This window comes from Salminus brasiliensis, chromosome 16 (assembly GCF_030463535.1).
Source record: "Salminus brasiliensis chromosome 16, fSalBra1.hap2, whole genome shotgun sequence".
NCBI lineage: Eukaryota > Metazoa > Chordata > Actinopteri > Characiformes > Bryconidae > Salminus > Salminus brasiliensis.
The window spans coordinates 20384987-20529165 of NC_132893.1; the positions used below are offsets into that span (position 1 = coordinate 20384987).

The 144179-nt window shown below is 41.0% G+C and overlaps 1 protein-coding gene across 1 annotated transcript; it reads left to right on the forward strand.

Moving 5' to 3' along the window:
- The first annotated feature begins 18886 nt into the window (after positions 1–18886).
- Positions 18887–67748, forward strand: mtnr1bb (melatonin receptor 1Bb). Its single transcript, XM_072658323.1, has 3 exons — positions 18887–19159; positions 19277–19524; positions 65805–67748. The coding sequence occupies exons 2-3, from the start codon at positions 19326–19328 to the stop codon at positions 66650–66652; spliced, it is 1047 nt and encodes a 348-aa protein (XP_072514424.1). The 5' UTR covers positions 18887–19159; positions 19277–19325; the 3' UTR covers positions 66653–67748.
- The last annotated feature ends 76431 nt before the right edge of the window (positions 67749–144179 follow it).

A 144179-nucleotide genomic window follows, 5' to 3' on the forward strand; every position in this document is an offset into this window, starting at 1 on the left:
AGGATATAAGAAAATAGTCTTCCTTCTAGTTCTGCAAGATACCGGTGTCTACTTTCATGAGGATTACTCTTTTGAGGTCAATCTAAAGATTTTCTCTCTGAGAATGGGGGCTCTGAGTGGCTCAGCGGTCTAATGCGCTACTACTACGGCCCCCAAATGTCGAGTCAGGTTGCTTTGCTATCAGTAGCCGGAGTCTGAGAGAGCATATCCAGCGGGTGGGTAGATGGCGCTCTCTCCTCTCATCACTCTTAAGTGATGAGGCGTCTGTTAACTGGTGAGGTGGATCTGGGGGCCTGGTGCTTTCCTTTGGGCGTGAAGAAAAGATGCTTAGGCTGGCTTCACATGTATAGGCGTTAGTTGATGCTCCTAGTTCATGCATGGGAGCATTGCTAGTGCCAGGGGGAGTTACGAATGGGTGGGTTAATTGGCAGAACCAAACTGAGGTAGGGTTATGAGAGCACCCTGTACAAGGTTTTCATTTCCATTTCTACTGTGATATTAATCTCCACGCAGGAACAGATCATGTGTGTAAATCAACTCTTTAGCACTTTTTGTTTTGTAAAATTACAATATTTATGGAGAAGAAAAGAAAAACATTAAAGCGCAATAACCATTATAGTCTGCTGACATCCTTATTACAGTGTTTTGGCTGACTCTTAATTTTTATGATGACATCTCAGGATGGAAATTGATTGTAGCGCAAAATTGCTTTCATGTCCGGCCTGGTTTTCCTTAGAGGATGATTACATTCGTAGTGAGACATCAATGGGGGCATCACTCTTTCATACACCGACAACAGATCCAAAAACTGAATTTGAGATTTCAGAATGAAATGGTTTGAAGCCACCTGTGTAGAAGCAAACCACCTGTGGAACATCAAACATGTAACACAAAGGAACAAATCACTTCTATACACAATAGCCTGAAGAACTACTGTATATGTGTTGTTTCCAGGGGCTGCAAACTGTGTTTTCTTAACAGCTGTTTATGGAAGGGCATGCATGTGTTCAGGAGTTTGTGCTCAGTATGTGTGAGATGCATTATTATAAGTACAATCATGGAGTCTTGAAACAGATTAAATCTCATTTTTTAAATTGCTTAGGGGAAACCTCTGCAACAAGTTTGATCTTTAAATGAAAGGTAGGTGAGATCACAAATAAATCTCATGAGGCATCAAAAACTTACATTTGAGCTATTAAATTGAATACAATAAACTTCAAGCACTGTAGTGTCCTTTTTTAGCAGTAAAACGAGTCAATTCCAAAATCTCAAAACTGCTACATCAAGCCAGTCCACTAGTAAAATCTCTTCAATGTTAATTGCAACAGCTACTTCAGGAACCTTGGAAGCAAGGCTAATAAGGCTAAAAACATATGCTAGAAACCAGGAGCAGCACCCTAAGCAGGACACACAGTTGCACACAGTTTCTTACAGTGAATAACATGTGGGAATAACATGTGATTTGTGTATATGTGTGCATGTGTAAGGGGTTACAAAATAAAAGCAAAGAAAATAATATGCAAATATATACATTGTAAGACATTTTTACTGAAACTCAACATAAATATGCAGGACAACACAAACCTGAATGAATTCAAACAATCAGTCATTTAAGAAAAGTCACTGGGTCCTTGTTTACCCCTGTTCACTTCATGTGTCTAGTATCTGGATTGTATCCGAATAAGATGTTGGCCACATCCATTTACACTTGATAGTCTAATGCATCTCCAGTTAGTCTAAAGTCCGATTGCTGTGTGGGGCGGAATATGCAAATATGCATGGTTGTACTGGACACATATGCTATGACGTGGCTGAGGTGTGTATCACACCACCTCCTGAGGTGGTTTGAGTGATCAGATTTGTATTGGTGCATTTATATTTGCATGTTTATGTGGCTTGGCCTTATCCAGACAACCCTGCATTTTCCATATGCATTTTAGTCATTTCATCTCTGTACACCACCTAAATGGATTTAAAATAAGGCAGTCAAGACGTAACTGAAGTGTAGACTTTCAGCTTTTATTTGGAGTGTGGCGATGAAAAGAAAGCGTTCGTGATCCAAAGAAAACCACATCATCTGTTAAACATGGGAGGGGGTGTGTGTTACGGTACAGGCTCATATGGCTGCCAGTGGAACAGGGTTACAGGTGTTTATTGATGATATGACTGCTGATAGCAGGGTGAATTCTGATGTTTATACAGCTGTATACCTTCTGATCCTCAAATACTGATTCATTCAAATGCTGCAAATCAGATAGGATAGCGCTTCACAGTACATATGGATAATAGCCCAAAAGAAATGCAATGGTCTTACATGGTCATGTCAGTCACATGACCTTTTTTCTTTTTGTTTTAACATATGAAGTCAAAACTGAAGGCAGAAACAGTTCATAAAATATTGTGCTTAAATCCCTTGAATTAAAGCTGAAAGTCACGTCCATTGAGTTGGTGCTCAGAGGCAGAATTACAAAAACTGCCACGGCTCAAATACTTATGGACCTGACTGTATATATCGTCACTATCCTGCAAAAAAAAGTCTATTTTGCCAATTGTCAATGTTTGACATAACTTGAATCTGGTAGTTCTCAGGATGAATGGTCCAATAGAATTTGGAAAATGACTTAAAATCTTTTAAAATGACATAAAATCTTTTCACATCAATTTCTATTGAAAGTTTTTTCCTTCTCCTGTAAAGTTGCCATTTTGGAGATATAAGGTTTTTACGTGACATAGACGAAATAGGCATGTGAATGTTATTTTCATGTAAATTTATTTAGCATTTTCCTTACATTTCTAAAGTTTCTATATCTTCCTGTTTATATGTTTGTTTCCAGGTTTCTAATAGAAGGACTACATTTTGATTACTGAGTGTCAAAGTTTTCAGTAATCAGAGCAAACAATATAACAGTTCCATGTTTACAGTATGAATTTGTGTTTGATTCAAAATAATTGTAAAGATAAAATATGATCCCTGGTCACTTCATGCATCTTGAGTATCAGGATTATACCTGGATAAAGACAAGCGACATAGAAATGGCAGTGTAAACACACCCAGGAGGCATTTAAACCAGATACAAATCCAATCACTCAGACCACTTCAGGAGGTGGTCTAAGATGTATTTCCGCCACAATATAGCAGTGTAAACACATCCGTCTCTCCAAGACGCGCTCAACGACCATAACTCCTCCCAGTACAATTGGACCACCATTAATAATTGTTGCATGCTGCATGACGAACTAATTTGCATATACTGTCCCACACAGTGGCACGTGGCCAAAATCTTATCAGGATACAATTCAGATACTATTTACATGAGGTAGCCAGGTGTAAATGTTCATTTAGCTGTTGTTTGTTTGACGTGATTGTAATGAATCAATGCTACAAGAGGAGGAATTCCTTGAAAAGTCTGAAAATTGATTCCATCTTTTTTGCAATGAGTTAATAATGAGTTCTGTGGTTATGCTTTACTCAATAGATTTTTGCTTACCAATGACTGATCGTGAGTAAAGAGGTCATTCTGAAATTGTTGGTTTATTGACCAATAACTGTTGATTGTCTGACTTACTGAACCGATTTAACAGCTGCAAGACAAAACACACTGTACAAAAGCCTGTGGTAAAGCAGATCGAGTCAGACAGAGACGGCACATTGCGATCGCTATGAATAAAGACCTCGTTCTCATCTCCAGTCTCTTGACTCTTTCTTCATCTGGACAGCAAATTTAATTTACAGTTCTGATAGTTGTGTTAACTGCTTTGGGAGCCTTCAATAATGCGCAGTAAAGCCTCAATAAAGCAGATGAAAACCTGAAATAGCTCTGGGAGCAAACATGCAACGGCACTAAAAAGGAGTTCAACACAGTCAGCCAAGAGGTTTCAGCTAAAGCTCTAGACTCTGCCAGAACTAATAGTAATGCACTCTAAATGAATGACAGAACGGACAATTAGGCCAGTACTCTACTATTATTTTTGTATGGCTGTAACCCTGAGCTAGAATGGCAGTAATACACTTGTTCAGAAGACAGTATTACATATCGGCAGAATGCACACTTACAACTTGACTTTCTTGAGAAGAATTTTGGAGTACATATATATATATATATATATATATATATATACAGTAATATAGAATATTCTAACCACGCTCCGAAAAATGGGAATAGCCATCTTTGGTTTAGATGACACTAGCGAGACGTCATGGCAGGGACTGTATTAAATGATGGAAGGTGTTCATTACAGAGGTGAACTGGTCCACTGTGGCACGTCGATTGCTCTGTTCCATTTGCCAGAGTCACCATTCGCCATCAGTGGCTCATGGGGCACCACTGTTAGGCCGTGGAGAGGCATTCTCAGCACATCTTCACTTTGCCGGCTCTAGAACATTGGTTATAGACTGAAGCAGGATCATTGCACAGCATGCATCTGTCATGATTTAAAAGAATTAAAAGAATTAGTACAAAAACTGGCTGTATGTCCACAAATTCTAATAGAAGAAGCAGAGACACTGTTTGCTCAAATACATAAATAAATAAACACAAAACATAAATACAGAATTAATTGAATTGAATTATATTGAATAAAAAAAGAATTGCCCCTGAACCTAATAACTGGTTATGTCGTTCTTGGCAGTAACAACTCTATTTTCAATAACTTTTCATGTGTCTTTTAGATCTCTGTGGAGGTGTTTTGGCCCACTTTTCTTTGCAGAATTGCTTTTTTCTGGCTACACTAGTGGTTTTTGAGCACAAACTGCTCATGTAAGGTCTCGCCACAGCATCTCAATGTGATTCAAGTCAGGGCATTGATTTGGCCACTCCAAAACCTTAATTTTATTTCTTTTGAATTACTCAGAGGTGGTCCTGCTTGTGTAATCATATCATTGTCCTGCTGCATAACCCAACTGTGCTTGAGCTTTAGGTGATGGGTGGATATTCTCCCTCAGGATTTTCAGACGATCACACTACAACCACCACCATGTTTCACTGGGTGTGGCTAGTGAAATTGAACCCAATTGTCAATTGAATTTGGTTAACAGGTTGATTTAGTAGCTAAGGGGCAGTTAACTTTTCAAAGTGGTGATATGGTCTTTAAATAAATATTTATCTTTTAAAAATGTGACAAAACATGTTCAGAGCAGTGTATTTGTTTTTTCTGCTATTTATTCATTTCTGTAATTTACCAAACAGTCCTTCTACTTCTTTTTTTTTAGAATCTGTGTCTCACAGTCATGGTTATTAATATTTATGAGCTCATTAACATGTCTATTTCAATTGGTTAGTAAAGTTATGTGTAAATATGTTGCTGCTGTAAAAAAGACAGTAGACCTGAGACAGCACATTTTCTATGTCATTGGACCATTACCGCTGAATATGACCCAGTGTCTTTTGTATGATTGTACAGCAAGTGTGTTTGGCAGAGAATACAGGGGCTAGTCTAGACTGACCATAAAAGTCTCAGTATGAAAACAAGTCTCACCACTGACCAGCCTACCTCTTCAGACTATTTCTGCACTATGTTTAAATTGTAGCTTTTCCTAAATGTTGTAAATGTACATATTTTGACAGAATAGTGTTTGATTTTGAAAAGTGAGCTTTTCAGAACAGTGTTCAATTGAGACTATGTGTAGATGGAAAAAAGAGCTTTCATTTATTTGAATTTCCATCTAAATGAAATTCTGATAAGGCACTCTCCTAGCGTTCACTCAACCCCTTGTCTTTGGCTATCATCTGGAGCCTTAAGCTAAATGAATACAGCACCAGGGGTCGAGCGCCGTGACCTCAATTCAAACATTTTGATAAGGAAGCTACTAGTCACTCCACATATTTGACAGAGCAGCAGGTATCTGTTTGTGTTTTCATTAACCTTATCCCCTCCAATTATGCAGATCCCCATGCCAAAATCTGCAAGAACCAGCCCAGATCGAGCGAGGCTAATCAACGGCCCTCTTTTCTTTTGCTTCAGTGAGAGCCTCCAGAATGACCCATCGGATTTTTCGGAGGCAGAAATGAACTCTTGCTTTGTGTGCACATTACTTACAACACTCATCTCGAGTTTCACTGGTGAACCCGAGTACAGCAACAATGGTGAACAAACTTAGAGGGCGTTTTCCATATTCTCTGTATTGTATAACCCCGCAGAGACTTAAAACACAAAAACACAGAGGAGGCTTCAATAACACGGCCCACATTCAGATTCAAAGCCGGTTTTCCACGTGTTTTCCTTTCCAAGCTGCCGTACTCGTGAATGTTTAAGTCTTTTTTTCCCTTCCGAAGCGGCAAATGAAGAAAAACACCCTGAGGATATTATGTCTTGCGCCGGGAGCTTGTGGGCAAGTGGGTTTAGATCAATGTGAAGTAATTATGCCAGTTTCTGATATCACTTAACTAATACGGGCAGAGGAAATGAGTCTTTTGCTCTGGCGGCATGGAGTTGCCTGTCACTCAGAGTCTCAGTGGCTGAGCAAACTGAAAGCTGTACCGTTGTTCACTAGTGCATTACAATGACATACTCGGGGTAAATCAAAGGTCGCGCTTGCTGCTAAAATGCTAAAACACTAAATGTGTCAGAAATGGAATAGGCATCTACTGTTGTACACTGCAAGTATGGTAAAAAATATTGTACTGCAAAGTTCAAAGCTTTTAAAATGATTTTGACCTTGACCACAGATTTTATTTACTAAATTACTCAACTCCTTAAAATGTGTACAGAAGCACTTCAGTTCTTCACTGTCATAACTGCATTTCTTTCATAATTAACATTAGTGTTATAAACCCTAAAGTAGAACCCTGTGTGACACAAAATGTGCTAAACCGTTACCAAATAATTCACAGTAGGTCCTACATTAATAACAGGATTATCAACAGAATAATAAACCTAGGACTCAAAAGGTTAAGGAGCCCATATGCTTAATTTTTTCCACTGAGAACCACTGGGTGAGTGGGTGAAGCTATCTTTGTCCCTTAGAATAAAGCTTTCTTTTTTGTAGTTACCTACGAGTCTTTCAGTTTTTGTTTGCAGGATTTTTACTCATTCTTCCTTGCAAAAGGCTTCTAGTTCTGTGAGATTCTTGTGCTGTCTTGTATGCACTTGTATGCTTTTTCATGTTTTACCCGCAGATATTTGATAATGTTTAGGTTTCAGGGACTGTAAGGGCCTGTCTTGTGCTACATAAGGAAGTCTATTTTGGATTATGGGGTGTGGTTAGGGTCATTCTGTAGGATCATGCTGTAGAAATCTTAGCCGTAAGACTGGTTAAGGTTGAGGAAAAGCTAAATGTAGTAAAGTACAGAGATATTCTTAATGAAAACCTGATTCAGAACACTCAGGACATCAGACTGTCCCAAAGATTCACCTTTCAACAAGACAGAGACCCTAAACACCCAGCCAAGACAACACTGGAGTGGCTGAGGAACATCCCTGTGAATATTCTTGAGTGGCCCAGCCAGAGCCCTGACTTGAGTGAAAACAACCCAAATTTAGCTTAAAAGATTTTGGAGGAGGCTCTCGACTGAAACTCATGCATTTTTCTATCTCTGCTTGAGACACTGTTCTCGCACCCTGCTGCGACCCCATCTCCTCACAGTTCCTCAGTACTATCTTAGTTCATGGTAGGAGGTTAAGCCTTCTAGCTTAAAGCAGAAGCTGTACAAAACTCCAGCCCAACTCTCTCCAGGGGTTAAATTTGGATGTTAAAGGTGAGGGATCCCTATTTTGTGAGTCTGTGTTAGTAATGTTTGAACAACATTTTCAGTTTAATGTGGTAATATGTGGTGTTCTGAGCACTGATATATTAATAATAGCTAAATGTGTTAAATAAGTCAGTTTATTTACTTGGCTCCTTTGGTATTCATTGTTTGTCAGTTTTGACTTTAAAATCGTACCAACTGTAATTTTTATCTAAGACAGATGAAAGTCACATTAAAGCCTTTAAATAAGACATATTTTACTTCTATTCCTAATTTGTTAGCATCATGGGCCCTATCTTACACCCTGCGCAAGACAAGCCGTGATGTTCATTGCTATCTTACACCTCGCCAACAGTCTATTTTCATGCCTTCCGTCTGTGTCGTTTAAATAGCAGCGGTGCTTGCGAATATTTCTATGGTAATGGGCGTGTTAGTCTCGAAATGAGGTGTGTTCAGGTACATTTCTTGTATATTGCTATCTTGGCAATGGAAAACACAGGTACATCACTGACTGAAAACAACCTAGGCAGACGTCAACACCCTGTCTTGTTATGCACACATTCAACACAAAATGCTATTTCATTAACTACTGCAGTTTAAGAATTATCCACCCCCCTGAATACAATCCCTCATAAGATTCTACACATTTGCAAATCAGGTGGCAAATCAATGGCTTTATTCATTGCACAAGAAAAAACACACCAAATACCTGGACTGGCTAGACATTTTTTAAATGTGTCAACTGATTTCTAATAGATACAAAAAGAGAGCAATGGCACTGAAAGTTTCTAGAGATATGTCTGGAAGCAGAGTACACTAATTAAAAGTTAATGGAACACTGGCTACGCTACCTGGACTTGGCAGAAAAAGGAAGGATCACCGGCTGCAAAAGACCTGATATTTGGCTTTGAGGTTTCAGTTTACACAGTAAGGTGCATTCTAAGCACTGACGATCTCCATGCCGGTATACCCCTACTGACCCAATCGTACAAGAACAGTCAATTCCAATCTGCTCAAAACTTTCTAAATAAGCCACAGAAGGGATTCTGTTCTGCAAGCAATTAAACAAATCTGGAACATTTTCTTCTCTATAGATCAGCGGGATGTATGGAGGAGGAAGAATGAAGCATATGCTGCCTACAGTGGATTGTAGGCAATTGGGAATCATTGGACTATTCAAAAGGATAATTATCTCAAGCATACCTCAGTCCAAGGCTTGGTTTCAGAAGAAATCCTGGAAGTTTCTGGAGTGGTCGTTACAGTCACATGACTTGCTTAGACTTGCAGCATGCAAATCTAAGAATATTAGTGGACTTATTTATTGTGGACCTAAGGAATTGTGGTAAACTGAGATAGTGGTGCTGTCGTCCCCCTGTTTACATGTGGTTAGGGTCACTGTCTTACCTGCTACTGCTAGAAGACTGACTGTCGCTCTCCAGCTACCCACATCAGACCAGCTGCCCTCCTTCCAGCTACTCCTAACTGCCTCAGACTAGTTACCCACCTTCCATTACTGACCACATGAAAGTTTACATGAACTCTAACGATTTGTTACTATTAGTATTATTATTATTATTGTAACCACCATCGACCATTAGCATTACCTTCAATATTTCACCATCACTACTATATTAGTACCCCTGAGCATAACGACTGACTTATGTGGTGGTATGGTGAGATTTTGTTTTTATCAATAATTTATAGGTGGTTTTTACCAGAGGAGGATGGATTCCCTCTTGTGAGTCTTGGTTCCTCCCAAGTTTCTTCCTCCAGCTGGTTTATGTTTTTTGTGCTGTTGAACTTTTGTCTTATTACTGGATTGCGGTAAAGCTGCTTTGCAACATCAAGTGTGAAAGCACCTCTAAACAGATCGATTTGATTTGATTTTGACTGAAAATAATTACAGAAAAAGATTTGTTCTTGTTACAATGCTTATGCTATGCTAGGCTACGCTTGACAACAAGGCTACTATGAGACGTTGCATTATCGTGAACAGCCAATAAAAGCTCGCAACAAAAGGAAAATCAGCATGTTTCAAAATAACATGGTTGTAAATATGCTTGTTAAACAGCATCTGGGCATTTTTGACCCAATCAGAATCACATCCTTCCTATTTATACATCAAAGAATAACATCAAATACTGAACAAATCAATTCTATAGCAAACTACACTGATTTGGGCGAAAAGATAATAGGAGTCAAATTTGCTTCGACTAATATAATACATAAAGATGATGCATTCCTCCCTAAAGGACAGTCATGATACCTGTGCCAGAACCGAGATCCAATTTACTCTACATTACCTTTCCATGTTATTGTTTCTTAAATGACTGCATGGTGATGCCAGAGGTCGTGTATGTGTTTTGCACAGTTCCAGGGGTCTTGGGTTGAGGGTTGATCCTTGCTTTGGTCTGTGTCTCCTGGTCTGGTTTCCTCCCACCCTCCAAACACACATGGTAGGTGAATTTATCTTGACTAAGTTCTTAAAAATAGATTCTTAAAAATAAAAGTTCTTCAAATGGTTATTCGAATGATGCCATAGAAGAAGCACATTTGAGCCCATAACGAAACATGTTTGTAAAAGAAATGTGTGTGAGTGTGAACAATCTTTAAATCTACAAATAAGCTTTTCATAAAGTGAGGGTTCTTTGGACCTTTAAAAGGTTCTTCAGGCTCACATATGTCAAGTGTAGGTGCGAGTGAAGGGATGTGTATAGTATCCTGTGATGGACTGGCAGCCTGATTCTTGGTATGCTCCAGACCTATCATGACCCTGACCAGGAAGAAACGGATAAGAAGATAGATGGATGAATGTTTACACAATTAACATAATTCCCTAATTAAAATGTTTGGAATGGCAGACAGCAGATTTTTTGTCTCTGTAAAATATTTTGGGGAAAAAAAACTTGTAATGAGTTTATGTAAAAGTATCTCAGAAGACTACCTATTTCACATGAGTCATCTTGACATATCCAGACAGTGTTAAAAGAGCTTGAGTTGAAATACAGGGAAAAGAAAATCTTTCTATTTTTTAGTTTCAGAAAAAATGTGTTAAGGCAAAGAAGAAGATGAACTCCGAGCTCTGGGCTGACTCTTTATTACAGCGATTCCCAAACTAAAAAAGGAATTCAGCGAGAGGCCCAGCCACTGCCCTAACCTCAACCCCATTGAGGATCTGTTGCATAATGTGGAAATTGCACTCCGCACGCAATTTTCAGCCAACTTAAGGGGGCTGGAGCAAATCTGCCGTGAAGAATTTGTGCGTATTGTGTCCAGTCAGTGCATAAGGATAGAAGACCCTTGTCAACAAAAGATGCGGAGTTGTCATAGTGTGCCGTAATTGCGGAAAACGAGCCCAGCCACATCAGAAGCCCCTTACAAAGCACTATTGGCATTATATGCATTCTCATGACTAACTTTCTGTTCATGTGCATCTGTTGTGGTTCCGATGCGCAGCCCATGTTCAGAACAAAGTGTATCACGATGCATAAATTGACTTGATTCAAATGTGGACATCATTTTCACATGAATAAAATGTATTAGGCCTGCATTGTGTGTCTTTCAGCTGACTTGGCAATGACTAATTTAGCTCCTCTATGTGGAAATAATGAACACATTTGAATCAAGTCAATTAAGTGCATTATTTGCAGAGCAGTTTTTTGGAGGAAAGCTGTTTATCAGATTTTTTTTTAGGTATTTAGAGAATTATACTGAAATTCTCGCATACAGCCATGCCTCAAATCTGCAGAAGTCCTGGCACACATTCTGCTATCCACTCGTACAGCACATCAATGGAACCCAGTTGGCAAAATTTAGCGTTTTTGTAAATCTGGCACATTACAAATGTCTCTAGTGTGCAAATGGAAAGTAACCCTGGCTGTGCAGCTGCTCTACACACTATTAAAGGCCCCCTGAAAAAGTGAAAAAGTGGATTTCCCTTTGTTGAATTAAAGAAAGTTTGAAGTTTCCCAAACACGCCATATATGGAAACAAAACAATCAGTCTTGTTTGAAATCACCAGAACCAGCTTATTTACATATCTCTGTCTATTCAGCCCACCACTCTTTAGCCCCACCGATTCACATTGCATTTCTCAGGAGTGTTTGAGCTCTAAGAGCTTTTTGAAAAAGGCGCAATACAGGTCAGCCAACAGAGCTCACTGAAGACCCACCTCTTAAGATAAGATAAGATAAGATAGTCCTTTATTAGTCCCGCAGTGGGGAAATTCCCAGTGTAACAGCAGAAAGGGATAGCAAGACACTCAGTTACAAAAATTTGGATAAATAAGAGTACTTGGGTTAAGTGTAGTGCATGTTGAGTATCATGGTCTCCAGACTGACTTGTGTGTTTAGTAGCATCTAGACTTAGAGGGATCTTTTGGATCCTAGTCTATACAAACTAGCTGAGGGTGTTTTCTGAGTAAACAGTAAAGCACTGGATAACAGCATCTGCTATATGTCTTAAATGTAAACGCCAGTGTAAATAAGTTCACAGTATAGTTATATAGAGTCCTATGTAGTATTGAAATAGTATACTTACAAGCATACTACTACTACATTGATATTTGTATACTTGGGAAATATACTTTAACTTTCCTTAAGTTACTGAATATAATGAACTTTAAGTATACTTTTGTTTTGCAAGGGATGTAATCTGAGCTAAAGAGGACCGGAAAGAGAAATGAGCACCCATTAGAGTTCACTTACATTGTCAGCACAAACAGCATGATGTTGGTCGCAGCAGTTCACTGAAAACTGAAAAGGTAAAGCGACTCTCAAAGGTAAAAGAAAAACAACAACTGCATCTGTCTTCATAATGTAAATGAACTCTAAAGAGAGCCCGGTCCTTTTTATGCTCCTCTTCAACACTGATGATATTTTAGACGACCTTCTATTCGCATCACATCCCATTCCATTTTGAACTCAGATATCACCTGGGTAACATTGAATTATGGGTAGTATTGTTCATCAGTGCCTATAAGCTATGAAAAGTTTAGTACAGTAATTTATTAAATTCCTTGTAATCAAAGGAATTAGCATTAGCCTTTGATCAAATACATTGTATTTTATTCTCATCATTTTTTTAACTGTATATTATTAAGCTTGTTACAGTGTGGCAAGACAGTGTGGCATATCGCCCTTTAATCAAGGCTTTTGTGGTGCATTGTACTGTACTGTAATGTGGACAACACCAACATGAAGCCGTTCTCCTGTGGAGTTTGTTTTTACCAGCTAAGCTCTGAAAGCTCGTAGCAGTGTTTGAGCGCTACGCCTTTTTAGCCATGAAGTGAAACTCGAGAGTGGACTATTTGCATTCTGTCCCACTTTTTAATTGGTGGGAAACAACTTGCCACTGTTTTGAAGGCACTCCACACCAGACATGGCCTCCAGATTCCCTGTAAACTACACTTGCTTGTTAAAGTCTGCTTATTCATATGGCTGCGTGCGAGTAGTCTGAATGAATTTTCCATTTCTATCTGTCTTCCTTGATTGTTTCTGATCTGTTGCCCACTGCCTTGTGACTTGCTGAGTGACTTGGTTACCAGATCAGGCTGAATCTGGAAAAGGAAGTCTAGCAAAGCGTCGGATGCAGCCGGTCGTCAGCAGCCGGTCCTCAGCAGCCGGTCCTCAGCAGTTCACTCCAGTAGCCTGGCCTAAACTCTGCTTCACTAAGCTCTAAGATTAAACCATATTTTCTATGTAAACAGACTCAAATGTTGGACAAAAGTATTGGGACACCTGCTAATTCATTGTTCCTTCTGAAATCAAGCATATTAAAAAAAAAGAGTTTAGAGTAACCGTCTCTACTGTCCAGGGAAGAGTTTCTGCTAGATTTTGTAGGAGCACTGCTGTGAGGATTTGGTTGCATTCAGCGACAAACGCGTTAGTGAGGTCAAAATGAGGTCACCTCACCCCAGCTCCCCAACTCATCCCAAAAGTACTGGATGGAGCACCATCCATCATTCCAGAAAACTCATTTCCACTGCTCCACAGCTCAATCCTGGTGGCCTTTATACCCCTCCTTGATGATGCACGCCTGATATTAGACATGGGGCCAATAGGTTCATCAGGTTTGTGAGCTCCAAAGAGTCCTATTCTATGTGTGCGTGATTCTTTCATGGTGTTGCTTTGTGCCAAAGAGTGTGTTTCCAACCAAACGTGTCTTCTGCTTAAATAAATAAATGATTAGCATATGATTAATGCACACTTACAAATCAATTTGCAGCCTGAAATTTGCTAGAGTAGCCTAAACATTAATACAGTGCCCACAAGTGAATGTAGCTACCACAAACAGCATCAGTGGTAAAGAAATAGAAGGACCGAAAACCGAGTTCCCTAAAGAATCGCAGTGGAGCTTCTGAGTACATGGAGGATCTTTCAACATAGACTCTACTTGGCTATTTCTGGGATCTTTTAAGTCTCAAATAAAATGCTGAAGCTTGAAATGGAGAGGTGTGAGCAACAGCAAGGCCTACCATGTGCTGAAGCTGAACCAGCAGAACAGAAGATAAGGAAATGTGAAGGGATGGACTAAAATGAAGCAAAGAAGAAGAAGAGTTCTTTCATTTGAGCTTCATCAAAGCTGTATGATTACTGTGTAAATGGAACCGGTTACTAATTGCCATCTGTTTAGGGCTTCACATGTAGAATGTGAAGAACACCGGGAATAAATGTGAAAAACTCTGCCTATGCACTTAACTATGCGCTAACTTCAATCTAACTGGAAAGTTAGATATTTATGAATATATGAGCTATAGGTCATGTAGCTCATATCTGCCAGAGACATAATTTAATGCCGCACTCTGTGTGCATTATTTCTTCCGTCAACAAGAGTATTATCCTTCTGAGACCCGGACTTTTGCTTGGTGCGTTTTCTTTTAATTTCTCCTATTTGGGATTAGTAGGACCTAACAAGTAGAAATACTAAACTTAGTCTTAGTAAAACAAAAAAAAGAATGTCCTCATATGAGGCCAAAGGGTCAAAGTTTTACAAAATGAAGCATCATGGAGCAGAGAAGCAGAACTGTAATGTCCCAATATGAGGACACAGGGTCTCAAGAGGTTAGGGTTGTTTACATTCATCATTAAAATGCATCCTCAGTGTGACCAGATGAGATCCGAGCTTACTTTCCCTTATAAAAAGCACACCAGCACTTCCTTTCTGCTTCCTGTAAACAATGCTTTCTCATCACAATTAGCAGTTTAGAGGAATGGTGGGGGTTCTACGACGGGGAGGAGCAGGTCTAACAAATTCAATGGACTATTTAAACTGCAAGGGAACAAACTCTAATAAGCACGAGCATGCACATGTGCAGACACACACACATACACACACACACACACACACACACACACACACAAAAGAGCAGAGATCCACAGTGCTTTTTTTAGTAATTATTACTAAAGTCTGATCAAAGAGAACACATTCCATTTCCACTCGTATAAGATCCATCTCTGACCACTACTGAACGTGGTTTGATTGGAATCCGATCACAATGTGTCTTGGGGGTCTTGTTTACACCTGGTTTCTCATACAGACAAGTGGAATCCGGAGCTTCAAATCAGAATAATCCAACCTAGTTTTTAACATTTCTAAGGTTATTGTGAAGATGAGAGGCCAAAACACAGAGGCCCAGTTTACACCTGGTCTCTTCATGTGAGTAGTACCTGGCCTGTATCCTGATAAGATTTTAGCCACATGCTTTTACTGATCAAATGCTCCTCCGGTTAGTCAGACTGAAATCTGATTGCTGTGTGGGATGGAATATGCACATTTGGCTATTAATGGTGTACCGATTGTACTGATTACACTTGTGGTTTGAGTGATGGGATTTTAATCTGGTTTAAATGCGTCCTTATGTGGCTTGGCTTCATCCAGATATAATATACGGACACTCTTGTTTAGAGTTTTGTCAAGACACTGTGAGATTTAACTTTATGAAATGTCCCTTTTTTGCTACCGTAGTGCAGTACCATTTGATGTCCTCCAGAGATGGAAGCAAACTTTGCTTAAAGTGCAGTAGCTCAAAGCTGAAGGGAAAATGAAACGCATAAATTGTAAATGGCATCCTTAATGCTGAACGCAGAGAGGCCGTGGAATCCCACTGCTGTGTGTAGGAGCTTAAGAGAATCAATTAGGAACACCTGCTGAGCTTTCTACAGCCAACAGATTAACAGAAATTGTGTGTGTGTGTGTGGTTGCCACTGCGTATGAATATGTTTTATGTGTGTACGAGGGGATGTGTGTGTGCGGATGTCGGAGCGTGTACACTCAATGTATGTGTAGGCTAAAAATGTGTGTGGTGTTGCATGTGTGTATGTATGCATGCATGCACATCTTTCTGATTCTTTGTGTATTTTAGTGTGTGTGTGTGTGTGTGTGTGTGTGTGTGTGTGTGTGTGTGTGAGTGTGAGAGAGAGAAAGGGAGAGAGAGAGAGTAAGAAAGAGAAGAGAGGTAGAGAGAGAGATTAAAGCACATGCGAAGAGGGAGCGGGTGAGAGAAGAAAATAGAGGGGGTGAGTGAGAAAGAGACAGACAAAAGGGTGAGAGAAAAAGTGAGAAAGAGAGACTGAGAAAGAGTGAGGGAGAAAATGAGAGAGAGAGAGTGAATGAGAGCAAGAGAGTGAATGAGAGCAAGAGAGTGAGATTGAGTAAAAGAGAATAGAGTGAGCAAGTGAATGAGTAAGATGGACAAAAGTGTGAGTGAGCACCTGATAGAGTGAGAATGAATGAAGGAGAAAAGAGGGGGTGAGTGAAATTGAGTGAGAGTGAGAAAAGAGTGAGTGAAAGTGAGTAAGGTTGAGTGAGAGTGAGAAAAGAGTGAGAGAGTGAGTGAATGAGTAAGAGGGACAAAAGTGTGAGTGAGCACATTAAAGGGTGAGAATGAGTGAAAGAGCAAAGTGAGTGAGTGAGTGATATTGAGTGACAGTGGGAAACGGGTGAGTGAATGAGAGAGTGATATTGAGTATGAGAGTGAGTAAGCAAATAAGAGTGAGTGAGTGAGGTTGAGTGAGAGTGAGAAAAGAGTAAGTGAGGTTAAGTGAGAGTGAGAAAAGAATGAGTGAGCAAATTGCAGAGAGTAAAGGGGAGTGAGATTGAGTGAGTGAGAGTGAATGAGAAAGTGAGATGGAGAAAGGTCTAAGAGTGAGAGTGAAAGTATGAGCGTGACAAAAGAGTGAGCAAATGAGTAAGAAGAGTGAGAGAGTGAATGACAGACAGTGAAAGTGAGTGAGGTTGAGTGAGTGAGAAAATAATGAGAGACTGAAGGAGAGACTGAGGCTGAGTGAGAGTACAAAAGAGTGAATGTGGTGTTGATGAGACGGTGTGAAGTAATGGGTTGTTGAGGAGATGGGTGCTAAGTATTGGGGCACTAAGTAAATGGGGTGGAGTAATGTGGTGTTGTGGAGATGAGGGTGGAGTAGTGTAGTGTTGTGGAGATGAGGGTGGAGTAATGTGGTGTTGTGGAGATGAGGTTAAAATAATGGATTGTTAAGGAGATGAGTGTGGAGTAATGTGGTGTTGTGGAGATGAGGGTGGAAAAATGGAGTATTAAGGAGATGAGGTGGGGTACTGTGGTGTTGTGAAGACGAGGTGGAGTACTGTGGTGTTGTAAAGATGAGGGTGGCGTAATGTGGTGTTGTGGAGATGGTGTGGAATAATGGAGTGTTAAGGAGATGAGGTGGAGTAATGAAGTGTTAAGGAGATGAGGTGGAGTAATAGCGTGTTAAGGAGATATGGGTGGAGTAATAGAGTGTTAAGGAGATGAGGTGGAGTAGTGTAGTGGTGTGGAGATAAGGGTGGAGTAATGGAGTGTCGTGGACATTAAGGTGGAGTATTATGGTGTTGTGAAGATGAAGGTGGAGTAGTGTTGTGTTGTGGAGGTGAGGGTGGAGTAATGTGGTGTTGTGGAGATAAGAGTGGAGTAGTGTAGTGTTGTGGAGATGAGAGTGGAGTAATGTAGTGCTGTGGAGATGAGGGTGGAGTAATGTGGTATGGAGATGGTGTGGAATAATGGAGTGTTAAGGAGATGAGGTGGAGTAATGAAGTGTTGTGGAGATGAGGTGGAGTAATAGCGTGTTAAGGAGATATGGGTGGAGTAATAGAGTGTTAAGGAGATGAGGTGGAGTAGTGTAGTGTTGTGGAGATAAGGGTGGAGTAATGTGGTGTTGTGGAAATGGTGTGGAATAATGGAGTGTTAAGGAGATGAGGTGGAGTAATGTAGTGTTGTGGAGAAAAGAGTGGAGTAATGGAGTGTTAAGGAGATGAGGTGGAGTAGTGTAGTGTTGTGGAGATGAGGGTGGAGTAATGTGGTGTTGTGGAGATGAGGGTGGAGTATTGTGATGTTGTGGAGATGAGAGTGGAGTAATGTAGTGCTGTGGAGATGAGGGTGGAGTAATGTGGTATGGAGATGGTGTGGAATAATGGAGTGTTAAGGAGATGAGGTGGAGTAATGAAGTGTTGTGGAGATGAGGTGGAGTAATAGCGTGTTAAGGAGATATGGGTGGAGTAATAGAGTGTTAAGGAGATGAGGTGGAGTAGTGTAGTGTTGTGGAGATAAGGGTGGAGTAATGTGGTGTTGTGGAAATGGTGTGGAATAATGGAGTGTTAAGGAGATGAGGTGGAGTAATGTAGTGTTGTGGAGAAAAGAGTGGAGTAATGGAGTGTTAAGGAGATGAGGTGGAGCAGTGTAGTGTTATGGAGATAAGGGTGGAGTAATGGAGTGTTAAGGAGATGAGGGTGGAGTATTGTGGTGTTGTGGAGATGAGAGTGGAGTAATGTGGTATGGAGTAATGGAGTGTTAAGGAGATGAGGTGGAGTAGTGTTGTGGAGATGAGGGTGGAGTAATGTGGTGTTGTGAAGATTAAGGTGGAGTAATATGGCTTGAGGGAGATGTGGCTCGAGTCATATTGGATGTGGGGCTTCAGTGCGGTTCAGACTGCAGGACATAGTGGTGGACCCTAGTGTTCGTGCTAGTGTGGCGATGAGCTCCCCTCACTCTACACACCACCGCGCCACTCCAGCGCGTGGACCTGACCGGCACGCGCGAACGCACGCTCGCGCTTCCTGATTGGCCGCCTCCCTCCGCGCCGAGCCAATCAGCTGCCGAGCTCCCCGCCACGATTTGCAACTCTGAATCGTCGGGTGCTACTTAATGAAAAACATCAACAGGATCCAGAGCGGAGCGTCGCCATGGAGGAGCGCGCGCCTCGCTTACAGCGGCCCCGAGCGGGAAACACAACCGCGCCGCCGCCGGAGCTGCTCAGGTAGCCGTTCTCACACGCTCGAGTTACAGGATGTGAAAAAAAGGCTCTGAGTGTGTGTTTCTGAAGAGTGGGGAGCAGTGGACTGCCCGGACACACTGACATGAGGAACGGCAGCACTTTTGTCAGCCCTCACATGGAGGCGACCGACAGTCCAAGTCCAAGCAAGTTGGAGCTGCTCGCCCTCGACATCTACAGGGCTTCTCGTCCACTGTACGTCTGCTGGTTTTAATTCTGAACCTATTTTTACTTCGTTTATTTACCAAATTACGACTTATAGAGTTGCCTCTCTCCCCCCCTCCCTCCCCCTACTCTCCCTCCCTCCTCCAGCTCGATTGAATGAGTCGCCGTCCCTGAAGCCTGAGCTCTTAGTCCCGGCATGTCCGAGGAGGACGTTGCTATCGCCAGGAACCGCACGGACCCGGGACACGTGGGGCGCGCCCTGGGCTCGAGCGCGCGACCCGCCTGGGCCATCGCCGTGCTGGCGAGCGTGCTCATCTTCACCACCGTGGTGGACGTGCTGGGCAACCTGCTGGTCATCATCTCGGTGTTCCGCAACCGAAAACTGAGGAACGCAGGTGAGCGCAGATCTTTGGGTAAATGTTGGTTGTCCGTAAACGAGGCTGGAAGTCGTTTTGGTTTGGTTTGGCACCAAAAATGGCCTAAAATACTTGTTTTGGCAGCTTTACGCAGCTTTGTGGTGGAGGGGTACATGCGGGGCGTTGTTAGACAAAATAGTTCCCACAGAAACACGTTTTTTTTATTATATCAGATCTGATTAACCACTTAATTTAAGTTTTACATTACATAAAAAAATACACAGGACACAAGTAGATTCCCTGATGATTTTTTATATGGTAAATAAAACTTTGCAAAATTTGCATTTCATCCAGCCTATTTATTAAGCTTTGCATCTTTTCACCTTTTTTTCATTTAAAGTATTTTTTGTAGTTGAATTACTCCAGCTGACTCCTTGCTACTACATGAAGAAACTTTTTACAGCCACAGGAACTGACTGCAAAGCCAAGTTAAAGTTTACTGTGAAAGTACTTTAGTACTTTAATACTGCAAAGCTGTCATTTCTAGATTTGCCGGATACTGTAAGCTTCTAAAACTGCTGGATGGAGTTACAGTGTCCTCAGTAGTGTCTCTTGGGGCGGGGTAATCAGGCTCTGTAAGTTGGCAGAGTGGCTGTGTGTTTCCTAAATGCCATGTTGTGAATGTCATTTGCACTTCAGGATGGAAACACTGCTAGCTAAATGTTGTGAGTCGTGTACGTGAGGCACGTTCTGCTCTAAAGAAAGCACTGGAGGACACTTGACTTAATAAACAGACCAAAAAGGGTTCTTTTAGAGAACCGTCTTCATAAATGTGAGCTTGAAGATCCTTTTTTTGGTAAGTTTAAAGGACATCCACACAATGCAAATGATCTGGGAATAACTCTTATGTAGATACGGCACCTTTACAGGATGTGGAAGTTCTGGCACCATTTAAAGAGGGTTTTTAAAGAAGTGCACTGAACTCTTGGTAGTTGCCCCACACACAGTAGGTTAACCAGTAGTTTTTCAAGACTATGTTTAAAGTGAGTAAATTAGGAAAACTAGGATTTTTTGATAAACTGTTCCAGCTGTAAACATCTCCAGGATTTTCTATGCGATAAAACCACTGAACTCTGACAGAAATGCTGCTTAGTTGTTGTTGATATGACAAAAAAAATTGAAAGCTAGGAGAAAAGACGTTATTGATTTAAGGAAGACCCCATGTAGACCGGGGCCAACTACATAATTAATGGTTCTGCAAACTGTTCTGAATTGGTGTATAGCTATAAATATATTGGTGTATTTATATAAAATAAACTTTGCCTGGATTTGAATGCAGATTTTATTTTTAAGAAGGCTTGGAAAACGACTCATTTTAATGCCTGTATTGTGTTTTGTGGCTTGGTATGGTAACATTTGCATGATTACCAGAAACAGACTCAATAGCAGGTAAAATCACTGGAATACATCAGATTCAGCTATTTTATACCTGCCTAGACCATCCATTGTTATCAGAGTTTGAACAATATCCATCAGGTGGGAGGTTTAGAGCCCCGGCGGGAAGAACTAAAAGGTGTTTTTTGTCTCCATAAGCTTGTTGAACTCAAGTATCTATTCTTCTTCTGTACATTGAGTATGAGTGTTTATAACTTTACGTCACCGACTAGGGTGGAGCTGTTCATTGTGTGTACTGTCCAGTTGTATGCGGCAAACCAAATTTCCTCTGAGGGGCACAATAAAGTGTAAAGTAAGGTAAAAAGCAAGTCATCATAATTTCATATATGTATTTATTTATTTTATTTAATATTAATCTGAAAAAAATGTTTTTAAATGGTTATTTATTTAGATGCCATAGAAGAACCACTTTTGCCTCCATAAAGAACCATGTTTGTAACTGAGATGAGTGTGCATGTGAAGGACCTATAAATTGGTAAAGATCCTTTACATCAAGTGAAGGTTTTTCACACTCACACTTAACATGGTTCTTTTTCTTTTTCACCTTCTGCTAGTCAGTAGCCAACATCTCTAAACCGGAACTCTATGGCAACTGACTGGAGTCTCAGTACCCCCAAACTGCCATGTGGTATGGCAGTGGTGAATGGAAGTGTGTCGGTGTGTGTAAGACGGCACGCGTCTGAGTCAACGCTGCTCACGTGCGTCTGAACGGGAGTGTTGTGAATGAATTATGCAGCGCATGAATTAACTCTCACCCTCATTAGCTGGGAGCTTATGCTTTTTTAATGTGGCGGAGCGGGATTTGCTCCTGGCTTAAAAGAGCGCACAATTAAAAATTGCCAGCTAATTCAAACGCCCCGAGATGAGAAAGATGCTTTGTTCACAGTTGTTTATGTGCGTCTTAACGGCACTTTTTTTGCATGCTTGTCTCAAAGACATCAATATAAGGTTATTTTACAGACAAAAGGAATGTGAGGCAGCGCAGACATCAGGAACAGGGTGGGGTAACAAGGAGAGAGAGCCCGCTAGAAGTGGTACAAAGGATGGAGAAATGGAGAAATTAGCATGTGGAAGAACTTCACCTGCTTCTTTATTATCAGTTGTTACTGTGTGATTTAGGACAGGCTGGACAGGATTGGTTAGAAATGAATATCTTGACACCTATGGCATTTATCTGACGCCCTTATCCAGAGTGACTTACAAGGTTCCTTGTATTACAGGGGTGATGTGGCACAACAGATAACACCACTACCTTCCAGTGAGCTGCTATGCCATGTGGGAGACTGGGGTTCAATTCCCAGGCTTGGTAACTATGCAGTACTACATCAATAAGAGTCTTTGGTTAGACTCATAACGTTACATTGGCCGACCTCAGTAATACCAGCAGTTGCTCTGGATAAGAGCATCAGCTAAAGGTGGGCCAGTGTAGCTTATCTTGAGATGCAGTGCTCGCAAAGGCTTGAGCCCCACAGTCAAAGTGAAAAGCAAAGCCAGTGAAAGATGAACTGAATTTCAAAATGTTTAAAGTTAAAGATTTCAAAAACAAAATCACAACAAAGGAAAAGGGCCTGAAGCAAAAGTTTGAGCACCCTGCATGCACCCACACACCCACGGCAATAATCACAGCTTGCAAAATCTTTTGTAGCAAGTAGTCTTTCAGTTATTGTTTGGGGGATTTTCCCTTATTCTTCCTTTGAAAAGGCTTCTAGGTCTATGAGATTCCTAGGTCATCTTGCAGGCACTGCAGTGGTATTTAGGTCAGGGGATTGTGAGGGCCATGGCCAAACCTTTTGCTTGTCCCTGTTTAGTAGGACTGGGCAATTCATCTAAGCTAAATCAAACCGACATTCAGAACCTCAAATCGACATATTCTTGCCCATGACTATTATTTGTTGTTGTTTTTTTCTGTTAATACTTTCCCTACCGTGTGTGTTCATGTACAGAAGCCTTAAATACATACTACAACATGTGCAGGTGTTGTCACAAAGCAGCTTTACAGAATCAGTAATCAGTAAAAAGGCAAGAATTCAACAACGTAAGAAAACATGAAAACCTAAGACCCCCGGTGAGCAAGCCAACAGCGACACCAAGCCACTGAACAGCTCAAGCAGGTTATGTAATCATTCATTAATTCCGATGGAGGTAAAATGTTAAAATGAATCGAGATACTGATTTAAGGTCATATTGCCCAGCACTACTTTTGAGGAAGTCAATTGTGAATTTTGAGGTGTGGTTTGGACCATTATCTTGCTTATCTATTCTTCCTTCTACCAGTAAAAAGTATCCTGTACCACTGGTTGGAACACCAACACAAAACTTAATCAATCCACCCTTGTGCTTAACAGATCTTTACTCACTGCAGTCCACAGAAAATCCATCAGACTTTTAGATGGTCCCTTTAAATAGTCAGTCATTGGATTTTGTCGTGAGAACACAGGAAAAGTTTATTTTATGACTCCTCCATGAAGGTCATATTTGTGAAGGTGTCGCTGTTATCGTCCTGTAAGTCTTTTTCGGTCAGATGGGGGTTTTGCTTAGCTTTTCTAGCAATCCTACAAGCAGCTCTCTTTTAAAAGTCTCCTTGGTGACCTCAGCTCAAGCTCCACCGTTCCTGTTAACTGCCACTTCTTAAATACAGTACGCACTGAGCAAATGGCTATGGGAAATGCCTTGCTATTTTCTAGAGTGCTAGGTAGCTGCGTAGAGGAGCTTAGGGCTGTTGATTGGAGTAAATCAGTGTATTTATAAAGCTTTGAAATTTGCACCACCTGTCCTTTTCTAACAGTGTCCGTGAACAAGCCGTAGCCCTAACTAGCTGATTAAGGCATCTTGGTAAAAAATTGTCTGAGAGCTCAAAGTCCTTGGGCATGGTGCTCCTTTCCCTTTTCAGTGTAAAATAGTGTAAAACAAAAACATGAGCCTATTTCTGTTTAAAATGTTGAACAGAATGTTTCATCTTTAATGTCATACCTTGTGGAGATCACATACCATTCACAGGAACAGGAATTTTGACCAGGGCTGACCATTGCAGGTGCAGCAGCACCATTAAGACAAGTGTATGTGCAAATGCACATCATAAATTGGAAAAAAGATGCTCCACATGTGTGTGAGTGTCATTCAAGTTGAATTACACTCAGCCTATGATTTGAGTTTGCAGTGCATTATTACATTTCTACTGGTGAGGCTGTTTGTGGCTCAGCATAGGAATACAGAGTTGTAAAAATGAATGAATAAATGAATCAGTGTATTGAAGGGGCTTTTTGCTGCTCTCTCAAAACATTTATTTATTATTTTTTTACATGAAATGGAGTTACATCAGCCACTGCCTGTGTGGAGAGCCTACTTGAAAGATGTTATGACAGAAGAGGTGACTGTGCATTCAGTTGACGTCAGCACTGAGGAGGAGTAGCAGAGTCATACTGTCGGGAGGGCCAAAGTGGAAATTAGGTCTGGCATGGTTATAAAACCTTTACTCTTTATTAGATATCCCGGGGTTTTTTACTCATGTATTTTAGTCCTGAGTGTCTCATTAAAAATACCATACCACAACTAAAAATAATAACACAATATGTAATTATGTGTAGTTTCACTGGGGCAAAGGTAACATTTTTGCAGTTTATTTGATATTCAAGAGGGAAAGCCATATAATTACAATATTAATGGTTATGGTTAGAATTCAGGAAGCAACGGGCACCATAAAGGTTAAATAAACTAAACAACTAAACTAAATAATTCCTAAAAGGTTGAATTTGGGGGGACTCAAATGCTCTGGATTTGAGATGTGTATATGGCGCTTTTGTTATTTACACTTCGGTTCAGAACATCTCTGAATGTGCGGAAAAATGCATTCCACTGCGAGAAGCGCGTTTAAGCAGTCGAGCATAAGACTAAATTGAGTGTAGCACTTTTAAAAAGCTCCGGGATTGCTGTGAGGGATACCTTTCATGTGTCAGATAAAACCATTATGCTGACTTCCTCCACCTGGCGTTAATGGATTCTCTAAACAGCATAGGACTAAAAAGCAACGGAGCAGTAACTGTTCTTTTACAGAACAATACTGAACACAGACTTTCCACACTTCCTACTACTGCTTTTCCAGTTCTGAGTACATGTACAGTCAGGGAAACTCCTGGAAACAAGAACAGCTGGAAATATCCTAGAAATCTTAGTGAGGTCCTGAAGGGATTAGCTATTGAGCCCAAGGCTTTTTTTTGAGCCATTTTTCACACTTTTTATACTGTAGTTGGTAATGCGGCACTGTCATGACAGATACAGGGCAGATATAGGGCAGTGGTGGCTCAGCGGTTAGAGTGCCGGGCTATTGGGAATTTCCCCACTGCGGGACTAATAAAGGTCTATCTTATCGATAACAGGGTTGTGGGTTTGATTCCCAGGCTCGGCAAGCTGCCACTGTTGGGCCCTTAAGCAAGGCCCTTTACCCTCTCTGCTCCCTGGGCGCTGGAGTTGGCTGCCCACCGCTCTGGGTGTGTGTACTCACTGCCCCTAACACACGCGTGTGTGTGTGTGTGTTCACTACCACAGATGGGTTAAATGCCGAGGACACATTTCGCTGTACACTGTACAGTGACAAATACTTGTACCTTTACCTTTTTAGATACCTGCATGTCTTACAGAGTCTAACCATGTGGATATGTAGGTAACTACTTATAAGACAAATGTTTGTTAGTGATGAAGGCTTAAGTGTGTTAGCAACATTTTCAAATGTTTACAAAATGTTTTCTTGCTTGCATCAGTCAGCTGTGTTGAGACTGGCTGCATGTTATTTGCTTCCAATTTAGTGACCAATATACAAATTTGTAAATATTTTCAAATGTATTTACATCTTACGGAAAAGATTTGCATGTAGTAATAGGTGTTGAATATTACATCAAGTAACCCTGTGTGTAAAGAGTTATTCTACAAAATGGGTATCGCCTGCATCCGCAACGTTTTATAAGATGCATTAATTAAATTAAATTAAATGCCAAAGTGTGTTTATAAAGCTTAAAGCTATTAATAAACAAATATTCTTGTTAATATAATATTATTTCTGCTTATTGTTTTTTTATATTTTTGAACTAGTACATGGCCGGTTTACGCATCCGTATTGATCAACGTAACATTTGCATCTAAAATATTAACAAATACTTATTATTTTTGATTAAACCTTTATTATTATTGCTGCTTACATGTGTATTCAAAAGAAAAAAAAAAGAATAAAAAAAATTTATTATTTACACATTGTTTTCCAAAAATATGTATGTTTTTGTCCCTCAGTTTGACCTACCACCCCGTCACGTAACTTGTTTGGTCCTGAAAATATAAAAATGTAAAAAATGCTGCCTACTCAGACAGGAATCTAAGTCAGAAAGGCACCAAGTCATGTCAGAATCAAAGTTTAGTTTATGTAGCCCTCTATTTCACTGGGTGAAAATGCTAATGGCTAATGACAACACAGCTAAATATCTAGCAGTGAGCTTTGGATATACAGTGTTAAATCATATACAGTGTTAAATCCTGGGTTAAATAGTTTTTCTGAAAAAACTGGGAACCCTGTGAAAAGCAGAAATATGAACCTGTTATATACTATATATGAGTCCTTAAACAGCCAGTGACTGTATTAATGCTAGAGTATCATTCTAAACTACTTACCCAGCTGAAAGCAGACTCGCATTCATTTGCAAATCTGTGGGTTTATAAAACCCTCTTAGGATCTAATTTACTCAGACAGTTAGCACATCTTTGAAAGCTAGCACAAGCAATTTCAACATCACTGATGTTGATAAAGAAAGACAGAAATTACCAGCAGCACCATGGTTGTAGTGCTCGGTAATGTGGCCAGTTCCACATGTTGTCCTCCTGCCAGTCTTTTTTATTTACATCGACAGCCTTAGCCAACATCCCATGTACGCTGATACACAATCTTCATGATCCATGAACCACTGAGTCGTCACACCCCTCAAACACCAGAGCATGCATGAGGCCTCAATGCATGTTATATCTGCAACGTTCCAGCCTCATTCCCACGCACGGATGATGTGATAACATGCAATATAAGAATTCCAAACACATGCGTGTATTATCACACAGCACAACACAGCTGTCATGGATTTGTGTGATATATATGTGGGTTTATATAGGAGATAAAGAGGAGACACTATCCTGTAATGAATAATTCCATAGAAAATCATATCTGCTATGTACACATTCGCTATATATTTAGTGTATCTTAAGCTATGATGTTCCCCAGTCAGTCAGTGGGTGGCCAAAATAATAAACACAGTACAGACGGTACAGTGCTACAGTTGTGTTGCTGTGCCATAAGATAATGAGAAACATAATAAACATAATAAAAGAAACAAACAGATGAAGCGTATCAAGAGAATGCAGGTGGTACTAAAGTGTCCTAATGTCATTTTATAGCCAATAACACAAAGTGGCATAAGAATTGTCTTTAGTATGGATGTCCTGGTCAAGTCTTCTAATTTGAGTTGAAAAAAAAAAGAAATCCAATTTAATCTGGCCTGTAGATGTGTTGGGAGGGGGGTGTGTACAGAGGTAAACACCAATTTTACACGAGAAGCGAAAAAAAAACCCTTCTTATTTCTATTGGTCCATTCATCATGACATCATGACATGTGACACATGTAAAGGACAACAGATTACTGCGCTGCGGTCAGTTCACCAGAGGCAAACTTCTCGTCTCGCTGACGCCTGCCTGTGTTGGCCAGCTTTTGTTTTGCTCATAGGCACTAAAGTGGCCCACGTTAGGTTTGCCGCCCTGTTTAATAAATGGCTCGGTTTTGGAGCAACTACTTCCACAAAGAACACTGTTCGTAAAAAAGAGATGTGTGAAACTGAGAACATTTGAAACATTTGAAGAACCTTCTCTTGATGGAAAGGTTCTTTACCAATTTACCAAAAAAAGGTTCTTCATACTCACATCTCTTTGATAAAACACGGTTCTATGGAAAGCAAAAGTGGTTCTTCTGTGGCATCACTCAAAGAACCCTTTGTGGCAGCTCCTGCTGTCCTTTTTTCAATGAGGAAATGGATGGAATTACGAAGTTATATTTAAACATACATTAAAATGCAGCAGTAGCTAGCCGGCAGCAGTGCAGACCCTCTTAGAAGGTAAATAAAAGAGTTAAACGTCTGCAGTGTGGAGCTATTTTACAGTGGAACATAAAACCAGACCATAATATCTAAATCTTAATAAAACTATTATTGAAACACTCTGTTTCACCAGCGGGAGAACTGCATGCCTATCTTTGTTTTTAAACCAGCACTGAGGAGTGCTTTCGGAACCGGTAGGAGGCTAACACTAATGCCAACTGTGGTAAAGTAACTGGGTCGAGTATACAGTAACCATACGTTAAGCTGTTAAGCTGGTAACTCTGGGTTTGTGGCACCTATGGAACCCCTTGTAGTCCTGCTAAAGATCCCGACTCTTTAGCTATTGTGATTATTAGTACTGTATCTCTTCAGGAAAACAAACCCACTGTTATTTTTTTGTGGATATTTGTGGAACCTAAGTGTAGAACAGGAAACATTGAAGTATTAAAATGAGGTGCCTCACCAGATTCTACTAGTTTCTTCCACAGCTCCTAGGTGCAGATGTTGCATTCATTATACCAGGTTATGCTACTTCTCCTCGGCTACGACTCATTTGTAGATTCCGGCCTTATCATAAAAATCAGCCCTGTGCAGCTAATGATGTTGACATGATGTTCGTCTTCGCTGAGACAGGGCGCCCTTGTTTGGCAAGATCCGTAATGAGTATTGACACTGTTCCTCTTCACACATCGAATGCTGTTGTTTGGATGACTGACAGGCCTGCGGTTCGGGCACCAAGTGAAATGTTTCACAGTCTTTTAAGCTGGGCGTACACCCCGCGGGATACTTCATCCAGTGTGTAGCCCTCATTTGCCCCCTTTTTTTTTTTTTTTTACAGATTTTTAAGATTGGGTTGGAAATCACCTCACGGAGGCTAATTTTGGGCTAGTGGTCAGAACAGATTATCTTGTAGTTAAAACCTTTCACAAGGTAATCCTAAACCCAGAGACTGACTTACAGACAGATCGAAGACAGCTCCAGCAGTGTGAGAAGGTCACCAGCACAATTTCTGGATCGGCTCTGCAGAAGTCATTTAAGTAGTGTACGACATGCTCTGTTTTTTCAGCTGTTCACTCTACAAAACCTTGTGAGCGAGTGAGTGACTCGGCCTGTATCCTGTGGTGCCCACAGGTCCTGTTGTTTTTGTAATAATAGTGTTGTTTTAAATGTGACATGTCGTAATAATATCAGTGCATTGCGTTGATTTGAACAAAACCATGTGTTCTGTTAATGTAGATCTCGGCCCTTTGAAATACGCAAAGCTAGAATAGCCTTTTACCTTGATGTTTCCATTACCTTGTCTACAACCTGAAGCAAGGAACAGTAATGAGTGTGAGAAAGTGACATTTACAGAGTGTGACATCTTTGTTTGTGTGTGCGAGTCTGGCGTTGATTCCACAGATGTGGGTTGCACCTTAATGTCTAGACAAGTTCCGCCTTGTTTTGGGAGTGAGATTTGCAGTTCATTCATAATATTCATATTTATTAGATGTTATATTAAAAATATCCGATATCCCCCTAAAAAAATCGGACATTTGCAGTTTGTTTTGCAAAAGGGGGGTGACCGAGGCTGGAACGGAAGCCTGGTCCCCAGAAAGTAGTGTTGCACCATATACTGTATACTTGATACTTTGCAACAGAGAGCACCGATAACATGAAGCTTACTGACTTCCCACATTTTTGTTTGCATACTTTGTTATTAAATAAACATTTAAACAACGAGTAAAAGCCTGTCCTAAATAGTTACCATTAAAACATTTGACATTTAATGGAACTTTTACATTAACTCTTTATGTTTCCATGTGTTCTGAAACCAAACATTGGGGTTAAGCAGCTTGTGTAAAGGCCACATATTGACGTTTAGTACCTTTTTACAAAGAGACATGTACTTGAATGTTTTGAATGTGCTGCATAAGCACTTTCTGTTTCTAAACTGGTATTTTTTTCACTGCTCTGAAATGTTAAACATTTTAAACACCAGTTGAAAAGCTGGCAAGATTATGCCTCCCCACTTGCACGTGTTTCTGCATTGGTGCCATTATTATTTTTTCATAGCTATGAAACTTTTAAAATGTGCAGTTTTATGTTCTTTTAAGCTTATTATATCTTATTAGATCTGATAGCTTATGATATCAGGAGTTCTGCCATCTATCGAGTATTTAAGTCTGAGTTGGTATCGGTATCGGTTTCAGTACTCAGTATCAACAGATACTTCTGTTCTGTAAAATCTGGTAACGGAAAAGAAAAAAAATTATAACGGTGCATCCCTACCAAAAAGTCATTCATTTTGGGACAGTTAACATGCTACTGTTAGCTAACTTGCCAACCATTTGCAGTAAAAACATAACGTAAATATACACTATATTGTCAAAAGTATTCACTCACCCATTCAAATTCAGGTGTTCCAATCCATTCCATGGCCAAAGGTGTATAAAACCAAGCACCTAGGCATTCCACAGTCAACTGTCAGTATTAGTATAATAAAGTGAAAGCGATTGGGAACTCAGCAACTCAGTCACGAAGTGGTAGGCCACGTAAAATGACAGGGCGGGGTCAGCAGATGCTGAGGTACATTGTTCGCAAAGGTCGCCAACTTTCTGCAGAGTCAATCGCTACAGACCTCCAAACTTCATGTGACCTTCAGATTAGCTCAAGAACCGAGCATAGAAAGCTTCATGGAATGGCTTTCCATGGCCGAGCAGCTGCATCCAAGCCTTACATCACCAAGCACAATGCAAAGCATCAGATGCAGGGGTATAAAGCACACCGCCACTGGACTCTAGAGCAGTGGAGACGTGTTCTCTGGAGTGACGAAGCACGCTTCTCCGTCTGTCAATCCGGTAGACGAGTCTGGGTTTGGCGGTTGCCAGGAGAACGGTAATGGCATTGTGCCAAGTGTACAGTTTGGTGGAGGGCGGATTATGGTGTGGGGTTGTTTTTCAGGAGTTGGCTTTGGCCCCTTAGTTCCAGTGAAGGGGCCAAGAGATTTTGGTCAATTTCATGCTCCCAACTTTGCGGGAACAGTTTGGGAATGGCCCCTTCCTGCTCCAACATGACTGCGCCCCAATGCACAAAGCAAGGTTCATAAAGACATGGATGAGCGAGTTTGGCTCGACTGGCCTGCACAGAGTCCTGACCTCACCCCGATAGAACACCTTTGGGATGAATTAGAGCAGAGGCTGCGAGCCAGACCTTCTCAGCCAACATCAGTGTCTGACCTCACAAATTCGCTTTTGGAAGAATGGTCAAAAAAATCCCATAAACACTAAACTCCTAAACCCTGTGGAAAGCCTTCCCAGAAGAGCTGAAGCTGTTATAGCTGCAAAGGGTGGCCCTAAATCTTATTAGAATAGGATGTCACTCAAGTCCATATGCGTGTGAAGGCAGGTGGGCAAATACTTTTGGCAAATATAGTGTATTTGCTGGATACTGGCGAGAACACAGTGCTGCACAGCTAAAATATATATATATATATATATATAATATATTTTATATATATATATATAAAACTGCTGCCATGGTTAAATGCTGTAGGGTGATCTCTGTGTGAAGCTGCACTTTAGCAATTAGCAGGCTGGCTTGCCTAGAGTGGCTATAAGCAATAAAAACAACACAAAAGTGAACATAATTATGCCATGCCACACTGAGGTTCAGTATCAAACTATGTGTAACAATCTGACATGGTTGAGGAGCTAACATTTCTTTAGCGATGAGCACGCTTGCTAACTCTGTTAAAACAATAAAATACAAAAGTGAGAAGAGTTATTTGGCAGGTCAGTTCATACCCACTGCAGGTCATTGCAGCACACTACATATAACTGCTATGATCGGGGTAGTGGGTGATTTGCGTACCAGCTCCTCTCAGCAAAGGAGCTAACTTGCCGATTAGCATGCTGGCTAACTTAGTTAATATAAACAGTAAAATCACAGAAAAATGATCAAACAGTCTCCTTTACTGACTGTATGTGCAGTTGCTCTTTTATTAGTTCGTTTAGAGCCAGTGGGGGAAACACTGGCTAACACCGTTTTGGTTCTATGGAGCTAGGCAGACCCTTTAGAGGTCATTGCAGCCAGAGCAGTGCTATTGGTCCTGGAGGGAAAATAACATGGTTGTAAATAGACGTTTTAAATAGTATATAAGCATTTTTCACCTTAAACAAATAACTATTTATTGTTGTTATTGTTTATTGTTATTGTTGTTGTTTATTGTTGTTAAAAACATTCTGATATCCTTGTGTATGCCAAGTTTCCACACTGCCCTCCGGTGGAGAATACAGGCCAAACATCTCATTGTTCAATATTGCAATGAAGGTCATTTGCATTTAAAAAGAAAAAATGTTTACTATTATATTATTAACTTTCAAGACTATTGTGATTGTTCAAAATTACAGACTTTTGGCCCTAGCTTAGAAAAGAGCACATACACGCACTGCAGACGTATACGCGCACATGTTTGTCGGAGTTGCAGATTCCCCTGGCAGGTTTTACGTCTGTGGGGCGTAGGTGTTCGGCACTTCAAAGCCAGCTCTGCGTACACGCTAAGCAAGACCCTTGCCTGTCTGTTCTGCTTCAAAGGCAGCCTCGCTGTCTTACATCACCTTTCCTCTGATAGACAAAACTCGCACTCACACTCGCCTCCTGTCTCCCCGTTTCGCTCACACAGAGGCGCCGAAGGCAGCTCATTAGGCTGAAGGAGGATCCCTGCCAGATTCTGTTCCTGCCTCGCACCCACTTTCCAAGCCTCGGCTGCCACTTTCTGCTCCCCTCCAGTGCGGACGGCTTGTCTTTTTCCATGAGGGAGGGACATTCATTCCTTCAGCTTTCATCACCCCTATCATTACTGAGATGCGTCCAGCGTCACTCCAAAGCAATAACACTCCTCCACATATGCAGCGAGTGTGCTTCAAAGCTAAGAAATCCAGCTCCAGAAAAGAGAAACGACTTCCCATGTTATGGTTGAGGGCAGGATGTTCCGAGATGAAGAACTAGAAAATGCATACAGCAGCTTAACAAAGAACATCAGTATGTAACTCGGAGACTTTGAGAATCTAATGACTACTGGCTTTAGCACTTGAGTCATGTGATAATGAATAAACTATTTGCCACTATTAACTATCATTACTATCATTACTCTGACCATCACTGCCATGACAATGTTTTTTAAGTTCTACTACACCATGATTATTATATTATGATTATGATCAGAGCAGTTCAACACTATAGGTGGTTTGGTAACTTTTATCAATAATTTATAAATAGTTCTGACCAGAGGAGCATGAGTCGGGTCCCCCTTGTAAATCTTGCCTCCAGCTCTGAGCGAGTAAGAAAATATAAATGACTGATTATGTAAAGCTGCCTTGTGACAACAACAGTTGTAAAACGCGCTACACAAATCAATTTGACTTGACTAGACTAGCTGGATTGAGGTTCAGGTGGCTTCAGCTTTTTGGTAGAAAGCCAGACCCAAAAAACTACACGTGACCAAGGAAGTGTTTCAAGGTCTCGGGAATACTGCAGTAATATTTTGCGATGTTATGACGTTATGAAGAAAAAAAAAGATACCACCCAACACATTCAACTGCTTCACAGCTCAAAGCTGGGGGGCTGTATATCCCTCCAGCACTCGCCTGGCACTAGGCATGGTGCCAATAGGTTCATGTTCATCTGCTGGCAGTGCTTCTTTAAAGGGACTAGACAAGCTGTGTGTATCTGTTTCAACATAAAGTGGCTGAATGCATTCATTAGAAGAGGTGTCCACAAACATTTGGACAGACAGTGTGTATGATGAGTAAACAACAACTTAGAAAGCGTAAAGAATCATTTGTGTGGGTGGAGAATTTGTGTGGGTGATCACTACCAGTTCTCCTCCCAGCAAACTGGAAACACTTCATCCTTCGCTGCACTGCCATGGGAGCCACTGCCCTCATCACCCCCCTTTGCCTGTTAGTGTGTTGAGGAACTCCACAATCTCCTATTAAGAGCTTGGAGAGATCCTCCCAGAAACAAAGGCGCTACAATCGTCCTCATGCTGGGACTGCATTCCTCAGACTAATACCTGAGCCTCAGGCAGGACAAACTCCTTCATCCCTTTCTCCAACAACCTTCATTAAAGGAAACTCCATCACCCATGGTATCACATCTAAACAGGCAGTGATTTTGTGTTACCCAGTTACAGCTGTCTCAGATCAGCTGTTTGATCTTCCCGGTCTACTTACCCAGCATTCCATCAAAAGCTGTTACGCATGTTGGTGCATATGATACCAAGGGATTAAAATGTAAATTCCCCAATCAATCTTCTAAATCTCTAAGAAGAGTGATTTTTTTTACATAGAATTATCACTGTGGCACAGAATTAGCTGTTTCAGCAGACTTCTTAGTCTTCATGAGTGGCTTCCATCTCAGCGCACACTCCTAAGCTTTAGATACATTATATATCAGTGCGATTGAATGACAGAAGTCTTCTTCTGCCTGACTATACTGTGAAACTCCGTTCCCTGCTCTGACTGGTGTAATGTACATGGAAATGGGGAAATCATTGCAAAAAAAAAAGTACTACAATATACATTGGCCTGGTAGACAGGTGGCCACTGCAAATTTTCAAATCTGTCTACCCTGTCACACCATCACTCCACTACCCCCTCCAGTGTAATGTTAAATTCAGGCAGGGGTTGATGCTTAGATGCATCTCGTTGTGGACGTGGGCGATTCTGATTAGATTCATGATTGTTAAAAATAAATTTTCTAAACGTTAATTAATAATCTAATGTTGGTAGAACACAAAAGGTGGAGCTCTGAAGTGTGGAAGTACAGCGCCAGACACAAGATGGGTAGGTGAGAAATCCAACCTACAGTAACTACATCCAGAGCACCGTCGAGTTAGCAGTGTCAAAGCTACCACCCAAGGCAGAGTGAACCTTTATTGCCAGAGATTTGCATCCAGGAACCAGGGCTTTCTTGCTGTGTTGGGCACTTTGGAGCCGAGATACAACAGCGTCGCTTCTTGAAGATGTTTTGCTGACACAGCATAGATGCCCACACTCAAAAAAAGCGAAGTCATGGAATCAGCGAAGAAAACGTGTAGGACAGCTGTAACGTGATGTGTGGACATCCATCTTATGTGCCACCGTAAAACCGCCTGTTTTATCACTGATGAGTGGCGGCTAGCGTCTCATGTGCTACAATGCAGTAGCAGTAAATGAGAGCCACACAGGTGAAGATATGGCTGAGCTGTTCAAGACTGTAGCACAGGATCAGCAGATTACTAAGAATTAGTGTTAGTCACTGATAAAACTCAACATGGCTGTTGCTGCTGAACTGGGTAAGTTTGTACATGTGCATATGCATGAAATGCTGTGCTCACATGCTAAAACCACTCCTTCCAGTTTACCTGCCACATCAGTTCTGTTTTATTAATAAAATATATTGGAAGTAAATTATTAGGAATTATTACAAATACATTGCTTCACAAGGACCAAGTAGGGTCAAACAGTGAGGGAAATTTTTCATGTTTTCCCCTGTTTTCATCTCCTCTCCCCCGCTCTTAAAGATTCATAAGTGGCTCATTGCTTGGATGTACTGTTTACTGTTTATGCATGTCTACGTTGGTCATATTAGTAAACTGTATCAGCGTGTAGAATTTGCACTTTCTGAATGGTAAAGTTTTTATCACTAGATAAAAGATACATGAGGCTTCCTTTATTGTTGGATGCACTGTATTTTTTCTGAGCACAAGTGCACAAGTTCAGTCAGAGCATGATTTGGATTGGTAGATGGTTATGATACTGTAAAATGCTGTGTGACTTATTTTGGCATTTACTGGCTCAGAACTCTTTCAATTAAGAAATTGCATTATTAAGAGGGCAGAGTGGATTAAACAACAGAAAAACCCACCAGATGCACCAGATGTCGTATGGACGTTCCATTTGATTAGCCCAAAGTGAATGTTTTTTTGGACCACATATAGCCCTGATATATGCATGAAAATAATTTGATGAAAGCATCATGTACAAACCCTAACTAGTCGTTTTTTGACATCTGCTCCTGCAGCAGTGAAGGACTGCTGCATGATTAATTTAGATGAAGAGGGACGTCCATTTCTAGACGAATGTCCATTCTGAAAAAGATGGCTTTTTGCCTTTCACTTCTCAACCATAAATCAACATAAAAAACGTTCTGAATCGCTAAAAAGAAAAACTGGAAAGTGAGATGGCTTCACGCGGTTTGCATCGGAGCAGCACCACCACTTTTTAAGAAAGGATAGCAACATCTCATAAAAGATGGCAAAACGCCAATAATAGCGCTGCATCTCCCCATCTCTTTGAAGTGTACTTTAAGGTTTTTGGCATTAAGAAAAATAGTAAGTGCTCTCCTTCCACTGTCCATTACTGACGTCTTACTGCGCATGTCCAAGGTGAAACTCGTACACTGAACTTGGTCAGGTTCAGTGGGTTAGTGTGGGAAGTAAAAAAACAAAACCATGAAGGCTGTTGAGCTTTTTTTTTTATGTATTTATTTTTGATGCACATTTCAATGTTCTGTGATTTTAGAAGTTTAGAACGATGTTATACAAATTCTACATTATTATTCTACATTTTACAAACAGCTGCATGTGGTAAAGTCTGTTCTAGATTATGGTCAACTGCTCGAACATCATCAGACACAAACCAACACAGACAGCCAGTACCAGGACCAGTACTTCTGGAGGTCCAGTCCAGTGTTACTATGTAGGTCATTACTTGACCTACTGCACTTTCTTGGTCTGTAAGGTTAATAAGTGCTGTAGTTGCGTATCGTTTTATGGGTCATATAACACTGTCCTAGTTAAAGATTAGTACACTCTGATTGTCGGTAGTGTTTGCAGTCAGCATCCTTTTCATCAGCATATACATGCTTTTTGTACAACACTGGATCAATGGCTTTTTACGTGGCAGACTATTCCAGGACACTCTTGAGCACTCAAGCCAGCCCATTTTGCTAATGCCATTATACCCTATTCAAAGGCACTGACTGTTTCTTCCCTTGCTCCCTTTTCCTCTGATGCACGGCCCATGTCTCAATTAGCATGTCCCCTCACCCTCATCTGCACTGACTGAAGCAGATTTAACAATTAGAGATCATAGACCTGGCTCTTTGCAGCTCTTTTAGTCTGCATGTCTTTTATTTCTAATTGACCAGTGCGGTTATGTAATGCAGGGTTAAGAGAACAGGCGAGTACCAGGTGAAGCCTTCATTGTTTCAGGTTCCTGGAAGGCCATGGTCTTTTGGCTAACCCCCTGTCCTCTGAAGCAGCAGCGCATGGGTCCCTGAGCTTTGAGTGAACGTTAGGGCACGTAAGGGCATGGAGAGGGGCTGTTGCTGAGCACAGTGACAAGGGCAAGAGACCGGAGCACATGCCAGGGGAGCTGAGGTAGAGAGAGAGAGAGAGAGAGAGAGAGAGAGAGAGAGAGAGAGAAAGAGAGAGAGAACTCTGATAGAGGACAGAGATTCTGTACAGTCTCCACTGAAAGCATTGGATCAGCAATGCCAATTGTTTTTTTCCCCTATACTTTAAAGACCTTAGGGTTTAAGGTAAAAAAACTAACATAATCTAGATAATCTAGATATGTTAAACTATGATAAATGGTACCTTTTAGTGGCAGATGACCGATACAGATAGCCTTAAGGAAAATCAAATAACACTTTATATACAGTTGTTTTCCTTAATGTGCAATAACCGCTTCAAGCTAATGACCCTTTTTCTTTTCAGGACTTTTACCACAGCTTCTTTCTCTTGTTTGTTCTAGGGGTTCTTACCCCATTCAGGAGGTAAAGTACCTACTCAAGTAGGCTAAGGTCTGGTGATTGACCTGGCTCGTCCAAAATCTTCCACTTTTTTCCACTAATGAAGTGATTTGCTGTGTTGGCAGTGTGTTTTGGCTCATTGTCTTGCCGTATGAGGAAGTTCCTCATGATTAGATTGGATGCTAGATTGACAGCCCGATGTTTCTGTAGATGTAGGAATTCCTTTTGCTTCTTCCGTCATGAGTTACATCATCAATGAGGATGAAGTGAGCTCATTACGGAAGCAGCCATGCAAGCCCAAGCCATGACACTACCACCACCGTGCTTGAATGATGAGCTTATATGTAGGCCTGCCACAATGATATTTCTTTTAAAATATCGATAGATTGTCCCATAAAATTGCAATAAACAATAATTGCCACTGATATGATGACCGTGTAATAGCATAATACAATAACACTCTTTTAAAGAGCAGTGAACTTTTAATTTTGAACGTTTAATAAATGTTTAAATATCCCACATTAATAAAACAAATAAAATAAAAGCACTGTTTTAAATCAAGTCAATGTACTGTCTTATTCACGTTAAAGGACTCTCCTTGCCCATTCGGCTTAAAGCCAAAACGTTCCCACACCGGAGTTGTGGAATGCGGCTTTGAAACCAAGTCCATTTGGACGTACTCTTCCAAACTTTTTGGCCGGAATTGTTCAGTCTTTGGGGACAAAAACAGCTATTAGCTGACAGATCTACATTTTCTATAGTAAGACGCATCGAAATCCAACATGGTGGTTCTGCAGCCATCCGCAAAGTCAGACACAGTGTGCTTGACAGTCTGGAACCTAGCACAGTGACAGAGCCAGTGAGCAGGCAGCATGTAACGTCAGCCACCAGCAGGGGGCCCGGCCAGCAAAGTATGAAAGCTGGTGGGGTTGGAGCAAAGAACTCCAAGCCCCAGAATCCCCAGCGGTAATCAACGCTGACCAGACCCACCTGTGTGGCACGGTACAAATACACCCAGCCAAACACATTTCCCTGTCGCACCTTTGTAGAGGGGCGAACGGTAACAGTGGGTTTAAGTTGCGAACTGTACGAAGAGAAGCTGAAGTTAAAAGGGAAAAGTTTAAGTTGTGAACAATGAAAAGCTGAAGTTAAAAGAGAAAAGCATTTAAGTTGTCTTTTGTTTGAGTAAACATCACTCCTGGTTTTTCCTTTGTTTCTTTTCCCGCCGTTTTCTATGTTGCTTGTGATCAGTGTTTATACCGCCACCTCTCACAGCTGTGGTGGCGCAGTGGACGTACACTGGGCTCCCGTTACCAGGGTTGGGAGTTCAAGCCCAACAGTCACCAAGCACACCATAAGAGGGGCAGTTTAATTTAATAATAATAATAATAAAGCAAAAAGTTTAACTGCTCTTGAGTCCAAACCCCACACCACACCGTAACAGAGCCAGTGCTGAGCGAACACCGATTTGCCTCTGACCTGAGGCTTTTGATGGCAATCTCCAAAAAACAGTGGACATCTCAAAAATCTGGACTGAAATTATGTAGTGTAAACCTGGTATTACAGATCACACACTCTTTCTGTCAACTGCTGTTGTTTAGCTTGGCTGACCTATTTGTGTCTGATTTTTTAGGACATTAACAATGATTCTGTTCACTATTGCTTGATGCTTGTATAATGGTCTACGCTCCCCCTTAACAGTAGTGCTGATCATGAATTACAGAATCGACCTCACAGTAATGTAATAACAGAACTTGCTAGTAGACAACAGCTCCTCTCTTATGGGAGAACAAACAAGAAGACTAACCATTCCTTCAACAGTTCTTTCAACCTTAAATTCAACACATGACTGTAAATGTAATCATCTTTGTTTGATTTATTCAAATGAGAATAAAGATGTTATAATAACCTCCTTCAAGGCAGAGCTTTTTTGGCTTTGTTGGGTGGCACATGGTTTTTGAACCAATATAATTTCAGTCTTAACACTGACATGAAAGTCCAGGCTATGACAGTTTAGTCGGTTATCTGAGTGTAACTTTGGGAACTCAAGTTACACAAAGCCAGTTAACCAGTCAAATCCTTTGGTAAAACTGATCCAGGCTGAGGCTAAAGTCTCCTAACCTGCTTTCCAGGACAAATAAAACAGCAGGGTGCAACCGACCTTACGCTGACCTTGGTCCGTACCAATCACATGTACCACTGGGCTTCAGCGAAATGACTGAAAAACTGGCAAACATTTACATTGAATTAATAGTATGTAGCACTAATGGAATTAAGCAAGGACAGCCAAAAGTCAAGGAAGTGCTGCTAATTAGGTTTCACAGGGTAATGAACACTAATACAGTTTGTGGAGTATTTTGGTCAATTAGCAAGATATCAGGCTCAGAAACATGTCTTAAGAAAGAAAATCTCATTCATTTACTTATTATTTTCTTAACTTAAGAGAAATTAGACATTCAGTATTCCTAAAACATGTTAGTTTTAATAAATAAACTAAGGTAAGGTAAGCTTCTGAAATGATCAGTTGAAATAACTGAATTATGTCTAATTTTACAAGTTTACAACACAGATTGTTCTTGAAGTTCTGTTATGCTGAGTTCACACTACACAACTTTCAGAGTCTTCAGATCGTTGTACCCTTTACACAGCCAGTTTCCAGCAAAAACACCCAGATTGTTATTTGTTTTTGTAGCCGGAGTATAACTACCCCTAACTTTCTCCTCAACCTGTGTCTTGCGCTCTAATCGGCTGTAGATAGTTGCTACACTAAATTTAAGTCACATTGTTTTACAGTACCAGATTTAGAGTAGTCAGTAGTCGACAGGTCCAGTTATTAAACCTGCTAGATATTTGTCGGGGGCTTGCGAGGCATCAGCATCTTGTCTCTAACCTGACGTTTTCCTCTGGGATTTTCTGAAACATTCAGCAACTTAAAAATCGGGACTAAAATTGTGTAGTGTGAACCTGGCATTAGAGTATGTAGAACAAATGGCTTTCAGGGATCACACTCTGTTATCATATTTTCAAAAGACCATTTATTTCCTACTGGCTGTTTCCTCCACCATCACTTCTAGCACTTGTTTACTGACTTTTCTTGAATGCAGTTTTTCGTCAGTTTTGTCATTCACTGCACAGGTTTAACTAATTAATAGTTGTTTATGGAAAGCTGTAAAGGACAAAAGACTATGTTATAAATGATCTTTATAAAAAAAAACAAAAAACAGAAAGAGCATCTTAAGAACATAATTCCGACTTTTTCAAATAAGGACTTGTTTCCTTCATAAGAACTGTCTTAAATTGGTTCTTAAGATTAGATCTAAGTTGGATTCATGATGTATTTTTAAACCACAGAATTAATCACTCTGCTTTTATAATGATTGATCCCACTGCCCTTGTAAACTGGCAAACTTTGAAAACTACGAACAGTTGGTGAATAATTCAATTCAATTCAATTTTATGCATATAGCGCTTTTTATAACAAATGTTGTCACAAAGCAGCTTTAGACAGCCCCGGGTCCAGGCCTCTTTTGAGCAAGCTAGTGGCGACAGTGGCAAGGAAAACCTCCTAGATCGAGAGGAAGAAATCTTGAGAGGAACCAAGAATCAACAGGGGAACCCATCCTCCTCTGGTCGACACTGGATAAACATCAAAATCAAAACAGGAATAAAAACAACAAAAATAAACTGAAATTAAGAAAAAATGGTAAATGTGGCGTCGAGCCATACAAGATGAAAATGTGAGTGAGATGATAAAGTCTATGCAGATATAGTAAGGCAGTCCAATTTATTTTAAGTGTGAATCCAGCCCTTTTAGCCCAGAGTTCTTATCCTGTGTGTGTTGTGCTCAGTGGTTTATTCCCTAGTGTAAAAGAGGTGATGGTAAAAGCCCAAATGGAAGTTGTTTCCATGTTTCCAACCTCTTCTGTCAAAAGCTCTCAGGGACCAAATGATAGCCATGTTAGTGTCATTGCTCTCTCTCTCTCTCTCTCTCTCTCTCGTCCAGTTTTTCTTATTTTCCCTCTCACTTTATAGCTCTTATAACCCTCTCAGCCCAGAGTGAGTACACCTATCTGAACCATCTGTCTCTGAAAGCAAGCAGGGTGCTGATCTAATGCAAAGGTGTACACCACCTCTGTCTGATTCAGTCTGTCATGAGCTGTGGCGCGTACACACACACACACACACACACTCTGCGAGAGAAGAAAGGGATTAGCACCTACACGGGAAAGGGTTGGCGGATGTGTTTCCAACGTTCAGTAACACGACGAGGGAGAAGAGAATGGAGAACAACGGAACGCTCTGAAGAGAACCCATCACCATGACCGTGAGCCGCCATCGCAAAACCATAGTCAGCAGAAATCTGCATCCCACGTCCCTCGAAAACCCAGATAGAGACGGCCGTGAAGAAAACAATCATCTCCAACTTCAATGCATGTGACCCAGTTCAGCGTGTGGATAGGGGACGGAACATTACTTTTTTATCAAATCCAATTTCTTATCCAAATCCCCTTCCATATCTCTTATAAATGCATTGTGATAATTTGAAGAGGAGGCTTATGTAACTCTCTCTCAGGATCCGGGGGGCATTCTGGGTGAAGGTGGAGGGAGTTTTGGATGGGGAGGGGGTGAAGGAGGAGGTGGTGAGGGTTTGCTAGAGTAGCATTTTGAGCCTTTGATGTGTGCAGAGCAAGGCTGAAATGTGTCTGAGTGGCAGAGAACGTGCAAGCAGCCGGCCCACCTGCTGTTATTTTGCCCCCGATATCATTACTCGTAACACTGTAAAACTGTTTTCACGAGCATCAAAGCCTAATGGAGCTGGCGCTGGGGCCAACACTAGCAGTGTGTAGATGGGTTTTTTATTTTGTATTTTTATTTTTTATTTTTTTGTTCCCCACCACTCGTAAAAGAAGCAAACGTTAAGGGTTTAACTGCAAATCTGTTATTCCTCACAATTTGAATTGGGATATATTTCTGGATGAGTTCCTGCTGCTAATTTAATATTTCCCTGCTTTAGAGAAGTATGACAATAACACATTCCACAGCGTTCCACACCTCGGAAATCCCTGGTGTATTCAGCATGGCAGCATTATTAGCGCTCAATGATTTGTAAAAACATTTACTAGAACATCCCACACCAGCTCAGCACTCAATAGCATGTTAGCTTTCTAAGGATGTTCGTTTCCATTGGGAGAATATGTTGCACACAAGTCCTAAATGGTTGCTTGTTTTTGTAGATTTATCAGTTCATCAGCGCACAAGTAAATGTCAGCGCCCACACAGGGATAAGAACGTTCACATTTTTGGGGGCGAATCAGAAAGCTTGAAACTTTGTGGCATTTGTAAAAGAAGAACTTGTACCAGCAGTTTCCTTATTTGAGCAGAGCCAGGGGCTAAAATCCTGTAGAAAATGCTCGACGTGACCTAATGAGTCTTTTAAAGAGACCTCAAAAAGAGTACTGGTTGAAATTCAGTTCCGCCTCAAGGACAGATGAAAAATGGCCCTGGCCACGGTCTTTTTCTGATTTTGCTAATATATTCATGTTGATCAGTTTAAAGAAGAACTTTCTGTGCAGTTCAGTGCTTCAAAGTTACTCAGAGTGGTTTGATGGGAAGTGGTTCATTTGTATAGGCAAAAACCTGCTGACTCGGATGTTACAATGCCAAAACCCCAGTATAGATGTTTTCATTTACTATTCCAACTGACCAGTTTACTGATGGGCATGAATGCAATGGCAGTATTGAGCTTTCAGTAATTTCTTTGAACTTTTATTTGGGTGGGGTGGCTCTGAAATGAACTCGAGGTCAAAATTATACATTTAAGGTCAAACACATACATACAGCAGATCTAATATTTGGGTAAATGTCTCTCTAAATGCAAGTTGCACCTTGACCAAACTTTTGCTAACAGTTATCAAGCTTCTAGCAGAACTCTGGTTGGATGTTTGACCACTTATCTTTGGCTAGAATTAGAATACACTTTGGAACATTCAGACAACAATACATTTACAATATATTTGACCCTGTATATATATAATTTTGACCTTGTGTTGATTTCAGACCCCCCCCCAAAAAAACAAACAAAAAATAAATAAATTAATTAAACTTGTGCACCAAATGTAATTTAAAGTTCAACAGTTCCCAAAATTGCCATGCTGTTCATGACCACTGTGAATGTATGGTGTTTGTAAGCCTCTGACCTTGACTGTACATGTGATGCTGATGATGGTAAAACGCTGATGGTAAGTTGTCAATGCCCTGGGAAAAGCCCTGTATGTACCTCTTCAACTTGAATATATTGAAACAATATGTTTTAGGCTACATCTTTGAAACTTTGATGAAACAGTATCTCACAGTATATTTATAACTGTGGTTGGTGTGTGGTTGGTGTGATGCAACAGATAAAACCACTAGCTGCCAGTGCGCTATTACACCATGTTGGAGACCAGCGTTCAATTCCTGGTCTGGGTGACTATGCTGCGCTACACCAATAAGAGTCCTTGGGCAAGACTCCTAACCCTGCATTGGCCCACCTCTGTAATATGAGTAACCATGTAAGTCGCTCTGGATAAGAGCGTCAGCTAAATACAGTAAATGTAAATGTAAATATAACCATTTCATGAAAAACTGTCTGTGATGCAAATGAAGAGCTGAAGAGTCTAAGGACTCCATGGCCAACTCTGTGTCAACTGTCTTGACTCGATGGGTTATCTAGAACAATGCATATCAATCAATCAACACCACTTTTGCACAGATTAACAGTTGAATTAGTCTAAAATCATGAATAATTAGTGGTGTTCCCCTTAGCCAGCATAAATCCAGTAGCTGATTGATCCTCTCTTCTCTTTCTGCAGCAGGATTTTAACAGTGCTGTTGTTGCGTTTGTTTAATATCCTATGAACATAATCTAACAAAGCTGAAAATGTTTCAGTTTATAGTTTAGATTGTGTCACCAATCCGCCTATTTGAGCAATAAGCTGCATGAATAGGAGTATAAGCTCTTTATCATTACTTTGATTAAACAAAGCACCAATAAATGTTTACTGAGCCGACTGTGCTCTGCATAAGCAAGAACACTCACTCTGAGAAAATCACAGGGCATCCGGAAACTACTGATTTTACACACTGATCAGTTTCTTCATGCAGGAAAGAACTAAAGGCGCGAGAGTCTAAATAAAGCTTTGGCGAGACTCTCGGTTTTTCAGAGTTAATTGTTTTACCTTGTGTAACTGTTGTATTACCTCATACAGCAATACAGCATCATTCGAGCGGTACTAATGTTTGCCCACACCTTTCAAGAGTCGTGACATAACTGTGTTTATTAGTCAGTGAAAAGAACGATTGCCTGGATTTCTGGCTAGTTGTCCTGCAGAAGGCTGTGGAATGAGTCCTCTCATTAATCACAGGATTTCTACTGTGGGCATTAAAGCATCTTGACCAATCATGATTCCAGATGAATGCTCTTGTGGGTGTTTTGAAAATCAAGGTGTTCATGTAATACACAAAGGTCAGGTAATGCATTACTGGTGAAAGTAATGCAGTAATGTTTCTAGCTGTATCACATTGCTGATTCACTAATGCTTTAAAGATACACTCACCAAGCACTTCATTAGGAAGACTAGTACACCCACTCATTCAAGCAATGAGTCAGCCAATCATGTGTCAGCAGTGCAGTTCATAAAGGCATGCTGATACAGGCCAGCAGCTTCAGGTGATTTTCACGTTTCCCATCAGACTGGGGAAAACTTCCAATGAGCAGCAGTTCTGCGGACGGAAACATCTTGTTGATGAGGGAGGCCAGACTGAATTAAGCTAAGAGAAAGGCTACAGATAAACTTTAAAATTGTGGTGAGCAGAAAAGCTTCTCCAAACACACAATGTCTAACCCCTGAGGCGGATAGGAGGAACAGAAGACCTCATCGGGGTCCACGTTTGTCAGCCAAGAACAAAAAGCTGAGGCTGCAGCGGGCACAGGCTCACCAAAACTGGACAGTTGAAGACTTGGAAAAACGTACCCTGGTCTGATAAATATCGGTTTCTGCTGAGGCAAACAGATGGCAGGGTCAGAATTTGGCACCAACAGCTTGAATTCATGTACTCAACCTGCCTTGTGGCAACAGAGGTGGTTTGGGGACTGTTTTCTTGGCCCACTTTGGACTGTTTAATGCCATTCACTCATGGCATGACTATGCATCTCTTCATGACCACAATTAACCATTTTCTAATGGCTACTCCCAGCATGAAGATGCACCATGTCACAAAGAAAAAAGTCTTGTTTTTGAGGCATTTAGCCGATGCTCTAATTCAGAGCAACTTACAAAAGTGCTTTACTATTTACCCAAGAAAAAACTCTAGCTAGTTTGAATAGACTAAAAAATCAAAGATTCTAAGACACTACTAGACACAAGTCAGTAAGGCGACCACTCTGCTATTCGCCAAAGTACTCTCTGAAGAGGTGGATCTTCAGTCTGCTTTCCAAAACAGCGAGCGACTCTGCTGTTTGGACACCCAGGGAAAGTTTGTTCCACCACTTTGGTGCCAGGACAGAAAAAAGCCTGGACGTTTGTCTTCCATGGATTTTGAGGGATGGCGGGTCGAGCCGAGCCGTACTTGAAGCTCGAAGGGCTCTTGGTGCGGATCGGCTTTTGACCATTGCCATCAAGTACACCCATTCAATACAATAGGAAAAGGACTTCTGGATTTGCAATAGACATGTACAGTGTGTTGTATAGTGGATTCTTGAGCCAGGAAGAAGAGTCCAAAGACTAGAAATTCTGCAGTTATTCAGTATCAGCGGCCCACCTCAGTCTGAAGACACCAGGTTGTACCCAGATCTTTATAGTAACAGTTGGCCATCTTTATGACCCCCCGTAAAGCACTCCTGTGGCTCTCTTTCTCCTGAAGGTCATGGTAACATCTTAACCTGGACCCAGAATATCCACCAGATCAACTCAAACAATGTACTGAGCACATACCACAAACACTGAATGTTAATGTTAATGTTACCGTCAATACATATAATATACCAGATAGCCTACATGTATAAAATGTAAGCATTTCTCACATGGAGCTCAGTTATTTTCTTCAGCAGTGTAGTGCTAGTTGGACAGTTCCCAACTGAATCAGATGGCCCCCTTCAAATGTTGTCATATTGCTTCCTTTCACAGATCGAAGCACACCTTCCAAGTAGACGTCCAGCTACAACAATTTCACAATTCAAAGAACTAGCAAAAACGGACGCACGCTAGCGTGCAGAAGATGTCTACTGTCCTGAGCATCAGGCCTGATTTGATCAAAGTGGTTTAATGAAATCCACAGTCCTATCACCGACATAAAGTGATAAGGATGCAAAGCTCTAGACCAGATCATTTGATCGCTGGGTGGATTGTTGACTGAAGCTCTGAATCTGCATTTCATAAACACAGATCTTGTTTTGATCAAAGCTTGCAGCATTGCATCCCTTCGACGCGCTACTTTTCCATCAGCACAAAATAAAAATGCATAACCTTACAATTAGGTTCACCTAAATATTTTAACACTCATAAAGACACACGCTGATACCTATAGGAGACTGTATGAAAGCATTAGTTGGAGTTGCAGTTTAACCTTTGTTGCATTATTTTCTCAGTGCAATTTAGGGGAGATTGCATAATGTACCACAGTCTCCAACATCATGTTTACATTATGTCTTGGTTCATCTGACCCACTTTGAGGAGGCCAAAGGTTGACATTTAGCGTGGGGTGATTAGATGATGTAGTCACGAAAGGATCTGGGCGTTTTAGTCAGAGAGCTGTCAAGGGCAGTCTGATTGGAGTCGAGGTCCGAGCAGAGGAACAGAACAGCATACTGAAGAGAAGATCAAATTCTGTGTGGTTCTTAAGAGATGGTGTCTAAAAGATATATTAGCTGACGTTCAGTTATACTCTACATAATGTGCAAATATTAAAAAATTCACTGATCTTTGAGAGGCAAGAGGAGGTTTTGGGAAAATAGCCATGTTTCAGCATTCCTGGCTGGATGCCTCGTTCAAGGCCACAACAGCAGACTCACTTGGTGCTGTTGATCCAACAGCCCTCAGGTTATCAATTAAACATCTTTCCTGGGATTTAATCCATCACAGCTTTCTCTTGATTCCTGTCCGTGTGAGGCATGGCCGTAGACCCAGCCACAGGTCAACTGATGTCTGCAAACTAACGAAGTGGAATTCCCCATAAAGTAATTTGGACATTAAACTGGGAGTAAGGAATTCTGATGCCTCCTACCATTGTGAAATCCTTCTCATGTGATTCCACAGCTCAGTATCAACCCATGGATCAACCTTGTGCATATCTTATCAGTGTCTTTAAAAAAAACTGTCCAGAGCTTTTCCCAATGTAACAGTTGGGTCTGTGCAGCTGTGCGTAGCTCCCAGCAAGGATCATCTTTACATGCTTGAAGGTCTCAAGTTTTTAGGGCTGGTTTACAGTGGAACGTTCATAATGAAAGGATTACGATCAAAGGATTTTTGGAAGTTTGATAAGCCTCAACAAAACAAGTCCAGAGGCTTCTGTTAATATGAAAGCCAGCTCTTTAGTTATTGCAGAAGAATGTCAGGTGTCATGATGGGCCCATCTCAATATACTCAGTATACAAAGTCCAGTATTTAGGGGCCACCACAACAGATCTGACAATTCAACTCATGGACTCCCCAAGACCACTAAAGGTGTCCTGTGATGTCTGACACCAAGGCGTTAGCAGCAGATCCTTTAAGTCCTGTAAGTTGTGACGTGGGGCCTCCATGGATTGCATCAATGAGCTTTACATGGCCATGACCCTGTTGCTGGTTCAGCAGTTGTTCTTCCAGTGGTTCTGACCACTGCATAACAGAAAAAACCCACAAGACCGGTCTGATGTTTGGGAGATGTTCTGACCCAGCTGTCTAGCCATCACAGTTTGGTTATTGTCAAAGTGGCTCAGATTCAAATGCTTGACCATTTTCCTGCTTTTAACACATCACCTTCAAGAACTGACTGTTTACACACTGCCTAATATATCCCACCCCTTGACAGATGCCACTGTAGATGAAGAGTTAATGTTATGGCTGATTGGTGTAAATGTTCTCTGGTTAGAATTTAAAAGTGGCTGCAACCCGAGGCAACACTACTATGTCTTTAAATATCATAATAGAACATTTTACATATCGCCCAACTCTTCAATTTAACGACAAGAGCATTAATGAGGTCCGAAGATTGGGTGATCACCATCCCACCACATCCCAACTCCTAAACTCACCCCAAAATGATTGGATGGAGCACCATCATTCCAGAACACAGTTCCACTGCTCCACATCTCAAAGCAAATATAGCTGTCATTTCTGTAGTTATACTCCGCTCTTTGGCAGTGTTGTTTATTATTTTTTGTCATTGCGAAATCAGTGGCTACAGATGGTGTTGGTATGTTGCGGAAGCATTCGGCCTCTGCTGTAGCCAGTACAGTACTGTCCACTGTCAAGCTTTCCGCACAAATGTTCTGGATGTTAAAATTCACACTCCTTAATCATTACTGCTGGGTGTACCCCCCCACCACCGGGGTGTGCATACCCCAGGTCAGGAACCACTGCACTAGAAACAATCAGCTCCGGCCTAAAACTCCCAAACAAAGAATTAACGAAGTGCTGTTCCAATTGCCAGAGAGACTTGAGGGCTTTCCGAAGGATATGGGCTTTGATGCCTCCCTTCCCTGCTTATTCGGCATCAATTATGACCAAGAAGAGAGAGACTGCTGTTAATGAGTGCTCAGATCGGACTATGGGCGATGCTCCTCAAGGTCACTCTGCTCCCTCAGAAGCTCCGCAGAGGGACTGATGCACAGTTAAGTTCAGAGCATGACTGCAGGCCATGGCCAACTGCCTCCCTCTCAAAATAAACCTGCACGACCCTCCTCTGGTACTTACTGCACGTTACGAAGGAGCACGATGCGAAAGTTTACTCGGTTTATACTCTTGTTTTTTTTTTTATTCGCCTTTTGGCGTGTTTCTTAGCAACGGCAGCGCAAGCATCAGCGCAAAAGTGCATAAGGAATTGCTTTAAGCTGGAGCCGTAACAGCGCGGCACTTTCCTCAACTTGTGCACTCCCAAGAAGAAACCTATCACAGGCAGCAGAGCAGAGATTGTTTATTTCACGCCTCAACATGTTTGAAAATCCAGCGCAGGCTGCACAGAATCCTGTTGGGTAATGTGTGTAAAATGTTACCAGCCTATACACAAGCGCCAGTGTCTCGTGTTACTTTTCTGTCTGTTTGGAAAGCATCCCTGTGATGCATGAAACAGAATTAGCGGCGCTGTGTAAACGCACCCCTGATTGTTAAGCTTGTCGCATTATTAGCTAAGGAGGTGCCTCTGTGCTGTCAGAGCATAAATAAGGGGTGTAAATTAGGCTTGTGGTAAAGGAACTCTCACCAGAATGCGATTTCAGCACCACAGTCAGTGGCACTCTCATGGTGACATACTTTCTGAAGCTAAATCAGAGGCAGTGCTGTAAATGGTTGCTGGTCAGCGAGATATTTCTTACATTTACTCAAAATTTACCTCAAAGTCTGACTGTATTTATAAATCGCTAAACATACATGTGTAACCAACTGATCATTAATAACCTCATTCTTAAGATTTGCAAAAATAATGGCAAGTCATTAAAATATGTCCACCGGTGTTCTGCTTTACTATTATCCTGTTGTCTGGTACACTGTTTTACTTCATAACCACTAAAGAGGTGCCTCAGTGCTGTCAGAGCGTAAATAAGGGGTGTAGTAAATGAAATTTGCAAATGAATTTGGATTTCAGCACCACGGACAGTGGCATACTTTCTGAAGCTAAATCAGAGGCTGTGACTGGTTGCTAGTCAGCAAAATGCGTTTCATCTACTTATAATGTACATATACATATATACATATATATATATATATATATATATGATTGAACTGATCACTCATGGTCTCAGACTTTCCAAATATAATGGTAAATCATGTGATATGATAAAAATACGTCCAATGGGAAGTTCCATTATTCTGCTTTACTGTTATCCTGTTGGCTGGTACACTGTTTTACTTCATAACCACTAAAAAGGTACCTCAGTGCTGTCAGAGCATAAATAAGTGGTGTACATTAGGCCTGTAGTAAATGAACTCAGCAGAATTGGAGTTCAGCACCACGGACTCATGGTGATATACTGGTTTCTAGTCAGCAAAATGTGTTTTTTGGTCTACTTATTGTGTGTGTGTGTGTGTGTGTGTGTGTATATATATATATATATATATATATATATATATATATATATATATATATATATATATATATATATACACCCATATATGTGATATGAACTGATCATTCATCAGGTTTGTGACATGATTAAAATACATCCAATGGGATGGAAGTTCTGGTAATCTGCTTTACTGCTTTTCTGTTGTCTGGGATTCTGTACCTTATAACCCAATTAACTGAAATGACTTGTTAACATTTGTTGTCTTATGCAAACGTTTTGTCCCCCACTGGTCAAATTACGTGTGCCAATTACAAGGGGACAAAGTAGACATCCTCTACTTAAGCAGTATTACATTTTATGTCCTTTACTTCTTTAAAATGATTTGGTTTTATTTTGTGATTTAATCTTTACTTTTTTCTGTTATCTATTTTTCTTTATGTCTCTTATGTCTCTTTTCTGTTGAGGCCACAAGACTGATTTGTACATACTTAGAGTCAGTCCACACACATACACACACACAGTGTATTAGGAGCTAACATCCCAATCTTATGACAGACAGACAGAAAGAAAGACATAAGTAGAAAAGACCCAGAAGAGATTGGTTAAAGAATGAAGTCAAAGCGGAGTGAACATCAGTGTAGCTTTCTAAAGGTGGAGTAACCTGTGGTCTGGAAAGTGATCATCAGTTTCTAGTTATTTTAATACCTGTTTTCCTGAAGTATGCAGACAGCATAGCGGCATTGTTAAGCTTTTTCTGGTATAAATTGGGTGCTGAGTCTGTGTGTGATATTGAGTTAAGGAGACCTGCTGTTGGAACAACACAGCGAGAAGATCTTTGTTATGAAAATGTTTTTCATGTTTGGAGAGGCTTCTAGCTGCATCTGGCAGCTACTGGCATCTTTGCGGACTGTTCTTTGTGCTTGACATCAAACTTTGTGGGGAGTTAGCTTCCCCTTGCTAGGCCAACATGCTCACACTAGGCAGTTTGCACGCCTGCGCTTTTTTAGTCCATGTAAATCTCGGACCAGGGTTCGCTTTCATCCTTGGTGCAATTCGTTTGAGCAGGTATGAATACAGTACAGCTCCATCCCCAGACTGATATGACCAAAGAGCGGAGAAGACTTTCTCACATGGGTTGTTGGGGTGTATCTTGGTGGGCTTGAATTTCGTTCTGTGTGCAAACAAACCAAACCATGAGAAAATTCTCCAAATTTAATTCTCTCAAACTCCTTAACTGATTCGGACCCGAGCAAAAAATCTACAGGTGTGAAAACGCTCTTTGAGTCATGTTTATGTCTCATATAGAATAAGAGTGTGTTTATAATTGTCAGCTTTGAACTCCAGTGTGATTGCTCTGTTCGTTACAGTAAGTGTGAACGCTGCCTTTTAGGTACAAGATCATCACGGTCTGTTTCTAAATGTACTCTGCAGTTGGTGGTGCAGTTCTATGAAATATGAACTCAACATGAACCAGAGGCATCTTAACGAACAAAACGCAGGGTGTGATGTCACTCTGGCAGCTAGAGTTGAGCACGGGTGAATCCCTGTGCAGACCTGCTCACATTTGTGGGCTTTAACACTAAATTTATTCAATGGCAATTGAGAAATGAACACATATCCGTTATCAAAAAATGTAGTTCAATACTGTTCGGATGCTGTGATTTAATAATCCAGGTTTAAGGGTCCAGCGGTTAGATTTAAAGTCATAGATTAAAACAAATCCTGCTAGTTTACAGTTTTTAATATTACACACAACATTGACTAAGTGATAGCCACTCCTCCACTTCTAGCAAAAAATGAACTTATCTGAGATCTTTTTAAGGATTTTTGTAAACCTTACTATGTCCATTTATCATTATAATAATAATAATTATTATTATTATTATTATTATTAGAGAATTGCCCCTAGGTGTGACTGAATTTGTGTGTGTGGTACCCTGCAATGGACTGGCAATGTTTTCTTTAGTGCCAAAAAATCTACTCTGTGCTCTTATCCTTTGGAATCTGCAGTACCCATTCTCTCCACTAGTTCTCAGTCCCCATTTTTCCCAAGCATTAGCACACATTTACTTTATCATGTCAGTGTTCATTTTAACATTTTTTTTAGCATCATTTTAATCTTACACACCTGACAAAGTTCTAATGTTTTTCAGTACTCAGTATTGCATCCAGGCAGTGTGCAATATTTGTTTAATTGATAATAAATGTAATTAACATTTGAATACTGTCTGTAAAACGCTGAATATTATCCTGTGTTTAATTCAGTAAACACTTGGTTCAGACAGTGATGAGTGTTATGGTGTTATGATTTTGGACATTGTGAATCAGATTTTCACAGTCTGGTATTGTGATAACCCTAGTCCTGACCTAAATCCTAAGTCGGCACTGTGTAGCCTCTCACGCAGTTACATTTGTGCTGATCATTATTTGAGCAGTAGAACATGTGTATGAGAGAGAGAGAGAGAGAGAGAGATTGTAAATAACATTGTGATTTGACTGCAATAGATCCTCATAGCCAACACATGGTCGCTAGTGTCCTGTTGCTTTGGAAAGCTTTGCAAAGTAAAAAAAAGAAAAAAAAAGAAAAATAATAGTTACGGATGCAGCTATATGAGAATTGAGGCCCAATTTTGATATATATTTTATATATTTATATATATATATATATATATATATGTCTACCTGGATTAGCGTAGTAATGATGTAGCCTAGCATCAGCTAAACATGCTTCTCTTTTTAAGAACAGCAATATGTAACTTAAACTTTTGAAAACCTTTATATTTCTTAAAATATTTAAACATATGAACATTTGATATTTATTTGAACAATACTGAGAGATAGAGGTAATATAACTAAATTGATAACATTGAATAAATATTAAAACCTAAAAAGGAAATGAACAGAAATGCTGCTAAGGGAAAAAAGTATTAATACTAATTTAAACGTATTAATTAATACTTCATTCAAGTTCCTAAAATTAGAATCAGGCACAGCACATCAGCTGCAGATGATTATCGTAGAACATGGTAAGAGAGGATTTTGGAGGAGCCTGGCTTACTTAACCCCTTAATGCAGCATAGTGTATTACACACTAAAGGTAAAGGTGCACGTATTTGTCACTGTACAGCAAAATGTGTCCTCCGCATTTAACCCATCTGTGGTAGTGAACACACACACACACTAGGGGCAGTGAGTACACACACCCAGAGCAGTGGGCAGCCAACTCCAGCCCTCAGGGAGCAGGGAGGGTAAAGGGCCTTGCTCAAGAGCCCAACAGTAGCAGCTTGCCGAGCCCGGGAATCGAACCCACAACCCTCTAACCGCTGAGCCACCACTACCACAGGCATATTACTCAGTAACTACTGAACTAGGGACTAGAGACTTCTGTAGAAACTGGTGGGGCTGTTCTTTAGTAATAGAAGTTTGGAATAACACTTTAGGGCCTGCCGAAATGAGGCTATTTAAGGGGTTAAAGCTCAGCTGACATTTAGTTTGGTTTGCTCTTGATGATTGAAGTGAGTGGGATCACCATGGCCAGATCCAAAGAGAAGAGTATAGATGCATATAGATGAGTATAGATGAGTCTGAAAAGAGATTTAAAAAGATCTCAAAACAATCAGTAATCATCATTTCCACTGTCTGCAATTCACAAGTGAATCAACTGCCTGCATATTAAGCCCAAGAGCAGATGGCAAGATTATCAGTCATCTGCTTAAAAAAACAACATAATTAAAATGTGCGAACCAAGTTTTTTTTCCAGTAAGGACGTATGTTTTACGCTTATTCTGCTCCTGAAAAAGATTAGTTCAAATAAATCTCTGAAATCACAATATTGTCATATAATTCAAGTCTGTGAGTTTATTTAAACGTCTGACCCCAACTATATGTTTTATGTATTCGAAAAAAATAGGCAAATGAAGCTCCATCCACTTTTAGTAAAGTGGCCAATAAAATGTTACACTTGGTAACATAATAAAATACGGGCAGTTATCAGGTCCAACACGAACAGAGCTCTTTTAAATCTGAGCCACTTTAAGAAAAGCCACAAAACTGTCTGTTATTTTGATTAATAAATGAAACGCACCAGATGGCAAATGTCAGCGCGTGGTCACCAGTGTGACAATTGTTGATGGTTCTCTCAGCCTTGATGTTGAGTTGTGAGGCCATTTATTGTAAAGAACAGCCGTACCCCCTCATATCACCTGTCCAGATTTACTCTCCCTGGATACAATAATGGCTTGGCTCACTTCCAATCCATTAGAATCTGCAGACTCATAACTTACCGTAGTACTGAGAAGGCTTTGTGGATTTTTTTTTTTCTTTTTTTTTGTACATTGTCCAGATCCATAAAGGAAACAAGAGTAGTGAGGGTCAGCCTTGTCTATCCTTCACCTCCTCCTTGCGCATATGGACAGCGGAGTGCGTGTGGACTTGAATGTGTTCACTTCTAATGATACCCAGTTTGACAAGTGAACAAGGGTGCATTCTTTTACACGGCACCCCAAGGACATCTTTGTGTCATGGTAATCCGCTCTGGCTTCTTCTTAACTTCTCCAGCACTCAGCCAGCCTTGGACATGCCGTGAACCCTTCACCCACTCCTGCTACCCACCACTCCTTTCTTCTCCACTTGTCTTCTAGGTCTGGCTTATGTATTAAATATTTATGATATATTTATAGTAATTTTTGGAAGATTTAAAATTAAGACAGCATGAAACCTATAGTAGGTTTAAGATAGTAAGAGCTGTATGCCATTTTTTATGTTTCAACCTATTATGAAATATAACATTTCATGTTTATATTGTTGTATTTTGGTTCATACTAATATTGGCTTTTTGATCAGAAATAATGATTCTTCTGATTGATATCACTCTTTTAAGTTATTTCGGAGAGAATGCTTGAATATTGAGATTATGTCAGCCCCTCGGTATACTTGCCCTCCCCCGATTCCGAGCCCCAAATAAGGACTTCCTCCTCGTTTTCGTTCATGTGTTTGGTTCACTTGTATCGGTTCAGGATTCAGTTTGTCTGGATCATGTGTTACACCTGGGACTGGGGGTATTTAAGGAGCCTCAACACCGCCATTCGGTGCCGAGAATTGTATCGTTTGGAACCTTGAGGTTGCTCGAGAGTGGAGACTGGAGGTGTGTTAAGGTCAGCTTCAGCTCGGCATCCACGTTCAGGAGCAGGTCACCCTGCCAACCTCGTCCTCAGCGAGGCTCGCTTGCTCACTGTCAGGTTTCACTGGCTACCCACGTTCCAGCAAGGCGACCCACGCTAGCAGCAGCACGCTGCCATATTGGATTATTTATTTGACTTAATAAGGTAAAGGTGCACATATTTGTCACTGTACTATGTACAGCAAAATGTGCCCTCCGCATTTAACCCATCTGTGGTCGTGAACTAGGGGCAGTGAGTACACACACACCCAGAGCAGTGGGCAGCCAACTCCAGCGCCCAGGGCGCAGAGAGGGTAAAGGGCCTTGCTCAAGGGCCCAACAGTGGCAGCTTGCCGAGCCTGGGACTCGAACCCACAACCCTGTTATCGATATCCCGGCGCTCTAACCGCTGAGTCACCACTGCCCCTATAATAAAACACTGAAGCAAAAAATCAAATTAACAAAATTGGTGACTTGCCTCAAATGTAGTCAGTCAGACAATACATGTTAGATATCTGAAATGTGCTTCTTTTGTTTACAGTGGGAGATGCTAAGCTAACATTGCTTCCAAACACCGGACTTACACTCGTCTCTGTAAATACATGCCTCAAAATGCCTCTCAACACATTCAAAACAACCATATGTTTGTTTGGGTTTTTTGCCCAGAGAAATTGAGATTTTGAGAAATTGTGGTTTAGAATATTATTTAGATTATTTACAAATCTATTATTAATAATCGGCTTTAAAGTTGAACAATTTTCCTAATGGGTTACACTACATGATTTGTACCCCAATTTTAGCCACGATTATCAGTCTGCCTGAGTCTGTGCTGATTGGCTCTAGTCTGTCTGTTTTGTCAGTCTGAGTCGACAGTTGGCGAGAGACTCAAGTAGTGTGGGAGGGGCGCAGACTATGTTTTATTGTCAAATGTTTGATTTTTTCAACCTGACTCTGAATCTTATACTGTGTAGTGGTCAGTGACCTGATTTGAATGGGTCCTGTCAATAGCCAATAAAAACTAAGCAAGGATAGTGCAGTTTTTTACGCAGTTTTTATTGTCATTTTACATTCCACCTTGCATGCTGCAGTTATATTCTGGCACTAGTCCATGTCTGATCTCCATTTAAGGCTAGAAGAAAAAAGCCAACACCTGCCCCGTACGAAACGTATCCTTCAGTATGTGCTGTGCTATTCACCTCCACTCCTTCTGCGGTCTGTACTGACCATGTGAACCCAAGGGCGCTTTTCACGATTCTCCCTGAATCAATGGCCGCAGGAAGCTGTAGTACTTCCATGTATAATCTGTATCTTCTAGGTAACACGAGGCGTGTGTGTTTTGGGGTGTGTCTGGTTTGGTTCAGCCATGGATTGAAGTCGGGTAGTGACTAATCTCTAGTCGTTTAGTGTGTGAACTACAGCTAATAAATAAGTGAGTTGATTGAATGTTGATTTAGGATATGGGATATTCTTATGTACTGTGACAGGATGAGCTACTGAATGCTTGACAGTTTCTGGGGTTTTTTAGAGTGGCTGCTAAATACCCCTGAGACTGCTTAGAATACAGTAGTCCAGAAGTTTCAGTCATTTTTAGGGAGTAGTTCAGTAGGTCAGAACACTGGAAGGATGATGGGGAAAGACGCTGTCCACTGTGGTGGTGCTGCCACCTCTACTATTCGAGCCGTAAGCCATTTTGTCCTCAATACCAGCTCAGAGTCTATTGGTTAATCGCTGCCCACTATCAGGGCTTAACTCATTAGCTAACACCGGACATCAGTATACAGAATCTGAGGCTGAAAAATACTGACATCACTCTTTTTATTTCAACTATATTAACCAGCCCTACACTCTTCCCAACTCTCCTAACTCCCACTCTCCTCTCTCACATGCACAAGCACAGATAGATGACCTCTGTAGTTATCAGAGGGGATCATGTCACATTAGATGCTTAGTGAGTAATGAGAATGCCAAGAGGGGAGGGGTGTGCGTGGGTCTCAAACTGGCAGCACTGATCTGGGAGGATGTTTAATTTCTGCTCTGCTCCGTTAAGCTCCAGGATCAGACAGTTGGCTCTTCGGAAGTCATATAAGACTGGATTACACACGCGCTCACACAGACAGAGGCACACAGGCACGTACGGAAGGACAATATAGCAGAGTCATTATGATACTCAAAGACATTTTTTCACAATACATGATATTTAGCTTTAGAATATTTCATTTTTCAAAATGGACAAAATTCACCAGCACAACATACACAAAAACTGAAGGTGCTGCAAACGGTTCTTTGAGGGATACCGTAGAAGAACCACTTTTGGGTCCATAAATAACTGTGTTTGTAACAGAGATGGATATGTGAATGTGAACACTATTAAAGGGCTAAAGGTTCTTCACACTGACACATCTCTGTCATGGTTCTTTATTGAACCAAAGGTGGTTCTTTGATGGCATCGCTCAAAGAACAATATGTAGTACCTTTATTTTTATTGGAGCAGCCAAGCAAGAGTCTAAAGTCACCATGCTCAATGCCATCTGGTAAACAGAGGGCTATAAAGCCCCACAGCACAGTGTAACAGTGCTGCAGCTCCAAACCTCTTGGGATATGTGGCCATTGAGTGCCATTTTTGATCTGTAACTACTCATCCATTATCCATACCTGACCTCACTAATTATCTCATGACCGAATGCCATCAAAGTCTTACAGCAATGTTCCAGAATCTTGTGGCCTTATAGAGGCTATTTCTACAGCAAAGGGAAACAGAATCAACTCTGGAGGAGGTGTCCACAAACCTTTAGAAATTTAGTGTATGTGATTCAATGGGGGCTTTAGAATGTTTTGCAAGAAATGTAAAAGTTAACCTGGTAGTTATTTTACAAAATTCTTTTCACTACTATGGGTTCGGGTGCCTCCTTTTAGGTTGAGCAGAAGTGATACATTGTTGGGTTCTAGTTCTGGTGTTCACACTGCACTGGTGAAAAAATCTGGTCAGGCAGTCAGGCCAACTTAAATCGATCAAATAACTGATCAGCAGTGAGTTATAAATATAAATAAACATCTTTTAATGATTCCCTCTCACCTCTCACTCGTGCAGCCAGGAGGCCGGTGCCCCCTCCTTCTTGCAAGCAAAAGATTGGTCTTTCAAGCAGCTGCTGTCTGTGATCTGGAAGGGGCCCCCACCACAAACCTGGAAGGCTAACCAGTGGCAGTTACCTCCACTATCACCGGGGTCAAAAGATGAAGTGCAACCTGGTGTCTTGGCTACCACTACCCTGATAAGGGATGTGGTGTCATAGGGTGAAGCGGTTTGCCACAGTGGCCCAGCATGCTCTTCGCAGTGTCCTGTGGCTACTTGGGCAGGCTCCATGTAAAGGCATCACGGCAGGCATGGCTTAAACCTGCCCTCAGGAGCACATAGCGGCGCTATCTCTGCAGGTGGCTCTGACATGCCCTACGGAGCACGCAGCGGCACCCCATAGTCAGGCCATTGTAGACATTCCGGTAGGCCAGTGTCCCCTGCCACATGCAGGGCGAGAGGCCGGATCTCACAGCTTACAGCTGCTGCTTGTTTGGAGAGGAGCCAGCGAAAACTCAATCCACGATACACTCAATCCACAATTATGTTTGATTCACGTTACCGGGTTCCCAATTGGATATTCTCATGATATTTTTTCAACACAGTTTGTTCCATGTTGTTGCGTTATCATCTAATAAGACTAAAGCTGGGAGGCTGGAGGAACGTGAAGGATGACAGGAGCATGCTGGAGCTGGATGTTGACTGGTGCTAACTGCACACTTTGCAGCTGCAAAACAATGCAGTTGCATCACAGACCCTAATTAATAGAATATTAATGGAATATTCACTACAATGCACATTGTCACACCCCTATACATTGTGATGGGCTGGGGCCTTTCCAGGAGTATTCCTGCCTTGGTCCCAGTGTCTCCAGGTAGGCTCTAGACCCATTGCGACCCTGACTAGACAGAAGTGGCTGCGGGTGCAGGAGGCAGGTGGGCAAAAATCCATGAGTGACTGCAAAAGACCTGAAACAAGAGTTGATGGCAGCAGAGTTTGAGGCAAATGCTAAACACTGAAGATCTCCAAGCCTGTACACCTCTACTGACCCAGAAGCACAAGAAAAGTCAGCTCCAAGTTCTCAAAACCAGATAAATAAAATTTCGGATTCTGTTCTTTGGAGTGATGAATAAAACTGGAACTTTTCAGGCCCATGGATCAGTGGTATACCTGGAGGAGGACTAATATAGCATACACTATAAAGAACACCCTGCATACATACATACATACAAGCATGGTAGTTTCTGAATAGGTAGATTCAGTCAAGTATCAGAAAATCCTAGGAGAAAGCGTCATGCGTTCTGTGAGGAAGCTGCAACTTAGACGTCATTGGATCTTTCAACAGGACAGTGATCCTTGCATACCGCAAGTCCACGAAGAAGAAGTCCTGGTCAATTCTGGGGTGGTCGTTACAGTCGCTTGACTTGAACCCCATAGAAAATCTATGGGTGGTTGCAGCATGCAAATGGAAGAATATTAGTGTACTGGATGCCACTGCCCATGAGAAATAGGGCATAGGAATATTCTTCCAGAAGCTTATATCTGGCCATGCACCATGTTTGCAGCACATATCACACTTGTAATGAAGGGGTTGAATTATTCTGAGACTTCAGTCATCATTGAAAGTGTCAGTTTATGTTGTATTTGGAGAAAGCACTTGTTATATGCAAGAATGTGAAAGTTTGTTCATTTTCTAATAAAGCTAATTTGTGTAAGTCTAGATTATATGTACACATACAAAGCTTAAGCCCAACTGTCCCAAAAAAGAAAACAGATAAAACAACCCTACTGATTTGAAAGAAGCAGAAGGGTCTTCTAGGTTCTGTGTGTCCTTTGCACTCGCCATAGTCAGACGCCAATCAGCTTGACCTTGAAGCTTAGCATGACTTGTTGCTAACTTGCTAACAGCTTACAGCTTATGGTTCGGGGTGGAGCTCATTCTTGTCAAATTTGATTCCACTTTATATGAATGAATGAATAAAAGGAATTAGGGCTTCATGATATTAGAATGACATTGCAATATTGTGTTGTTCTGCAATATAAAAAAATACAGGAATTTTCACCTGAAGTCCAGAAGTCAGTGATCCAACATGGCATGATATTAATAATGTGATCTGTCGATCCAAGATTGGAGGAAAATAAACTATTTTAGGTGCCCTCTTATTTGGTGCAGATGGGAGTATTCTGACTAACAAGCCTGAACCCATCCTTTAAAATGATCTGATAGGGTGATATTTTACATGATATTTTCCAAATTGTACATTTTATTACAATTTTATTAGTGTGACCCCGCACTATTATACTGCACCACATTGTCTAATCAGTTGTACGTTCAAACTGCCTTGTCTTATGAATGCATATTGTAGTGTTCCACTTTTGGGCGGATATGCATTTCACAAGATCTGAGGCAATATCTGCAATGATCACTTTACCCGGTTAGGCATATTAGTGTTTCTTTATCAGAAACCGTCTCTGTGTTTCAAATCGTGGTGTGATTAAATAAGCGGAAGGGCTTGGAATAGACAGATTGGCGTAGCATTGTAGCTAATAATCAGAGGTTTGTGCCGAGCCTGCAAGGCATTTATAACGTTCTATTATGGTAAAACGTGAATTGAGTGCCTAAAATATGGCAGAAAAATGACAAAAAATTTGAGGAGATCATTTGAGCCATAGAGCTGAAATGAATAAGAAATGAAGTTTATTTCAGGGAGCAGCTTTTAGAGAGGGCACAGTGTGTTGTGCAGTTTAGACACCTTCTGGAATACAATATTTTACCAAGTTCGAGCGTGCCACTTCACATCTTTGTGGAATTTGAGTTTACAGAATGAGCGATACTGTGGTTAAATAGCGTCTACAGCGGTCGCAGAAAAAACTACAGAATTAAGAGTGACCAGTTTTGAGTTTTGACTTTGTTGAGTTTTTAACCTTGCTTGACTCTGTGGGAGAGGACGGATAAGTTAGCTTCTGTCCGTACAAAGCAGAAAAAGACAGAGGAGCATTTGTGGAAGCCGCTGGGGTGAGAAGGAGAAATATTGACTGGGGTTCTACTGTCTGTCACACACAGCACTGGAATACACAGCTGACTCTGTGGCATTTGGAATACAATGTACAGTGCAGAGCTTTAGGCCAATGTGTTGAATTCAGCAAACAAAAAGAATTTGTGCACTAAAATGAGCGGAAAATGCCATATTTAAGCGTGTTCTCAGTAGAGGATTTGTCAACTAGCGTTCACTTAGAAAATCAATAAACCATGACATTTTAACAGGGGGGTTAAATTCTTTAAATATGACTGAACATAGTGTATGTGTACATTTACTTTGCCTATGAATGGGCAGATCAACTGCATTCAATGCTTTAAATGTTAGAAGTAGGAAATGCAGAAGTATGAAGTACAAAATGCAGTCCAACCACACATATTTTCACACAGAAGTAGTCATTTAACCATTTCTGTGATTTTACAGTAGCCTGGTAGCTTTTACGTAAATCGTGCAGTTTTACAGTCTGTGGGACTCACTATTAAAGTACTGGGGCGCTGTTTAAAAATTGGAATTAGGACGCTTACATTTGATAAGTTGCTTGTTTTCCACTGTAATAATTGTAATTTTTTACCACAACACCTGTATGTGAAGAGAACTGAAGGAAACAAAAGGTTTCAATATCAGCTAATTAACAAAAAAACAGCAAACATTTAAGGCATTTAGCAGACGCTCTTCTCCAGAGCAACTTACAAAAGTGCTTTGCTATTTACCCAAGAATAACCTCAGCTAGTTTCAATAGCCTAATAATTTAAAGATACCTCTAAGTTTAGACACTACTAAACACAAGTCAGTAAGGTGACCATAGTACTCTGCTAGTCGCCCAAGTACTCTTGGAAGAGGTGGGTCTTCAGTCTGCGTTTGAAGACGGCGAGCGACTCTGCCGTTCGGACACCCAGGGGAAGTTTGGTGCTTTGGTGCCAGGACAGAAAAAAGCCTGGATACTTGTCTTCCATGGATTTTATAAACCAAATAGAGAAAAGAGAAATACCCTCTACCAGTCAATCGCCATTGTTGTTGTAAAAGTTGCATTTGAAAAGTTTGTCTCTTGTCTAATGTCACACTGGCTTGGTCCTCACCACAGTTTGGACATCGTCATATGGTAGGAGAGAATGCAACAACAAAAAACAAATACATAAAGCTATATAAAGATACAGTAAAATACAGACAGTAGTGCAAGTCGCAGTGTGTTCCACCAAATAGTCTTTGCCTGAGGAAGCCCGTACAGCTTTTAGTGTATTAGGCAGTGAAATGTGAACAGTGAACACTATAAGACATAAGACATTTTAATGAAGTGCTGATGAAAAAAAGCAAAAGCATCTCATATTAAAATAAATAATGAAAATACAAAAAAAAGTGCATTATGAGGAGTGTTTTAATATTTTCAATTTAGGCTGTATTCAAATACGTAGAGTCGTACAGTATCCTTTATTATTAGATTTATTTGTATTATATTGTTATATTTTGTATATTACTTTTTATAGTCCTTTTATTTGACTGTTTTAAAATCTAGCCTGTCCACTTATCACTTTTATGTATTAATTGGTTTTGGTTTTATTTAACGTTTTGCCATTTACTGTCATGGCTGGTTAGGCCAGACACAGAGGGATGAACACTCGCAGAGATGGGTCCAATGCAAGTAATTTACTGAAAAGGTAAAGGTGCACATATTTGTCACTGTACAGCGAAATGTGTCCTCTGCATTTAATCCATTGGGTAGTACACACACACACACACAGCGGTGGGCAGCCAACTCCAGCGCCCAGGGAGCAGAGAGGATAAAGGGCCTTGCTCAAGGACCCAACAGTGGCAGCTTGCTGAGCCCGGCGCTCTAACCGCTGAGCCACCACTGCCCCTATAGACAGAACTCAGGAAAACACAAAGGGGCAAGTTAAGCAAAAAGGCAGCAGCTAAAGTTCATAAACATGAACACAGTGACCAACAAAACCAGAACATGGCAAACAAGGGGGTGAAAACAAACAGACCTGAGACCAGGGGTATAGCTGGGGAACCAGCTACCTGGCAAGAGTGGCTAGGCCGGCCCAACCTGGCACTGCTGCGTGGCAGAGGGTCGCCTAGCTGGAGCGAGAGTCGTGGGTATATATAGTGAGCGAACCTCGCTGAGTACTTGAACCGCAGAGTGGCTTGCTCGCACACAAGGAAGTCGAGCCGAAGCTGGCCTAAACACAACGTGGTCAGAGACGGGAACCTCTCTGGCTACCTCAAGGTTCCAAACCATTTAATTCTCGGCCTTGAACTGAGCGTCAAAGCCCCTTAAGTACCCCCAGCCTCAGGTGAAACACATCAACTAAACAAGACATGATAACTTTGAATCAAAACACATGAACATGAACAAAACACTGAACCGATACATTGAATCAAACATGAACGGAAACACAACAAAAGTCCTTCTGTAAGCCTGTGGGCGGCGGCTCGAAATCGCCCCGGGGGATGGAGCAATACAGAGGGGCTGACATTTACCTTGGTTGATTTTATTGTTAGATTTATGTAGTTGGATTTTTTTTTTTGGTTTGAACTGATTAAACTCCAATTTCATTTCTCTTTCATTCCTTTTAAGTTGTAAATTCTCAGCTGCATTTAAAATGAGGTTCACCATCACCCTCATGTATTTCCCAGTGAAAATAAGCGAAATCCTTCCAAAGAAAAGACTCTTACTAGAAACAGTCTTGCTGATTTAAAAGAAGCAGGTGGATCTTCTAGCTGCTGTGTATATGTCCCAAGGTTTCTGGGTGGAAGTCACACTAGTACACAAAGCACTGTTGTACACTGGTACAATTTTACGTTAGTTGGGCCTTGTGTGCACTACCACACTAAAATCACACAGACATGTCAGCCCAATTTTCCTGGATTTCATTAAAGAAAAGAGAGAGAGAGAATTGAGAGATAACAAGGAGACACCAGTCCGGGGAAACATGCAGTGTGGTTATTGACTATGGCAAATCAATGTACACATCCTTTGTACAATCAATCAGGGCTAGCCCTCACTTCATTGTAGCTTATTCCCAAGAAATTGCCTTACACAAACTCTCTGCTATTTACTTGCCCGTGTGTAGGTAATCTAAATGCAAATACGGGGTTAGGACCGGTAATAAGCGCAATAGTATGGCTCAATTAGGAGTGCCAAGGTTTCTCGGATGTAGCTTAATGAGATTACTTATCCCCAAGTGTTACCTAACTGTCTCTTATAGAGCCTATTTAATGTGCGAGGGTCTGAGAACATGGACCGGTCGAAATAGCTAACTCGGCCGGTAATGCAAAAGATCTGTGCTTTTCATTATTCCCAGGAGAGTAGGGGTTAAGAGACCTCTACGGTCTTTCGTAACGACGTGTGGACTGCTGTCACAGTGTGATTAAGGTAATCAAAGGATTCACACACCTTGTTTGAATCAATTCTGACTCAGCCTTCACCTCTCTCTCTCTCTGTCTCTCGCTCTCTCCCTCTTTCAGGCAACGTCTTTGTGGTTAGCCTGGCCTTCGCTGACTTGGTGGTGGCCTTCTACCCATACCCGCTGGTCCTGTATGCGCTTTTCCACGACGGCTGGTCTCTGGGGGAAACGCAGTGCAAAGTGAGCGGCTTCCTGATGGGCCTGAGCGTGATCGGCTCGGTCTTCAACATCACGGGCATCGCCATCAACCGCTACTGCTACATCTGCCACAGCTTTGCCTACGGGCGCCTCTACAGCTTCCGCAACACGCTGCTGCTAGTAGCCCTCATCTGGATGCTGACTGTGCTGGCCATCCTACCCAACTTCTTTGTGGGCTCGTTGAGCTATGACCCACGGGTGTACTCGTGCACCTTCACGCAAACGGCCAGCAGCTCCTACACGGTGGTGGTGGTGGTGGTGCACTTCCTGGTGCCTATCGCCGTGGTGACCTTCTGCTACCTGCGCATCTGGGTGCTGGTCATCCAGGTGCGGCGGAAGGTGAAGAGCGAGGAGCGCTCGCGGGTGCGGCCCAGCGACCTGCGCAACTTCGTCACCATGTTTGTGGTGTTCGTGCTGTTCGCCATCTGCTGGGCGCCGCTGAACTTGATCGGCCTGGTGGTGGCCATCAACCCCGAGGTGATGGCGCCGCGGGTGCCCGAGTGGCTGTTCGTGGTCAGTTATTTCATGGCCTACTTCAACAGCTGCCTCAACGCCATCATCTACGGCCTGCTCAACAGGAACTTTCGCAAGGAGTACAAGCGCATCGTCACGTCCGTGTGGATGCCACGGCTGTTCGTGACCGAAACGTCCAGAGCTGCCACGGACGGCATGCGCAGCAAACCCTCACCAGCCATCAACAACAACGAGTGACTGTAAAAACTGCGCTCTGCCAATCACTGTTCTCTCTCTCGCCTCAAAGGGGGGGTGGGAGGTGGTTCACATGGGGAAATGTAGTCTGGGTCGAAAGGCCACTTCGAGCCCTACTTTTTAATGAGAACATCAGCACTTGACATTTGTTGTGACTTTGATCATGTCTATACACACAGCTCAGGGTGCTTGTTTTATTTCTGCTGTTGTGGATCCATTTCAAAGCACTGTTATTTATTTCATCATTTTTACTGAAACCATGTATAATCTACAGAGGGGAGCATCCTTCACCATCGTTTCCATTGGTGACATCAGATCAATTTTGTGTCTCGTATTTATTAAAGATAAGTTTTTTGGTACTTTTTTTTTTTGTGCAAGTGTTGAATAGTGTTTCTGCCTTACATTCAACATTTGACCCCAATTACGAACACTAACAGCCGTACAGACGTTGGTCATGTTACTGTCCTGGGGCGTCGATTTGACGCTAGACCCGGATTAGCGAGGTGTTTTCTGCGGTAAGACGCCCGACAGCTGTTGCGCTTTAGAGCAGGATCAGGCTCTCGGCTTGTTTGTGTTAAACCTGTCCTCTGATGTACACAAGGTGCCAAATCTTTATCTTCAGAACGAAATATCTATGCCAAATTCCGTTCCAGCGCTCGTTTTTGTCACAGCCAATGGAAATAAGACTGAAAATGTCACACGCCAAAACAGACAAGCAAGGCAGTGAGGTAGTGTTATATTGGGTTGCCGGCGGAATCTGTCAAAGGCGTAGGGAAGCTGCATAAAGCACAACTTTTTAATCTCATCCTCCTGAGGATTCAGCCAAGATCAATTTTGCCCTTTGAAAGCAAACGGAGACAGTGTGAGGAGGCTCATCTCATCCACTCCGTGTTTGCCTCTTATCATTCCCACATTAAATGTCATTTATGACTTTGGGGCACTTGTTATTTTCCAGAAGAAGAAGAAAAAAAAAGAAGGGAATGTGCATGACAGTATTCTGTAATCTTTACTTCTTTAACAAATGTTTTGTGACAAAAGAAGCCACGGGCGAGACGATACGGAAGCGAAAGGTCGCTGACGCCAACAATGGGGGTGGTACGGGGTGTTATGGAAGTGGGATGGGGGATGGGTGAGGTGTTTTTCTTTGGCACTATCAAGGAAAGGGAAAACAGTTTGAATGTATTTCAGATATGTACGTGTTTTTGACCTGGCATAACAATGTGCAGTTTAATCCACCGTGACACCGTGAGCGTGCGGGCCAGGCAATATCCATGATATGAAAACCTGTACTGTGTGTGAACATGCTGCTTTACTGTTGACCTCAATAAAGGAAGAGTCCAAATGAAAGCACTGCTGCTTATGCAACTGGTCTCGGTGGTGATGAATGGCTCGGGCGGTGGATTAGACGGACTATAGGACGGTGTGCGCTTCAAACCTTATGACCACGGATCCACTGAGGAATTACAAGGAGCATGGGCATGGGAAGAACCCGTGTGCAGATGCGGTGGTGACAAGAGCGACCATCATCGACCAGCCTTACAGTAATCCAGTAACTGAGCCAAACCACTAGAGAGACTGTGTGAGAGAGTGAGAGAGAGAGAGAGAGAGAGGGGCTTTTTTCCCCTCTCTTTTATAAAAGAACACACACACAGACACACTCAAGTCTGCAGGTCTGACCCTCTCTACAGCGCAGTGAGTGTGGAGTAGTGTTGACAGCATCCTGTTCTGAAGTATCCCTCAGCTGAAGCAGTGCTTGTTTTGAGTCCAAATGCATGCACACATACACACAAGCTTGTATTGCTGTTTTTGTGGGGTACTCCTGTCCACTGCTGGACTGCTATAGTGCATACATAACACACTTAAATTTTGGGAGAAGGACCACATCCCAAGCTCCTCCTTCTGGCCCGTAAGATCTTATATACTCACCTTAATAAGGTAAGATAGAAACAAGAAAATAGCAGTATGAGCCATAACATTAGTACCACTGACAGGTGCAGTGAAAAACACTGATTCAATTCATCTTCATCTACAGTGGCATCTGTCAAGGGGTGAGCTATAATGGGCAGCAGGTTAACGGTCAGTTCTCAAAGGTGGTGTGTTAAAAGCAGAGCAAATGTACAAGCATAAGAATCTCAGCAACTGTCACAAGGACCAAATTGTGCGGGGATCAGAACATCTCCAAAACATCAGGCAGGTCTTTGGTCTATTTTTCTGCTATGCAGTGGTCAGTACCTACCAAAAGTGCTTCAAGAAAGGACAACCGGTGACCCAGCGACAGGGTCATGTGCACCTAAGGCTCATTGAGGCTCATGGAGACCCCACCTCTCAAACAAAAATCTGCTGCTAACATCTAGGTGCCAGATACAACGACACCTTCTGAGGTCTTGTGGTGTCCCTGTTTCCTCAAATGGTCAGATCTGTTGTGAGACCTCTTCAATATTAGGCAGTATTAGGCAATATTAAGTCGTTGGACAGTTGTCTATTGAGCATTTCTGTGGCAATTTGTAGCCTGTTCCCTCATCGCTTCATGACCAATTAAGGATAATAAAGACTTGGCGTTGTTTCCAAGCATTGAATTTGCATTTGGTAGCTGTTTGTGAAAACTGACTGTGATGATTCAGGCCATCATTAGGTTGAAAGAACAAAACAAACCTATCAGAAAGCCAGCAGAAACGTTAAGAGTGGCCAGGTTAACAGTTTAGTACATTCCTAAAAAAGAGGGAATGCACTGGTGAGCTCAGACAAGGCAACTAAAGTGGATTAACTTTCCGTTAGTAAAAAAAAGCCCTTTCAGTCCAGTCAAGAACACTCTCGAGGAGTTAAGCATATCATTGTCAAGGACACTTTCGAGAATGTAAGTATGTCTAAATTGAAGAGAAGACTTTAGAAAGGCACATACTGAGAGTTTATTTCAATGCAAACCACTACTAACACTCAAGAACACAAAGCTCAGACTAGACTGATAAAAACACCTAAAAAAAAAAGGCCTGTCCACCTCTGACAAATAATGGTACTTTAAACAAATTAAACCAAGACTGGAAAAAGAAAGAAAAGGTGATCTTGATCTGCATATCTAATCCCCTGTCAAACATGGTGGCGGCACTTTTGGCACAGGCATGTTCATGGCTACCACTGGAACTGGGGCACTGATGTTTATTGATGCTGGTAGATGCTGGTAATGTGTATAGCAAACATGCTGCAGCAAAGAAAAGTGATGTTCCTAAATGTCAGTCACCTGACCTTAACCTCAAATCTACTCTTGAGTCCCATCTTGATTGCTTCCTGTATTACTATATAGATAGTGAGTGGTTTAGAGAGGTAAAGACTGGATTATACACATCTAAGACCAAAGGAAAATGACTGTAAAAGTCCAGCCTGAAATCGGATCCTGGTACATTTTCTGAGGACCAGTCACATGGTGTTTTCCTGACAATATGGGCCCCACAAACACCTAAATACATGACAAAACACACACATACATAGTTTTACGTAGCACAATAATCAAGATCCCTCTGCCAACATGCTTATGTGAGGCTCACATGGGTGGAACATGGGCTACTACTGCAACATAGTCATGCTTCCAAAATGGGCCCCATCGTTACAGCTCACCCTAGGTCACCCAGATGGGCCCAACTCCTACTGGTCCCATTACTATTCCTAGTGGCACCCTGGTGGGCATTCATATATAGGGCCTACATATATACCCATATTTAAAACTTTCAGGTTCCCAGTTGGGCTACCCATACAGGCCCCACGTGGGCATGCTATTTAGGCCTGTACTGCCTCCACAACATTAAGCAACGTGGCATCAAACTCACCCATGAAGAAAAAGAATTCTTTCTCATACACACACACACACACATACTCACAACATCAAGCTCTTTATCGACACACTATAAAAAGAAGAAAGAAAGCAAGGTCAGATTCTGAATAGTCGACGTTCTCCCAGGGCTCTCAAGAAAATCTCAGCGAAACATTGTGCACATTAGCCATTCAGGCAAGTTGAATCGTACTTTAGGAGGAGCTGAGGGAGGACAGGCTGAAAGCAAATTCGCTTTGTATTCAGACGGCAAAACTTCAAGCACAAGTCGGAGAAATAGTGTTACCACTTAGCAGCTTTCTTAATTAAACTTTAATGTGGCGTACGCAGGGCCAGGAACTGGAACTGGCACTGGAAACTGGCCTCTAGGAGTGCACTTCTAATAGGTCTCGTTCCAATTTACCTTCCAATTGCACTCTTTCATCTCTTTTCATCTCTCACTTTGTTCTAAACACACTCACCCTCTCACACATACATAAACACACACTGTCACTATGCAGGGTTTCTGAACGGTTAATTGGTTAACTAATGAAGGTTCATTTTTAAGTTTAAATAAATGAATAGGGTTAATACCGGGCCTAGATCAAAGATTTTTAAAGACCCTTGATCTGTCCTTGATCATTGTTCATCCCCAACACCAATCTTTACATTCTGATTTTCAGGAAGAACAGAATGTGGATGATGCCATGCCGGAAAAGAAGGGGTCAACAAGGTGAGGCAAATACACAAATATATATTGAACATTTTGTCCCCGGGTTTTACAATGGCCCTACATATGGGTGCCCACCAGGGTCAGTGATGGGACCAGGAGGGGTTAAACACGGGCCCCATCTGGTTGTACACTGCATATGGGTCCCAGATGGGATAAGGTGGTAAAGATGGGCTGTAACAATGATTTCCATTTGGGGAAGCCCAAATGGGTCCCCGTAAAAATGTATATATGTACAAACTCACTCATGCCCATGCCCACCTGAAACCCACTCAGCGCCCACGTTCCACCCACGTCAGCTGCACATCAGCATGTTGGGTGGGCAGTCTTTAAGCAAACACACATACATACACTTACAGACCGCACAACTTTCTGTCTACAATGCTAGCGTGCCCCTCAGTGTGAGCATGTGACCTTGCCGTTCATGCCCCCTTTCAGAGTTTAAATGCTGGATAATGTCTTTTTTGTAAGCGAGTCATTTGGAAAGCTGAGAAGCACTTTTGTTGGCTCATGAAAATATAGACCAAAAAATCCTGCAGGCCCGAGCCATCTTTTCTCCTTATTCACTTCAGTCAGATGCTCTGGAGGATAGAGGCAGACAGCACTGAAAACCGGCCCCTCGTGAAAATGTCACACATGCATGAATGCACAAAATACTCATGCAAGCGCACATCCACATCCACACAGCCCAAGGCTCCAGCAGCAGCAGCCGCAGCAGCACCAACACATGTATCTAACGTTGATCTACTTTCATACAGCGCATAACAGATCCCTCCACTCACATTCTACGGCTTTGTTTACGACTTGCACATGATTAACTGCGTATTCATAAAGTAACAGATGGGAAAATTGATCAAGCAATTCAGTTTTTCATCTCGTAAGATGAGATAAAATGGAAGACGATTTGTCCTATAGGCTTCCAAAGGGCATAGAACTGAACCCAGTCTTGAATTTAGAATGGTCTCCTACAAGTGACAGCATGACAACAGCTCAATAGCATCTTGTCTTTGGGTTATTGTGTTTTTCTATGAATTATGAATGTGTAGTGCTTATATTGTAGCAATGCATTTGCTAAAAATGATAAGCATAAAGCTGTTAGTCAACTCTTAGCAGCAGTAATAAAACACTTGGAATGTAAGTTTTTAGTGAAATAAAGCCAATTTGGTTGCAGATAAATATATACAACAATTCTAATATATTTTTAGTATGTATTTTTCTAATTGTTCTAGAAAACAAAAAGAGAAATGAAGTGTTAGATGTGTCCAAAATAATAAACAGAAACTTTAAGAAAGCCCAAATGAAAAAAATAAAACAAATTGACTGTTTTGATTAAACTGTTGGTGGAGAATCTGATGCATTAGGCCTTCAGTTGTGCTTGTGACGTTCTAACCAATGGGAGTGCTCACTTTGCAGGATCTACCTAGATACCGCATGCAAAAAAGTCCTGATTGGACAATTTGTCATTTAACGGTTCAAAAGTTTCCAAACCTTGAGACTGATCGACTTTTGACCATCGCCATCAAGTATGGAGGAGGTGGTCCATTCTTGGTTTTGTAGGCCAGGGTCAGGGTTTTGAATCTGATGGGGACAGCAACAGGAAGCCAGTGAAGAGTGAACGCAGCAGAGGAGTGACATGGCTGAAATAAAATGGAACTAAATGTGGTTGACATTTTTACAGTGCATCGATTTCTGCGAAATCCTTTGGCCTTCTCTGAAGGACTGGAAGGCCCATAGGGTTCCCTGCTGATAAAACTGGCCCTTCTAACAGAACAACTGCCATCGGCTTGCCCCCCCCTCTAGTTGAAATGGCCTAGAACTACCACTGCATCCAGGAAAACATTCAGCTTATTCCCATTCTACTAAAACCCCGATTCACTTTCTCTTAGCAAATTCAAAAGCCTTTATTCTTTTATCTAAAGCATAACATTCAGCTTAAACAGCAAAGATGCACCGCAGACTGCAGGCCTTCCTCGGGGTGCAATGGAGCGACAAAGGAATGAGTGGAAATGAATGCATTTCTCGCTTTGTTGTTTTTCTCTGCTTCTCTTTTTCCTCACGTAGAGTGATAAAGGCAGTCGTGCAATAACAGCATCACACCATGCCATTATACTAACACTCTTTTAGATTTGAAGACTACAGCAAAATTATAATGGCATGTTTGCTTGTGCGGATGAGGGCGCTGAATAAGAGTGTATAATTGTTGAAGGAACGCCATTAAAGCAGAGAATGGCTGAACAGAGACAATTCCCTGCTGAGAAAGGACTTTAAAATGCAAAGTGCCTTTGTAAACACGTTACGGCAAGAGTTTCCACGGAATGGGATCAGCGCAATAGACTTCTAAGAAAACATGAACCAGAATTCCCCACTGCGATTCTTTAACATAGCATTTTCCCAACCGTAGCTTTTCTCGCAGGATAAGTGCTCAGTCCCAGCGTTTAGGCTCCTGGTGCTTTGCTTTAAGGATAAATCTACACGGCTAAACCCCCGGTGCGACAAGAAGGGTTTATTGAGAAGAAGACATGGCTCCATCTTTGCTCAGCAGATTAGCCTGGCTCTGTGGGTGCCCTCACGGGGCTTTAGGCTACAGGCTCAAAAAGAATGAAGGCATCATCTCGCACATTTCATATTGTTGTTAAAGGAACAGCTCAACTCGACATAACAGACACTGGATGTTAGTGACCACCAGTTAGCATGATGTGATTTGAGTTAAGATAAATGCTGGCTTTAATGCTAATGCTTAGCAACATTAGCATTAAAAGACCTCCTATGCTAGGACTCGCTAAAGCAGTGGTCCTCAGTCTTCAAGTCGCCTTGGGGTACTCTGAAATGTGCAGTGCAGTGGTATTCAAGGAACAAGTTTGAGAATCTCTAGGCTAGAGGTAAACTATATGGACAGAAGTAGTGGGACATGTGATCATTCGTAGTTTTTTTCTGAAATCAAGAGTATTAAGAAAGAGTTTTGCCTGCTTTTGTTGGAGTAACTGTCTCTACTGTCCAAAGTAATGCTTTCTACTAGATTTTGGAGCACTGCTGTGAGGATCTGATTGATCTGATACCCAACTCCACAACTCATCCCAAAAGTATTGGATAGAGCGCCATCATTCCAGAGAACACAGCTCCACTGCTCCACAGCTCAATGCTGAGGGCTTTATACCCCTCTAGACCACACCTGGCATTACACATGATGCCAATATGTCATTGTTTATAGTCCTATTCTATTAGCATCTATATAGGCACTAGGCAAGCTGCGTGTGTAGATTTGCACATCTGTGTCAACAATAGGTGCAACTTGAAGTAGCTGAATGCATTCATTAGAAGGGCTGTCCACAAACATTTGGACATATAGTGTATTTGATCACATAAATAGCAGTAACCCACTTCCTCTACTAGGATTGGCTATGGGTATTTAATCCCCTAAACTGGGAGAATATTCCACAGCTACTAGCTGTGTTAGTGCTGGCTAGCAGTGTGCCTATACTGCTTCCTTTACTGTGACTGGGACTGGTTAGTTGGTTTAGCAATCTCTTTATCTTTATCATTTCTCAATCTCTGCCTGCCCCAGATCCTGTGCTAGGTTTAACTTGTACAGTAGTATGATGAATCAGCCTAATGCACTGGGATCGGCTAGTAGTATGCCTTATCCCTTATTTTGCCTCCTGTGCTAGGACGGGTTAATAGGACACCTGTCCTGCCTCCCCAATTCCTGTGCGATGTTAGTAATAGTAAACCTACAATGATTTCAGTGCTTAGACTGGCTAGTAGTACGCCTGTCCCATCTGTTGTGTTTAGACTGGCTAGTAGTACGCCTGTCCCATCTCCTGTGCTAGGACTGGCTAGTAGTACACCTGTCCCATCTCCTGTGTTTAGACTGGCTAGTAGTACGCCTGTCCCATCTCCTGTTCTAGGACTGGCTAGTAGTACACCTGTCCCATCTCCTGTGCTTAGACTGGCTATTAGTACACCTGTCCCATCTCCTGTGCTAGGACTGGCTAGTAGTACGCCTGTCCCATCTCTTGTGTTTAGACTGGCTAGTAGTACGCCTGTCCCATCTCCTGCGCTTAGACTGGCTAGTAGTATGCCTGTCCCATCTCCTGTGCTAGGACTGGCTAGTAGTATGCCTGTCCCATCTCCTGTGCTTAGACTGGCTATTAGTACACCTGTCCCATCTCCTGTGCTAAGACTGGCTAGTAGTACGCCTGTCCCATCTCCTGCGCTTAGACTGGCTAGTAGTATGCCTGTCCCATCTCCTGTGCTAGGACTGGCTAGTAGTATGCCTGTCCCATCTCCTGTGCTTAGACTGGCTAGTAGTACGCCTGTCCCATCTCTTGTGTTTAGACTGGCTAGTAGTACGCCTGTCCCATCTCCTGCGCTTAGACTGGCTAGTAGTATGCCTGTCCCATCTCCTGCGCTTAGACTGGCTAGTAGTATGCCTGTCCCATCTCCTGTGCTAGGACTGGCTAGTAGTATGCCTGTCCCATCTCCTGTGCTTAGACTGGCTATTAGTATGCCTGTCCCATCTCCTGTGCTAGGACTGGCTAGTAGTACGCCTGTCCCATCTCCTGCGCTTAGACTGGCTAGTAGTATGCCTGTCCCATCTCCTGTGCTTAGGCTGGCTACTAGTACACCTATCCTGCATCCTGTACTAGGATTTGGTGATAGTATGGCTATCCCACCTTATGCTCTGGGATTGGCTAGCAGTACACTTCTCCTGCCTTCCCAATTCCTGTGCGATGTTTAGCTAGTAATAGTAAGCCTATAACGATTCCATTGCTAGGACTAGCTAATAGCACGCCCGTCCCATCTCCTGTGCTTAGATTGGCTATTAGTACACTTGTACTGACTCCTGCTACTGCTAGGATTGGCTAGCAATTGAGAAACGTCCACCTCCTGGTGCTGGCTTAGCTAGTTTTTAGCATCTTTTCTCCTGGGCTGTAATTAGCTAGTTGGGTTGTCCTCTTGAACTTTAAAGATTGGCTAGTGTCCTTCCTCATGAAAAAGGGTTGGCTAGTAACTTTTCTGTACTATTCTGTAAGCCAGTCCTAGTTCGTTATGCAACAGACAGGGTGCACAGGCCTTCTTGTCTCACACCTCGCCGGTCACCTAATGTCTTCCCGCTGTCTTTGGCCAGCATGTGAGAGACAAAGGCAGGAACAGAAAGGAGCGAATCGAAGGAGGAGGGAACGAGAGGCTATTTTCACAATCTGTCATTTTGGCGAGACTGGGGGCGCGTGACGGGACAGAGACAATGTTTTTACTGCGTGTGAACAGCGCGAGAGCGAGAGCAGAGCTGCAGCTAATCCCCGTCCATTAGTAACATAGGAGGGCTGTGTGTGTGTGTGCCTGTGTGTGTTGAGGCTGTTAGTGACAAAGGCAGATATTGCTTGAAACAACTGACGGAGAGGGTCTGAAATGACGAGCCACCTCCATCACGTGCACATGCACACGTGTGTTTACGCATGTTCTCTCTCTCTCTCTCTCTCTCTCTCTCTCTCTCTCTCTTTTGCCGTGTGATTGGGTGTGCATTCATCTCAGTGTGTTCACTTTGTCTCCATACGAGTCTTTACATCTTGATTGCTTTTATCTTCCAACGCCCCCCAACAACACACACACACACACACACACTCGCGCACGCCTGGTGCTTCATTACAATCTTTGAGAGCAATTACTCAGACTTGATCACACCAACGACAAAGCAAGCAGCAAGGTCACCAGCTGAGAGCTGGCGGATCCTCTCAGCCTCTCACTCATTTACTCTCTCCTACTCCTTCCACAACAACTCCAACTCCTCCATCTTCTCTGGAGGTGGACAGATACCTTCAGCATTCCTTAGTCACTGTTTCATAACGATTCCCACCAAAACGGCAACGTATTACACTCCTCTTTGCTCCCACCCGTGTGTGAAGCTTTAGGTGAGGGTGGTGGAGTGTGGAAACTGTACTGACTGTATTAGCAGAGGTTGAAAGTAGGCAATTACAGTGACTCCTGTTAAATACATTGACTCCGGTACTTTCCTGCATATAGGCTAATTAAATCTGTAACGAACAAGGGGGCAGGATACATGTGCAGACTAGCTTTATTGAGGGTGTATGTTAACACTCAGTCAGTGCAGCAGGCAAGAGTCAAAATAGAGGCAGACAGGCATGCACAAGGCAATTCCTTGATCATTGTGGGGAAAAAAGGACCTAACCCTCCCCCAGGAATGTGCTCAGAAATGTGCTCAGAAACTACCATTCATACCAAAATGCCTATTAAATGCTGTACAAGTCGAATGTAAATGATTGTCTATTGATTGTAACCCCACACTTAACCCTAACCTTAACCATACCCTTTTAGGGTTATCTTTAAGGTCAGATTTGGGGGTAAGGTTAAGGTTAGGGTTAGGCTTCAGGGTTGATTCAAAGGTAATGTTAAGGTTAGGTTGATGGTTAGGATTTGAGGTTGATTCAAGGTTAGGGTTAGGGTTAAGATTTTGGGTTGATTTAAAGGTAAGGTTAGGATTAGGCTTAGGGTTAAGATTTCAGCTTGATTCAAGAGTAAGGTTAGGGTTAGGATTTCGGGTTGATTCAAGAGTAAGGTTAGGATTAGGCTTAGGGTTAAGATTTGAGATTGATTCAAGGGTAAGGTTAGGCTTAGGGTTAAGATTTCAGCTTGATTCAAGGGTAAGGTTAGGGTTAGGATTTCGGGTTGATTCAAGGATAAGGTTAGAATTAGTCTTAGGGTTAAGATTTAAGTTTGATTTAAGGGTAAGGTTAGGGTTAGGCTTAGGATTTCAGCTTGATTCAAGGATAAGGTTAGGATTTGGCTTATGGTTAAGATTTCGTGTTGATTCAAGGGTAAGGTTAGGATTTGGCTTATGGTTAAGATTTCGTGTTGATTCAAGGGTAAGGTTAGGATTTGGGGTTGATTCAAGGATAGGTTAGGATTAGGTTTAGGGTTAAGATTTGGGGTTGATTCAAGGGTAAGGTTAGGATTAGGGTTAAGGTTAGGATTTTGGGTTGATTCAAGGGTGAGATTATGGTTTAGGGTTTATTCCAGGGTAATGTTAAGTTTTGGGTTAGGATTCAGGGTTGATTTAAGTGTAAGGTTGCGGTTAGATTTCGGCTTGATTCAAAGGTAAGGTTAAGCTTAGAGTTTAGGGTTGATTTAAGGGTAAGGGTAATATTATTGTTATTATTTAGGATTAGGTGTGGGGTTATATTTAATAGACAGTCATTTACATTCAACTTCGAGTTCAGGTGCATTTAAAAGATACTAAGTTGAATGTAATCTGAATGTTAGGTGAGCATCTACAAGGCATTAATAATGGACCATCCAAGTGAAGTGATAACAAAAAAATGATTGAATCCATTTTGAATACTAATACTAATTATTTTATTATATTATACATTATTAATTTTATTTTTTATTATTTTATTATATTTTACTTTTATACTTTTTCACGCTTTTATTATTTTAAAATATTATGCTTTACTAGTTAGTATTCTTTCCATAATTTAATTATATTATACTTTCATTATTAATAATTGCCTGATGTCTATTTAAGGCCCCATTTATACTAAATTTCCAGAAAATATACAAAATATATGCCATGTCACTCCACTGCTGCGTTCTCTACACTGACTTCCTGTAGCTGCTGCCCGCATCAGATTCAAGACCCTGATGCTGGCCAACAAAGTGAAGAATGGACCAGGTCTTCAGTACTTGATAGCAATGGTTAAAAGCCAATCTGCAACAAGAGCCGTCAAGCTTCAAGTACGGCTCGGCTCGACCTGCCACCCCTTAAGATCCACGGAAGACAAGCGTCCAGGCTTTTTTTCTGTCCTGTCACCAAAGTGGTGGAACGAGCTTCCCCTGTGTGTCCAAACAACAGAGTTGCTCGCTGTCTTCAAACGCAGACTGAAGACCCACCTCTTCTAAGAGTACTTGTGTACTTGTGCTGAGTACTATGGTCACCTTCTTGACTTGTGTTTAGCAGTGTCTAAACTTAGAGGAATCTTTGAATTTTTAGTCTATTCAAACTAGCTGAGGTTATTTTTGAGTAAATAGCGAAGCACTTAGGTCGCTCTGGATAAGAGCGTCTGCTAAATGCTGTAAATGTAAATATATCTGTCCTCTGGTCAATCTTTGTTATAAAACTGCATAAAAATGTATAAAAAAAAGTTCTAATGAAAAAAAAAAAAAACATGTGGCCTGCAGGTGTCATACTTCTTCTCTCATTATTTTGTACAAAATGTTGAGGATACACCAACTGTGTCTTAATTAGTAGGAGTCAATTAGTGGTACTGAGGGAATCTTTCATTTAATTTAAATAATAATAATAATAATAACAATAATAATACATTGAAAATTCCGACACGGTAAACCATCTGTTAATGGTTTGAATGGTTTAAACAGTTTAACAAAAAAGGAGTTTCAGAAGTGTAGCTATTCATTACACCATGTGCTGTTGTGACATTTGATCTCCTGTCTAGAAAACAAATACTCATGTAAGTATTTTTACATTTTGAATAGATAGAAATTGATAGAAAGCGTTGTAGAGGAGGTTCGCCAAAATAGAAAAAGGCTTTGCTGGTTGATGCTGCTGAGCATGCTAATATATATATATGGACATCCCATCCTGCCTTACAGAATTCTTTTGGGTGGGCGACCAGTGCCTCCCCCAGGAAGATGCTGCCCTGGGTTGGCCAATCCACCACTGCAGATAGGAGAGCCTGCTTTTCTGTCTCTGCTCAAAACTCAATTATCAATTGAGCAATTTTCTATTCAGCACTTAACATTTAAAAACCACAATTAAATAAAGAAATAAGACTAGTGCAGTACTCTTGTAGAGTGTGAAGGTGCTTAAACTTCCTTCGCTTTTCTTACTAATTCAAATTACTGGCCCATCACTCCACCCTCATCTCCTTAACACTCCATTACTCCAACCCCATCTTTGGGGTCTGGCTAGAAAAACATGGAGGAATCCGGTTAGCACCCTGCCTCACTGTTGGAAAAAGAAAATGCTGCACTGCACTGCAAAAAAAAAAAAATGTAGAGTAGCTAACAGAGGTAGTGACTGATAAACTCACTGGAGAAATATTAGACTGAATACACTTGTCTACTCTCACAGCAGCAAATTTTTGAGAGTTGAATTCTTAGTGATATAGGTTCATAAGTTCACTACAAAAAAAAGCTTACTTTCATAGTGGGCAACAACACATATCAGGGTAACATGCTAACACCATCACAGCCCTCACACATAGATAGTCTGATGCTTTCATGCCTGTCCCTGTTGTCATGTCTGCCTCTGTTTGTGTCTTGTCTGCCCTAGCCACGCCTGTCCATTAGTGTTACCACCAGTGTCTCCTTTGTAGCCATGCCCCCTTGTTAGTCCCAGGTGTTCCTCGTGAGTCTCTTATTAGTGTCTGTATAAGTACCCCTTTGTTTCAGTCATCCCTTGTCTGGTCTTGTGCATGTATGCAAGAAGATGTTCCTGTTGCTGGTTTCTGTTTGTTCTGTTTTCTTGTCTGGCATTAAATTATCTTGTGAGTACGTCCGCCTCTGTCTGGTGACAAACCGTGACAGATGCCTGTTCTGGCTGAATGCCACTGCAATGCCAAGACGAATCTGTAGCGTACCTGTGTATCATGATTAAATGATGAGTCTCTCTGAAAGCTAGATTTTGGAGGCATGCTCATGGTCAGGAAATGGGTCAAGGAATGGAAATGAAAATATAAACAACAGTGTTGTTGTGTGCACCCAGTTCACTGCTAGAGGTGGTGTTTTTTGAAATCTTGACCAGTGCACATTACAAGTGTAAATTTATTTAATGAATTAATTTTAACTGTATCTGAGCTACAGGCTAGCTGCTTGTTAGCTACATTAGCCTCAAAACTCCAGACATTTTGTGGGAAGAGAGAAATTATGTACTTTGATTTTTTTCAGTGACCTAAATAGAAATTCCTGTTCTCTGCTCACTACTGCTGCAGTCCTGTCTTTCATGTACGATACACACACACACACACACACACACACACACACACACACACTCCCATGCGCGCTCACACTCCCTTGCACATTCTCATGGTTGCTCACACACGCTGGTAGAGCCTTGTTTGTGAGGCCGCAGGCAAAGAGGAGAAGGGTGTTAACAAGCAAGATGTTTTCATACACGGTCACACACACACACACACACACACACTCCCTCACAGACTTACATACACACTGGACACCAGGATGCCTGATTATCCCTTTCTCACCCACTACAGCTGTGGGGCTATCCTCAGCACTCGTCTTCGGCTTCCTCAATCTCAATTGAATTTCAGCTGCAGGATGCTAGAAATAAATGACTGCCAACGCAGTTTAAATGAATGGAAAGAGAGGAGACAAATGTCGAAATGTCTCAGAACCCAGTGCATATTTGGCTGTTGAATAAACACTGAAATCGTGCACATGGCCTGTCCTTAAATCCTCTGTAGCTTTTTGTTGTGTTCATGCAGATCCGTTAACCTGTGGTTTGTTCGAATACCCCTGATTTGCTTCATAATGCTTGTTTGTTTTGTTTCAGTAAAGTAAGTTTTGAAGTTACGTCCAGCCTTCTTGCAATCCATGGTAGGATATGTTGACCTCAGGTCTCCCTACTGGAAGCCTGAGGAAGAGGAAAGTGTGGGAATCTATCAAATAACGCCCCTCTAAAGCTTATTTAGCTTGCGCTAAATGTGCCGCATGGCACGTGTTTGCGTACTTCGTCTGGTGTGACATGGCCGTAACTTGTACAGTATTGGTTCAGTTATTAGGGTGGGGGTCGGGATAATGGAATAGGGGTGGCGGAAGGAGAGGTTTTCCCACTTCCCCACTTGTGCCATACAAGCTAGAACCACCATTGCAGTTAGCCACCTTTGAAAATCAGCCGGCTAACCTAAAGCTCACTTTGCGAGATGGGCATTCCCCTTTGGCTTTACTGGCTGGCTCGATACAATGGAGATGAAAGCTTTAGCAAATGGTCTACTGGGAGACTCTCATGCTACGTCAGCTTCACCTTGACCAATCACCAGACTACTACTGTCTTTAGAAAGGCTGCTACTCCCATGCCTCTTTGCTGCTATCAGAAGCCGCCACCTGTTTGGTCCGCCTGGTTGCCCAGGGGGTTTGTTTCATGTACTGCATGATCTGCAAAGGTCCGGATGTTGTAAGACCTAGGCCGACAACGGGGCCTCTTGTAAGTTCGCCTCTGGAACCTTTTAATAGAGGGGGCAGAAGTGGCTCAGCGGTTAGAGCGCCGGGCTATTGATAAAAGGGTTGTGGGTTCGATTCCTGGGATTGGCAAGCTGCCACTGTTGGGCCTTTGAGCAAGGCCCTTTACCCTCTCTGCTCCCCGGGCACTGGAGTTGGCTGCCCACCGCTCTGGGTGTATGTGTGTTCACTACCACAGATGGATTAAATGCGGAGGACACATTTCGCTGTAAATAGTACAGTGACAAATATGTGCACCTTTAAAAAATGTACTATTTAATTATTGACAACCTCCCCTCAGGTCAACGTCAACTGTGGGTCAAAGCGTACAATTCATCATGATTAGCTACACAAAAGTGTAGCTTGATTAACTGCAATTCAACATTTTCATTAGTTTGACAGCCCTATCCATTACATTTACAATTGACTTGTGTTCCGTAGTAACAGGCTTGTTCCTGCACTTGTCATTAGTTCTGACATTAAGAAACGACAAAAATGTGAAGCCTGAAATTTTCTTTCTGCTGAACAACCGCAACTTTTTCTGCAGGCTCTCTGTGCTCCTTGTTCATACAAGAGATTGCATCTATTGTCTGCCTGCCAGCTTGGCCCTCCATAGTAAAAAACGTAGGAGAACCGTTTACATGTGACTGAAGCGTGACCCCCCCACACCCCTGCAATTGAACGTAGGTTTGGCATACAGCCAACAAAGGGCCTCTTACTCTTAAGTGTTTGATCCAGACCCATAACAGAGCCCTTTCATCTACCTGCTCTTGAAGAGGCTCCATTTGTATGCACACACATATACGCACTCACTCAGGGCCATGGTCGGGGCTGTGGGTGGGAGGAGGATTTAAGGGGAGATATGTCCTGGTCTAAAGCAGCAAGGGCACCCAGCAGGGATGAGTGGAGTAAATGTCTTATACAACAGGAACAGATAACAGGAATAAATGAATATTGTTAATAAATGGACACTGATGGACACTTAGATGTTAAACATAAAACGCTGTTACATAAAAAGCTAGCGGAGACCGAATGAAGAAGTTCAGGAAGCTTCTTCAGTTATAGTGTCAGTATCTCAGCACCAAAACATTAACAACTAAACATGAACATAAACATTTAACTCTTTTACAAATCAGGCTTTGGAAAAGTAGCTGGCTTGCTACACGAAGGCAATTAGGATGAGCCAATGTTTTGTACATGCTTTCAAATCAGGAGCAAAAAAAACAAAGCACAAGGAGAGCAAGTAGACCGGATTTAGGTCAGGTTTAAATCATAGTGAAGACTAGCCTATGGGCATGGTACACACACTGATCATGAATATCTCAGATGAAAAAGGCCCAGCATTCCTTTCAGGTAGTGCTAAGACTTGTTGTATCAACCAATCAACCATTTTTACACAACAGTTTTTTTTCCAGACCTGGGAGCGCTCTTTCTCTGCGGGTTTGGCACGTTTGGTTAAGTGTGAAAGCTGGTTTCAAGCCTGGAAACAGTCCAGAGCATCGATCTCTGGTCCTCCTGAAATCTGTGGCCTGGGGTTCACTTCAAGCCGACTCTGGTCCGGTCCTCTGCAGGTGTGAAAACTGTCCGCTCCCGGCGCCTGGTGTCATTTTGTTGCATGACTGCTTCGACTTATCTCTTCTAAGGGAGCGGCTCCTTGTTTGCCGATGTTCCTGCGCTGTGCAACTCCATGACTGCAGAAAATCGCTGTTCTTTGCCGTTTGAGAGTTTCTATCCGAGGAAAATAATGAACAGTGATAGACTGATAACCCTAGGTCCTACTGTTTTGCAAAAATGTGTGCAGAAAAGTGATGTGCAAAATTGCATCATCGATCCATGGCTTGTATGACATTCTTCTGTGTAAAAGCAAACCAGCCATATTATGCCCTCAGTTAAATGAGCCCTGAATCGGTCCTAGGTGTGGACTTGTGTGTTTGGGACAAGTGTAAAAATGCCCTAAATCTCAGCAATTATGCCTAAAATTCAACAGTTATGCCTAAACTGTAATTGCTGAAAGACAACATAGTTTATTTACTATCCACATAGTTTATTTACTGTTATAGTAAGTATAGTTTGCACCTTCAATTCTACCTCTGCTTCACGCATAGATTTGTATTTATTGTATTTGGTGTGGCGCAACAGAACACCACTACCTGCCAGTGAGCTACCACACATGTGGGTAGCTCACCATGCGTGTAGCTTGGTTCTATTCCTGAACACTACATTAGTCCACCTCTGTAGTACGAGTAACCCTGTAAGTCAGGGATAAGAGCGTCAGCTTAATACCATAAATGTAATGTAAATGTTGTTTTGTACATATTGTCTATTGTGTGTGTATATATAATGCACCTTGCCTGTCTACTGTCCTTGCACTGCTGTCCTTGTAGTTTATCTTTATTTCTAATACAATAGGACATTTTCTGTGGTACCATTACAGTTATTTCTGTGTTTCTAAAACAGTGTTTTGTTGTACTGTACTAACCTGACTTGATATACGGGCAAAGTTGAAATGAATTAAATTGACTTGAATTCAAATCCAACCATTATCCTAACTCGACTGCCTAAAAAAATAAATCAATAACACTTTTTGGTTGTGCCTTTGGTTTGTGGTTATGTCTAGAATTCAAGTTCTGCCAAAAACCCTGTAATGCGTAACGAAACTGTAATGCGTAAAAGCCAAGAGTAAGGCCTAAAAACCACAGTAAAGTCTACAACTTAGACCTGCAGAACAGCTTTAGTCGGTCTTGGTATTCTGTCGTTCAAGCCCTGAACTGTGTGTGGTGGGATGTTGGACCAAAAAGTCTCCAGTTTTTTGACGAATGAGTGCAACAGAAATATACGCTACATCCTCACTCTGTTGGCTGAAGGTCATGTCTCGTTGGAAAGTGTCCAACTCCAGTGTTCATGAGACCACGTTTGGTTGAAAAATGGAGAACTTTCTACATGACATTTTATTATTAATATTGTTATTCTAAACATGGCTGTATGCAAAAAAAAGTTGACACCTTGTCAAATCACATGCTTTATTGATTTTCGAAATGTAAATAAGCAATTTAATAATGATTTACATGATTTTAACATTTAAACAATAATACAATGTACAAGTTTAGGCTTTCTATTATATTAAAAACATGATTCAGCTAAACATGATTTTCAGGATTTGATCAGGAGTGTCCAAACTGCATTTACATTTGACTGTATACACTTTGTGTCTCCAAAGGAGTAACATTCCAAGCCTTTCAGCTAGATTTCCTCTGCATTTCTATAGTCCGCGTATTGCTCAAGCTTTTGTGTTCTGCTACGAAACGAGACAAGCTGTTCTGCCGTCAACTTAATGCTTCAGAGCAAACAGAGCAATCAGAGCAAACAGAGCAATCAGGGCAAACAGAGCTCTGATTGGTCAGCCTGATTATAGCACATCCCTACAACGCAGAAAATAGATCAGGCACTAACTGAACATTTTCAGATTCAGTGTGAAAGACATCATTAATTTATGCATTTTTATTTTTTTATATTTATATATATATATATTTGTTTTAGCCTTAAAAATCCAACTCAGCTAAGAGCGTCAGCTAAATGCCATGAATGTGAATCTATGATTTGTCTTTTGTCATTTACCAGCTCATGGCATTATTGATATAACAGTAATTTCTTTACAGTAGGTAATGACACAGACAGACCAAAAATCAAGTATCATTTGATATGTAAGTAAACTAGAAGCGTGTTCATGCAAGTGTGAATAAAATAGTTAATGGTTAAATAGTTAAATAGAGTTAATGACTTAACACACTTAACACTCTCCTAACATGCTTACTCTGACATCTGCAGTAAATATAGATGTCACAGGTGATGTTCGTGACACGCAGCCAAAACCTGTCCAGCTTTCTGTTCGAGGAGTGTGAGCGAGGAAAAAAAAAACATTCTGGGTGGGAGAATTTTAGCTGCACCTCTGCACGCACACACACACAGCTGCACAAACACACATACACACATACACACACAGACAACACAGACACACACATACACAGGCCCACACAAAGGTGCAATCACTTTATAAATACTGAATTACACATCCACCTGTGTTGCTCCAGCCACCTGGAAAGTTCTCTGTTCTTGAGTGTGTGTGTCTGTGTGAGAGAGAGAGAGAGAGAGTGTGTGTGTGCATGTGTCCTTTGTGTCTGTCCCCTGTTTACCTCCCAACAAAATTCTCTCTTATTCCAGCAGTGTCTGAATGGCATGCATGGATGGGTGCCTTTGTACTAAAGAAGTAAAAAAAAAAAAGTGCTACAGACAGACAGACAGACAGACAGACAGAAATAGAGAGCCATAGAGAGTGAGAGAGCATGAGGTGACCTTGCAGCTACAGTAACTAAGTTTGTATTAGTGGGGAAGTTTTGCAGGGTGTAGTCAGGACAGGACCATAAGCCAACACAAAAGGCCTAACACACACACACACACACACACACACAGAATGACAGAAAAGTGAGGAGAAGAAGAAAACAGAAAGAACAGACTGCTCTACGAAATGGGTCCCAATTCCAGGAAGCAATTTTCGGCTTTTTCTTGGAGAGCACTTTTTTTAATGACATGTTCATCCTCAAACATATTTCACCACCTCAGGCATAAAATCCGTATTAATATTTTCCTCTTTATTCAGGGGAGCCATATTTCTAATAGAATGTGATTAAGTGGTATGTGACAGGGGTAAAATTAAGCCTAAAATGGCCTCAGTTCTTAATGTGGTCAAGTTCTAAGTTCCAGCATAGTGACAATACATGTCAATCAATCAAATTTTCTTTGCATTAATAGTGTAAAAATCCTAAATGAAAAAAACAGCCTGTCTATTTTGTGTGACATGGTTGTTGGGTTGAGCTTGACTGACCCTGTCTAGAGCGAAAAAGCAACAACTAAACATAGTAAAAGAATGCTGGAACTTGCCTGGTTTGATCCTGGCTGCTCAAATTCTGTCACTTCTTATATATGTTGTCATTTAAAGCAACAGTACATTATTTCTAGACAAAGTAAGTTAGCGTGACGGGGTGGTATGTCTAATTAAGGGATACACACACATCTTGTGTTTTTGTTTTTGTGTTTGTTTGTTTTTTTTATACAAAAAATAAGGTGTTGTATTTTTAATAAAAATATCTCATGTAAACAAGGACACACATCCAGTGCTGTGATAAAGTATTTGCCCCTTCTCAAATTTCTAATATTTGTCCCATCCAACTTATTTTAATGTAAAATAAAGACAGAATGAGTAAACCCACGATACAACAATGCCATTCTTTTTTATTATAATATAAAGATTATTTAAAACTATTATTCAAAACTATTATTTAAAATATTGCCTATGTAAATCACCTAATCAGCAGTTTGCTAGTGTGCTAAAAATATAGAATACATAAAAACACTGATGCGTTATTTGGCACCTTTAATGCCAGTAAAACTAAGGCGACAGTAGGCCTCTTAAGGAAGCAATTTAGGTACAATCAGAATATAAATTGCATTAAATATTTGGATATAAGCATATGTGCACTAAAATAACTTGCATATTAAGAATATTACATATTACCATGGCTTAACCTAACCCCTACTCTTACCCTAACCCTAAATATCACCAGAGTATGTGAATTCTTAGCAGTTTCTGCAGAAGTTTCCATCCTTTCCATCCCTTTGATAGAAGTTCCATAACGGAAGAAAGCAGAACAGAGAAAAGCTGCTGTTTTGAGTATGTGACATGCTAGGTTGTGTGTATTTGGCAAAACGGCGCCACCAGTGGATAGGAGCTCCTTGTTTATCATATAATATGTACATTTGTATGTGCAAATGCTACATTTTTCTGGATGCACTTTAGTGGTGTATGTACCAATTTGATGAGATCTTATTATTAGTGAAGTGCTAAAGTATGCTAGCATATGGGATAAGAGAGCAAGAGCACATAAATAGAGCAGCTGTCATGTTTTTCTCATTTCTAATGACTGGATTGACTACCCCTCAGATTCTCTGTTAGTGTAGCTTTTTCTGTTCATCACTTTTATGTAAATTTGGGAAAATGCTTTGGGGGTTTGCTGATTAATATGTCATTAGACCCTCAGTCCAGTTGATTAAGTCCTGACCAATAGGAGAGCCCACTTAGCTGGATCTACCTACAGACCATTGGGTTTAGACAAATGTTTTTTGGATAAACACATTTCTTTTAACCAAAATATCCATCTATTTTCTTATTAACTTCTTCCTGTTCCGTGCACAGTGGGTCCAGATCCCACCTGGAATCATTGGAAACAAGGCAGGAATACGCCTTAGGCATGGAACCAGTCCATTGCAGTGTCAACCAAAATAAAACAGAACTAAGAGGGCACAGAACTAAGACTAGGACTACAACATTAAAAAAAGCGTGGCTGATTCTCTTCATTTCTGTTGCTGTCATGCAAAACTGGTATCTACAAAAGGAACAGAAGTGTAGGAACAGACCTTCTTAACTTTCAATGGAAGCCAATGTAAAAACAATTTAATCCAAGTAATTTTGGAGCATTTCTATTGGTCCATTCATCATTAAAATTGTGGCACAATTGTAGTATAGTTATTAGCTATGCAGATGTTCATAGACGTGAAGGAATGGTATGGAGTTGAGGAATAATATAGTAAGGCCCATGGGTTAGACTTGGGAAAGGAGAAGCAAGATCCAATCCCAGACCTAATTTGATAAATTGTACATGAACTAAGTAAATATAGGCTATTGTTTAGACTGGACATACTTTCCAGTGTATGTGACAAAGATGTTAAGGGGTCAAGCTGTGCCTTCAGCACGTAGAGCATGCATGTTAAACAATGGTGGGGCTGATTTATATCCCTTATGGATAAGATGTGGACATCCTACATATGGTAACAGTACAACAACATATGACGTGTAGTAGGGTTTAAAACATGAGGTATTCCTCTGTCTAGGGAGAGATAGCATAGGAGAACCCTGAATTGGCTGGCTCTCTCCACACTGTACTTTCGATTGGAATAAAATGTTTCCTTATTGCAACTGAAAGATGGTGGTCACGAGTCTCCTTTCCAAGAGAAGTCCTTCCAAGAACACCTTACAATGTAAGGAACAACCAGATTCAGATTATCAGAAAACGGAGATACAAGCTTTTTGCGATACATTCCTGCAAGAAATATGAACCATACCGTGAGCTAAAAAGTGAGTTTTGAGAACTTCGACACACATTACTGGGACAAAGATTTCCTGAAGTTCAAACGAGACGGGTGAGAAAAGGCCCTAAATCTTAAATTGCTGTTGAGACTGGCTGGGTTTTGTCTAGGAGATTTAGAAGAGCTTTAAAATCTCATGTTGGATTTCGCTTTCCTTTGGGGGTCTCTGGTTCAGATCAGCTGGAACCAATCAGATTCCACTCATTCTATTACAATCTGAAAGGCTTGTTTCAAGGCACCATTGTGCAACTCATAACTGGCTGAATCCCTGCGGACGCGGTGGCCCCAAACGAGCGCGCCAGAGGGGCTGGGGCTCATGACTCGGACTGGAAAGGGGATGCAGACAGGTGGAGATAGCGGCTTTAAAGCCCAGTTAATTACAGCAGTTTAGCGTGCTGCAGAATTAGTCTGATCATTTTACTGTCCAGCGGGGATGGAGACGAACGTGAACACACCCACACACACACACACACATACTGTGAACAAATCGACACATACACACATACGCATGAACATTAGTGTTTATAAGTCAATATTTTAATGGAAAATGCCTCAGATTAGGCCGATGCTGACCATTAAATTTACAACTGCATTTTATTTTAAGAGGAAAATACAGAGCTTCAGAGTTGGAACACTGGAACACACACACACACACACACACAACTACAGGTCACACTCTACAGATAGTTGAGATCTCACACACAGACTTGCATAACGCACAGTGTAAGGGGCTATTTGTTCTAAGGCTTTAAATACATAATGCACAGTTACGCTGAGCAGGGAGACGGGTGGGAGAGCATGAGGCTGTAAAAAGAGAAAAAAGAGAGAGAGCAAGAGCGAGAGAGGGAGAGATTCACTTGGTGAAGGTCATAAGTCACCTTACACACAGCACTTTGCTTCCTATTAGCCTGACAAGCATCAGGTCAGTGAGGTCAACTGAATTTAGTCTGACCACATATTCACATAGTGCGGAGTCAGAGTTCACACCGGCTCACAGAATCTGAGCCATGTTCTTGGCACTACAGGGGGAGTCAGATCAAGATCAGAGCAGAAATACACACTCCCACACACCCCCCCACACACACCTGCCCCAACATTATTACAGTCAACCGACACACAAAAAGTGCCCAGCACTGATTACTAACTGTAAACTGTAAAGGGAGAGAGAGACAGAGAGAGAGAGTGGGAAAGAGAGAGAGATAAAGGGAGAAGTTTTTATTTTTTTCATGTAAGAGAGGAAGGACCCTGTTTACACCTGGCATTAACATGCGCTTTGGATCTGCATTGGTTTATTTTGCATGTATGATATTGTTGTTGGCCTATTGCAGTTTAACAATTGCGCAATGCATAGCCTTATTGCTGTTTGCACTATACGCTTACTATAAAAATCTGTTTGTTCAGAAAGTATTTTATGTTCTTAAACCCTGATAAATGATATTAGAGTAGAAGAAAGTCATTCAGACATCATTCTTGATGTTTAGGCCTGTGGATCATTATTCGCATTGTCCATGTTTTAATCATTTGGAGTTCCATTCTTAAATAACAGGCCTCTGCTTCTTCTGTGTTTCCCTGTTCATTAACATCATTCTGGGCAGATTTCAGTCATTCCAACAACTCGGAATTGCAGTTAAAAGGTCAGTTTTAACGGTCTACTTACTAAAAAAATGTCGGGCTCATATTGACCGTTTATGGAGCGGTCAGGGGCGGCTGCGACAGAACGTGCATGGGCTCAGGTAGGGTCAGCCTGTATTTCTTGGGTCTGATATAAGCTCTTCTCACAGTGATGGCTAGTGCTGGGGAAAGACATGTCCAGTATGTAAATAGGTGGTGCCCGGAGCCAATGAGAAATAGAAAAGATGAGTTTTTAAAACATAGAGAGCTCAGTCTCAGTATGTTCAAAACAATAAAGTACACAATAAAGTACACTGTCCCACTAGGACAGTGCTAGGCAGTATGGTATGTTAGCTTTTGGTCTGACACAGCCCCACCCCCCCATCCCCGCCTCTGCTATACCAAGGTTGAGGGGGCGAGAAAGAGAAAAGGGTTGAGAATGGCTTCTTTTTTGCGTAAGATGGCAGGAGTTCATTACCTTTAAATAAATCAGTCTCTACCCTGACTGCGTTCTTTCTTTTCCCACCTCTTTGCTGAAAGTGTCATGAATTATTGCTTCTGCTGCACGCTGGATCTGTGCTAATACCCGTCCCTGCACTGATCTTTAACTGATCTGTACATATTTCCTACAGTATGGAGAACAGCCAGCAGTCACTGTAGTGGAACTGCAGTACAGCAGTGTGCTGCTGAAAGGAGCTCTGGATAAGATCCATAATTTAACGGGCTCTTGATGTTCCTCTGTCTGAGAAGAGGGTGGGGGGAGGGTGATAGATAACGAGCTGAGGCTTGTTAGCATTTGCGTTCTCCATGTTTCGTGCTGGTTTCATTTGTGTGTGACTGCTGTGTCATTTGTGGTTGTCCAGCTCTGTCATTAATTTTGAAATCTGTCCACTGAAGGTGACGATTGCTATAATGATAAGCGAGATAATGGTGTTTGGAGAGAGAGGGGCGGTGTTGTCATTGGGGTGTGTGTGTATGTTTTCATACACTTTCTGGACCAGAATAGCCTGACATGTAACAATTGCAGGACCAAGAAAGTGTAAAATGTCTAAAAAGATAACATAAACTCTACGCTGGCATGGATGGTAGGAAATACATCCACTAGAGGGCAGTTCAGAGTCAAAAGTTTACAGAATAAACTTCTTTGTCATGTTCATATGGCAGTTGAAGTGTCTTTGTTAATTGTTGAAGTGTATTTGCTACACTGCCCCCACATTTTCATGTGGTAGTGCTCCATTCTGTCCATGTCCATAAGCTTTCAGAGGACATACACAAATACGGACTACATGATTACAGATCACGGACAGAAGGTTCCGTTCATGTCCATATTAATCGTAGAGCATGAATGAGCGTTTACACTACCTACACCAGCCTGGACTGTTGACAAAAGGCAGTTTGGGTCAATGGATTCATGCTATTGGTCCCAAATTCTAACACTAGCATCTGTCTGCAGAAATTGACATTCATTAGACCAGGCTTTGTTTCGACAGTCTTCAGGCTGTCCAGTTTTGGTGAGTCTGTGCCAACTGCAGCCTCAGCTTTATATTCTTGGCTGACAAATGTGGAACTCAGCATGGTCTTCTGCTGTTGTAGCCCATCTGCCTCAAGGTTGGGGTGCACTGTGTGTTATAAAATGTGTTTCTTCTCACTATAATTGTACAGAGTGGTTATGAGCCACTGTAGGCTCCCAGTTAGCTTGAACTAATGTTAACTAATGTAAATCCCAGAAGATCAGCAGCTCTATAAATACTAAGGTATTTGTTGTTATATGTCTACAGTACATGGGTGGAGAAAAAAGGCCTTATTAGCATTTATTATATTATTATTGTCATTGCATGAACTTATTTTATTAAATGAAATTTTAGAGGGTTTACATTAATTGGAAAACACTGTGTGATTTCCAAACTGTGTCCAGTAAGAGCAACAGTTACTGCATGGTCTAACTAATGATTATAGTGTATATCATATATTTCAGACATAGTCAGTGTTTCAGCTCCTCTGAGATTTTAGCCTTTTGCTTTCAAGGGGAACAGAAGTTCCTCTTAACTTTAGAATTTGTTAGTTTGCCACTTGTTTAGTTATCCATAGGTCTCCTATGGTGCTTTAAAAGACATCTAAACTGGTGAGCCAGGCTGGGTGGCTTACAGGACCCATAAGGATTAGGCAGACGCATCCCTGAGTGCCACCTTTTCAGCCTCACCTCTAATTTGGAACGGTGAGTAGGGGAAATATCCTCTCTCTCTCTCTCTCTCTCTCTCTCTCTCTCTCTCTCTCTCTCTGTCGGGGGCCTGCACTGATTAAGATCAGCTAGTGCTGACCAACGAGAGTCAGGCTACTTAAAAGAGGAGCAGAGACAGGAGATGACTACAGGGAGAGAAGCGTGTTAAGAGGTAGCAAGAGGACTGAAAAGTTTTAGTGGTGATGGGAAAATGTCTACAACACAAATATAGTTATTTTTTTTACTAAAAACTACCAGTTAACCCTTTTGTGGCCTTTGAGTTTTATATGTACTAATAATGATGGTAAAATATGGCTAAACGGTTCAGACGCCTGGTTCCTATAACCAGCACTTGGAAAAAATACAGCTCAGATCATTTCTGTTGGTCCATAAACGTTAAATGTTCCCACAATGTCAAATAGTGGGAAGTAATGAAGGTGTGTATGTGTGTGTTTAGCTCCTGGAGGCTTCAAATAAGGCTCTGGTTTGTCTGTGATAGCTAAGTAGAAATTCATGTGGGTCATCTTCATAATTAACCCACCACAGGATGACCATATGTAGACTGCTGGCTGGTCCTTTATGGACATGTGTGCATGTGTGTTTGGTTGTGTGTATGATATGTTACATGTAAATTTCTCAGCTGGCAAATAGCAGCAACCCAACCTATGTTCAAAGTGAATGGAGAAATAAATAAATAAATAAATAAAAGGAGTAAAATCTCAGCGGCGGGCTGGTGGATTGAGGACTAACAGCAGCGATGGCTTGTCTCTTCCCTGCTGCTCGTCGAATTAGTTTAAACATTAAAGGCCAATTTGAGCTGCGGCTCGCGGAGCTGACGCTGCTTGAGCCCAATCACAGCACATTAAGGCTGGGCCCCCAGAAGCCTTAACCTCATTACTCATAAGCAGTGACAAATACGCACGGGCAGTGCTGGCATCACTGCACGACCTCTGTCTCACTCAGGCTGTGGTCTCATGCTGGAATCTGTAGATTATTTGTCTGTGTGTTGATTCTAGATAAATGTATAAATGGGGTGACCATTGGGTGGCCAAAGCAATTTTAGAGGGTTAAAGTCCAACATATAAAATATGGATTTCTACAAACATGATACAGAAACTTAAAAATGACACAGAAAATAAAAAAGATGACCCAGGAAAATGTTTGATTATTTTTTCATTTATTACTTTTTAATGTGGACAAAAGGAGAACGGTTTGTTAAAATACAGCAACAATGTGGCAAAAACTGTGATATCAAATGTAACAGTAACTTTATCACTGTCAAAAGTGACAGCAAGACAAAGGATATGCTGAGTTTATGACTTTAATTCTTTTAAATCCTGACAAGTCTAATCCTGACAAGTCTAAATCCTTAGTCTATATCTGTTTGTTTTTCTGACTGCCTAAGCCTCAATCAGTATTAATGCACTCTGAAATCCCTCTCAAGAAAATTCAAGTTCACCTCAGTGGCAGTAGGGATGTTGGCCATCAATTGAAATGATCCTCAAATCAAAAACAAATCAATCAAAATTTTTTCTTTTGCACTTTTGCACTTTACTTCATTAAGTTAAGGTTTAGTTAAGTTTAAATGTAGATCTTTATTGTATAGCTTTGATGTGGACAGACTGTCATAAAAGCATTTCACTGCAAGTTATACTGTGTATGACTATGTATGTGACAAATAAAATTTGATTTGAATAAAAAATTAGATTTTAAATATGCATTGAAATATACTGTGTGTGGGTATGCACATCAAGACTGGCCTGTGGCAACAAACATGTTCGAAAACATTATAGAATAAGATGCTTTGATTGCAGAGGTATACTGTATTTTTTTCATTGTGGAAAATAAATGTAGACATTTTTATAAAATAGTTATAAAAATTAAAGTTAAAAAAAAGTTAAAAAAAACTCCAGCCCAAGTTCTCAGAGTGTTCTCTCCTCATACAGTCATGCTGTCATTCATAATATGACCATTGTAAGCTCTTTGTCTGAGAGTTTTTTGAATGTTCCCTAGGTCAGAGGTGGGCAATGAGGGCTGGAGTCCAGCATACCTACTAAACCTCACAATTAACAGGTGAACTGAAACATGTGCTTGAGCAGAAAAAGCAAAACACTGTGCAGGAATCTGGCCTGGTTTGGCCACAGGCCTTACTTACAAACTTACTTACACTGCATTTATGTTTCTAGTCTGACTGCCCAGTTCCTATTTTTTGTTCAGTTCCAATCTTTTTCTCTCTCTCTGCCTTGATAGTTCACATCCGTGTTGAAGTGACATAATCAATAATATAGCGTGAATGATCCGTGTGCATCATGAACATCAAAGAAACTAATTAGCAGCACAAGCCTTCATTGAGAAGATAATTTGCTCAGAGCAGCTCTCAGCTGTTCATTATTAGAGCAAGGCGAAAGCTAAAAAGGCCAGATGCATTAGTGCTTCTGCAGCTATTCCTGCTACAGTGATACAGTGATATCTACATAAGCTCCCCGGACAACAGATTTGCCACCTTGTGTATTTCAGGTGGTCGTAACTTCAGGGTCCTGCAGATGGTGCAGAAAATGGTCCACAATTACTTAATTACTACATAATGTTTTTGTTTTTTCATTTGGAAAAAAAAAACAGCTTAAGCAGCTAACAATTACAGAGTTATGGACATTCGTAAGTGCTTAAAAGAAAGTCAGCCATGCAACTGGCAAGGTAATGATAGCTGATAGCTGTATGTTTTGATTATGGACACCTATAACTGTATAACCTACAAAAATGCATATTATAACCCTAAAGCAAAGCCATTAATTAAACCAGCAAAGGCATCAGCTACGTTAGCATAGGCTTTATTCATGCTAGCTAGGAAAAAGGAGGCATTGATATTGCAAAAACTATATAGAGTTCTAGCTATAGCTCACATTATATATTACTAATATAATAATAATAATAATAATGATAATAATAAGTAGTAGTAGTAGTAACTACTCATATTATTAGGCAAGCAGGAGGTATAGCTGTGCCCCTCCAAATTCTGTGTGCCCCAATACAGCAAGTAGTCTATAAACTCCCCTGATTTATTTTATATTCCACAATAATAAGCCACTTACCACCTGATATATTAAACACAATCTAGCTATCTAACAAAATCAAAACATGCAGAAAGCAAAAAGGTCTGTAGACAGAAAGCTTAAAAAAAGGAGCTTGGCCAATTGGCCTTGCTCTTTCCAGGGTGGATAGATGGCGTTTTCTCCCTTTATCACTCCAGTGCGGTGCTGGCCGGCCCTGGCATCTGCTGGCCGATGCATCAGAGCTGGGGTTTTACAGCACTTACCTTTGAAAACCTTGGTTGCCCGGTGACGTTGCATCAGCAGCAGTTCGGAAAAAGAGATGATAGCTGGCTGCACAGGTGTTGGAGGAAGCATGTGTCGGTCTTCACCATCCCAGTGGCGGGCGCATTGCATGTGATAGGGGGAGAGTATGCATGGGTTGGGAAATTGGTGATCCAAATTTGGGAGAAAATGGGTTAAAAATAAATAAAAAATGAAACTTAGAAAAGCTGTGCTCAAATGTACTCTTTTAAAACCTATTAAAGCAGTGGCTTGTATTCCACTGTGAGACAAACAGAGATGTCGCCTCATGTTGAATGAGCGTTGCATCCGGTGTGAAATAACAAGCATTGCCGAAGGATTCCAGTGTACCACGCACATCATGTTGCTTCTGGTGTGAAATGGGCTTTAATGAGCTCTTTCATATTAATAACCAATGCTCAGCACCTGCTTGAGTGCCAAAATAGACATGCTACATCCAGAGGTGGCATTTGAGAGGGAGGTTAGGGCCATTCTAAGGTCCTGTGAATGACAGGGGCCCTAAAAATGTATTAATTGAGTATTTTGGCAGAATTTTTAGAGTTGTTGGCCCAGTGTAATATCTTTTCATTGAGCTTAAACTCCCTGGCAGCTACATTTTAATAAAAGCAGTAGAAGCTATCAAACATAACAGTCACTCCCATCCACTGTTAAAAAGGTGGCAAGCTGAAAAGCAACAGTGAAAGTAAATGCATCCAGACAGACAGGCAGTGCTAGTGGTTTACAAACTGCATGAGTGGGCTGCTGATGACTCTCTCTCTCTGCCTCTGACTTTAATTCTTCATTAAAATCTCGACAGAGCATCTGTATGTCTTCTCCCACTATATCCGTTATTCTTGCCGGACTGGCTGAGCCATGTCTGAAGCCGTTGTAGACACTCAATATTGAGTTCTGTATATATGCAATAATAAGCTTTAAAATCCTCTGAAGTTCTTCTCAAGGGCACTTGCAATATTTGTCGGGACGCTCAATCCAAACAGACCTTTTGAAATGTTTTGGTTAGTCAACAGCGTGGGCATACATGCAAAATTTGGCTTTTTACCAGGAAATTGACTGTCCTACAGATGCAGGTCTTATTTTTTGTGACCTGCTGAGGTGTTATGAATCTCTAACAGCACATGCAAATGGGGGAAAGGTGTGGTACAGCCTGATATCGCCCCAAATGTTAATCCTCAATGCTGGTAATCCCTGTTTATGAATGAAGAAATGCATTACTGCAACAAAAGCAAAAAAAAAGAAGGATTCTAATTCCCAAATCGCACTGCTATCACGTTTATGCAAACAAAGCTGGAACTGGAGCAGCCGTATCTGTGCTTTCATGCACACGCAAGAAGTGCAGCAAAAATGCAAACTGGATGATTGTGTGTTTGGGAAACATGGCTAATTTTATTCCTCAGCAGGAACTGTGGCATCATTTTACTATGAACTGGCAAGCGGACTTAAAATTGGGAGGCAGCCATAAAAGCATATGCTGATTCTACCACTCGCAGTTACACAAATGTGAAGCCTAGCCTCTCAGCTCCAGGCTAAAAAATCCAAGTCAAGTCCAGGTCAATGACCAATGGTTTCAGATGGTCTAAGCTGGTCTTTGATGGTCATGGTGTTTGAAATGTTGGTCATCCATGGGAAAACATACCCTATGCTGGTTAAGCTGTTTACCAGTTTAACTCTTGACCAGTAAAGCATACACTTTCAACTGAGTTTAATGAATTACTTGATCTCTCAGCCTGAAGCTGGTAATAAAGCTTGACTAGTTCAGTAAAGCTGGTCAACTACCGTGGTCATGCTGGTCAACCAGTTTGGTCAAGATAATTGTGGTTGACTAGCTTGGTCAGGTTGTTGATGCTGGTAGACCAATCAGTCCATCAAACCCAGGCCAAAGCATATGCTATATGAAGGCCAGGAGCTAAGCTGGTCAACCACTTTGTCCACTATATGGACAAAAGTATTGGGACACCTGCTCTTTCACTGATGCGTCTGAAACCATGGGTATTAAAAAGAGTGTATCCTGTTTGAGTAACCTTCTCTACTGTCCAGGAATGGCTTTCTACTACATTTTGGAGCATTGCTGTGAGGATTTGATTGTATGTAGCGACAAAAGCATTAGTGAGGTCAGGATGTTGGATGGCCACTACCCCACCTCATCCCTGACTCCCCAACTCACCCTAAAAGTATAGGATGAAACATTCCAGTCATTCCAGATAAACAAGTTTCATTGCTCCACAGCTTAATGCTGGGGGGCATTTTATACTTTATACTCCCCTAGCCCACACCTGGCATTAGGCATGGCACCAACAGGTTCATGGTTATCTGCTCTAGAGAGTCCTATTATATTTGCAGTACTTCTCTACAGGGACCAGTGTGTGTACATGTGTGTCAGTGAGAGGTGCAACTTAAAGTAGCTGAATGCATTCATTAGAGTGGGTGTCCACAAACATTTGGACATACCGTCTCTGTGTCCAGGTGTGATATAAACATATAGGCTGTTCCAGAGTTTTTAGGAGGCCAAGTCTTGGTCACTACTGCTTTGGACAAGGTATTCTGAAGAACCTGATCTAAAGACTTCAAAGACCTAGGGGCTGTAGACCAGGGGTGCGCAACAGGGCCAGAGTCCAGCACAGTTTACTGATTTGCCTGCTTGAAAAGACTCTTAAAACAAACAGAAAATCATGTCCTTTTAAAATAAACAGGACATCAATGCAATGAAACCAAAAGAGGGCTGATATGATCTCTTTGCACCACATAGGAACTGTGTAGCATCTTTTGGAGTTGGCTGCAACTGAAATCCATATCTGATCTACATTAGAAAGCAGATTGCATAGTTTGTGGTGTTTGGCTGACTCATGCTGAGCGTTTCTGTTCGAGTTCTCTGAGGACAAATGCGTACGTGTGTGTGTATGTATCCTTCTCCTTCTCGGAAATTACCGCTGAGAAACATGCGCTGCCTTCCCTCTCTCATACATCAGAGGAAGCTTGAGCGTAACTTTGTTTTGAAAAGTTCTACAGACAAGAATGATGACTGGACAAAAAGGTGGAACACAATGTTCCTAAAGTGTTTTTCTAAGTACACACTTTACACTGTTACAGTTATTTTGCAGGTTCTTCGGTTTGAAACTATGGATGAACCTCTTATGGTGCTTTGAGGAGCCTTTAAGGAACCTTTTTCGTTATAAAAAAAAGGTTCTTGAAGGTTCCTCAGAGCACCTTAAGAGGTTCCTCCGCAGTTTCTCAAGGATCTGAAACTTTTAACAATGTAGCAGTGTGTTGGGGATCATGACCTTGCTGTAGGATCAAGCACTACCCAATGCATTTGGAGTCTTTTGCTGAAACTTGAACAGATAAGATGTTCCTTTACACTAGGGCTGTGCAATATTGGAAACATACAAGAATTTTCACCAGGTTTCCCAGTGGTCCTGGTCATGGTTTAGGAGTTCTCTGGAAAATATGAATCTTGCTCTGAGTGTTGTTTTGATAGCAAGGTTTTCCTCCTTGCACACCTTTCATGAAAATCAAATATGGGTGGTCTCTTTCTGATGGTAAATGGGGTACTTTGACATCAGCTGTAGAAAGGGCTACCTATAAACATTTTTATGCATTTTGTCATCTGACGGAAAGCCTAATCTGGCCATGCATTGTGTGTCCTCCTTACAAAAACAATAGGATTTTTAATGGTTAATATATATGTTAATATGTAGACTTTCTGAAACAATATAAGACAAGCATCAATACTTTTCTACTCCTCTACTACTACCTATGTGGTGGAACAAACCTCCACTAAACAGCAGAACCCCTTGTCATTTTCAAACAGAAGATCCATCTCTGTGTGAAGCATTTAAATGATCTGTAATTTAGCATTGACTTGTTTATAGCAGTATCTTAACTTAAGGCTACCTTTAGCCTATTTACACTAGCTAATCAATCTTAACTGATCCTAGCTGTTAATGCAATGTACGGTTTGTGAACCCCAGTAAAAGAATGAATGAAATGTATTGGGCCAAATACAAATAAAACAAATAATGTGTTAAATATGAATATATATGATAAATATATATGAATCTAAAAATAGCTATATGTCATTTAATAAAGTTAAATTTAGTCATTTATAAATGGGTACTGCAAAGTGTGTTCTATTACTTAAGTGTGTTCACATTTTCATTCGAAAACAGCCAGCAGTTATTTATTTATTCGGGATCAGGCTAATGGTCCCATGACATCTAGCTTTTACTGTTACCTTACCTTACTGGAGTCTACCGTTCATTGACATTTAGCTGAAATTGCTAAGTAATTATTTTCTAAATGAAACCTTAAAAAGGTTCTTCTGAACAGCAGCATTTCTGAACACCAACTTCTGACTGTGCTTGTATGTCTGGGCAGAACATCGGCTGTGTTTGACTGACAGCAGCACCTTCTGAAGGAGTTATGCTCAGTCAGCCAACTGCATGATAAACAGCCGATACCAACAGTGAACCAACCATCACTCCCCATAGAAGGAGGTGAGTATTGTGTTAAATGTTAATTTTTATAACTGTTCAAATAACTTGTATTCAAAAGTATATCCATTAGGCGACTTTTAGCGCACCCTTCCCCCAGCTGAGCCCATTTGTGACTCGACCAACCTAAATCCCACTCCAAGAAAATAGTAAGTTGGCAGCCCTACATTCTTACCCAGAAACCAACAACACAGGGTTACAACCAAACACAATAAATAATAAAGGAAGCTGCTCAAACCCTACTCAAAAATGGCAAGAGCTAAAGAGCAGAGCTAAATAATGGGATATGTACAGTATATAGATATATAAAACAACTCAGAAGTCCAGAAACAAGCTGCAGAAGTGTGTTATAGACTGGAAGGAGCCAGACTGGAGCTGGATTGAGGCAATTAAAACTAGAAGTATCCTCAGGCCCCTGGCATTGCCTTTCAAAGCATGCCACAGGAAGTAGACGGATCAGGAATAAGATGATCATTTGAGAGAAGCTCTTAATGACACTCATTTTAAGGTGTCCAAAACTAAGCTGAGATGTTTAAGATTACTGCATGGCCCTTTTGTCATCTAGAGAGAAACTACTTAAAATGTATGGCTGACTGCGCAAAAAAATGATCACAGCTCTGTTTTTACAAACTGGTGGACCAGCATGATCAGCTTGGTCATTGGTTAACTTGCTGTCAGGTTAGTCATGCTGATAACTGACCAGCTAAACCATCAAACCATTTCTGAGTTAAACTGTTACGATAAGATAATCCTTTATTAGTCCCACAGTGGGGAAATTTTACCAGTAATTTTACCAGCTTTATTGGCTTCAGGCTGTTTGGATTTAACAGGGCTGTCATGGTCATGGTCAAAATCATCTCTGACTGAGGTATATATGGCCACTGTCCTTTTTTAGATCTGAATTATAGTTTATTGCTTTACACAAACAGCTTACTTCCTCATTTCAGTCAACTTGACAACTTACAAGACAACAGCTGAGAATGAGCCTGCTGTATTTCAGTGCAATGACGGATAGTAGAAATCTATGGATAATGACATGTAACAATGAACTTGAATTAAGCTAAACAGCTAAGAGTGCAGGCCTTGATCAATCAACTAGTAGCATGATTAAGCAAAATCACACACAAACACACACATGCACGAAGAAGAATTGATAAAACAATGCTGGGAGATCATGTTAGACAAACTTCCAATGTTTATGAACTTTTAGGAGAAAAAAAAAATGACTGAAATTACTAGAGACGGTAATTTCAGCGTAGTTAAGGTTGGAAAAAGTCCTGAGATTAAGTTTATGTGTAAATTAAGACCAATTTGAACATTTTCACTGTAAGACCAGACTGGAAGTCACAATGAATGTATGTTTCTGGCTGAATTTGAATGTTCCATTACAAAAAATATATATAAAATTATATATATATAATTTAATAACCTCTATGGTACAATACATAGGGAGTAGTGTGTAATTTGGGATTGACCACTGTGTTTTTGTCCTTCTTCTTGGGGTCTTGATGTTTCTCTTTATGAGGCACTGTTGCCTATACAGGGCTAATATGCGCATGCAACCGTTTTCATCTCTGTGTGGTGAATATTTAAAAAAAGGAAGGGACAGGGCCTCAGACTACACCTCTAAAGGCCAGAGCACACACTGGACAAACCCAATGTTCTTATGGCTTTAGAATGTCCAAAAAAAGAACAGATGATCCGAAAGAAGCAGACAGAAGGCAGGAGAACACTCTGAATTCTCTCCACAAACCAACCTTTTTTGTATGTTTGCATTTGTTTGTTTTTTTGTTTGTTCAGTGCACCCTGGAATGGTCAAAATCAGGCAGGGACAAAAATCAGGCATTTGTAAAGTGGTAAAGTCTCCAGCATACATAACACCTGTGAGAGGTTTTGTCATGAACTAGACTCAAAAGCACACTCTGGCTTCCGAAATGATGACCTTCACTCTCAGGCACTTTCTAAAAGTGGCTGCCTCCACTCTCACCCTTCTGTGTAGCACTTTACATAAACCAATGATTACGCTCACGCCTGCAACTCTGTACTCAGCCCCACTCAACAGAGCTCCCACAAACAGCCCACCTGAGCACCCAGTGGGGGATGAGAACAGAGGCCAAAAGCACTGCAAAAAATGACATAAATGTATATGAAGTGTCTTAAATGTATCTCCGGTTTATTTTAGATTGTATTGTCGGAATATAAATTAATTCTGTTATTTAACCTATTACTATATATTTTACTAATTTTCAGTATGCATTTTTATGTAATCAAATGATCTATATGCTATAAATTAATTAAGCCTTTAAAAAAATCACTAGATAAAACTGCTTTAAACTCCTAGAAATAGGCTGAAAATAGGCAAATGTATAGACATAGGCTGGAAAACTGCTTATGAACTGAAAAGAAAACTAGTGATGGCTAAATATTGAATACATTGTTCAAAATATGGTCTTCTGTATAATAATAATATAATATATAATCTGTATAATAATATAATAATGTATCCAGTGCATAAAATCTAACATTCATGACACATTTAGAACACATCATGCTGAGGCAAATGGCAAAAATAGCACTGTTATTTGACTTAATTGACATTGTACCACAGACTGCTGTTAACTCAGCAAAAGTGGGTAACTTTGGTAAATAACAGCACAGTGATTTATCATTCTACTCGTGCTTTAGTAGAGATCAGTAACACAGAGATAAAGAACTGATCAGCACAGTGATTATCAGTCTACTCAGGCATTAGTAGAGCTCAGTAACACTGAGATAAAGAACTGATCAGCACAGTTATTTATCATTCTACTCAGGCTTTAGTAGAGCTCAGTAACACAAAGATAAGTAACTGATCAGCACAGTGATTTATCAGCCTACTCATGCTTTAGTAGGGCTCAGTAACACTGAGATAAATAACTGATCAGCACAGTAATTTATCAGTCTACTCAGGCTTTAGTAGAGCTCAGTAACAGAGATAAGTAACTGATCAGCACAGTGATTTATCAGTCTACTCATGCTTTAGTAGAGCTCTGTAACGCTGAGATAAATAACTGATCAGTACAGTAATTTATCAGTCTACTCAGTCTACTCACACTGAGATAAATAACTGTTGGCTAGGGATTCTAAAGCACTGAGCTGTGGAGCAGCAGAACTGCGTTCTGTGGATGGAGCTCTGGGATCAGCTGGTGCTATCATCCCAACATCAGTACCTGAACTCACTAATGCTCCTGTGACAGGAATGCAATGCAACCCTCACCACAGTGTTTCAACATGTAATATAGAGCATTCCCCAAAGAGCAGAGACAAAACCCCTTATTGATATCCTTTATGTGAAAAGAAACACTAGTGTCTGTAAAGCTTTGGACATACAGTGTATATTGACTATATTTAAGACACTAAGGCATGCTAAGATCATCTGTGAGTCTGTTTGCTTCAAAGGTCTGAGGAATCCAGCTGTTTCCAGTCATTCTGGATGCCCTAATGAATTTATTAGCGATTTCCTAACTAATTTATACAAGTTACTCAAACAGACATGATAAAGTCATAGGAAGAAATGCCTCCAGGCAATCCCATTCCTCAAACAGTACAAAGATAGGAAACATCTCAAACTTCACAGCATGAAAAATAAGTGGAAGAAGAAGTAGAGGAGGAAGTAGTAAGAGTGGAAAGATCAGTAAGTGTTTATAAATTCTTATAAGTTAAGAAATTTATTGGATCAAATGAATGTAAGTTTCAAAACTCAGTTTTACTCTTAAGTAGTTTGTAGAAATGTTCAACAGACAAACCATACGTACTGAACACCTTATAAAGTCTTGTACCTGTAACCTAAATCCAGGTTATTTGTACATGAAATCTGCAGCATCAAAGCCCAGATAAATTCACTTAACTTAAAAAAAAATCCCAAACCATCTATTAAGTGTTTTTAGTTAACCATAGCCCCCTATTTTAAATATAGCTAAATTAAATTCATTTATAGGTTAATATTAACCATCTGCATCATAGCATACAGCCTACAGCATTGAAGCCAGACCATCAACTATTACACAAAGCACTCACATTTACCTAAGAGGAGGCAGTCCCAAGAGCCAAAGAAAAAGATTTAAAATTTACTTAGAGGTTGTACAGCGCAAACACAGCCTACAGGTCAGTGTGTATTAGTAAAGCAGCACAATTGACTTGAGCACAGTTGAAATTATTACATTTCAACTTCAACTTTGCCTTAAACCATTTAAGCTTCATAACTTAAATTATTGGAGTCTAGAAAACACCCTTAACTTAGTGCAAGCAATACACTTGTGAAGTGTTCTATGTAGTTAATTGAGTGAGTTGTAGCTGACATTACTGAAACAGAGGTCTTCACAACTGGACTGCAGGGGAGGGCTATGGAGGCCATAGTCCAGCACAGTTGATTGATTTCCATGCTCTAACAGTCAAGTCAAGTCAGATTTATTTGTATAGCGCTTTTTTTAGAGTTAACAGCCCTTCTATTCCTAGAAACGTATCTGTGAGTTGAATCAGGTGTGGAATCCAGGCACTCAGAAAGATTACTGATTTCAATTGAAATAATAAAAAAACCTCAAGCACTGCTGCTTTAACATCTTACATTTATCTCACACAAAGAAACTAAGTATCTCAACTTTTCATTGTTGAGCTGGTTTGGCTTAATCAGCTTCAGTGATGCCAACGTTCTGTAGTATTTAAGCTATGTTAACTTCATTCATTCAGTAAGTGGAACAGTTTTACAGTGCAGAGAGAGAGTGAGAGAGAGCGAGAGCTGGAAAGTATTGAAAAAGAAAAAGAGGTAAAGCGAGTCAGTTACTCTGGATCTGAATGCACCGAGGGAAGTTGGAGTGTGAGCAGTGAGATCAGAGACGACTTCAAAAGCACCACTGAAATGAAAGCTGTTGCTGGAACTCATTTATATTACTGACTGGTTACATGGTTTGAATTATATTCCATCACTCAAGCAATTGACCCCCCAGAGCTGCAAAATTCCTCAGCCTCTGTCTCTGCATCCTTGAATGATGACCTTGAAAATGGAGGAAAGAAAAAAAAAAAAAAAAAGCAAAGAAAGTGATTATTTTAACATTCAGTCTCTAAGACGGTTTGTCATTGAGTGTGTGGGCTGGGTTCGGGGTCACAAGCAGTTCACCCTCAGTCGAAGCTGTTCTTTTGAGGTTTTGAATGGAAGACTGGGTGTATCTCACACTGTCTTTAGAGTTTAGGTGGTTTCATAAGCTCCACTATTTCCACTGGTTGCACTCTATCCACTGGGCTAAAGAAGAATTCTAATTTTTTCCAATCGTATTGTTTCATTAAAATATAAGCAAAAGTTGTTCAAAGAGGTTTGGTGTAAAATGTTCTATTCTAGAGAAACTCGCCATGTTTGAATTGTTCACAGTGGTGGTGCTACAAGCTAGGCATCTGAATGTGTTTGAAAGGGCATTAGTTGATTTTCTAATCCTTTCCTTACTAATTTAAAACTGGAATATGAAGAACATAATAATATAATAGTTATTTTAGCAATGGTATCAGCACGTGCAGAAGGTTGCTGTGCAATAAAGAAGACTTTACAACAGAAGAAGGCAAAAAAACTCCTAACTTTGAATGGAATTCAATGCAAAAGAAAAGTTTATTCCAAAAATTTAGAGCATTTATATTGAATTATTTTTACAGAATTATTTACCCAGTGTACAGAGCAGCCACATGGTTCAAACAATGGAGAAAACTAAAAACTCACAAAAATAGAGATGTTTTTCAACAACAGAGATAACACTGTTTACACTGATCCCCTGTCAGTCTGTATGGGACACTTTTTTTAGCGACCCTTTACTTCACACTCATCTCCGCCTGTTCGGCTAAAAAAACATTGCAGAAGCTGGTCAGCACTCTGCATCGCTATGCTGCCCAACAATGTCAAAACAAGAAATAGGCTGAACAGGAATTTAAATTGGACCGCTTTTTCAAAATTGAGATATTTATTACGTATTACGTTATACAGAAAATGGTTAGTTAGCGAGTTAGCGAATTTACTGATGCAAACCAGGTGAGTTTTCTCACCTAAATATTCAAAAATGCATATGGAGGCTCTACTTTAGCCTGGCTAGCCAGCTCATCAAAGAGTTATTTATATGCTTTAAAGTAATGTGATGTTACAGTCACCTAGGAGATAAATAGAATCCTACAGTAGTGAATTATTTTTCAACTCATATGCACAAATGGTTTAAAAGAATAATTATTTTTTAAGGTACAAAAAAATCACAAATTACATTTCTATGGAAATATATAAGCTAGAAACTGTTGGATAAATAGTCCAATTTGATCACACAGCCAACAGGAACTTCTTAAAGTGTGTGAGAACATACGCATAGTTTTTCTGACACTTATTGCCTGCCTGCTTGTCTATCAGTGGGTGTCTGTAGTAGAGCGAAGCTTATTTGGATTTCACAGTGAACTATAGCTCAAACGCACACCTAAAAAAAAAAACCCTGTAGCCGTTCTACAGAGATGGCACCAACCCTCCTTCTGAAGATCTACCCTCCTGCAGGTTTCACCTCCAAGTCAAACAAGCCCTTCTGAAAGCAGTAATTAAACAGATCAGGTTGGCTGATTAGGGGTGATGTTAAAGTATGCAGGAACAGGGTTGGTTCCCACTGACTCAGAGATGCTTAATCAGAAAGGCCCTTGAATCATGACCAGTCAGTTCAGATCGTATCAGTTTGTGTCTATCCAATTCTGCAAAACGCAGCACTTAAGAATTTCTCATGAATGTGCTGCAGCATGTGGAAGAGAGAGAGAGATGGGGGGGGGGGGGCATACAGATACAGAAGGCCTGATTTGACTAATTTCAGGCACGAAGAAAATTGCTCTGCCACATGCATATAAAAATCATATTTTATTTTATTTTCCCCCTAAAGTGACTGTTCCTAGAATAGTTCTCACTGGGTTAAATCTGTCACCTAAGGTTTTTTACGGAACAGGCATCTTTTTTGAACAAGGACTTTTTTTATTGTTGGATGCGCTATGTTTTTTTTGTTGTTGTTTTTTGTTTTTTTTCAGAACACAGTTTGGATTGATAAGCACTTGGATTATATATTTTTTTCAATCAGAGTATATGCAACAAACCTAAGTGATATGTGATGTAATGTCATCAAAATTCCTATTCATGTTTCCCAATTCAAAATGATTCAGTTTCTGACACAAACAAAATAAAAAACCTATACAGTCCAGATGTCTTGTGTAGAGAAAGTTGTGATGTTTATTTATTTGTTATATTGAATTTTTCTGTGGTTAGCTGTTGAACCCCTTAAAACACATATGGTCCACAGGCAGACTGAAAGTGTTATTACAATCTTAAATTACCAGTTTGGATGCCTTAGTATGTAATAAGCCTTGCAGTGTTACAAATGGACTACTTATTTATTTCTACCACAAGGAAATTCCATATAGCAAATTCCGAACTAAACAGCAATGTTAAGGTCTAGAGAGCCACTGCTTGAAAGAACGTAAAATAAAAAAAACATCGGTTTAATAATTGGTTCCATATGGCATCAATAAGAACTTCAAATCTGTCATTGAAGCCTTTTGTTAAATGAACCAAAGTGTGGTTCTATTGTATTGCTCCAAAAAGCCTTTTTTAATAGTGTAACAAAAACATTCAGAAAGAAGGAAGAATGCCCCCAAACAGCATACAAAAGGAGACAAAGCGAATGGCAGAGAGTTGTCTGCGCGAGTCAGTGGCTGCAAAGTTTCTACTGTGCGTTTAATATGAAGCCTGTAAGGGTGGATTGCAGCGGATCAGAGAGTACAGTTATATAACTCAGAGAGAAAGTGCCTCGGTCAGGAAAGGAATTCACACCCTGCACAATTGCGGCCACGCTTCCCTCCTTTAGAACAGCTCTCCATCCACTCCTCAAACTCCTCCACACACACACATACACACCTGACAGCTCTGAGCAGTGAGATACAATGACACATTTGGGTGGCCTGAACGCTAGCTCACTAATCTCATTGTGCGTTTTTGACGAGGATTTGCCTAATTCTGCCTCCAGGGAGTGCTTCAGCAATGCTGATAATCAGCCTGATGATTCATGATCTAAGCACCTCCTCCACTTCCTCTGATCTGACAGACAGAAACTTCTAGAAAAGGATTTCTGGAGCAAACAGCTCACAACTGGAAACAGTAGCTCCTTTACCTTATAAATAAAGATGCCAAAAAGACTCCTTTGGAGCTGTACCATTGAAAACCGGCTTTTGGTTCCCTTAAAATGTTTCAATTAATGCTTCTCTAGAAAATCACACATGTAAAAGAGATGTGAGTGTGCAGAACCTTTTAAAAGTTGGTAGAACCTCCACATCATGTACAGATTGTACATTGATTACAATGTAAATTTGGTGGTTTGGGAGAAACCTACCACCTCCGATTTCTTTACAGTGGTGGTTGCAGTGTAGGTCTACTTCTCAGCAGAATAAAATTTCAAGCAATTCCTGATGTGAAGAAATTCAGGGCTGGACGGACGGACGGATAGACGGACGGATAGATAGATAAACTGATAGACAGATTATATATATATATATATAATATAGATGGAGGGAGGGAGAGAGAGAGAGAGAGAGAGAGAGAGAGAGAGAGACATACAGATAGACATACAGATAGATATATGTGTACTTCAGTATTCATACTGAATCGTATGTGAAACCTAATGAACCTGCCATGTATGCATGGAATGGATTGTGTGTGTGTCCAGTTATTCCAGTTGGAATGCTGCTCAAAATCACCCTTAACCAGACCCTTGTCTCATCAGAAGACAGGACAATGAAGTGCACTCCGCCTTCCCGTAGTTTCAGGGAAAATCAACCCAAGACTGACGTTGTCATCTGGGCCTCTCAGTCATCAGCCCAAGGACATTCTCAAAATGTAAATATCCAGCCTTTTGCCTGCTTTCCTCTGCAATCTGGCATGGGGTGCCATACAAACACTCACACACACACGGTTGTTTCAGCTTTCTCTATCCTGTATTACATTCACTACATGGACAAAAGTATTGGAACACCTGCTCACTGTATTGTTTCTTCTGAAGTCAAGAATTTTTCTGGCTTTTACTGTCTCTACTGTCCAATGAGAGCATTCTACTAGATGTTTGAGCATTGTTCTAAGGATTTGATTGCATTTTAGTGACAAGCACATTAGTGAGGGCAGGATGTTGAATGATCACTACCTCACCTCATCCCCAACTGATCTCAGACGTATTGGACTGAGCACAATCATTACAGAGAACAGCTCAATGCTGGGGGCTTTATACCTCTCTAGCCCACACCTGGCATTACACATGGTGCCGATAGGTTTATGTGCTCCAGAGAGTCCTATTCTATTGCCAGTACTCCTTCTACCTCGTGTTTACATCACTTATTCTGCATCCAACTTCATCCTCTTTGCATGTACAAATGTTGTCTATTTAAAAAAGGCATCTCCAATCCTAACAACTTTAACAATTCTTAGTGTGGCATTAATTGGAGGCATGCTATGTTTTTTGCCCACAGCAACACAGGGTGCTGATCAACTTGTAGCCATCTTGTAACAGAAATGCATAGTGGAATAAAGCGATGCTGAGAAGGGTGGTAGAGTAAAGAGGTAATGAGAAGATAAGGTGAAGTAATGGAGGTTAGGGAGATGGGGTAGGGTGGACTAATGGGGAGATGAGGAGCTGGAGATGGACTAATGGGGCATTGAGGAGATGGAGATGGAGTATCGGGACATTGAGAAGATGGAGATTGACTAATGGGGCATTGAGGAGTGGAAGGGAAAGTATTGGGGCATTGAGGAAATGATGATGGACAACAGGGACATTGAGAAGTTGGAGATGGCGTGTTGGGGTATTGAGGAGATGGACAAATGGGGCATTGAGGAGAGGAGATGGAGTATTGGGGCATTGAGGAAATGGAGATTGACTAATGGGGCATTGAGGAGATGAAGGGGGTGATGGGGCATTGAGGAGATGGAGATTGACTAATGGGACATTGAGGAGATGGAGGGGAAGTAATGGGGCAGTAAGGGGTACAGTTTTTTGAACAGGTTTTTCAGGCACCTAGTACACGTGTACTGATGCCAATGCTAAATCAGTACTTTCATTATTTAATATGTACAGTGAGTCCAAGAAGTATTTGATCCCTTGCTGATTTTCTTCGTTGGCCCACTAATAAAGACATGATCATTCTATACTTTTAATGGTAGATGTATTCTTACATGGAGAGACAGAATATTAAAAAGAAAATCCAGAAAATAAATCTAAGGAATATATATTAATTGATTTGTATTTCATGGAGTGAAATAAGTATTTGATCCCTTAGTATTCATTAGCAGTTCTGGCTTTTACAGACCAGTTAGACACTCCCAATCAACTTGTTACCTGACCTGAAGCCACCTGTTCTCACTAATCACTTGTGTGAAAAACACCTGTCCACAGAATCAGACAGATCACACAGATTTCAAGTCTCCAACATGGGTAAAACCAAAGAGCTGTCACAGGACCTCAGAGTCAGAATTGTTGACCTTCACAAAGCTGGAATGGGCTACAAAAAGATTAGTAAGGTGTTGGATGTGAAAGTAACAACTATTGGTGCAATTATCAGAAAGTTTAAAGAGTATAACATGACAATCAACAGACCTCGGCCCGGTGCTCCAAAGAAGATTTCGCCTCGTGGGGTGGCAATGATGCTGAGAACAGTCAGAAATCGTCCTGCAACCACTCGGCAGGAGTTAGCAAATGACCTGAAGGCAGCTGGGACCACAGTTTGCAAGGAAACAATTGGCAACACTTTGCGCAACAATGGATTCACATCCTGCAGTGCCCGAAAGGTACCCCTGCTGAAGAGAGCACATGTGGAGGCGCGCCTCAAGTATGCCAATGATCATTTGAAAGATGAACCAAGGTTTTGTGGTCAGACGAGACCAAAATTGAACTTTTTGGCCTCAACTCCACCCGCCATGTGTGGAGGAAGAAAAATGCTGCCTATGACCCCAAGAACACTGTGCCCACCGTCAAGCATGGAGGTGGAAGCATAATGTTTTGGGGGTGTTTCTCTGCCAAGGGTACAGGGCTACTTCACCGCATCACTGGGAAGATGGATGGAGCCATGTACCGCACAATCCTGAGGGACAACCTCCTCCCCTCTGCCAGGGATCTGAAAATGGGCCGTGGTTGGGTCTTCCAACATGATAACGACCCTAAACATACAGCAAAGGCAACAAAGGATTGGCTCAAGAAAAATCACATTAAGGTCATGGAGTGGCCCAGCCAGTCGCCAGACCTCAATCCGATCGAAAATCTATGGAGGGAGCTGAAGGTCAGAGTTGCCAAGCGACAGCCCACCAACCTTCATGATTTAGAGAGGATCTGCAAAGAAGAGTGGGCCAAAATTCCCCCTGGTGTGTGTGCTAAACTTGTGGTTAACTACAACAAACGTCTCACCGCTGTGCTTGCAAACAAAGGCTTTGCCACTAAGTATTGAGTGTGTTTGGCAAGAGGGATCAAATACTTATTTTCCTCATTGAAATACAAATTAATTAAAATATATTCTTTAAAATTATATTCTGGATTTTTGTCTTGATATTCTGTCTCTCCATGTTAGAATATATCTACCATTAAAAGTGCAGAAGGATAGTGTCTTTATTAGTGGGCAAACAAAGAAAATCAGCAAGGGATCAAATACTTCTTGGACTCACTGTACATATTTAGTTGGAAATAAGTAAGAAAATGGTGAAAAAAGCGAATAATGCTCCTTTAAGAGAGCCGTTGCACTCTATTCTCACTTCTGTTGAGCGAAGTTTGATTTTTCAAACTTCATCTGCTACATGCATTAACCAAAACATTAGCTTGCACAGTGAACGTCGTTACAGCATCAGGAAATAATTATGTCGTGATCTGGAGACAAATCATGTCAGGATAATGAAAAAGAAATGGACACTATGTCCTCAACATCTATAATGGATTTTATTCCAAATGCTATTAACTGATTATATAGGCTGTAATGTCATGGTTTGCTGTGAATATTTTATAGCATATCACTCCTTACACCTGCGTTTTGACCTGGCCTTACACCTGGGATAAGGTGATTAGCTCAGAAACACTGCTCCTGCTGAATGTGTCTTTTGTGTCTTTTACTAGATTCACGTGCAGTCTGATTGGCTTAATATTGCTCTGGCAGTACTCTGGTGCCATTTGTTAAGTATCACACACATCTGTTCCTAATTTCAGGTCGCCCTGTGACTATAAAGGTAATATAGATTCTGGACTCGTATACACAAAGCAGTCTCGAGTTTGACAACTCTGTATTTTTGAAGTTCATAATGGACCAAAGATCAATTTCAGGGTATGTCTCTTTTTGCCTTTAGCTGTATTGTACTGTGTGAATGTACTACTGTCAGAACTGTCTTTCTGTCTTAATTGCAGTTAGCCATCAAACCATGAGCTGAAAACTTTTGCCTCAGAAGGATTTGAAAGATTTTACAAGTGAGATGTCAGAAGCTTGTCAGCACTTACTGAAATCGTTTATTGGAGTTTTTCAATGCAGTAGGATGCTCCACTGAGTAGTGAGGTTGGTGGGGGGCAATGATATCCTTGGGGTGTAAAAAAAGATCACAGTACTGTATGTGTGTGCACATGTACAGTATGTAGAACTCAATCCAAGCATTTTAGTTGCTTGGATGATCCAGGTATATTTAAAGGCCAGATTGTGGAATGTGTCTTGGAGAGACGGATGTGTTTACACTGCTAAAACACGTGGCTCAAATGCGCCTCCGACCACCTCGACAGACAATGGTTTGTTAAGTGTTGTGCTGTGCTAGACAGTGATGCTGTACTCTGAGCAATGACTGTAGAAAACATGGACAGCACAGCATTTGCTGACTCGTTTCAGGATGATGCGTAGTGGGACGTACGTGTTCTGTTGAAACACTGCACTTAAAGGAGCATGTGTTTGTCACTGTACAACTGTACAACTCCAGAGCCCAGGGAGAAGAGAAGGTGAAGGGCCTTGCTCAAGGGTTCAACAGTGGTAGCTTGCAGAGGCCGGGTATCGAACCCACAAGCCTGTTATCAACAGCCAGGAGCTCTAACCGCCCCACTGCCCCTTACCTGACTAACCGGAAAAACTTCACCGGGTATCCAGGCGAAAATCCACTTTCCTTCTGAGCTGTACGTTAAATGAAGGGGGGGTCAAAGACGCGGTATCATATGGTGGAACATTTGTAACATCTGAGCTGCTTCAACTGTGTTTAAAAAATAAGAGTGCAGGCTATTAAACTTTGAGTCTACTTTCTGCCGCCTAATGGAAGTTACACTTTGTGGATAAAGCCCTAACATACATCTTGCCTGTTGGTTAAAGTGGTACATAAGCCAGTTCTGGCTATAGCTGGAATCTGGCAGTTACATCAAAGGACACAGAAACAAAATGGACTGGAATCTCAGCGCAGCGTTATCACAGACGCAGTACTGCTGTGTAAATAATGTGCTCAATTAGCTATAAGACTCTGCGGGCTTACGAAATTGAATCGGACTCGCTCAGTCAGCGGGGGGCTCTGGGCACTCTGTGATGGGACAGAAGCGGCCGTATGACTGTGAATCAGCTTCACAGCTATTCATACAGCAACTGACAGGGTTTGAGGAGAGAGAAGGAACTGTACGGAGATACAGAAGAAGAATGGAGTCGGAGAGAATGGGGCGGAGGGGGGGAGAGGGCAGAAAGAGTATTATGTGGACATTTTGTGTTGAAGGGAGAACCATCAATTTCCCAGAATTGCTGGGAATAAAATTCTGTTATAAACATCCATTAAAGTCATATTTTCCCTTCACCTATAAAGTTTAAATCATTTTAGAGCTTAAGGTTTTATTATGAGAAGGAGGTAATCTACATTTTACTCAGATTCAGGCAGATTAATGTCTTTTAGGGTTTAATCACAATCTGTTCAGTTCTGTTTATCATATGGTATCAAAAAGATAGATAAAAAAGATAGAAGCTAAAATAGGTCCCCTAGTGTCTAATTCCAGCCTTGGCTGAAAAAGACTAAATTGCTAACTTTACATTATTAACTACCTGCAGTGGCTGAGGTGTAGTGGGACGTATGTGATCTGTTGAAACATTGCACTTACTGGACAAACTGGGTATCCAGGGGAAAACCTGCTTTGCTTCTGTGCTGTACGTTTCTGCCTGGTCTACCAAATGAGTAGGCAGGTCTGGCTCCACCTCTGGTCTCTAATTTGACAATTTGAATTTGAATTTCTATAGAATGTAAGGGAATGGATCTATAGCGTCCATGTTTTCTACAGCTGTTGATTCCGATTATTTAAAAAGTTAATTTTTCTTTTACTGGAGATGATGGTGTGTTTTTATACTATGAAAGTTTTCTAAAATGTGATACAAAAAATCTCAATATAATGTCTTGTCTGCAGAATCACAGTATATCGCAATATACTGAATATATAGAAACCCCTGAATCATGGTGCATTCTTGGACTGCATTTGAGGAAGCCACATTTACTCCAGACCACTGGCAATTTCAGTATATTCTGTATCCTTAAAGAAATAACAACTGTGTGTTTATTTTCTATTGTTTGACTATGCTCCAAAAAATATGAGAAATAAACCACTGCCAAGTCGTGCCTCTCAAATCACAGCTCATTAAAACTAAACTACTGCAGAAGTGATCCATTTTACCATCGGCTCTGCTGTAGAATTTTTAAAAACTAAAAGAATCCCAGAAGCAGTAGAACATAGCCTAATAAACTTCAGTTCCTATGCCGATGGATCTTAGCTGTAGAAACAAATTGCACTGCACTTCTGTATATTTTTCAGTAGTTAGAATTTCCAATTGTTTTTCTAAATTCTGAGTGGTTGGGTGTGAAATGCTCCTTTCTAGAGAAATTTACAGAGCCAGAATTGGTCACAGTAGTACGAATGGATCCAGATGTCTGATGAGTTCAAAGCCTGTAAAAGTTATGAATATGCTGCCTGATAAGACAAAAGAATAATTTACCATCATGAATATTTAATATACAAATAATACATGCGTACTGCAGTTATTCTTGGTGAATTTGGATAGCAAATAAAATTACTGTGCTGTATTGTAGACATCACCACCACTACAAAAAAAAAGAAAAGAGTTGGTAAGTCTCTCTACAATGTGTGGACTTGTATTACATCTCAACAACTGAATTATGCAGACATTTTGGCAAAGAGCTAAATTTCACCTTCAAGTGCTTTTTGGACCTGCTGCTTCTTGCTAGAGTGCTTTTACTTCTACTTGAGTGATTATTTCATTGACTTTAACTTCAGTGTGCGTTTTGACTACTCTACTCACCCAAGACTCAGCACTGCAAGTCATAAGACCACCAACAGCCAGCTAAAAAAAATCCCTCTGCTTGTGCTGTAATTGAGGCCGATTTTTTTCCACAGGGGTCTCTTTGTCCCTGTTAAAAAAAAACGAAAGATTAAACTTCAGAGCCGAGCAAGGCAGAGCACTTTTCAATCTGCCTGCTGACACCACCTGTTCTGCCTGTCAACCTTGGAGCAGCGCCTGCAGCGGGCGGAGATGGAGAGATTGAAAAGAAGAATGGAACGAGAGATGATGAAAGAAAGCAAGACATAGAGAGAAAGAGAGAGAGGGGCAGTACAAGTGTGTAAGAGGTGGCAGAAAAATGGAGATGTAGATTCCTTCTTCCATGCGCACCAGGCAGCACAGGGGTGGGCATCGGTTGGGCATATCCTGTCATATCAAGTGCCACCTGTGCCAGTACACTCCATTGCCTTCAAAAGCCGGCTTCTTACCGGGCTGACTCCATGTCACTATTACCCATAATCATGGGAAAGGAAATCTGTCCTCTCTGTTTTCAAAACTAGGTAGTCTGTGGCACAATATCAGCCAGCCAATCCGAACAGAGCTCGTTTACATGCAGTTTAACCCTTTCTTACCCATTTAAATTTTTATGGGGTTTCTTCCCTCCAATGGTTATAGCCATTTAAGGCTGTCCAATCCCTGATTTTAAATCAGAATTATTTCTCTATTTATTGTAAACAGTTTGTCAGACCTTACATTCCTGTCAGATTTACACTGGTTTCTGAATCGTGGACCAGAGATGGCCAGTTTTCTCCCACTGCCGGCCCAGAGCTAGACTAGTATCTGTTACTCAGTGTAAACCTCTCCAGCCATCTCCAAAATGACAACTTTCAATTGGAAGTCAATATTAAAAAAATTTGAGTTTGAAAAATTTGAAAGTTATTGTGGAGAATTTCTATTGGTCCATTCATCATTATGAACACAATATAAATAAGCTTTTTTACATGACCGCATCAATATGGGATGAAATACAATGTGGATCTAATATTAAAGTTTGTTCAAACAATACTAACAGATCCTACAATTATTAATATCTATATTCATTTAAAATAGATAAAAGCCAGTACACAGCCTGCTGAGACCCCTGGAAAGGAGGAGGAAGTGTCCTGCTGAAGAGGTTAGACCTGCTTTGATGATCAAGCCATAATAGCGTTCGTATTAACTAAATCAACCTTCATTGTCACTTAGAGATTCATTACAGATTGCCCTCATTTGCAATGCAGCTGAGCTTTTACAGTGTGTTGGGATTGTAGGGAGATGAAATGAGTAATTTTTTCAACTTAAAATAACCCAACCTAGATAGCTAAATGAAAAAATGTAATCAAAGTAAATAAATGTGAAATAAACAAATAAAAAAAATTAAAAAATATGATTGAATTAAGAGAAGCACCACAATAAATAAGTCTTTAACTCTTAAGTCTTGTCTGTCCTAGCCACGCCTGTCCATTAGTGTTTCCACCAGTGTCTCCTTTGTTACCACACCCCGTTGTTACTCCCAGGTGTTCCTCGTTATCCTCTGTATAAGTACCCCCTTGTTTCAGTCGTCCCTTGTCTGGTCTTGTGCGTGTGCATGTCCATGTGGGTGTGGTCTCATGTTGGTTTTATGGTTTGTTGACTTGGCCTGTTTGTGTGATTCTGGTGTTGTTTATTTGGTAAGCTTAGTGCTTGTTTTGTTTTTTTTGTTTTGTTTATTTATAAATATCCTGCATGTATGTCCACCTCTGTCTCCAGTGACAAACCGTGACACATTTTAATTATAAATATAAATAAATAGTTTTTATTTGGGTTAATTTTCTAATTCATTTATTTGCTTTAGCAGCACATACTTTCTGCTGATGTCTGATCAAGGATCACAGAACCCTTCATCAGGTAATGGAACAAGATGAAGGAAAGTCTTCCCCTGTTTAGGAGGTTACACATTTACTACATTTCCTCTCACTACTCAGACAGTCCAACCTTTTAATAACCCTTAAACAGGACAGACCGCCATTTAGAACCATCCTCTTTTCCTCCAAAGATTGACTCTATTGTTCTCTGGTAAAGAGTGGAATGCCCAAGAGACATTTACAAGTAAGGGATTTTATTTAAAAAAGACAGTTTTCTAATAAAATATCTGCATAGAAACTTCTCAAGACATTTATACCATCCTATGGTAAAACATTCTCTTCTAATTGGTTGGTACATTGTAGATGTGTTGTAGATGCTCATCTGACATTCAACTAACATTCAGCCGAAAGCCTACTAAATGCAATTATCTTCTAAATGGAATGTAAATCCTAACCCTAGCCTTAACCTTACCCTTGAATCAACCCTTAAAACCTAACCCTAACCCTAAACCTAACCCTAACACTAACCTTAACTTTAACCTTGAATCAATCATGAATACCAACCCTAACTCTAACCTTAACCTAAACATTATGGTTAGGGTTAGAATTTAGGGTTGTTTTAAGGGTAATGTTAAGGTAAGGGTTGGGATTTGGAGTTGATTTAAGGGTAATGTTAAGGTTAGGGTTGGGATTTGGGGTTGATTCAAGGGTAATGTTAAGATTAGGGTTGGGATATGGAGTTGATTTAAGGGTAATGTTAAGGTTAGGGTTGGGATTTGGGGTTGATTCAAGGGTAAGGGTAAGGTTAGGTTAAGGTTAGGTGAAGACAACCCTTCACACCCAACATAGATTTAAGTTGCATTTAAAGATTTTTTTAGTTGAATATTAGTTTAATGTCAGGTGAGCATCTACAATGGACCATCCAATTAAAGTGATACCCTGAATTTGATTGGAAAACTACTAAATATGTTATATTTGATGTTGAATGAAATGTAAAATCATGGTGGACACATTAAATTAATAATTGCATTATCATGCATTGGTTGTGTAATGTGGATTTCATATGGATTTTAAGTCCAGATTCAGTTTAACACGCATGATGAAAGGGTTGTGGTTTAAATGCCACTCAAACATCTTCCATCTAGAAGAAAAAAACATTGCTGTTAAAGATCAGGTGTGGCATAGGTTTTAACTTTCCCACAGCTGAGCTGAATAAAACACATTACCTTAGGTTTTCCTACTAAAGTTGATTTGGGAACATTGATTTCTAATCACCAAGTATTTGGCCGATCCCACATTGAACTCAGCTAAACCTCTAGGATTTGGTGCCATAGGGTTTTAGCCTATTATTCCATTAAGGATCAGTGATATGAAATAGGACTTACATAAACTTTCTAAACGATTTAACTACGCTCCCTATACCTAATAATCACCTCCCTACAACTTCTGAATGGTAGATTTTACATATACTGTGTCCCACACAGTCCCACACAGTTTATGGTAATTGCATTCACTTAATTATTTTTTTTCTATCTTGCATAGAAATAGGATGGGCATAACTTATTTTAAGAACAATGTGATTTTCTAGTTACTTTTTTATGTTTGTGTTGTTTTGAATTCTAGGTAATAGTAGAATTTAATATACTGAGATGTACATCATTTTAATGAGCTAAATCTCCTGGTTAAAAGGTTGGCTCTGTCTTGCATATGCAATGTACTATAATCATATCACATATATAGTTCTGGGGCCATGTTCTCTAGTGCCAAAAATGGAATGTTAGGCCCAGGCAAGTCTGATGAATTTCTTAATTCTGAAGTATAAAGAGAGATGCAAGAAGGATTACAAGAAATAAAATGCTAGGAAATCTTATATTACGTATAATATGGAACCTCTAAGGTGATATGGTGGTTATGTTTAAGAATTGCTGGCCACAAGTTAATATTGTAGTCACAAATTACTTCATTAAAGCCACAAAAAAATATATTGATGCCATAAATTATTATTTTAACACCACAAGGTAATACACTGATCAGACATAACATTACCATCACAGGTGACAGGTGAAGCGAAAACCTTTGAAACTATCTTCATCTACATCTGTCAGATGGCATGTTCAAGCATTAGAATCTGAGCCACTTTCACAAGAACCAAACTGTGATGGCTGGACGACTGGGTCAGCGCATCTCCAAAAAAAAGACAGGTCTTGTGTGTTGAGTGTTTTCGGTATGCAGTGGTCAGTACCTTCCAAAAGTGCTTTAAGAAAGGACAACCAGTGAACCAGAAATGATGCTCATGGCATGATGCTCGTGGAGGCTCCACCTCACAACTGACATGACCTAAAGTATCTGCTGCTAATGTATTGGTGCCAGATACCACAGGATGCCTTCAGAGGTCTTGTGGAGTCCATGCCACGAACGGTCAGATTGACTGTGGGCTGCTGTCAGTAATTGGGTAACACTTTATTTTGAGAGCCCAGTGTAGAAATATTATACTATAAATGATTCAGTAACACCTATGAGTTATTCAGTTACTGCTGCGAAGTCAGGACACGCCAGCAGGTCTTTAGAACAGGGGAGCCCAAAGCTTTTGTCTGGGGTTGGCCAAAGCGTTGGTTGAAATTTTGTAGTGGGCTTAGGGCCAAAAAGACAAAACAGTATACAACGATGTCGGTGCATTTAAATCTTTAAGATAACACTATGTGGGTTTAGTATTTAATTTTTTCTAATTAAAATGTAAATAAATATTGTATATATATATTAAACAAATTTTTGATGACACTATTTTGATTGGTCCTTTTAAAATCAAATATGCACTCCACAGACTCTCAGTAAATATCAACAAGATATAGGAGGTATGCCCACGGCGTCACAGATATGAGGCTTTATGCTCTAACTGGGTGTGATTTGAGCCTCAGTTAGCTGGACGTTCCTGGCTACACTTCGCTGTCAAGGGGCTATTGGTTGATTGGTCATTTGGAGAGATCACTGTCGAGTCCAACTGGCAACATTCCAATTTCATGATCACTTCATTCCCGGTTTGGCCATTTTCCTTTGCCGCAAAATGTTTTGCCTCAGTCCGCTTTATTTGGAGTGTCCAAGTTCAACATTTAACAGGTATATTAAATACCATCTCAACATCCTTGTTAGCCCCCGCCCACAGGCTCACATGAGGACTTTGTGTTTCCGTTCCTGTTTTGATTCCATGATTCGGTTCAGTATTGTAATTCATGTACACGTTTTTCTAATTTGATTCTAGCTCATCACGTCTTGTTTGCTTAATGTGTTTCACTTGAGATGGGGTACTTAAGAGCTCCTCGCCGAGAATTCGGTGTATGTACAGAGCCTTGAGGCAGCCCGAGAGGCTCATGACTCAGATCACGGTTTGTTTAGGCCAGTTTGGTTCACTGTTCAGGTCCACTAGCGGACCTCGCTCCCTGGATTCATCTGCAGCTCTCGCTCCAGCTAGGCGACCCTCTTCGACTTTCCGTCTTCAGGTTTGGTCGGCCTAGCCATTTAGGGTTCAGTGGCTGGTTACCCAGCTCTCTCTTACCAGCTCACTTAGTTCAGCTCCCAGAGCCCCCCCGGTCTCAGGTGTGCTTTTGTGTTCGTCCGTTTTGGTTGTCGAGTTTACATTGTTTTACTATTTAGTCCCTTTTGTTGCTGCTTTGTTTGCTTCGTTTACCCTATGTGTTGTACCTCCTTTTTTTTGGTTAATAAAAGTACTTGCATTGGATCCATCTCTGCAAGTTTTCGTCCCTCAGTGTCTGGCCTAATCAGCCATGGCAATCCTTAACAAACTGTTAAGTTAAGGGTTAGGTTTTGGGTGGAGGTTAAGGTTAGGATTAGGGCCAGGGTTTTCTTTATGTAACATATTAACATTACATCTACTTAATGTCAGTAATGCATCAAAAGTGCATCCTTAAAGCAGCATTATGTAAAAACTGGTATTTATTGTCCACAGGCTCCCCCTACAGGTAGAAAGTTTTATTTGCTGCATTGAAGACAAACTGTGCTTTAAGACCCTCCCCCTGGACCCTACTGGTACATGTACAATGTTTTTCTGCTGAGAGAATATAGAATCATTGCTGAAAATAAAAGAAAAAAGTAATATTAAATAGAAAGTAGTATTACTGGATTGTACACAAATATGACTCAGGTGTTATTCAGTTGTTGTAACACTTCACCAGAGTTACATAGTGCAGTTAGCAGCATGCTGAGCCTGGAGTAGCAACGATATTGCCCTATTAAGCTGTTACTGTAAAAAATACAATATTACATATATATTGTATATTATATTCATTCATTACACACAGACTGGTATGTTTTATATATAAGTGTTCATTTCTTTTATAGAAATATATATATTTAGATGGTTATAACTGACAACTCAAATTTTATGACCAGCACCTCTCTCTCTCTCTCTCTCTCTATATATATATATATATATATAGAGAGAGAGAGAGAGAGAGAGATTTACTTTACTTTTCTTCACAGATAAATTGCTTATATGTCATTAATGCTCACTTAGTTTAAACCCTCCTTTTGTGTTCATTAACCCCTTAACACTCCAAGGCTTATTATACATTAAGGTGTATTACTCAGTAACTATAGGAACTTCTGCACAAACTGGTAGGGCGATTCTTTGGTACCAGAAGTTCACCTCCATCCACACCACAAATCCGTTGTACACGTGTTCATCTGATGATCATGTGTCGGAACCGAACTGTTTTATATACTTATCATAGTGAATGCAAAAGTTAAATACACCCAAAAAGTATAGAAAAGTATTCAAATTCATTTTGTGTGTTCAGGTGCTCTGAGTGGACAGGCATGGAAGCTCATGATAATCAGATTCAATGAACTACATTTTTCAGACAGAAAACCTTGACTGTAATTTGACCAGAACACAATAGGAGGGTTAATGATCATCTGCAAAGATCACCCACTCTGAAATAAAGTGCTACCAGTGCTCCTTCTTTCATTGGGGTGAGGTTGTGAAGTTGTGGAGAGGGTAGCTTTCTGGTGGAGTTCAGGGGGTAAATAAACCAAATAAAGTGCTAAAACTACAACTTTAGTGAAACTTCCACCAACTTTTCAGTTTGAGCCTCTAAACATAGGCACTCTTCACAAAAGCCTCCTTAATACATCCCTTCCCTGGTCGCTGGTGTAGGAGTCTCGCAGAGGGAATGAGTCAATGTTATGAAAGAAGCACAGCAAATAAAACAGCCGCAGCAGGTTGTCCGTCAGATCTGGGGAGTATGGACGTTTACTCAGAAGCCAAAAAACAAGCCCATCAGAACTCAGTGCGAGCAGAGCGAGGCTTTTCTGCCCTCGTAGCGCCTTCTCACTTTACCAGCTGGCAGAGCTGCGGGCTCAGTCCGCCGCGTTAATCTCGCTTTGCCGTCTCATTTCTTCCCAGAAAGAAAATCAATGGTTGACATACAGCCATAAGCCTGTGCAGTGCAATGCAGCGTGTAGTACCGTGAGTGCAGCGGTGCGCTAGTAAAATGAAGCTAAATATTTAATCAGACAGAGAAATACACAGCTCCGCTCGTGCCTCATGCATTTTAAAGGACTTCCTCTGACTTGGGTGCCTCTGCCTGTTTTTAATGACACTCTCGCTCCTCTCGTAGTCTCAAGGAAAATGTCCTTAGGAGTAAACAGCGCCATGTAGCTGATTGTCCTGAATTACAAAAAGAAGCTGCACGTTCAGCTCTTTCTCCTCTCAGCTTCTTTCTGCCTGCCATTGCTTTGATTCCGCTTCACTAAAGCAATTAAACGCTGCTGCTCACGAAAGGAGAGAGTTGTTTCATGTGTGTGTGTGTGTGTGTTCTTTCCTTCAGGCCTCTAGAGTCCACTGAAATTCCCCAGCACCTTTACCTGCTCTGTTTGCAAGTTGGAAGTGGAGTTTGATCGGTATGCATCAGGCCTGCTTAGTGAAGGAGCTTAAAGAACTACAAAGGCCTGCTGGATTCTTGGCCCAAGGCCGCAGAAGCGTGGAAAAAGACTGCGGGAAGGGGCTGCAGCTCAGTTAGAAGATCATCTAATCCCAGCTAATGATTCAGCCGCCGCGGGTTGATGAAAAGAGCAGCGCAGAATACAATTTCCAAAGCTGCTTTTTAGTCTCCGAAATGTCCCATTATTAAGAAGTTCTGGTTCAGTAACTACGAGAAGTTGTTTAGTAGTTAAAACGAATCACTGACTACTAGGAATGATGTATTAGCTAGTATGAATTACAGTATTTGATTTATTATTATGAATCATTCAGTATCTGTGATGCCTGCCCCTGTTCTGTCAGCCCTGCCTCTGTTTTGTTTCACCATGTGCTCTCTAGCACATGGCTCTGTTTGTTTAGTGTTCCCACCTGTGCCTCCTCCCTAGCCAAGCCCCCTTGTAAGTCCCAGGTGTTCCTCGTTTGTACATGTGTATAAGTACCCCTTTGTTTCAGTCTTCCTTTGTTTGTTTGTTGTCCTCTTGTTTTAGCTTGGCCTGTTTTGTTTAGTTTAGTTTCTGTTTACTTTGTTAGTTTCAGTGTTTGGTCGGTTCCCTAGTTTGTATCTCTCTCGGTTCTGTTTGTTTGTTTGCTTTAGTTTTGTCTGTATTAAAAGCCTGCATTTATGTCCGCCTCCGCCTCCAAGCTCCTCCCACCATGACAGTAACTTGACAGCAATTGTTCAGTTACTAATATGAATTATTATTATTCAGTAGTTGTTATGACTTATTCAAATCAGGTTTATTGGCATATCATATTAACATGCTTCTCAGACTCTGTTTACTCGCGTCCTAAGTATCAGGATTATATCTGGATAAGTGTAAACGCACCCAAGAGGCATTTAAACAGTAACAAATCCCATCACTCACACCACTTTAAGAGGATATCTGAGATGCATTTGAGCCACATGTTCTAGCAGTGTAAACTCATCCATCTCTAGAACACACGTCTGACAACCACAACTCCGAAACACCAATAATAACTGTCACGCAATGAGTGAATTTGCATATTCCGCATTTAACTGTAGTGTAAACACATGTGGCTAAAACCTTATCAGGATACAATCCAGATGCAAGTCCTAATAAATGACTAGGTGTACATGGGGTATCTGAGTAAAAGTACTGATCTAAGATCAGCTCTCAACTCTCATTAGCTGTCTAATTGAATTCAGTGCTGTGCGAAAGGAATTAACTGATACCAGATCAGCATTCTTACTCTGAGAAGCTTGATAAATATTAATCATTAATCATTTTATTCATGCAGCAAATGTTACATTTTTCAGTGGATAATGTGGATGACCTTGAAGCAAAAAAAAAACGTTCAAACGTTCATTAGTGTGATTTCAGAGCAGCATCTGGGGCCTGTCTCAAGACGCCACAGCTCAAGTCGTAGTTAATGTTTATGACAGAATGTCACTACTCTGATACTCAGGCTATGGTTAAATAGCCCACCTGCGCACCTGTACATGAAAGAGTGATGACAAACAACCAGCCATCACGACTGCCACACTGTTAGTGTTGACTGGAGTAATAACTGCTTCATGTTCTTGAGATGTTGTGAGATTTATTGCTTCTGTTACTTTCTCATGATTGACCTCACAAAGGCCCCACAATACAAATATGACATGAAGAGGATGATATCTCAGTCAAAATGCTGTGTGATTGGTTACAAACTCACTCTGGATTGGCTGAGAGCTGCTTATTCTGTAGCTTGATTGGTGGAGCATTGGCTAGAATATGCCATTACCAGCACTCATGAGGTCATAAGTTCAATTCATAGATTGTGTCCTTGAAGATAAGCGTAAGCTGCTTTTCACAAAAGTGTCAAGTCACCTTATTTCCTTTGGCGTTAAAATTATGATGCTGGGTTTGTATATTTTGTATACTTCTACATGCATCGTTAAACTGTAAATGTTTACATTCGTTCATTAACACAAAACCTACTGTGCCTGATCATGTTTAACAAGTAAGGGCAACTCTGGCCTAAAGGTTAGAGAAGTAGACTTGGGACTGGAAGGTTGTTGGTTCTTAAACCAAGGGGATGTTGGGGGAGTGAAGGAACAGCACTTTGTCCTATCTCAACATTCAATATTACAGGAGTTTTCACAAATATGTTTATGCAGCGCTACGCAGTTCTTGTGAGAGATAACCAGCACTCTTCTTTAAAGTAACTTCCACCCATTAGCACTTGAGCTTGGAGTAACAATAGCAGCAATGCTATTCTCCTAGCTATTCAATGCGTTGTCGTTGGAGCATCACAATGATATTGAAGCTGTTCATTTAAGGTAAAAATCCTACATTAAAATTCAAATTCAATTCAAATGTATTAATATGTCTAAGAGCAAGCCAAGAGCGACATTGCCAAGTAAAAACTTTCTTATACTGAGTGGAAGAAACCTTGAGAGAAACCAAAGCTCGAAAGGCTAACACATCCTTCTCTGGTTGACACAGATAACTAAACAAATGACAGAACAACAATAATAACTGGGCAGAAAGAGTGAGATAATGGAGAAAGAGAAAATCATGGTAAAGAGATACAGAAAACAGAAAGGAGGGAAAAGTTATTAGACTTGTGGCGAATTGTGGTGAGTTTACTCAGCGGGAGAGCCTGGACCAGGGGGTAGGCAGGCAGCAGGCACACAACAGAGAATGGACTCGCACCGACATTGAGCAGACAGCAGGCAGCAGCTCAGCGAGAAGAAAGGAGAGAAAAAAGTAAGGGATTAAGGTAAGGGATTGAGAATATAATTAGTCTGCTGTAGGACATGTAAAGGAAGTAGTTAGAAAGGCTACAGCAATGATGACGAAAACGTAGTTCTGAACAATAGCAGAGGAAACAGTAGCCTGTTTGGGTGGATTTAACCATAGTATTGCATCTTAAGACTCACTTGTGCAGTTCTCTGACGATTCTGATGTTCACCAATGTTTTCTTATTTGGGATGAGGACAGTAGGATGCATTAATATAAGCTGTGAACAGTTGTACAGTTTAAACACACACCACAAATCTGACGTAGACATTCCGTTGGGACTTTTCTCAAGAACAAATGTAAGAAAATTCTTGAATGAGGCCCCCTGATCTCGAGAATAACAGTAATGATGTTGACAAGGGTAGCAGATTTTACACATGACTGTTCAGAGAATCAGCTTTCGCAGCTTTCAATGACACTGCCATCATTTGAACTGTCTATCTATGCCCAGGCACGGTGACATTAGAAATTATTTGCTGCAGAGGACATTTGTCAAACACAGGGACGGTCACCTTGGAGCCGAATGGAGGACGTTCTGGATGATAACGGCAGTGTTTTATCAGATGGATTTTAACCTGTGACCTTTAGGTCTTGGCCACTGTGAGTTAACTCTGTGGACAATATGTAATTACAGTCAGGATTAGAACATTTAGAATGATGAATCTTTCTCTCATAAGACATAAAATAAAACATGGGACAGCTCACACTTATACGAGCCGATGACGCTATAGGCCATGATCAGAATGCCACAGGCGGCTCTGCAGGCTTGGGAGGCGTGTGTATGTAAGTGAGGGGGGGGGGGGGTGCAGATGGCAGAGCAGATGCTCCGAGACATGCTCTCCAGTCTGCAGGCCACTGTTTACAGGACAACACCTGGTAAAAAGCTGACCCGCACCTGGGGGAGAGAGGCCTTTAGGCGCAGTGAAGTTAGAAAGAGAGAAAGAGAGACACAGGTGATAAATATTTAGCAATTTGCTTTGACCTCACGCTAAAAGTTCTAAATCCTAAGAGATAACACATGTATGTGTGTGGCTTATATGCATAATATTTGAGGGTATAAAGGTAAGTAGCGGTGATAGAAATGAGCATGGCATTGTAAATGTTTCAAAGTCCTATGTTTCAATTTATATAGTAGCACTTACAGTGGAGCTACAATAGGAACTATATACTAATATACACACGAAACTATAGACTAAGACAAGCCTTACTAGCACATATTCATATTATTTGTGATATAATAGCAAATATTTTATGCTTTTTTAAACGTCTTAACATTTTACTATCAATATGGCTTTTGATAGAAGGGACAACAGCAACCAACATCATTCCATTGCACTGCGTTTTTCCAGACATGCAGCATCTGTATTCCGATAAGTACAGACACCAGTTGTGTGAAGCGTATGTATGTGTTTAAGTGTGTGTGTGTGGCATATATGGATGCACACTGCCAGGGGCTTCCTATTTCCCTGGCTGAGTGTAAAGTCTGTCTTTAGTGGTCTGCTGCTGTTTGCTGTAAACGCTGCAGTTACTCATACCACAGTAAGCCCGGCCAAGCATCACAGGCTGATAGAACAAAGCCAGCTGGAACACGTCCCTAACATTGTGTGAGCGAACTCTTCCACACGGGCCTTTCCTTTAAACTTTAATCATCAGAATCCCGAGAGCCAAGACAGCAAAGCTGCCAAAGGCTTCCTCTCATCCAGTGTGTGGACTGCATTTAAAACAATAAGCAGCTCTAAAAGAAAAGAAAAAAAAACACAGAAAAAACGCAGAATTTTGGAAGAAATTACAGTAGATTAGAAATGCAGCGCCAGCACTTTGGCCACTTTATGCAAAAGCATTCCTCCACAGTTAAGGCTTCTAATGAGAAACACCAATATGTATGTATTATTCACCTACCTGGGGGAAATTAGGAGCATGATTTTGACCAAGTCTTAAAGAATTCATAAATGATTCAGAATCAACGCATAAATTAATTAATGGGGCTTTTTTTTAACCTCACAGCACTGCCTTCCGATTCATGTATGAAAATAAGATAAATTGTTGTTTCATATGTTAAAATTTTAGCTTTACACACCGGCAGTCTAAAAAAAAAAATACAGTGTCTGTAATTACTGTGTAATTACACGTTAACAATTGTGCAATAGCAACATAACTACTGTGATGCATTTACTGTTACAGATCCATTAATGTAGTACAGCTTATACAATTACACATGTGCAACAGGAAAAGCAGCGGTTTATTTAATTATAATTACCCTCATTTTATTACATTTCTATAACCACATAATAGTAAATATGCTGTTGCAGCTGTTGAGATACACTTGTGTAATTACATGTGTCAAAGCTAAAACTGACACATGTGTATTTAAGCAGGTTTTACCGCTGTAATACATTTGTGAACAGTGAACACATTGCCATTACTTACATTGTTATTAATGTGTAACAATCCCACTTAATATAAAGTGGGACCCAATTAACTGATGAGTTAAATCAGGTCTGCCTGAGCTGGAAAATCACCAAACTGGACAGGAATGCAATTCTACAGAAACAGAACTGCTCATCTCAGTGGTCCATTGATCTATCTGTCCCTCCATCCATCTGTCCATCCACCTACACTCTTAAAAATAAAGGTGCTACAAAAGGTTCTTTGAGCAATGTCACAGAAAAACCACTTTGGGGTCTGCAAAATGGTTCTTTATGGAAGCCAAAAGTGGTTCTTCTATGGCCTCACTCAAAGAACCTTTTGTAGCACCTTTATTTTTAAGAGTGTACATACTTATTTACCTACCTTATGCCATAGACATATGTTGCCTCTGTTTGAATTCCTAAATCTGGGCACATTTTGAGCAACATCACATTTACATCAATCTTATAATGCAAGAAATACAACAATGCTCAGATATTTTATGTATTTTTATAGAAAAGATATTCAGTTCTCAATCCCCTTTGGTGAAGCCCACTTCCTTTCTATTTATGGTTACTCCACTCCTAATAGCAGTAACAGAAATGAACCGCTTTCTGTAGTTGCTAATTAGTGTCTCACAACAACATGGTTTAATTCTGGCCCACTCCTCCTTGAAGCACTGCTTCAGCTCAGTGACATTTATAGGCCTTTGGGCATAAACTGCATGGTTAGGGCCCTGCTACATTTCAAAAGGGTTTAGGTTGGGACATTGACTAGACCATTAGTCACTGTAAGGTAGAGCTTCTTGTGTGCTTTTGATTACTGTCACTTGATGCATTACCCAACAGTGCTTCAGCTTTAGCTCACAGATGACCTGATGACCTGACTTTTTCTTAAAGAAGATATAGAGCAGAATACACTCAATGTTAGCAAGGCCTCCAGGTACTCATGAAGCAAAGCATCTTCAAACATTCATATAAGACTACCATCATCATGCTTCATAGTTTGTATGAGGTGTATATTTTGAAATCCAGTTTTTGGTTTCCACCATAATAGAGCCCATGTGAGCCAACAAGATCCACTGAAGATTCATCTGACACACTGATTCAGAACTCATAAAATGCTGTGATGGATCCCAAAGATTTTTCTGATGGATGAGTCCCGAACAATGACCTTGGCTGAGGCAAGAGAGACCTGGATTTCTTTAGATGTTGTTCTTGGGTCCTACATGATTTAGATCAGCGAGTCATTTAACAACACAATGATCTGAAGCATGCAAGCAGGTCTAGTTAAAAATTCTGCAGTTCTTGCGAGAAGTTTCGTGCAACTCCAGTAAAGTTGCAACAGCAGCGTTTCAGCCTGGAATGGCAACAACAGAGATGCCATTCTGCCTTTTACAAGTCAGTATACAATCAAAGCTATTCTGAAGCTGTTATGTTATGGTACAGTTGTTTCATACTGTTGCTTTATTGCAGTTACTGTATATTCGATTAACATACAAAAGATTAAAATAGTAATAATAATAGTAGTAAGAATCCCGATCCATGCCTCATATCCAGGTTTTGTCTTCCGTTTACAGCTTGTTTACAGTATACCCACAGATTTTACATGTTTACTACAAGTTAGTCATCAGCTGGCAAATCCCAATGGCAAATTGTTTGCTATACCTCCAAACTTTTGAAGTTTGATGGACACTACAAGGGTTCATAGAGAGGTTGAACGGGAAAGAAAGGCCTTCAAAGTGGACTTGAAAAGCATATGAAAGGTATAGATCATTAGGACTCTATATGGGCTGCTGTCTTTCTTGGTTGTTTTTGATTCACAGTCCTTGGTGAGGAAAAACGAAGGTGGTTCAATAATTCACAGCATACGCTGTCTTCTGCCTGGGCTGGGCGATGAATGCCGCTTAAGTGGGTTCATCACATTCAGAAACCACGCTTTCTCTTCTTTTGCGTCAACAAGGAGCTCTGAAGTCTTTTTCCTCCGCAACTCTCACTCACATATCAGATTAGGACATTCCAGAGCGTACTCAACTGCAGATTGTCATTTTGTCACCTCTGTGTGCCTTCCAGCCCCCGAGAACAAGCTCGAGAACGTTAAAGATGCAGCGAAGGGCTCCGGGAAGAGATGCCAGGGAAGATTACGTCTCTATGTGAAAGCGAGAACCCCCCACTTAGTTCAATCAGTTGCTGGGAGTGATTGTCTTTCTCATGTGTGTGTATGTGTGTGTCCTTTTGTGCATGCGGACTCCAATGTCGCACAAAAAAAAAAAAAACTCAAGCCAAGGGTTTCGAGATGGAATGCTAGGATGTTCCCATGGAAACAGCAGAACACAGAGCGTTCCATTAAAAGTTTAAAGGTGCTTTCACATTATGTTCCATAGATCTACCGCACTTCACAACATGCATTTGTTCTCATAGAAAATGCACACCATGTTAACTTTTCCCACTACATACCAGCTTTACACACTTACTGTTCACTCTAGCCCAAAACGTGCACCTTAGGCTTTATCAGGTCCACTTTATCAGGAGCGTTTACCTTATAAAAATATTACATACATCAGAGGTGGGCAATGGGGGCCTGGGGTCTGGAGTCCCTGCTCTAACAGACCTACTAAACCTGGCAATTAACAAGTAAGTAGAATCTGGTGTGCTTGAGCAGGAATCTGGCCCTGATATACAGTCAGGTCCTGGTCTTTGTCTTGGTGTTAATATTGCCAGGATGTTTTTTTTGACACTTGCACATCTCCCATTAAAATTAAACTTGTGCAGTCGCTTACTGAAGGAAGATCCTGTACTGTGGTACCAACTGTGGCATTTTAGGATTATTGTTCCTTAAACAGCTTGTGGTCTGCTCTTGAGCGGAACTTGCTAGGATGGCCTGACCTGGCCATCTTGGCAGTTGTTTCACTCTGAAATTATTCTCCAGACAGTGGAATGGCTGATATCTACAACCTTCTTTCTAAAGAAGGTGACACCACTCACTTTAACAATAACAGGCAGACCTCTTACCATGTTCGAATCATCTGCAGCTGATGTGCTATACCTTAGTCTAATTTTAGGCTTTTTAGATAGTAATAAATGAGGGGGTGTCCTATCTTTTATCTATTTCTTTCAATTATGTTTTACAGATCATTATTATTAAAAAAATTATAAATATTATTAATTTTATTTGTGTAGTTATTTAATTTTTTCTCTCCTCTCATCCCCTAATGGTGTCCTAATTTCTCAGCCCCCTTCATAGACCTTTCATGATAGGTCAGGAACGCTAGCGATCTCATTATTTGGATGGTGGGGTATTTTCAACACAGCAGTAGGACTGACGTGATAGTGCACTTTTAGTGTGTGTGGTGTTGATATGGGTGTATCAGGCCCTGTGGTGTTGCTGAGGTTTCTAAACACATTAATGTCACTGCTAGGTTCAGAGTGGTCCACTACCCAAAAATAACCAGCCAGGAGCAGCTCTGTGGTCAGAAACTGACCATTAGCAAATTCTGTATTGTAACAAATGAGGTTTAATCTGTTTAATGGCATGGATAGACATACGCCATAGCCATGTTTACACAAGTCAGCAGTAACATAATAATTTCATCAGCCTCTCAAAAAGAATGACCATTAATGGTCAATGATCAGCAACAGTTTGACAAGCTATGCCAAAGAAAACCAAACCTCTTATCATTCTAGTCTAAGTAGGTATTTTTGAAAGACGTAGGTCCTATTACATCTGGCGTAAAGATAAACCTCATTCCACCCTAAAAACATCATACCAACAGTCAAACATGGTGGTGGTACTGCGGTGGTCTAGGGCTGCTTTGCTCCCGGCACAATATCATTTGCTTTCCATCAGAAAATCCTAAAGGAGAATATCTACCTGTCAGTTTGTGCACTAAAGCTCAAGCACATTTGGGTTATGCAGCTAGACAATGATCCAAAGCACACAAGCAAGTCCCCCTCCGAAAGGCCCAAAAGAAACTAAATCAAGGTTCTGGAGCCCTGACTTGAATCTCATTGAGGTTAAACAGACAATTCCTGCACAGCAATGTAAAAGATTCACACCATACTGTCGGCCATCCATTCATAGCCACTCCTTCCAAAAACACATGACTGTGCATGGCCTGACAAATCCTGACAATTGAAGACTTTCTACTAAATTTTGGAGCATTGCTATGAGGATTTGATTGCATTAAACATCAAGAGTGGTCAGAATGTTGGATGATCACCACCCCACCTCATCGCCAACTCCCCAACTCATCCCAAAAGGATGAGTTCAAAAAATTGAATGGAGCACCATAGTTCCAGAGAACATAGTTCCACTGCTCCACAGCTCAACTCCTCTAGCCCACACTTGGCATTAGGCATGGCGCCAATAAGTTCATATTGATCAGGAATCACAAAATCATCAAATCTGCAATATACAAGGCTGACATTTAATGCACAATTACAGAACAAGATCATTTTAACAATATAAACAACTTATTAATATTATTAATGCCAATTTATTGTCATACTGCCTGCTGATGCAGATCCAGATCCTGAGAGCAGATTGTGCTCCATGCTATTCTAGGCCATATCTGCCCCACTGTGACACTGTGCTTCTGGTTCCTCATTCACTCATCAATACAACACTGGTTAAACATGGTGCACAAGGCCCCAGTCACAGCCCCAGACAAGCCAAATTGCCAAAGACATGCCTGCACAAACTCTTCATAGCCCTTTATTGGGAAAAGTCAGAGCTGGTCCCGAGCTGCCGGGCACTGTCTCAACAATTCCTGATCGTGGCTGTAAATTATTTGGAGAAAAGGAGATCAAATTGTATTCTGAATGCTGGGGGAGAAGAAAAAAAAGTAGGACATTTGGGGCCTGGAGGCACAGACATCACATCACTCGGGGTCAGCCGGGTTAGCACTCAGTATGCCGTCCCACAGCGTAGCGCACTTGTGTGCTGCTGAGGAGATATGAAGTTGGAGGCTGTCAAAGGTATTCTTCACACGAGCACAAAGCGGCAAAACTGGCCTCAGATCCAGCTCGCTCCCAGGATGCCACGGCAGGGGACTGGAGTAGCGTGCTTCCAGCTTCCAGCTTCATACGAAGAGACGCAGGCGGTGATGAATTATGCGGCCTTAGCGTCGTCGCAAAGCAGGGCCCGAAAAGTGAACGCGCCCGGGAAACGAGTGCGCCCGCGGAGAATGTGATTAAAATATCAAGTGCTGAAAAGAGTCAAAGAAGGACGCGGATGAGGAGGAAGACAAAAGGCTGTGCATATCACCATGAATCAGTACAATAATAAAAGGTAGGTCAAGACTGCTTTGCCGTGGTGATGCAAAATATCCACAATGTGTGGTAAATTGAGCTTATGTAAGCCTGTGTGAGGAGATGTTTCTGAAAGCAGTGCACATTTATTCATTAGCAAATAAAAGAGAACCTTTTGGGGTGGATTGGAAAGTATTTACCCCCCCCCCCCTTACCCAACCCCAACCCTCGCCAAAAGTGTTTGTCAAAGATCCAGAGAGGTATTTCTTTCCCTTTGACAGGAAAATAATGCTGTTTTCCATCCCGCCGCAAGCCTGTCATCCTCATGCCCTATGGCTAAAGCCAGGGATTGTGAAGGCTTATGCAATCCTGTCTGCTTTGGAGAACTAACGCGGGGATGAGCCTCTACATATTAGAGGAGGAACACAGAGTTCTTCCATAATGACAAAACACACAGAGAGATGCGCTCGCTCACACACACACACATACGCACAAACACACACTCGCGGCAGATGAGGGAAGAGGTCTCATGAGACATATGTATTTAAAGGCACACACACTTGACTCAAAAAGAGGTTTTATTCTCTAGCAAAGAAGCACGCAGGCAAAAATATTAACTAAAAAAACGGCTGTAATTACAGAAGCAGGGCAGTCATGTGCGAGAGCCGTTGGTTTGATGTCTGAGCCGTTTTCTTTGAGCAATAAAGCGGATGGCCGGGCGGGCAAAGGGCGCAGGGCCGCAGCCTCAGGACGGTCAGATGGGATTGGGCTGAGTGAGGAAGGCTAGGGCTCTGGAAAGCAAAGCGATCACAAAACCAGCTTTAACAAAAATAGCCTCCACTGGCTCTAAGGCCTACCCAAAGAACAAGGCTCCAGACGGCAGTGCGAGCCACGTGACATCTCCTCTCAGCCCTCTTCTTTCTTCTTTAGACATGCTTGAAGAACCATGAATGTGGGAATTTGAAAAGGCTCTATACTTCAAATGGCTTGCACTAGATAATGAACCCAACTAATGAACTGTATGAGACCTTTCCTCTGAGCTATTAAGGAGCTCAGATTGACAATACACTAAAACAGCTGTACAAGCATCAAGTAACACATGTGATCAGAATGCGACGGTATAGTAGTAGCTGGTGAAACCAGAGCTTTTCTGCATATCAGAAAATCTTTTGTGGAACTGGGACTTGTTTGACTCAACTACATTGACGCTATTTATTGCGCTGTTGTTATTGAATATCAGTATAGGCCTACTCTGTTCACTATGAGGTGATAATCTACTGACACTTTGAGCCAGGGGGGCAGCCAATTCAGTTTGTCGTTTGCAAATCTGACTCATCATGCAAATCTGACTCTGTCATGTAGGTTTCTCCCTAACAACATCCAGAGAATTGAACCTTTCCTCTCTAGAGAGACCTCCCAGGTGCCTGTTCAGTCTCTTTTCATTTTAAAACCTGACTACTCCAACTTCCTGGACCACTTCCTGGTCTTTCTTTGCGCACCATCAGGCCCCTGCAATTGATCCAGCTGCCCACCTCCGTACTTGATGGCTATGGTCAAAAGCTGATCTGTACCAAGAGCCCTTCAAGCCTCAAGTACAGCTCTGCTTGACCCACCATCCCTTAAAATCTACGGAAGACAAGCGTCCAGGCTTTTTCCTGCCATTACGATGAAGTGGTGGAACAAACTTCTTCTGCGTGTCTGAACGGCAGAGTCGTTCACTGTCTTCAAAGGCAGATTGAAGACCAATCTTGTTCAACAGTACTTGGGCAAATTGTAGTGTATGTTGAGTATCATCTTCATACTGACTTCTGTATTTTAATTGTGTCTAAGCTTAGAGGTGTCTTTTGGATCTTTTGGAAACTAGCTAAAGGTATTTTATGAGTAAACAGTGAAGCACTTGTGTAAGTCGCTCTGGATAAGAGCTAAATGCCTTAAATGTTTGCTGAGAAAGTAGAAATAAAATAAATAGCCTGTTTCCAACAGATTTGTTTGTCCTTTTGGTATTAGATCAAAATAATGATTCATTCTTTTGAGAGTCAGATAATACTGTCCAAAAATTTACAATCCCTGTTTCATTTATTTATTTATTTTCTCATTTTGAAATTAAGTATGACATCTTGAAAACATCAAGAAGCAAAGCATACCTGACATTTTTGCAAAAAACAAGATCTCATAGCATTTGTACATATACCACTAAAGAGCCACCAAGAAATTCATAACATTTGCAAAGCATATTTGTACATAATTCACCAGGAGCTCCCAAAAATACACACAACAGAGTCTGTCAAGTCCTCGAAGAAGAATTAAGAAAACAGGGGCGGTATGAACTGTGTGAATTTAGGTTTTAGGTTTAGGTGTAGTAGGTTAAGTTTATGTTTAGATTTAGGTTAAAATTAGATTTAGGTGTAGTAGGTTAAGTTTAGGTTTAGGTTAAAGTTAGAATCAGGTTTAAGTGTAGTAGGTTAAGTTTAGGTTTAAATTTAGCTTTAAGTTAGGATCAAATTTAGTTATAGTAGGTTAAGGTTTATAAGGTTTATGTTAAGGTTAGAATTAGATTTAGGTGTAGTATGAATCAGGTTTAGGTGTAGTAGGTTAAGTTTAGGTCTAGGTTAGAATTAGGTTTAGGTTCATCTAAACCCCTCTGTAAGCAAACCAAAGGCAACAGTGGCAAGAAAAAACTCAAAGGGAACTCAGAAGAAACCTTGGGAGGAACCAAGACTCACAAGGGAGACCCATTGGTTTTAATAAGCTCGCAGTGACAGGAGGGTGTGCAGCTGGTCTTGCACAGGTGGTGGGGGAGCCTGGTGGTCGGACTGGTGGGTGGCAGCTGGTCTGACGCAGGTAGAGAGGATCTCAGCCATCGGTCTTCTAACAGGTTGAGCCGGATGAGTGGATGAACAGCTCCAGCATCTCAGTATACTACTGTTCCCTGTGTCCGTGAACCCCTTGATCTGCAACCTTTATCTAAGGGAAACATTAATTACGAACGCTAAACCAAAGAAATGAGTTTTCAGCCTAGACTGGAAGATTGAGTCCCGAACATTATCTAAAAGTGTCAGGACCTCGTTCTCACGCTCTCCCCCAGGGTAATACCGGGATTTGAGCTCTGTCCGGAGTCGCGATACTAATTTTGTGTTATCGTTAGTATCCCTGCCCTGTTTTCCACCCTAGCGCTGCCTGTGGTTTTAACTTCTCCTTCTCTCTCTGTCCCCTCCTGAGCTAGGCTCAGCAGTTTTTTGTTTATCCTGCACAATTGTGTTTTATGCCCTGTTTGTGCCCTATTCACCCGAGCTCCATCTCTTCCCACTCAATGCCTCCAGCCCACACTTGGCATTGGGCATGGGGCCAGTAGGTTCATGTTTATCTGCTCCTACTGTCTGTCTTATTATCTTGGCAGATCTTCTTTACAGGCATTTGCACATATGTATCATTAGTACCTGAATGCATTCATTAGAAGGGGTGTCCTCAAATATTTGAACATATTGTGTAAGTCCATCCATTTATCCATCCATCATCTTGTTTGCTTCTTCATGGTCAAAGTCGTGGTGGATTTGGAGCACACATGGAACCATCGGGTGCCAGGCAGGAACACCCCCGGACAGTATGTCTACATACAGGGCAGGTACACCTCTAAATGCCATATATACACTCTGCACCTGTGAAAACTCATTCATCTTGATGTTACTGACTCCCTGTGCTGTCTGCGAGCACACCTGCTTACAGACCTCACTTACTTTGCTATTGCTTCACGGTGAGCTGCCTTTCTTGAAGCATCAGAGACCATTCAGTGAGGCCCACTGCATTCGAATTTCATTAGCTCTGCTATTGATGTGTAAGAAAGTAAAAGATCTTTGTTGTGTGTGACATGAATTTTAGCAGGGAATGCTTTTTTCGATTTGGGAGTAAATCACATTGATCTAACACGTGCATGAGAGATTAGAAGCGCTACCGGGGGGGTTGGGGGTGGGGTGTAAGACTAGTCACATCACTCAGCTGTGAAGGCTGTCTCTCCTCACCTTGCGCTCCATCAGTTAAACACCTAAACAGTCTCCGACATGCCCACTGGCAGCGAGACTCCCTTGTCATTTCATTTAAACATTTCCTGCTGCTCGCAGAGCCCCAAATCTCTGCCTTAAATCTTTGTCCTAGCCCCCCCCCCCCCCCCCCCCCCCAACCCCGCCACCCCCTCGGGAGCACGTTATGTCAGATCGGAGGACCTGATTTATCATCCGTGATAATGCCGCTCTGTAAATAATCCGTGACTGTTTGTCAGCACTGAGAAAACACTAATTTAGCTAATCTGGCCTCTGACAGGGGCAGCACCCGTCGAATGATTAACTGTAATGAACTGCAGAGGGAATTGCAGGAAATGTTGTGTACAAAGGCAGAGGGGGAAAGGAGACAAATGATATCAGACAGATACAGAAGTCACGTAGGGAAGTTGTAAAGAAAAAATTAAAAGATAATTGAGAAGATGAAAGGATATTGATTTAATCATGTTACAGATTTTCAATATTTGGGCTATTTTCATTTTAAGGTGTTGCATTGCAGTTTATGGGTGAACTTATGTCCATTAATGGATGTACTCTTGCTTTTCTGAGCAGGAGTACATCCCCCCCAATTGCAGCTCATCCTTGTTAATGAAGTCCATTCAGTGATGTACTGACAATTTCTGCTTGTATGGTGCTCATTAATCCTAGTTCTTTTCTGAGCACTGAGGCATATGGTGCGTCTCTTTTTTCACAATGAGCAAAGAAAAAAATGAAAAGCTAAATGAGCTTTGCATCTCTCGATCCTGACTGACTCATGCTGTCACAATAAGCACCAGGTAATAAATGCAAATTGTTATGTTCAATACATCACATGACATTCTTTATCTTTAGAATAGGTCTATGTATAGACTTATGCAGTATTGATTTTCAAAGGATGCTTAGCCTGACCATGATGATCTAGGCAATGTAACCTGCACCAGCATTTAAAATGACATCTATATTAACTGAACCATATTGGAAAGGCTCTTCTTAATTAGCGGCTAAAGGCTAATTAGCCAGAGGCCTGCCCTTTTACAGAACTGGCCGTAATTGTCCAGGGTAAAAAAAAGAAAATTGTGAAGACTGTGTTTCCTTTAAGTTGGGAAAGCGTCCAGACGCATCTCAGGCCAGTTGGAGCATATCAAATATATGATATGGAAAGGTGGAATTGAAGGAAAGAAGCCAACATCTGCCTTGTTTGTAGGATACCTCTAATATGTGCTGTGTTACTGACCTCCAGCTCCCTCTGCAGTCTGTACAGACCGTGCTTGCACTGTCTTTCCACCCCGCATCCTCACCCAAGGGTGTTCTTTATGTTCCTTTTGTTTTGGGTCAACACAAATGGTGGCACAAATCTGTGCGTATTGGGGCATGTTCAGTTTAGTTTAGTTCAGCAGCTGGTTGAAGTTGTGTAGGGTATGATCACTAACCCTTCACATTGCATTCACCATAGAAACCAGCTAAACTCAATGAGGAAGTGTGAGGGGTTCCTACGCCTTACTGTACTGGTTCTAATGTCGATTGTAGCAGAGCATTTCTACATCTGTTTTTGGGACTGCTGATTGTGATTGATATGTTTGGGGACTATATCTCATCCACAATGTCTGATATATGTATATCTGAGGTTCCCACTGACAAAAATCCATGTCTCTGTTTATTATGTGATGCTGATATTATGTGATTTTTACTTTACCTCAGAAATGATCAGAAATTATTGACTAACAGCAGACTATCATGCATAGTTGGTTGAAACCAAATACAGGACTCTCACAATAATGGGTATTATTCAAATACATTTTTATTAAAAGTCATTATCATTATACTAATACAGGGTTGTACAGCACAGCGAAACACTGTTAGACTAAGTCTCCGGTGCAGAACAGGTAGGACATGATACAATAGTGCAAGGACAATAAATATAAAAATAGAAAAATGTGTGCATGAAGTCTGGGTGATTAAGGTCCAGACTGAGTTACTATACTAACAGTTAAATGGAATTTTAGGCTGGAATAGAGTATATAGAGCAGCAATGTGTGTGTAAATGAAGAGTAAAACAGGGAGTACAGGAGTGTATGCTGAGGTAGACCAGTCTGGTGTTGTAAACAAGTATGCAGTGCAGGAATAAGTACAGCAGCTAGTGTTGGGTGAGAGAACAGTTCATAGCTTATGTGGAGAGAGGGTCTATCATGACATTGTTTCCCTCAAGCAGAATTTCCATAAAACTCACCCTAAACTCAGTTGATGTTACTGACTGGAATTTTGTTTACACTTGTCTGTGTCCATCTATGTTCAATCGGAATGTAAGATATTCATACCTGTGAAAAATTAATAAAAATGTGCTCATGAATACAATGGAAATATGATATACCCAGCTAGTTAGGTCAGTAGCTCATCAGAACTAGCTCGACATTCTGTTCCTGATCTGGTGTGAAAGAGAACAAGAGTGGCATAAAGTCATTTTCGCTTGGCCTGCGAAAATTGGTGCAAATCAAAGTGTAACAAGTGGTGGGAATATGAACTCAGAGAGGAATATATATATCTCTTTCATTTGTTTGGAGCCATCTGTGTCTGGGAGCCCAACAGGGCATACTTAACCCCTCTCTCTCTGGGTGAGTATTATGGAGCTCCCTCTGCCCCAAGCAGTCAGGGCAGTGTACCTAACAACTGTCTGTTAGCTGACATGACAGAATTGGACAGGTAGATTTCTCCATGCACTTTGAGCTATCCAATGATGCTGCATTAGCAGCTGTTTGAAAACATGTGGGGCATTTCACTTTTTGGCCACAATGGGCAAAACAAAAGAACACAGAGTTTCATGAAAAGGACACTTTTCCAACTGTTAAACATGAGGGTGGATCAATCATGCGTTGCGGTGCAGCCAATGGCACTGGGAACATTCATTTAGATTAATTTAAAAAACAGGTCAGTGTTCTTAAATATACATCAAAACCCACAGTGTCCTGCCCTAAACATCACTAAACATCCATGAATAGATCTCAAAAGAGCAGTGCATGTCAGACGACCAAAGAATTTTACAGAACTAGGAGCCTATTCCAAGGAAGAATGGGTGAAAAACACCCAGATAGGAACTGAAAGTCTCTTAGCTGGCTACAGTAAGCATCTCCAAGCTCTGATACTGGCAAAAAGAGGTCTTACTCTACTTAGGTACTTACCATGCAGGCTGCCCAAACTTTTGCATGCCAAAACTTCACTTCCCTGTCCTTCTCCCAAGGAGCTTTTTTTTTAGCCAGCAAAAGAAAAACAATACAGAGAACTTTTTGGCCCTAAAGAAACTCACGTGGACAGAGCTCCACATTTACAGGGCAGAGGTGAGCTTTACCACCGGGACTCCAGCTGTGCCAGATGCTGTCTGAGGTCAGGGCTTACTTAGAATGCAATTGGCTGCTCGCTGGGTGGGAGGCACAGCAGGGGAGCAATCCACCATCAGATCACGTTGCCTGCTTAGCTGTGAAGGTACAATCATGTAATTAACGTTCCTCAAGTATTCTGACCCATGTAGCTCCTCAGAGGGATGATGACGAAGCCAGCGAGGATGAAGATTGCCATTTCTAACGGATCCTCTGTCCTGTCACAGCATCCCTAGAATGGATGATGACCATCAATATGACCTATTACAGCAGCCAGCCCTAGGGACTTCACAGTGGCATTACTTTAATTAATGGATCAATTAGTTCACATTGTTCTGTCCGACCTTATCGCTCCATGTTGTTACAATAATCAATAGCACTGGTTAGCCAACTGCTTACAGTATAATGGGACAGAAATCACAATAGGATGTTACCTTCATGCTTGACCTAACCTATATGGAAAAAACATGTTTCCCCAGCTCCCAAACCACAAGCTCCCAGACCAATGTGAGACTTCACTTCTCATCATCGTTAAATAAATTTTTCAACTTTTCTTAGTTGATCTTAGAATGTCACCAGATTTTAAGGTTACAGTAGGGGAAATTACTTTTTTAAATTAAAATCAGTCAGGAAAGTGCATTTTCTTCTTTCTTTGGGAATTGAACTAGCGATCCTCATTTCACTGGACCACTCATGGCACCCCTAAACATTTTATTGCCCACCTACCATGTACCCACTCCGGCCGCTGGCGGCAAAGCGCCATGGTTTGGGATTTGAACTCATGACCTCCAGGCTGTAGTGGCAGCGCAACTGACAGCTAGACCACTCAAAACCCTGCTAGGTGCTAATTCTCCTGGATGTTTTTAGTCACCACTGTACACTAAACACTGCATTACATGAAGCAGTCCACTGCTCCGCCACTGAGAGGTACTGATGACAGGGCAAAATAGCACCCCTAAGATATGGAGTGAGAAAAAGACAGGACATCTTACAATTCCTGTGCTTATTATTTTGGATGTTTTAGCCATCACTGTACAATAAACACAGACGTACATTTACATAAAGCAGTCCCTGAGTACTGCTTTCAGTAATACAATGCTGCACAAGCCTGAAGTAGAATTGCAGTGCCTTTCAACCACCTACACGGAATGCGTGACTGACAAGTTCCTGTCAATTTAAATCCCCATCTTCCACAAGGGGAATAGTCAGACCTGCACTGAGCCATTTCTACTTTTTAGCCAACTTTTGTGAGGTGGCTTATTTATCTTAAAACTTTTCAGATGCTGAGAAGCAGAACAAGTGCATTAACACGTCTAATGCTAAAGTTTCTGTTTCTGGTTTTTATTTTTTCATTTCAATTTTGGACCGCAATAAGCTTTTAAAAACAGTTTGATAGTCAAATAATTGCTTTAATTACCAAATAACTCTTATGTTCAATTAGGTTCATTAACAAAATAACTCTCTTAAATTTAGCTTGAGGTTATTTTATATGTTTCATAACTAGTGATGAAGAAAATGATGAAAAGATGAATAACTAGAATTCAACGTTTGTATGAGCTTTCCTGCTGATGAAAGAGATACTCCAAGAAACCCCAATATCTTTTTTCTGTCAAAATTTAAAACCAAAGATGTGTATAGTAGCAGCAGTAAAATCTAACAAAACTAGTTTTCTCTTAATCAGTTTCCAAACATTCCAATTTTCAGATCAGCAAAAAAGACAAAAAAGGGAAACAAATGTGAGACGATAGTTTTTGCCTTCAGTTTAAGAATATTTTGTGTTAAAGCTTAATTTGTTTTAGTAACCTTTATTTTGACACAGTCTGACCTGAGCATTGCCGACTCTTCTGCACTCGTGTTGTGATCAGCAATCTCATTGACTCTTTGTTGAAGGATGAGTTTTTGTAACCGGCAAGCTGAT

What these genes read in the sequence shown, in the direction of transcription:
- mtnr1bb (XM_072658323.1), top strand. Translation starts at nt 19,326, where the DNA reads ATGTCCGAGGAGGACGTTGCTATCGCCAGGAACCGCACGGACCCGGGA. An exon ending in CCGAAAACTGAGGAACGCAG is followed by an intron (nt 19,525 to 65,804) that starts GTGAGCGCAGAT and finishes TCCCTCTTTCAG; the next exon opens with GCAACGTCTTTGTGGTTAGC.